Source organism: Antechinus flavipes, chromosome 2, assembly GCF_016432865.1.
Source record: "Antechinus flavipes isolate AdamAnt ecotype Samford, QLD, Australia chromosome 2, AdamAnt_v2, whole genome shotgun sequence".
Classification (NCBI taxonomy): domain Eukaryota; kingdom Metazoa; phylum Chordata; class Mammalia; order Dasyuromorphia; family Dasyuridae; genus Antechinus; species Antechinus flavipes.
In genome coordinates, this window is record NC_067399.1 from 496,226,472 (window position 1) to 496,370,650 (window position 144,179).

At 42.5% G+C, this 144,179-nt stretch overlaps 1 protein-coding gene across 5 annotated transcripts; it reads right to left on the bottom strand.

The window, feature by feature from the left end:
- Positions 1-14,404: 14,404 nt before the first annotated feature.
- Positions 14,405-90,694, bottom strand: LOC127550789 (tyrosine-protein phosphatase non-receptor type substrate 1-like). Of its 5 annotated transcripts, none has more exons than XM_051979970.1 (9): positions 90,231-90,694; positions 89,362-89,452; positions 71,307-71,660; positions 42,398-42,712; positions 35,625-35,951; positions 29,782-29,886; positions 27,702-27,726; positions 23,128-23,167; positions 14,405-17,327 (listed from the first exon to the last, which is right to left on the bottom strand). In XM_051979970.1, exons 2-9 carry the CDS (start codon positions 89,441-89,443, stop codon positions 17,061-17,063), a joined length of 1,515 nt encoding a protein of 504 aa, XP_051835930.1. In that variant the 5' UTR covers positions 89,444-89,452; positions 90,231-90,694; the 3' UTR covers positions 14,405-17,060. The 5 variants fall into 5 exon arrangements, with proteins under 5 accessions (XP_051835930.1, XP_051835932.1, XP_051835929.1 ...); XM_051979972.1 differs by lacking the exon at positions 90,231-90,694 and adding an exon at positions 89,649-90,113 and having other exon boundaries at positions 89,362-89,449; XM_051979969.1 differs by lacking the exon at positions 90,231-90,694 and adding an exon at positions 89,649-90,113.
- Positions 90,695-144,179: the final 53,485 nt, after the last annotated feature.

Below are 144,179 nucleotides of genomic sequence, written 5' to 3' on the forward strand. Positions count from 1 at the left end.
ACCCAATTTGATTTTCTCTGTTTGATGTGTTTTTTATTTTATGTTTTTTTATGTTTCTCATAAAACACTCACATTTCTTGATTTCTGTTTATCCCAAGGCAATATTTTGGAAATCTCAACTCTGAGCCTTAGTTTATTCCTTTGTAAAATGGAAGCAATGATTTCTTTTTTGGACTGTATTTGTGATTTCTTTAGTGTAAAAACTTCCATTGTGGAAGTTCCTTCCATCAATTAGCCACTCTTCAATCAATTATCAAGTATTTATTAAGCACCTACTATGTGCCAGGGACATAGGTAATAGGGACACAAATCCAGTGATTTATCATACAGCTAAAATGTTTCAAAGGCAAGACTTGAAACCAAGTCTATCCTAAAAACCAATACTAGTTCTCTATACATTATGCCATATGATTTCAAACTAAGAGGAGTTTAAAGCAGAGGAAATGGAGAGTGATGTAGTGGATAATGTGTCATCTAGAAGTTAGCATCTCTCTTAGGATAGGAAGACTTGCCTCAGATACTTATCACCTTTTCATTTCTGCATCTCTGAGTCAAAGTTTCCTTCTATGTAAAACAGGACTAATAATAGAAATATCTATTTTCTTAGCTTAGAAGGGAGGTAGCAGGGCATGGGGGACGAGTGTTGTGTTTGTAGTTAAGAAGAGATGTTGATTTCCTATAATTTCCACCAGTAGTGCTCTGGAGCTAAGTCATCCTTCTTTTTAAAAATCTTATTTTGATTGATATTTTTTGTTTTTATATTGTTTTTATAGCCAAATATAGCCATCTATGGCTATCCACATAGCCATTCCTTATAATAAAGAATTTAAGAAGAAGAAACAAACAAAAAAAAAGCAGTCCAGAAAAGAAATCAACACATCAACCATGCCTGGAAATATGTGAAATACTCCTCACCCCTAGTCTCCTATCTCACCAAAGAAGAGAGGAGGGAAATACATTTTCTCAATTTTTCTCTAGGGTCAGGCTTGATCAGCATAATTGCACAGTGCTCAATTTCCATGTTTTATTTTTTCCGTTTTATTATTGTAGTCATTGTATACATTTTTCTTTATTTGACATACTTCATTTTACATTGGTTCATTTAAAAGTCTTCTCACTCAATTATGAATATTCTATACAACATTTCTTAATAATAATAATATTCATAATAATATTCCATTACCTTCTTGTACCACAATTTGCTTAATAACTCCTCAGTTGATAGGCAACTCTAGCTTCCAGTTCCTTGCTATCATAAAAAAGTCCTTTTATGAATATTTTGGTATATATGAGATCTTTGTTTTTATCTTTAACCTTTTTGAACTTTTTGCTTATGAGTAGGATCTCTGGGGCATGTTATGTATGACTCATGGTATGAATATTCTAGTTGCTTTTTTCTCAAAAACTTAAAATTATTTTCCAGACTGGGTAGATCAACACATAGCTCTTTCAACAGTGAATTAATAGCCCTGCCTCACAAAGTCCCTATAAAATTGACCCTTTTTTTGTCATCATTATTAATTTTCTGATGTGATATAAAACTTTAAAAATTGCCCTGATATGCCTATTTTTTATTAGAGATTTGTAGCCATCTTTGAAATTATTCTTTTGAAAATTAATTGTTCATATCCATTGGTGAATAGCTCTTGATTTGTGTTAATTTTCCTTATTTTTTAGATAATATATCCTTTTTAGAATATTTTATGCAAGGGTTCCCTCTTACCCCACCCCAATCAACACTTTTCCTTCTCAAATTACCTACCTTAGCTTACATTGACATTATTCACTCAAAAGCTTTTCAGTTTGATGTAATCAAAATTATATGGTTTTTTTCTTTTTGTATTTTCCTGTTTCTTATTTCCTTAAAGATATTTCCTCTAAAATTACTATTAGAAGTATTAGATATTTTCTTCTAATTTCTAATAGGTCTTTTTATATTCAAGTTACTTATTTATTTTGAGCTCATTGTGGCATTTGGTATAAAATGTTGCTCTAAATTTAATTTCTACCAAATTGCTTTCCACTTTCCCCAGTGACTTTTGTCAAATAGGGTGCTCTTCCCTAAGTAATTATGTTTTTAGATTTATAGGAAAATGTGTTATTGAATTTTAGCTTTTCTCTAATTCTCCTTTATTTGATCTTTTTTGTTGATCAAATTTTCTATTTTTTTTTTACCACTAATAGATTTTGATAATTATAGATAGTTCTGTGATATAATTTGAGTCACTGAAATGCTATTCTTCTTTTATTTCTCCTATTTTCCCTGTTATTTTTCTTAAGATTATAGACTTTTTGTTTTTTGAAATGAAGAAATTTTTATGTTTTATCTTTACAATACTTTTTGGTAGTTTAATTAGCATAAAACAAAATATGTTGTTTAATTTAGATAGTCTTCATTTTTATTTTATTGACATGACCCAACCACGAACAATGATTATTCTCCAATTATATAAATAATTCTTTATTTGTTTAAAGTATGTTTTGTAATTGTATTTATATAAAAATGAGTTTATCTCAATAGATTGGCTCTCAAATATTTTGTATAATTTTTATTTAGCTATTTTGAATGAGATTTCCCTTTCAACTATTTCTGCATTTTAGCATTGCATATAGAAATGCTAATATTATTATTTTGTGATAGTTATTAGCAATAGCTTATTAGCTATTAGAAGTCATTTAGTTATTATTAGTCATTATTAGTTATTATTGGCATTACTAGTATTTAGTTATTATTAGTTATTAGCAATTATTTATTTTCTACCAAAACAAAAATGAAATAGACCTTTCACAGTGATGAGCATAGCTTTCAAATGAGATTCTTTCAGGTTCCTTCTATTCTCAGTGTGTTACTGACTGGAGCTTTGCCAGCATTGAAGCTAATATATTAGCATAAACTCATTCCAGCTTACAAACACTGAATAGTTGAATCTTGCTTTAGATATTTATTAGTAATGTGACCCTAACTAAGGGTCACAGAACTTCTCTTTTACCTTGGTTTCCTCCTCCATTAATTGAGGATAATAGAGTGTATTTCCTAGGATTGTTATGAATATCAAATAAGACAATGTTTATCAAGTATTGGGGAAATCCTGAAGAACTATATAAGTATTAGCTAATATTTTGCAAAACACGAAGTTGCACAAAATCACATCATTGGTGGCAAAAGAGGGACTAGAAACCAGATTCCCTGACTTTTTGCCATGACATCATATTATAATATCACTATTATTTGCTCTTTCTACAGCATTAGGTTGTTGGGAGGACTGAGTGAAATAAAATATATAAAGTATTTCATAATAGCAAATTTTGTAGAAATGTTGGCTGGCATTCTAATTAGTAATTAATTTGATTAGTAAGTTTATAACAATGAATATTAACTAGGGTTATTTTGATCACACCTCACTATCAAAGCCACAAGGTATTGGACTTGGAAGTAAGAGACATTGGGTTCAAGTCTCATCTTAGATACTGACTAGCTATGTAATTCTGATTTTTATTTTATTTTATTTTTTTAATAATAGCTTTTTATTTTTCAAAATACATGCAAAGATAGTTTTCAACATTCACTCTTGCAAAAAACACCCTTGTGTTCCATATATATTTTTCTTTTTCCTTCTCCACCTCCTCCCTCCCTTAGACAGCAAATAATCCAATATAGATAAAACATGCACAATTCTTCTAAACATATTTATCATGCTGCACAAGAAAAATCAGATCTAAAAGGGAAAAAAAGTTGAAAATACTGTTATGATCTATATTCCTTCTCCATAGTACACTTTCTGGATATAGGTGGTTCTCTCTATTATAAATCTATTGGAATTGGCCTGAATCACTTCATTGCTGAAAAGTAGCTGTGTGATGCTGGACAAGGAACTTAACCTGTCTGGGTCTCAGATTCCTCATCTATAAAATGAAGGAGTCTGATTGTTTCTCAGGTCTCTTGGAGCTTTAAACCTATGATTCTGTGAACCGTGGAGTCGTCGATACAGACTCACAAAATCTGGGTTCAAAACCTGGATCCGCCACTTATCTTATTAGGTAATCTTGAACTTTCTGTAGAAGGTAATCTTAGGCTTTCAGTTTCCTCTTTGGAAAATGAAAGGATTAGATTAAATGATGTCTAAAATTCCATGATCATTTCTCTTGCTCTCAAGAAACTGAAATAAGGGTTATAAGTCTCTGAAAGTCAAGTTTCCGAGAAATGTTGTCAATATATATGTTAATCAATTAATATATTATACTTTTCAATATACATTTAGTTAACCGAATAACCCAGCGTAATCCAATAAGATAGATTCTTTCTTATAAAGTACTCCAGATTCTTATAAAAAGCCTCACACAACTTGTGACAAGCCCCAAACTATATATCACAGAGATTCTTAAACTTTTTTCACTTGCAACCACTTTTTTTACCTAGGACGTGTTGATGTGACTCAGGATATAAAGGTGTATATAATAGTTATATAAATCAAACATATATTGACAATAAATCATAAATAAATTTATTTTAAAACAATTCTTTGGTATACATATAATTCTATTAAAAATGAAAGCAAATTTGCATACTAATGAGATGGATATGTTTATTTTTACATAAAGAATTAAATTTTGGTGGAATATTTAATATCTTTTACTGTTGCCAAATTTTTCACAACCTGTTTACATGAAGCTTTGATATATTGCATAATCAGAAGGTCATTGCTAAGAAGTTTGCTTGTCTAATCATAGGAAACTAACTAGAGGATCTCTTCTCTTTCTTCCTGCTGAGCAGAGGACCAAGTCTAGCATGACAGATGTGACTCAATGATATGGAAATTCTCCCAACTATTTCATTGCTTCCACCTTTCATTATCCCTTTATTGCTCAACATGAGGAGATGGTTATGAGCATTTGGCCAATGAATGATCTAGGTTGCCACATTGTGGCCCCATGTAAGTATTTTAACTTCCATTTATCAGCCAAACCCCATGAGCCTACTCATCTACTTTGGTAGAGCTTCCTGAAAGGTCAAAATAGGTTTGTTAAGATCTGCTCACTAGTCCATTTGTCAGCCAATGGGATTCTGTATTTTGTGTAGACTTTCCTAGAGAGTCAAGGGCGAGTTCTATCTGACTGTATTTTTGACCATTCCACTGTAGTGTCTAGGTAGCAAGCACTATAAAACTACAGCCCTGGAGAAAGGGGGCATCTCAGATTGCTAGGAAGATCTGAAGTCCTATTAATGAAAGGGGACCAAGATCCCTTTAATAATTAGTTATTAGTTCTGAGTTATACATCTGTGATTTTTCTTGCAAATAGAATGTTTTTGGCCTATAGAAACATGCACTTGGCAAACAAATACAAAAAGAAGGAAGTGAACAAGATGCAGATCAACAACATCAAAGTCAAAGCTCCAGCATAGATCATCAAAGTCCTGAGTATCCAGGCTTCCAAAACTAATATGTGACAACCCCAAGTGCCCAGGTAGTACCAAATGCCCAGATTCCAAAACACAAAATCCTATTCTAAGGCTGCCAAGACCACTGACCCCAAGGCTACCAAGCCCATTGACTCCAACATTATCAAGGCTAACACCATGTTCATCTCAGGGTAGCCAAATCTGATCCCAAAGCCACCACATCTGATCCTAGGTTCATAAAGCCCAGGGATTCCAAGTCTGCTAAACCTAGGAACCCAAATCCTGCCTGTGTCCAACCCAAAGATACTGAGGCTAAGGCTACTAGTCCCAAAGCTTCAAAATAGATGTTTCAGGACAGGAGTTATTTAAACTCCAAACTCCAAATCACAGTTTTGTTTTTTCCCCCCTCCCTCAGCCAGGGTATAATTATTCACTATTTTGTACAAATAGAGGAAATGATGAGTCATAATAAATAAATAAATACATAAATGAATGAATGAATGAACAAATAGATGAATGCATAAACAGTGAATGAATGAACAAACAAACAAATAAAGGAAGCCCTATGATCCTAGGTTAAGGACACTGCTGAATTGAAGGGAGAAGATATCTAATTAAGAATAATGGATTGAATACAGTTCTCATGTCTCTTTAACTATGCCCTAGCTATGTGACTAATCAATATATCTGTGAATTAAGTAGCTGCAAGTAGGATTATTACCATTTTACAGATGAGGAACTGAGACTCGGAAAGGGGGAAGTAACACATCTGTGAAATAGGGATGGTAATAATAATTTCTAACCCCCTCCTCAAGATGTTCTGTGGATCAATTGAGATAATAATGCAAACTGCCAAATGAAATCCCAACAAGGGTTCTTGTAATTATTATTATTGTCTGCCTTACAAGGTGATGGGGAAGAAATGTAAACCATTATTATGTAAACCAGGTTGTTGTTTTTTTTCCCACTCTCAGTCCCCCTCCTCATCCCACCCCCTTTTTAAGAACAATTAAAATGCAAGATATGCTTCTTGTAGAAGACTGATTCTGGATTTAATTGCCCCAAGAAAAGAAATTCCAAATGAAAGGTCCTATAGTAATGCCCGTTCATTCCCCTCGTGCAGTAGTTTTATGTCGTTGCACATAATATTAACTTTAATGCTTTAATCTGCATGTGCAAAGTGTCCAATTTATAGCCCGGGAGGGAGACATAACAGAATGTGGCTGACGTGCCCCATCACGGGGGTGATTAAACTCTCACCCTTAATGTGTTTTAGTGACATTTAATGACCGTGTAAGCCAAGATACACATAGGAGCCTTGCTGCAAAGAATGATGTCAGGGAGATGGATGCCCAAGCCCAGGCGGCCCGGTGCGGGGATGGAGAGGTTCAGGAAACAGAAGGTCTGGATTGATGGCTTTGGAATCTAGAGTCCCCCAGGATCTGGAACAGGGCTCAGCAACTGTCCTTGAGCCACGGCCGGCCCCACCAGGGAGGCTGAGGACGAAAGTTTTAATGCAGCATCCCACCTGCGGCTTTCTCGCGTCCCTCTCCCTCCTCCTCTCTTGTCTCCTCCCCCTTCCAGTTTCGGCAGCAATGAGTGCCCGAGCGGGCGCAATCTGGGTGGTGGGGAGAGCTTTCCCGACGCCCAATCCTTCCTGGTTTCTGGGCTATAGAGTGCTCTGCGCTTTCCTTCCGAGGGCTTATTAGAGCTCCTGGCTGTCAGAGGACATTTTCTCCCCTGTAGCAAGCCCACATGCTGAGAGAGATCAATCATTAAGCATGTATTGATAAAATGTAGTGGAAAGAACACTGGGCAGGAAAGGAGACAGGGCGGAGGGAGTCGGGAGTCCCGGCTCAAGGGCAGTTTCTGTGCCAGCTAACATTTATTAAGTGACTTCTGAGTGCACAGCCCTGGGAAAACAAAGATTAAATCAAAAAACCGAAAAATCTACACAGTCTGTGTACCCTGGAAGAGATTACAGTCTACTGGGGGCAGAAAGGCAACAAGCATTCAGGAGGCGCTTATTGTGTGCTGATAAGCACTGGGAATACTGATAAAAACAAAAAGAAAATGCCTGCCCTCAGGGAGATTATGTTCTAATGGGAGAAGAGAGTGTATACATTTTTTTCAGTCGTGTCCAACTATTCTTGACCCCATTTGGGGTTTTCTTGACAAAGATACTGAAGTAATTTGCTACTTGCTTATCCAGGTCATTTATAAAGAAAGAAAACGGAAGCAAACAGGGTGAAGTGATTTGCTTACCCCACATAGCTGGGATTGAATTTGAACTAGGGTCTTCTTGACCGGTGCTCTACCCATTGCACTACCTAGCTGCCCCTGGGAATATAAAAGACTGCGGGTTATGATGGCAAGTCTGCAGAGTCGGGAGCCCAGAATTAGAGGGAGGATGAATCTGGGAGAGTGAATTGGGGGCCTATCCTCCCCCTCCAAGGAACTCATCTGTGACAGAAAGGGGTCAGTGTAGGGAAGGATGTTCTGGGAGTAGGAGGCCCTAGAGTCTGCGGAAGTTTCAGGGTGAGAAGGCAGCTGATTCATGGCTGAAAGACCTGAGAGTCAGAAGCACCCCTGGGAAGAGATGGGATGTGTAAACAAGTATAATATAAGGCAGGGTGTGACTGGGGCAAAGCAATGCTCCTTTCTGGACCTATTTTTACATTATTTCCTTTTACACCTCATCATCTCCAGCCAAATCAGCCTATTTGCTGTTTCTTAACCTCAGCATCCCATCTCCTGCCCCGGGATGCTGCACAGGCTGTCCCTTATGCTGGAAATGCATTGGCTCCTCACTGCCCCCTCATAGAACCCTCAACTTCCCTAATTCAGCTCAGTTTCTCTTTTTTACTGAAGTTTTCCTCATCCACTAGATTGAATGATCTCTCCTCCCACATCAATAATCTTATTTCCTTTATCCCTTTCAGTGTTGCATCCCTCCCTTTATATCTTTATATCTTGCCCTGCTCCCCTTCCCCCCAATAGAGCCATGCTCATTGCAGGCACTTAACCTCTTGTTAAATTACTGACTAAAATCCGGATAAAATGATGTGACATTTTAAGGAGTTGGGAAGAACACCGTCAGCCAGGGGTGGGGCAGGATCAGGCAAGACTTAGGAAGGATGGAACGAACACCTGAGTTATATACAGAAGCTTAGCTTTAGGGGAGTGAGGGGTTTGAGCAGGTAGAATCGAGAAGACTGTGTCATTAATTTCTCTACCAAAGTTTTCCTACAATGCTTCTTGTTATTAATGGTGTAGAGGTGACCAGGGGCTCTCAAGGCTACACCAATGGAAAATGATTTCTGACAAGACCTACTGAGCTGGAATAGATTTTGAGTACAGGCCTCAAATACTGTCTGTGTGCCATCAAGGGTCAACCTAAGTTTGGAGAGGTTCATTATTTAAAGTTTGACCACCAGGGAATGATATCTTTTCAGCTATAAGAACACATTGACCATCTCTTCAGGCATTGAAGAGTTTTATTTTATTTAGTACATATTGATTTATCCATGTGTTGTCTCCCCTGTTAGAATGTAAGGTCTTTGAGGGCAGGGACAGTTTTTGTAACCCAGCAGTAAATGCTTAATAACAGTTGGCTGATTTATTGTTCGATGGGTTGGCTGTGATCTGCTTTCCGGAGAAGGGCAGCCTGATTCTTCAAGGTCACAAATCAGCCAAAGCACTGAAGATTTGTCTTGGTCCACATTAGAAAAGGAGGCAGCTCAATGCTTAATTCCACACTCCGACATCCAGCCAGCCAGCCAGCCAGATTTGTATAGATAGTATCTGCTCATTTAACAATCATATCTAGTACATGAATCATAACCAAAAGTCTTTCTCTTCTGTTTGCAGGCAGCACATCCTTACTTTACTTTCTTAAAGCTGCTTTATTTTCCAAACCATTTGGATTCACTCCCTAAAACGTTTCTTTCTCTGACAAATAGTCCCTCTATTTCACTCTCTCTTCTTCTCAGGGGAAGCAAAGTGGCTGAACCCAAAAGGGCTTAGAGCCAGGAATTGTGCGTACTCTAATTCCAGTCCAACTACTTGGATGAGTTTCTCTCTGGGTCCTGGTATTTGAGCTCACACAGCATTCAGTTACAACCAAATAGATTTCTTGGGGTTCTCCAATTACCTCCGCCCTCCCTGCTCTTCTTTCAGCCTTCCGTGGGAGCCTCCAGAACACACACCTTATTTGAAAAAGCTGCTGTCAGAGCTGGTATTACCAAGGTACTCAAGAGCACAAGTAATCATTCATTTCATTTATTTGGTCAACATTTATTAATCACTTACTGTGTACAGAGTGGGGTGCCTGATCATAGGGGGAGATACAAAATATGGTTAAGACAAAGTTCCTGCCCACAAGAAATTTATAATATGGTATGCTAATGATCCTGTAATATAGGGGAAAGTGCGTTGGAATTCAGTTAGAAAATAGGTTCTGAATCTTTGTTCTGTGACTTCACCGAGTGATGCTGGGAAAGTCACTTCCTCTCTGGGATTCAGTTTCCTCATTTATAAGTGGAGGGGAGGGGGTTGTAGGGATTAGACTAATTTCTGAGATTTCTTCAAGTGCTCTAAGATCTTATGATCTCCTGAACAAACTCAGATAGCTTCCATACACAACCTTACCTCATGGGTGCATTAGAGATGTGAAAAAAGCAGTATTACCCAAGGTCTGAGGGGGCAAGATTGTTACAGCCATAAGTGATCAGGGAAGGCTTCCTGGAAGGGATGATGTGTGAATTGAGATCTGAAAAACAGGTCTTCAACAGGTGCAGAAGGTGAATCATTCTACACTTAAGGGGCAGTAAAAGCAAAGTAAAGCCATAGGTAGGAACTTTTGTATCTTGGGCAAGTATCACCAACCTAAACTTCCTGGAGGTGAATGGCACAGGGGATGGCTTCCCTTGAATATTGTCTGTGAGGAGGGGGTGGAGAGTGGGGAAGGGGATACTGACCTCAGTGGGGAGAAAGAAACCCAGGGATGAGGGTGGCTAGAGTAGTAGGTGTAGGAGCTCATCATAGCTCTCCACCTGGTGTTTTCTAATGTAACTTATCCTGGCTACTTGCTGTGCTGTTATTTCTGTGCTATAGAAGGAAAAGCGTTGCCTGTACCTTCTACATTAGTACCCTTTAAATTCAGAGATATGGGGCTTAGTCCCATTGCCTCTCCCTAGTTAGGGCTAAAGCATAAGGGAGAGGCAGAAGAGCAAATGAATGAAGGGGAGTAATAAGACTGGAAAAGCAAAGAGACATCAAATTCTGGAGGGAGGTGAGTTCCAAGGAATTTTTGAATTGCATTCATTAGGTTAATACCTAACGAGCTCTCTGAAGCATTTTGACCTTTGGAAATAAACAGATCTATGAGGAAGAAAGATATTTTTGGCAGGGCTGTGAAGGACAGATTGGAGCAGGAGAGGTAGAAGCTGGATCATCGAATTCTTTTTGATGAATAGACTGCATCCCTTACTTAAGTCAGTTATCTGTCAAATACATTCCTAAGGCCCTAAGGGAGCCAGGACTAAGTGAGAATATATGGATGGATTGTAGTTAGAAAGATAAACTTTTCATAGCTTGTTAGAGCTGGAAGGAAATGTCTTACCTTCTTATTGGGTCAGCTAGGTGGTGCATTTGGAAAGAGAACAGGACCTGGAGTCAGGGAGGCTCATTTTCATAAGTTCAAATCCAGCTTCAGACACTTTCTAGCTGTATGACTTTGGAAAAACTGATTTGCCTCAGTTTCCTCGACTGTAAATTAATGACATCTACCTCACAGATAGTTGTGAAAACCAAGTGAGATATTTGTAAAAGGCACCTTTAAAAGGTGTGTGTGTGTGTATGCTTATTCTTTCCTCTTCCCTTTCTTGTGTTCTGTGTCCCATTATCTATTTAACTCTGAAATTGTGTATGTTCTAACATCTTTTTCAGCTCTAATATCCTACTCATCCATGTTTTGTTAAACCTGCCATCTATTGCAACCTATATTTCCCCAGGAGATATCTGGAGGAAGGATCTTAGGATCATGGATTTGGAGCCAAGAGGGAGTTTAGAAGTCAAACTAATCCAACATCAGGTCTGGAGTCAGGAAAACCTGAGATCAAATCCAGCCTCGGAGACTTACTAGCTGAATCACTCTGGACAAGTCACTTTTGTCTGCTCAGTTTTCTCATCTGTAAAATGAACTGCAGAAGGAAATGGTAAACTACTCCAGTGTCCGCCAAGAAAACATCAAAAGGGTTCAGAAAGGATCAGACATGATTGAACAACAATTGTCTCATTGTATAGATGATGAAACAGGTTTAGAGGAGGAAGTACCTAACTGCCCCAAGTCCCATAGCAAGTCAGTGACAGAACTAAGCTGGAATATTCCTAAATACCTCTCTCTCGTGATATCAATGAGATCTATAACTGGCAATTGTTGCAAATGAAGCAAATTAAATAAACTGATGCCCTCAGTTCAGCTGGGCAACCAGGGATAGGAGGGAAGCAAAACAGTGAAAAGGGCAGGCAGAGGAGGAACTCTTCTGGGAGTACAGCCATAGAGAGAGGAATCTGCCCACTTGGTAGTTTCTTATTTTAGCTTTCTTATTGCTAACTAGGCACTAAAGTCTATTGTTTTTATGCTCTTAAGGACTGCATGTGCTCTCAGTGACTGCTAAATTTAGTGCCCTGGGGAAAAGCCTCAGTCACCCTGCCCTAGTTATGTCTCTGATACCAGTAGGAATTCATCTTCCCTTTTGGAAAAAAATAAACTTGAATATATGCCCTCCTGGTGGTGGATCATTAATGGCATCTTCCATAATACCTCATTATTATATTACCACTGTGTGGGAGTGCATTCTTCACCGAAAACCAACAATACTTCTGTACCACATACACACAAATCACAGAATCTTGGAGATGGAAGGACACTTTGAAACCTTCTACTCTAATCTGGCAAAGTAATGATGAGGAAACCGAGTATCAGAAACGGAGGCTTTCCCTAAGGTCATGCAACCAATTAATGGTCTAGCCAAGGCTTGAACCCAAATTCCACAATCCCAAGTTCACTGCCCAGGAATCCTAGAAGAATCCTAGATTTGAAAGAGACCTAAGTTTATTTTGTTCAGTTCTTGTCTGAATCAGGAACTTACAGTATTTCCTAGTGTTGAGTAACTAATCAGCTAAAATACCTCCAGAAGCAGGAAACTCTACCTCCTGAAGGAGCTCTTCTACAGTCCCACAACCCCAGCGGCAAAGAAGTATTTCTTCCTATCACTTCCCTGTCACTTCCCTGCTTTACTCGGTCTTGATCCCTGGGGAGTGCCTTGTAGTTGGTGACCATGGTGGTTGTCTGTAACTTTGCCCATTTGGTTTGCATAATGCCCAAAGTCCATCCCTCAGCCCAAGGAGTTGCAAGGATGATGTTTGAGTGCCAGGATGTCCTTTCTGCTCCACTTGCCTTCCTGACATTTCACTGCTGGGTCTCATCAGCTGAAGAGAGAGAGATTAGGAGGAAGGAGAAACTGCACAAAAACTTAACATGAAAGGACTCAAAAGAAAATGTGTCAGGGAATCTTAGAAATCTAGTTCTTCCCCTGCCAAAAACTGAGGTGGGGTAGTGTGGTAGCCAGAGTCAGGAATACTTGAATTTAAATCTTATCTCACTTACTAGCTGTAATCTTGAGCAATCAACCTCCCCATCCCCTAATTTTGCTGTTCATTAAAATGAAGGGGCTGGGGCTTCTGATGTCCTTTCCAGCTCTAAAGCTATGATTTTAAAGTCAGGATACCAAGATGGCAGGAAGATTGCAAAGAGCACTGGGGCTGGAGTGAGAAGCTCCAAGTTCAAATGTTGGGTTTAAAACATTCTAATTGTGTGACCGTGGGCAAGTCACATTAGATTCCTTGAGCCTGTTTCCTCAGCTGTAAAATGGGGCTAATCATACCTCTCCTGTGGTACTCATTTTTAAAAAGCATTTTTAAAAGTACTATTTCAATGTAAGCCATTTTTATTAACAGCAAGTTCCCCAGGAGCCAGGCTTTTGTACCTATAGTAAGCAAACGCAGAGGTATACATCATGGTACAGTGGAAAGAGTCCTGAGCTGGGTCATCCCTTCCTCTGTGAAATGAGAGGCTATGACAATAGTCCCAAAGATCCCTGCTAGTCTATGGTCTTAGGAGGTCCCTGGACAGGGATTTAGCACCAGCTCAGATGTGTACCTTGGAGATGGGCCCAACTGTGCTTCAGTATTCACATGAGCTCTGTCACTTCCTAGAATCTGATTTTTTTTTTTTTCTGGACGGCTACTCTCCCAACAATGCAGACCATACATACCCTTTGACTGTGAACATCCATTCTTTGTGAATTGCTGTGGCTGAAGTCAGTAGTGACAGTCTTCAAACTTAATCATTCCAAACAAGCACTGCCAAAATTTGGGATCTATGCTCAGCAAAATTCTATTTAGAATAAACAGCCCGATGAGAAAAAATTTAAATACCTTTTTAAAGAGCATATAAATTTCACCCATAGATGTGGGTAGAGCTTAGTCTTTACTTTCCCTAATGTTAGGTATCAAAATCAAGGCCCAAAGGTTGCAACAGGTAAAATGTGATCTAACCTTCAAGAACAAAATCAGTAAAATGCAGTCAGTAGGGAGCTGGTCCTCCAAAGTATATTCTGTTCATCACTGGCTCCTTCCTTTTCAGCTCAGTAGGATAACCCTGACTCCGTGCTCCCCTTCAGGAACCCAGAATCAAGTTCATGACACAATCAAGAATGGGGGGACATGGGCAAGCAATCATTCTGGGAGGGGTCTCATAAAATGATAGGATTATAAAACATTACTGAAGACTTTGAAAGTGGTAGAATGGAAACTACTTGACAATAGGGACCATTTCTTTTCTGTATTGAACATGGTAGGCAATAACATTAAGATCATTCTGTACGAGTCTCAGGAACCACTTAGACCATAAGCATTAAGGATACAGACACAGACAATAGATGATTTTTTTCAACTTTTCAAATTATTATTTCCCGGAAATCTTTATTACAAAAATATTTTGCAAGCCAAAAAAGTTTAAGAAGCAAGTATATACAAATCGGGGCCTGGCTCCTTTCCGGTGTTTTTCAAAGAAAGCCTGGACACTACATTTCTTCTCAGATTTCTATTTCTTCCTCACCTAAGTGCCATCATACTGTCTCCGCACAGATCTCTCTCAAAGAAGCTGAGCTGCAGCTAACGTTCCCTGCTTGCCTTTGGCGTTTTCCATCCTTCCCTCCCCCCAATACCACCCCTTGCCCCGATAAAAGACACACACACAAAAATGATGGCACCAAGAGAACAAGAGAGTTTGAGAATGTTCTCAAAAACTACGGTGTTTCCACTGAAGGAAGCTACATGGGGATGAGGGAGGCAGTTTGCGAGCCAACGGTTTCGGGTTCCGGAAGGGCCTATGTGGGACGAGGGATGATTTCACAGATGTTCCTGGCTGGTGGCTGGTTAAAACAAACCCCACAGAGGACACCGACTGCAGCAACAATTACAGCGGCGCCTGCATTTCATCAGACACTTTCTTGACTTCTTCACGCGCCAGGCAGCACGAGGCTTGGGCCGGGAACCCAGCCTTGCCCCCCAACCACCTTGTTAGTGCCCAGGACAGAAAACGTTCCGAGAACGGTCTCGCTCCGGGCTCAAGCTCTCCTTAGGCCACTGCTTTTGTTTCTGACTCACCTAGCCAAGAATTCTGGGCAGAGTTCTTGAACCCTGGGAGAATGAGGAAATTTGCATTTAGCTGGAAAAAGAGTGAACAGTTAATGTGTCAGCACAGTCCAAACAGGTCATGCAACGTCTGCTCTCCCTGGATTCCTGGCTCCGCGGCCCCTCACCCCATCAGCCTTCCATCTAGAAGATCTGTTTCACAGTCTGAATGACAGGATGGTAATTGGTGTCACTGCTGGAAAAGCAGGAGAAGCCATTAGCCCACGCCACAGCTTTGGAGACGGAGGATGAGGGAGGAGCCGAGACTGGCTTCAATGACCTCCAGTGACTCCGCTTCTCGGGCTGTCCGGCGGAAACAGCAGGGGATGTCCCGGAGAAGACAGGTGGGGCTGGCTCTTTAGCTGCTCCTGCCAGAAGGATATAATTCACCTGGACTCCAGAATCATAAAGTGCTTGATAGAGTTTGGTAGCAAATCTTCTCATTTCATTTTACAGGTGGAGAAACTGAGGCACCAGGCTAAGGGACTCTTTGAGGGCCATGTAGTAAGTTAGTGTGGGAGCTGGGTGGGATCTTGGTTTGGGCATTTTCAGGCAGGCTATGCACTAGCTCACACACAATGCTCCCACTCCCCATCCCCCAATTGCTGAAGATGTTGTCTCAGTAGCTCTGCTTATGGTAAAGGCTAAGGTTAGCAGAACTATCAGCCATAGGGCACTTGCTCCGTCCCACTAAAGTCATTTTCACCAATTTAATCACATTCAGATAGCCCCCAAGGAATAGCTGGACTGTGGCTATCTGCCCAATAATCTTCTGGTAACTGTATAGAATTCTGTTTCTGCTTCAAGAAAACTCAACCTGAACAGCAAAGGATAAACCTTCCTACACCCTGTAATACTCGACCATGTGCAACACAGGACTTTAACACATGACAAAGAGCCAATATAATGCTTAAAAGGAAAAAAAAAACCACAGATCAAATTTTCTAACACCTTGGTTTCAAGATTGCACATTTCACATTTCTTAATAATTTACAGGAGTAAACAGCAGCGAGACATTGCTGTGTTAGTGTGGGCTGGAAGCAAAATTCAGGTCTAGAAATGAGAGGTGTGTCTGTATGGAGTTACAGCTGGGACAACTGAGTTTGGGGGAGGGTTGTCCAGGGGAGAGTCAAGTCCCAAGCGACCCTTGGTGTAAGTAGGTGTTCTGAGTCCCTCTGAAGGTCTACCTCTCCAAGTCTGTGCTGGGATGGGAGTAGGGGAGCAGAGAAGCCTGACTATCACCCCTAGCCAAGTCCCTCCGAACAGGTCACCCAGATAGTTGTCTCTCCAGCCTCTCTGCAGATAGGATTCTAGCATCTGGAGAATTTTCTCCTAGAGCCTTGCAGTCGCAGGTAGGTTGGGGGAAGAAAGAGTAGGCTTTTCCTTCATATTTTGCCCTGGAAGAACATAGCTGAGGGGACACTGGAGTCAGTGACTGTGTTACTGAAAAGCCATGAAGGTGATCTGTCTAAAGAGCATGTCCCGGGCCCAGCAGGACAAGCTGGGCCGGGCAGGAAGGGAACTTGTGCCCCCAGGCCATTAGGAAGTCACCACAGCGGGGAGAGGCAGCAATTCCCCAGATTTTTGTTCCTTTGCTCGACCCTAGTTTGCAATGTCACCCTCCGCATTTGGGAATGTTAGAAACGTAGCTTGCCCCAAAGCCCTTGGTTCCTCGGTGGAAGTGCACACCAAGCTCGCGAGTTAGCGCGCGGTGGAGAGCAGTGGGGGCCGTCCTCCCCCTCATCGATGGGTCCCAAAGGACGCAGCCTTCGCGGCGAGCAGAGATTGGCGGGCACTTCCACCGCACTTCCCGGGGGACGATGCCGCCAACTTCGGAGAGCCCAGCAAGAGCCTCCCGATCTTCCGCCGCCGCGGGAAACCAGCAACCCAGAAGCGGCGTTCACTTCCTTTGGACTTGGACACTGGCGTACTCTGAATATGACTCTTCGGGCCTGGTCGTGGGCTTCTTGGACGATCGATTCAGGTGGACCATGTCCAGGTCTGCGTAGGTGAGGGTGTCCTCCCGCTGGGGGGACGGGCCCGTCTGGATGCTGGCGTACTCAGTCTGGCTGTTGGTCTCCACCGGCCGCGGAGCGCTCTTCTTCCCTCTGGGCAGGTTCAGATCTGCATAGGTAATGTCATTGTTGATATCATTTGCCTCCTGGATCTGGATGAGAGAGTACCAGAGAACCCGTCAATGCCCTTAGAAGCTGCTACAGACTGTCTAACCCAAGCGTCTCCTTTCCTGAGAAGGAAACGGCCCGGGGGTGGAAGGGAAAAAGTGGGGGAGGAGAGTAATTTGTTCAAGCTCTTATGGCTAGTGAGTAGTTGAGCGGGAGCTTGAGCGCCTATCTTTTGACTTAACGCTATGGTTCTTCCTCCTCTTATGGAAAGCACTGAAGTTTGAGAAAATAGCTAGGGATTAGAAGTCAGCAAACAGTGTCCGAGCAGAAATAAGCTTGTCAAACAGCAAGTCCTTTCTGAGGCGGACTTGCCGATCTTCTAGCTTTGTGTCCTAGGGACATACCCCAACTACTGCTCCTCCCTTTAAGCTGCGAGTGACAAATGGACCCCTTTGTTGGCTATAATACGGTAATAGAGGATTCGTCTTATTACAGAACTTTGGTTTGTCCGCACCGAGCTCAGCTGACTCATTCGTTTATGGGAAACGTATCCTAATAACATCTGATCCTGAAAGCAAACTGCTATCTGGTAATAGGAATCCTATGGGAATTGAATAGCTGAACTTGGTACAGGTGATGAATCTAGCTCACACTTATGCAAGATGTTGGCAACTGGTCCCATCACTTCCTGGCAAATAGAAGGAGAAGAAATGGAAACAGTGTCAGATTTTATATTCTTAGGTTCAAAGACCACTGTGGATAATGACTTAAGCAATGAAATTAAAAGATGCTTGCTACTTGGAAAGAAAACTATGGTGAATCTGGACAGCATACTAAAAAGCAGAGACATCACCTTGCCAACAAAGTCCATCTAGTCAAAGCCCTGGTCTCTCCAGTAGCAGTGTATGGCTGTGAGAAAAACTGAGAGCTGCATTTTCAAATTGTGGTGCTGGAAAAGACTTCTGAAGTCCCTTGGACAGCAAGGAGTTCAAACCAGTCAATATTTAAAGAAAATGATGCAGGCTATTTACTGGAAGGTCAAATACTAAAGCTGAAGCTTAAATACTCTGGTCACATAATGAGAAGATGAGACTCATTAGGAAAGATCCTGATGCTGGGAAAGATGGAAAGCAAAAGGACAAAGGATGAGATAAAAAATGTCATGAAAAGTAGACTTCTAGAGATGGTGGAGGATAGAAGGCCTGTCATGCTAAGATTTTTGGATCATGAAGAGTCAGATATGATTGAATGACGATCAACAATAAAGAGCCAAAAGGGACCATAGAACATAGACTGTCAGAAACTGCAGGAAATCACAGAAACTACAAATTTTTAAAGCTGGAAAGGAATCCCAGAGAAGCAGCTAAATGTAGTATAGTGGGATAGAGAACTGGACCTGGAGTTAGCAAGTCCAGAGTTCAAATTCTGCCTCAGGTTCTTACTAACTAATCACTTATGTGGGCAAATCAGTTAATATCTCAACCTCAATTTTCTCATCTATAGAATAGTACCTACTACACAGAGTTGTAAGGCTTTGCAAACTTTAAAGTGCTATATAAATACTTGTTATTATTAGCTATTATTGTTAGAGTTATTTAACAATAATCTAGTCCAACTCACCCAAAGGAATTCCTACTAACATACCCAACATGTAGTCACCCAATCTCTACTTGAAGACTTCCAGTGTGGGAAAACCCATCTTTTCCTGAGGCAGCCCATGCTATTTCTGGGCAACTCTCATTTTTAGGATGTTTTTCTTACATCTAGCCTAAATTGACCTCTTTGCAATTTCTATCTATGTCTTGCTCTGAGATCAAATAGTACAAGTCCAAATTTGTTCCAAACAAAAGGCTTTCAAATACCTGAAGACCCTTCCTTTGAATTGGAGATTCCCAACTGAACCTCATGACATAGACTCAAGGACATCTCCATCTTGGTTGCTTCCTCTGGACATACTCCAGATTATCTACAACTTCCTTGTACTTTGATGCTCAGAAATATACACTGCAAATGTGGAAAGGCCAGGGCCCAGTGCAGAAGGATCATCATCTCTGCCTCCTTCTATGTAGCCCAAGATGATGTTAGCTTTTGGGGCTGCCACATTATTCTGTTGACTTCTTGCAGCTCATTAAAACCTCAGATCTTTTTCAGATGAGCTACTAATTAGCCAATCCTCTAGATTAAATAGCTGTGAACCTGACTGTAAGTCAAAGATACCTCTTTATTTTTCTTGGATTTGTCTTTCCTGAATTTTGTCTGATTACGTTTTATCCCTGATGCTCTAGTTTGTCAAGATCTTTTGAGATTCTGATTTTGTCATCCAGTGCTCAAATAGAAACAGGGGCCATTAAGGATCCGTGCAGGTCATAACACTAATTAGAAAGCTACATTTTAAAAGTTGTTATTTGGTAATGGTTTGGTCATGCATACTTATTGTGTATCTAATTTATATTTTACTATATTTAACATTTACTGGTCATCCTGCCATCTGGGGGAGGAGGTGGGGAGAAGGAGGGGAAAAATTGGAACAAGAGGTTTGGCAATTGTCAATGCTGTAAAGTTACCCATACATATAACCTGTAAATAAAAGACTATTAAAATAAAAAAAATGTTATTTGGTTGTGTCTGATTCTTTATGATCCCATTTGGAGTTTTCTTGGCAAGGACACCAGTTTGCCATTTCCTTCTCCAGCTCCTTTTACAGATTCTGAGGCAAACAGGGTTAAGTGACTTGCCTGGGGTTACAGCTAGTAAAGTCAGAGGCCAGATTTGACCTCAGAAAGATGAGTCTTCTTGCTCTAGATCTGGTACTCCATTGCACCCCCCAGCTGCTCTGTGTTAAAAATGATCTGTTTTCTATTATATTTCAATTTTGCCAAATATTTCCCAATTACATTTTAATCTGGTTCAGGCTCCACTCAACTCATTATGGGCTCATGCCATGTGTTTGAGATCTCTAGTCTAATCTACCAGCATCCATGTTTTCTATAAGAACACAACATGATATTTTATCAAATGCTTTGCTAAAACCTAGGTAAACCACATATGCAGCATTCCTCTGATCTACTAGCTTAGCAACGGTGTCAAAAAAAGGAAATGAGGTTAGTCTGGCATGACCTACCTGCCTATGAGCCATGCTGGCTCTTTGTAATGACTGCTTCCTTTGCTAGATGTTCACTGACCAGCTCTTTGGTGATTCATTAGAGAATTTTACCTCTGAAACTGAAGTCACCGGTATATAGTTTGTAGCCTTATCATTCCTTTTCTTTTTTTTTTTTTAATTGGGACATTAGCCCTTCTCCAGTCCTGCAGGACTTTTCCAATTTTCCACCTTCTTTCAAAGATCACCAACAGTGATTCAGCAATTGCACCTGTCAGTTCTCTTAGTGGCCAAAGATATAGTTCAATGGGGCCAGATACCTTGAATTCATCAAGGGCAGCTGGGATTGGGGGCAGGGAGGGAGCAAGAGGAAGGAAAGGGAAGCTCTTTTACTCTCTCCTCACTTATTTGGACATGAATTTCCTGGTGCCATTTTTATTCTGTCATTTTTAGTACAAAGAGCATCCTCCATTTTAGAGAATACAAGAGAGAAATAAAAGAATTGAACAGCTCTCTCTGCTTGTTCTTTATTATTGCCCTATCTGCTCTAAACAACAACCTTACCCCTCCTTTGATCTTCTATTTTTTCCCCAAATAGATAAAAACTCCCACTTTTATTGACTTTTGCTTCTTTGCTAAACTCAGTTCCTTCTGAGCTTTGGCACTTCTGATCCTATTTTACCAGGACTATACTACGCCATCCTCTGCCATCTCTTGTTCCTTCCATTTTCTATACATATCTTTAGTGATAACTGTTTTTATTTTTAACATTCATATTTAAAAAATTTTAAATTCCAAATTCTTTCCCTCCTGTTCCACCCCACTCATTGAGAAAGCAGGTAATATGATGTGAAGCCATGAAAAACATATTTCCGCATTAATCATATACATACATATCTTTAAAAAACTCTATTTGGTGACTTCCTAATGGATCTTTGCCATCTCTCCTGTGGTGGGTTTCCTCTGTAAAATTTTAGTCCATGAGATACTACCTATTACTCCTCTGAATGTTGCTTTATTAAAATCTAAGATGCATATCAGACAGAATCTCAGCAGTCATCCCATCCTAGGCAGACACTTTACAAAGGAGACCTGAGGAGGAAAAGTTCTTCACTCTATAAAACAAGGCAGCAGCATAGTGGAGACTTTAAGGTGGGTCTCATTCTTACTGGGAATGTTCTTTCTACAGGTCTCTTAATAAAAGAATCATGAATTTGAAAGAGAGACTCCTTTCCAGTTAGTAATTATCCTTGCTCAAGGGGAACCAATGTCATGACTGGTGAACTAAAACCATTGTTGCCTGTTGTCTGTTGCCTGTTGTATGTTGTGTTTTTGATGAAAAAAACAGAATACTATGTTGCAGGGATTCCAGATCTGTGCTTTTACCAGCACCAAATTCATTGCCAAGATTAAACATAAATTTAGGTGAGGATGGAGAATGTCAAGCATGATCTGAACTCTTGCACTGTAACCTCATGGACAGACCCAAGAGCTGTAATAACCTCAGTCGTAATATATCTGGATTAAATAATATCCATAGTGAGGAAGGCCAGCTAACCGTCATCAATGGGGGGAAACTAGAAAGATTTCTGAAGGAACTGGGCTCTAGAAAGGGTAATTATACACAATCTCACAACTGCAGAAACAAAAAACTCTAGAAATAGCTTGGGTGAAATACTATCAAACAGAAGAAGGTATCACAGTGGAAAGGATGTGGAAGTTAGAAGATCTGGGTTCAAATTCTGACTTGGACCATTATTAACTGGGTGATCCCAAGAAATTAACATGATCTTTCTAGGTGGATCTCAGTTTCCCAAATTATAAAATAAGAACCATAACCTTCAACATCTACTTCAGAGAATGGGAATAAGGCATAGGTACAGTGGATGGAGCACTGACTCTGGAGCTAAGAGGACTTGAGTTCAAAGTGTCTCAGATACTTATTAATGGTAGGAACATGAGCAAAACATTTAACCTCAGTTTTCTTGATTATGAAATGGGGATAACAGTAGTACCTACCTCTCAGGCTTATTGTGAAGAGTGAATGACATATTTGTAAAGAATTTAGCACAGTGCATGGAACATAGTAAAGAGCTATAAAAATGTAAATTGTTATTGTTGTGACTTTAAGCCTTGAAGTGATAAGAAATGTGAATTATCTTAACTTCCTGCTTATCCAGAGAGTCAAATGTAGAGTCTGAATAGAATTTGGATGCTATTTACTGAATTGAATCTGGATTCCAAAGCAATTACAAGCACAATGTGTGACCCAGATTTCTTTTTCTGTCATTTTAAGCCATCAAGGATATGGATAACGGGAAAAGAAGGAGGGTCAATCATGTGCCAGAAATGATGGGTAAAAGACTGGCAGCTTACACGCACTACCTTGGTTTACATGAAATATTAAAAAGCTACCCAAAAAGGGCCTCCACTGGGAGAATCCTCTTGGGAAGATTTCTAGGAGGACAGGGACAAGAAAGGCACAAAATGAAGAGGTGTGGCTGGACCTCTGCCCAGGAAGTCTATCATTCAAGGGCAGATCGGTCTGAGGGGGCAAACTTCCCAAGGGCTAAGACAGAGAAGCCGCAGCCCTCTTGTCTTGGTGTTCACAGCACAGTAACTAGATTCCCTCTTCCCCAACCTCTGCTGCTCCCAGCCAGCATTCATTTTCAGCCTGGCTCCTTTTACAAAATTTCTGTCACTGAATTCTTCCAGAAATGAGCCTCGGGAAGCAGTGTACATACCTGGCTTAGGTCTCGGGCATTTTTTTCCGGCTCATGTAATCTAGAAGAGAAGGCCAAGAAGGGATACATCAGATAAATCAGAAAAACGGCTTCGTTTTGTGGTTAGAAACCGGTGACATAGCTCACTTTAATGGATGCTATTCAAGGACAGTGACCCCCATGGGTCCAAACTAAGACATCCTGTGCCCTCGGTGCCCACGCGACGGAGTGTCATGGAAAGAACGTGGGCCTGAGGAGGAGCCCTGCTTCCTAGCTACGTGATAGGGATGAATCTCCCCCACCTTATTAAGCCTCAGCTTCCTGACTCTGTAAAAGAGGATAATAACACACTGCTCGCAGAGCCCCTGGGAGAAAGTCCCTTTGTAACATTAAGGTAACAGAACCGAGGCTGTGCTCCTCCTCAGATCTACCAGAGGAGCAGCTTGGAGTAGAAAGAGCATTATCAGCCCCAATCCTTTCTAGCCATGTGAATTTTTACGTCCCTGAGCCTCAGCTTCCCCCTCTGTAAAATGGGGATGGAGATGTATTATCTAGCCAAGGAAAGCACTGTAGAAACTGGCAAACACTTTAGAAATGCTGTGATTCTGCCTGGGTGTGATTGATTTTCAAGCTTGAACCTCGAGGTCCAAGGGACAACAGACTGGATATTATCAGTGTTAAGCAACAGGGTCTGTCCACAAAAGTTAATCTTGGCTGTGACAGCGCATCAAGCTCAAGGAGCAATCACCGAGCATGACAAATCCCAGGTTTCCACAGAAACACTTCCCTCCTGGGGATGAGTCCCCCTGCCTGGAAGATCCTGAATCACAGAGCCCAATTAAATTACTGCTAATAGGAAGCTGAGGCTCAGAAAAATTAAGTGTCCTTCCTGAGCTCACAGAGCTGTCAGCCAAAGGCCTGGCCTGAAACCCCCAGCTTTCCACTCCAAGGCCAGCGATCCTTCTCCAACACCGGACTCCCTCCCCGGAGTAAGCAGGAGACTCGCCATTTGTCTTCTAACTTGCAGCTACATGTGTGTTCCTGGCTTTTCCATCCTAGGAGACTCCAGCTTCCTTTAAGGCAAGGACCATGACTTACTCATCTTGGCATTTCCCAGCATCTCTAGAGCAAAGCCTTAGGCGCAGGAGACACTTAATAAATGTTTGTTAAATGAGTGTTTATGTGCCTGAGCCCTGATAGATTATGGACAGCGTGCTCTGCCTCTCTATAAAGACACTGTAGCTCCATGGATGCGGCATTAACACTTAGAGCTGGTTTAAATAAAAATTATTTATTTTATTAAATAAATTAAATTTAAATAATTAAATAAAACAGATTAATTATTAAATAAAAAGATACTAACTAGCTGTGTGACACTAGGTCAGTCACTTAATTTCTCTGTGCCTTCATCTGTAAAATGGGGAAGGTGGTATTTGAACTCAATGGCCTGTAAAATCTGTTCTTGCTTTAAATCTCTGATCCTATAGAGCAAGTGTTCTTAACTTTTATTTTAAGTGTTCAGGAACTCCTTTGGCAGTCTGGTGAAAGTTATAGACCCTTTCTCAGAATAATAATTTTTAATACATAAAATAAATACACAGGATTACAAAGGAAATCAGTTGTATTGGATGGCTATAGTATAGATGACTTTGGAGAAATAGTTATCTTTGCATATACATGCATCTGAGTTCATGGACTTTCAAGGTATATAGAGTCCAGGTTAATCATCCCTGCTACAGAGTGAGAAATCCTACTGACAGATGTTTTGGATCTAACAGGGGAGCCTCCCAACTTGGCTGTTGGGCTATCTTGCTTTGAAGTTAAACACTGATAGACTTTGGAAGGAGATTTAGTTACTTTATGGGAAGTAAATATTAACCTTTACTCAAAATAATTCTGGAGTTGGCCATAAGAAAGAGCACCTGGAGAGGTTTCATTAGAATCCTACAGAAGGGTGTAAAACATGAACAATAATATCGGGGCTACTGTTCATTTCTTTGGGGAGAAAAAAATCAATCAACAAATGTTGTTAAGCATTTGGTGCAGGATGCTGTACTTGGTTTTACACACAAAATGAGATACAACCTCTGTCCTTTAGGAGCTCACAGTAAATAAGGGAAATACATAAAGCATGTAAGTACAAAGATCACTGATTCTCCAAGGACATGGGCACTGCAGCCAGGCCCCGATTAGTGCTAACAAGGCACCCTGTGAAATGGTCAGCTGAATTTAAGTTTGCACTGTTCTAAGTTATAATTATATAAAATAGGATGATTGGTTTCATCCCAATGGAAATATGCAATGTGGATTCAAAGAATTCAAGCACTTCAAGGGATTTGTCATTTACACTAATTGGGACCTAGTTGTATGGCTTTTGATCAAAAAGTCAGGGAGAGATGTGGGAATCATTAAGGAGAAGGCTATGACCTGGAGCAATCAGGGAAGGTTTCCCAAAGGAAGTGGACTTTGGAAGAGGAGGTTTCTATGGGGGAAAAGGGCATTTCAGAAGAGCGAGGAATGCTCAGGCAGTCCTGTGGAAGTGGCAAAAGCTCAGAGCATATTGAGGGATATAGGAACCAAATGGACCCTGGGGAACAGTGGGAGATAAGATCAGAAAGAGAGTATCAGTATTCCATAGCTAGAAGGGACCTCACAACCATCTAGTCCAGCCCCATCACAATACAGATGGGAAAACTGAAGCCTGGAGGAGTTACGGCTCATCCAAATTCACACAGGCCGTAGCAGCTGAGACAGAATTTGAATTCGGGTCTCGTTTTCATGGCTAATGCTTGTTCCACTATACCACGCTGAGCGGAATGTGAAAGGACTTGGAGGACAAGGTAAGCTGTCGGAGCTGTTACTGTAGGCAATGGGAGTTAAGTGGTGAAGAGACCTGATAAAAGGGGTGATTTAGGAAGATAAAATTGGATTTAAGAAAGTGAAAAATTATCTTATTAGGAATCTGAGTACAACCCTGAGCCTGGGATCAGGAAGACCTGAATTCAAATCCAGCCTCAGATAAAACATTTATTAGCTCAGAGACCAGGCAAGTTACTTAACTTTCCCCAGTTGTCTTCTCATCTGTCAAGTGGGGAAAATAACTGCGCTTACTTCCCAAGGTGGTTGTGAGGACCCAATTAGCTGATACATAAAGTGCTTTATAAATGCTAGCCATTGTTCAGTACTTGTTTGATAATAATAAAAATTTAAAAAAAACCCATTTGTTAAGCATCTACTTACTGTAGGTCAGGCGCTGTACTAAGCACTTTATCATTAATTATTAGCTCATTTGGAATCCTTACAACAAACCTGGAAAGCAAGTGCTACTATTAGGCCCAATTGACAGATGATGAAGAAACTGAGGCAAATAGGGTTAAGTAACTTGCTGGAGACACACGACTAGTAAATTATCAGAAGCTGAATTTGAATTCAGATCTTCTTGATGCTAAGCCTGGAGCTGTATTTACTGTGCCGCTTAGCTGCCCTGCTAGGGACATTTAATTATGTTATATTAATCACAAGTTAGATCCGAACCCCTCTATTTGGTATTTAAAGCCCTTCCCCATTTGGCCGTCCCACCTTTCCAGCTGTTCTAGGCCTCCCCCCATGCCCACCCCCACAAATCCGGGCATCCAGGGACGAGCCCGCCCTTTCTCCATCTTGGAAGGAATCCTCTCCTTCCTTCCTCTGGCCTTCAGGCAGCCCTTGCTGACCCTGGGGCTCTACTCCTCTCCCACACTATCCAGCTCCTCCGTACCTGGTGGTCTGCGGGCTTCTCCCCTTGAGACTGCAAGCCTCTGGAGGGCAGGCACTGTGTGGCCTTTCTTTGTATCCTTGATACGTAGCAGAGTGCCTGGCACACAGTTCGGAGAGTTTAGAGCCTGCATTATGGCACGGTGCTAGGAACAGAGCATTTCAGCCACCCAGGGGTTATTCTCTTTTAAATATCTGCCAGGAGACCGCTCTGTGCCTCTGCGCTCTCGTCAGTGGATGGCAGGCCCCCAGCACGGGAAGACCCTTCTCCACTGTGTCCGTGCTGCTCCTCCCCACAGTGGCCACCCTCTGGCCTGACTTAGGCCGCCCTCGGCCTACCCCTGGGCCCACCGGGGCTCCCTTCTAGCCTGCCTGGCACACAGGACGTGCCCAGGAAGTTCTTGTTGTCTGACTGACTCCCTGGCCTGGCACAGCCTTCCAGAACCCAGAATCCCTTCCCTGCTCCGATGAGATGGGCGTCAGGGAAGGCGACCAAAACAGGGGGGGGTTTCGTAACAAAACCGAGCACGAGGTGGGAAGGCAGTAAGTGTAATTCCACGTGTGGCCTTGGGTTGCCAAATGCTTTTCTTTTTTCCCCTCCATCTGTTATTCTATCAGTACAGAGTCCTCCCAGGGAGGAACATAATACAAAGGCAGACCGGCATCTTCGGGTCCTGCAGAGTTGCTCAGGAGCACAGAGAAATTAAGGGAATGGTCCCAGATTACACAGTCAGGAAAAGTCAGAAGCAAGATTAGAACTTCCCTTCCACAGACCCAACTTCATTTACTTAAGAAAACAAAATCAAACTCAATCCCCACTTCCCCCTCTACCTTGTACTTACCTTGTAGAAGAAGTCGAACCTTTTGCTGAAAGAAAAAAAAAAATCCATTCATTTACTATTCTTTAAAAGGTTCGATTCTTTTGACCTTCATGCAGGAGGCAGCAATGCTTCTCAATGCTTTCTAGAGAAACTTAGAAAAATAACCATATTTCTTTAAAGCCACACAAAGTTATTTTCTGGCAGTGAGAATGGCAAGAGAGGAAAAGGGAACCACTGTAAATTATGTGGAACATGTCTGCTGCCTTAGGTACAAAAGAAGGAGCAGGGGACCCTAGATTGGGACTCCCTGGCCTACTGTTTTGCTGCCCACACAACCTTGAGGAGAAAGAGCCAGGCCTGGAGTCAGAAAGACTCATCTTCCTGAGTTAAAATCTGTCCTCAGATGCTTACTAGCTGTGTGAACACTTAACTCTGTTTGCCTCAGTTTTCCCTTCTCTAAAATAAGGTGGAAAAGAAAACCAAGAATATTTTTTGGCAAGAAAACAATTGGGGTCACAAAAAATTGGACAAAACCAAAATGACAGAATAACTAAATAACAAAGGATAAAATTGTAGAATTAAGATCATCTAGTTTAACCCTGACATTTTCCAGATTGGGAAAATGAGCTTTAGAGATGTTAATTGACTTCTCCATGGCCTCACAGAGACTGATTAAAGACCACAGCATTTGAATCCAGATCTTTTTAACTATAAATCTATCACATTCTCTACCTTGCTAATTTGAATGATTGCATTTGCCAAAACTATAGATTCAATAATTAGAGTGATGTAGAATTTGGAATTAAAAAGGCCCAGGTCCTACTCCCAGCTCTGACCCTCACAGGCGACTTACTTTCACTTGTGGAGCCTCAGTTTCCCCATGTATGAAAATGAAGGTAATAATTGTTGCCCTATGCACGTAATAGAACTGTTGGGGGGACCAAATGACCACTCACTCAAGCCCTTGTGCGATGTAAGTGTGAGTTATCTATGTGATTAGGCTCAGATGCAGTCACCTCGGAACTTTCTCCTCCAGAGGCAGACCGCCAAGCGGTACAAGCTGCCAGGGGGAAGGGAACTTCCCGACCAGATGCCTCGTGTTCTGTGCGACTGACGCCCAGAGCTGGTCTCCGGGTGCACCTGCAGCTGCTTTTCCCTCCCTCGCCGTCCCTGTGCCCGCAGCCCGACTCGGCTGCAATCTGGGCTCACCGAACACGCTGCAGGCAGGAGCAGCATTCTGTTCCCTCCTCCCCGCTTTGCTGCACAGGCTGAAGCTCAGAGAGCTTTCGCAGCTGGTACATCTCCCTGGCCGGCCCCCGATCCCGACACTCTGACCCACCAGGTCCAGGGCTTCTCCCACTACGCCACACTGCCTCCAAGTAATAAATGAAATGGATCGCTGGGGTCAGAATGCCTCCCGAAAACTTAACATCCAAAGATGTGTTTGATAGGAACGGAGGAAATCTAGGGTCCCGAGACAAATGCCCAACCAAGATGAGACTGTGCAGGCCGCAACCCTCAGTCCGAGGAGTGGGACATCCTGCCATTCTGGGGAGCCGCGGCTGAACAGCCTGAGGGAAGAAACAAACTGTTTCTTCTCCTTCAGCCCCATTCCTGCTAAATGAGGGGAACTGGAGGAGATGACCTCTAAGGTCTTTTCTAGCTCTATACAAAGTTTATAACTTCCATCCCGACATAGGATTTCTAAATTTTCTTCTCTTCTATTTAAAGGGAAGTAGCTTCCAATGACAATCTAGGTTTCAATATTTCCTGTTTTATAACCTTTTCCTGGACTGATATTTTATGATTTGTTTTTTGGACTGTACTTGTTTCATCACCATAGGGAACTCCCAGTAGGGAAACTTCCTCTTCCAATGCAGATTGGCAATTTTTCTGCAACATATAATCTCAGAGAGCTACCCAGGGCCTCAGAGGCCAAGTTCTAAGATTATAATTGCCCAAAAATTGTTTATTTGCACTGATGGAAGGATGGAGGGGTTCCTCTCCAGGACTAGTCTGCACCAAGGAAATCAGAGATCCAGATTTTAAAAAGAAATCTATGATTTTGAACAGGGAAAATGAAAGAGGGTTTTGTACTTACCTTTTTTCTGTTTGGCTCGGATGAGGTAGATGGTGGCAATCAGCAGAGCTGCCAGCAAAATACACACTATACCCACTGCAATAAAGATGTTTTGGGATCCAGGCTCTGAAATGAGAAAGCTTGCAGGAATTACAGGAAGCAGGTGTTCCATGTATTTAAAAAGTAGAAAAAGAAAAAAGAAAGAAAAAAGAGATGCTTCTTATATTAAATAAGAGTCATTAAGCCTTAGCATCTGGATGTGTGTTTTCAGATGTTCTGAGATGCGTGGGCAGATTCAGTGGGCTAAGCACACATTCCTATACAGATGATGAAGAAGAAATGATGTAAATCTTCCAAGGGAATCACTTTATTTTTTAAGTCATCACTTTTTGAAAGAGACAATATTATATAGTGGATAGAGCTAGTCTCAGAGTAAGGAGGATCTGGATTCAAATCCTGCCTCTGACAAATACTAGCAATATGACTCTGGGGCAAATCATTGAAACTTTCAGTATTTCCAGGCAGCTCTCTGCATAATTGCAAAACAGGGGCCAACCTGCAATAACGGAAGGGGGTTTCTAGATCAATGAAATCATAAGTTTGGCTCCAAAAATAATTTAAAAAAAAATTTTTTTGCCATCCTAAGGCAAGTACCTCATCTCTCCACAAGCCTTAGTTTGTACAAGTGATCCCATCCTCTCCAGCCTTTTCCAACATACAACCTCAAATCACTTTCTCCCAATTTCAACCTGTCTTTATATACCACTTCTTTCCCTATTGCTTTCAGTATGCCCAAGTCTGACCCCCATCTTTGGAAAACTGTCACTAAATTCTTTTTTGTTGTTCAGTTTTATCTAATTCTTCATGACCCTTTTAGGGGTTTTCTTAGCAAAGATACGGGAGTGGTTTGCCATTTCCTTCTTCATATTTCTGCTTTCTGGGTAATTTCAGGAAAGAAGTTCTGCTATCTGTCTCTGATCATTCCCTCTCATTTTCTTTTTCTAGCTTATCATCCATATTCTACATACCTCTTAACTCTAAGTGTTCCTCAAGATTTTCTTCTCAGTCCTCTCTTTTCTCTCTATATTCTCTATCAGTAACTTTATTTGTGTCCAAGTTTAACTACCAACTATACCAATGACATATATTACCTCTCTCTCTATCTCCATCTTGGATTTCATATCCATCTCTACCTCTTTCTCCAAACCCAGTCTCTCCTCTGAGCTTTGGCACAATATCACCAATTGCCTACCAGACATTTAAATTGGATATCCCAGAGACATCTTTTTCTCTCCCAGGCAACCAGAATTAAGTAACCTGCCCAAGGTCACACAGCCAATAAGTATGAGGCTGGATTTAACACAGGATCTCCTAACTCGAGAGCTGGTACTGTATCTATTTGCTACCTTGCCTCTTCCCCCAGATATTTAAAATTCAACCTAAACTCAATCCCTTCATCCTTCCCCCCTTCTGAACTTTCTTACTTGTGTCTCAGATTCCTTTGTTCTCCCAGTGGCTCAGATCCTCACCCCCTAAGTCCCAATGTTACCAAATCCTGCCCCTTTCCCTTCCACATCTTTGACTCTTTCTCTCCATGTACAGTGAGCCTTATCCTCTCTTGCTTACATTATTATAGTTGCCTCTTAATGTATTTTCCTACCTCAAAGCTCTTGGTACTCTTTCCCCAATATTGTTGCCAGACTAATTTTCCTTAAGCACAGATATGATTGTGTCACTTCCCAATTTAATCAATTCCAATGGCTTCCTGTTGCCTCTAGGGTAGAATAGAAAGTCTTCTGTTTAGCTCTTAAAGTCTTTCACAACATAACCCAACCTATTTCTTTAACCTCCCTGAAACATACTCTCTTTTCTCCATTCTTCAAAATAGCCAACCTGGATTCCTCTGTTCCTCACACATAATACACCGTCTCCTCTCCATGCTTTGGTGAGAGCTGATCAACATGTGCCAAAGAATCTCCCTCTTCCTGTAAGGAAGCTCAAACAGCATTTACTGCATGAAACATTTTTTGATTCCCCCCAACTGTCAGTCCGGTCAGTCAGTACCTATTTTGTGCCGGGCACTGTGCCAAGTGCTAGGGACACAAAAAGAAGCAAAAGATGGTCCCTGCCTTCACAGAGTTAACAACACAATGGAAATGATAATAATAGCTAGCATCTCTAGTTTGCCTATTATGTGCCAGGCCCTGTGCTTTATAAACATTATCTCATATGATCCTCACAACAACTCTGGGAGGTATCATTATCTCCATTTTATAGTTACTGCGTGCGCTCTCTCTCAGACTCTCTTGTATTCTGTTTTGTCTGTTTTTATGTTTTTTATACTGCATATATTTATATATCTACTTGCTGCCTTCCCCCATTAGAATGTAAGCTGCATATAAGCTGCAATAACTGGCACACAGCAGGCACTTGGTAAATGCTTGTTGATTGACTAAGATCTCTTAAGGGAATTAATATTTGCACTCCAGATAAAGGATAATTTAAGCTTCCTGAGAATAGGGTCTGGGTTTTTTGTTTTGTTTTGTTTTGTATCTAATGTATATTACAGAACCTGATTTTTTTGTGTGCTTGTTCTTTTCACAGTAGCCCCAAACTGGATACTAAAGAAATGCCCACCTTCTTGAGAGTGGCTAAACAAATTATAGTATATGAGTATAATGGGATTAAAAGAGAAACAATTGCCTGGGGAAATTAAAGTTTTGTAACAAGTTTCTCTGAAAAAAGTTGCAATATTCCCAGCTCTTTCTATTATCGTGGTAAAAGACTAAAACTCAGAAGTGTTTTTGTGATGCTACTAACTTTCTATATTATCTTGGGCAAATCCTTCCCCGAAGTGGAGCTCAGTTTTCCAATAAGCAAAATAATAGAATTAGATCAGGAACCTAAGGTTCTTTCAACTTCTAATGTTCTATGTTCTAAAGTTTCTTCTAGTTCCACAATTTAAACGATTCTCTTTCCACATATACATGTACACTGCTGCCCCCTTCCCTCTCCTTCTCAATCCTCGAAGGGATTCTGAGCAAATAAGGATGGATAACCTGAAATCTTAAGAATATGTAGTCTAGTGGATAGAGTTTTGGACTTGGAGCCAGGAAAACCTGAGTTCCAATTCTGCTTCTGGGACTCTGACAAAGTGTGAACTTTGGGATCCTCATCTATAAAATGAAGGGGATTGGATTAATGCTCAAAATCTATTATCCTATATTTTTATGTGTGGTTCTTTCCTTTTTTAAAATGTTCATTTTAAAATTCTGAGTTCCAAATTCTCTCCCTCTCTCCAGTTGCTCTCCTATAGTTAAAGAGGCAAATAATATGAAACTCATTATAAATGTGAGGTTATGTAAAAACATATTTCCATATTAGCTATGTAAAAAGCATGAAAAATAAAATAAAAAAGATGCTTCAATTTCCATTGAGTTAACTGGTTCTCTCATCATAAGTGCTTTGAAATTGTCTTGAATCATTGTATTAATCAGAATAGTTAAGTCATTCATAGGTGAACATAGTATAATAATTGCTATTATATACAATGTTCTGTTCACTTCACTTTGCATCAGTTCATATAACTTTGCCCAGATTTCTCTAAAATCAGCCTATTCAATATTGTTTATAGTATGATAGTATTTCATTACAACATACACCACAACTTGGTCAGTCATTTCCAAAATTATGGATATCCCCTGAATTTCTAATTCCATGCTAATTCCACAAAAAGAGCTGCTATAAAGATTTTTTGGTACAAATATGTCTTTTTCATTTTTCTTTGATCTCTTTGAGATACAGATAAGTATGCACAGTTTTATAGCTTTTTGGGCATAGTTCCAAATTACTCTCCAAAATGATTGGATCAAGTCACAATTCTACCAATAATATATTAGTGTCCTTATTTTCCTATATCCCCTCTAGCATTTGTCATTTTCCTTTTCTGTCATGTTAGCAATCTGACAGCTGTGAAGTGGTACTGCAGAGTTGTTTTAATTTGCATTTCTCCAGTTATTAGTGTTTTAGGGCATTTTGTGTGTGTCTGCATTGTGACTGCTTTGGTTTCTTTCTCTCAAAACTGCCTATTCAAATCTTTTGACCAATTATCAATTCAGAAGAAGTTCTTAAGAAACTTATTTAAACTTGCCTCTACCCCACCTGAATTTCCTGCTTTCTTTCTCATCTTGGCTGCACTGATTTTGTTTGTACAAAGTCTTTTTAATTTCATATAATCAAAATTATTCAGTTAATCTTCCATGATCCTCCTATCTCGTTTGGTCATAAAATCCTCTTTTATACATAGATCTGACAGGTAGAATTTTAAATAATTCATTAGTTTTCTTATGATATATTTTATATCTAAAACATGTGCCTATTTTGATCTTATTTTGGTATACGGTGTGAGATACTGATCGATGCCTACTTCCTGCCAGACTACCTTCCAGTTTCCTCAGCAGTTTTGATAAAATAGTGAGTTCTTGCCCCAATAACTTGGCTGTCTGAGTTTATCAAACACTAGGCTACTAAGGTCATTTGCTTCTATATAATGTATACCTAATTTATTATTCCACTGATTAACCACTGTGTTTCTTAGCCAGTATCAGATTGTTTTAATAATTAACATTTTGTATTATAGTTTGAAATCTAGTATGGTTAGCCTGCCTTCCTTTACATTTTTTAATTGATTCCCTTGATATTTTTGATCTTTTGTTCTTCCAGATGTATTTTTGTTATTATTTTTATGACTTATGAAATAATTCTTTGGTAGTTTGATTGGTTATAGCACTAAATAAGTAAATTAATTTAGAGAGAACTGTCATTTTATTATATTGGCCTAGCCTATCCAAAATTAATAAATATTTCTTTAATTGTTTGGATCAGTCTTTATTTGTGTAAAAACTATTTTGTAATTGTGTTCATTTTTTGTGTGATCCTAAAAATGAATGCAAAAAGAGGATGCTACTATTATGAGTCGTTATGAAGCTATAATGCTATGTTCTTTCAAAGGCATAACAATATCATGAAAATAATAATAGCTAACATTTATATAGCACCTACTATGTGTCAGGCACTGTTCTAAACATTTAAAAAATATTCTTATTTGATCTTCATAACAACCTTGGGAAATAGGTACTATTATTATCTTCATTTTACATAAGGGAAACAGAGGTAAACTGATTTGCCCTCAGTTACACAACTAATAAGTGTCTAAGGCTGAATCTGAATTCAAGTATTAATGACTCCAAGTGTGGCACTCTATTCACTGAACCATCTAACTGCCTTATGTTACCAAACAGAAGCATGTGACATGATGGTTTGATTCTCGGTGATAAGTTAAGTATTAAAACTGTGGTAAAAACAATTATGATGGACCTTTAACAAGGATACAGTTAAATCCTATTTCCTATCCAAAAAAAGGAAGGGAAAAACAAAGCATTTATTAAGTGCCTACTATGTGCCAGGTGCTGTGTTAAGGACTTAACAATTTTTCAAGTTATAATCCGGAGCTCTACCCAACGCACCTGGATAGCTGACATCTTGGAATAGTGGAATGAACCCTGGACAAGGAATCCAAAGCCCAGATTTTATTCCAGGTCCTATTGCTTCTTAGCGGGGTTACCTTGGACAAGTGACTTCTTGGCTAGTGCCCCATCACAGGGCAGGGTGATAACGATGGAACAACAGGTTGGAAGGAGCTTTATGAATGAACAAGACTTTGTATCATGTGAGATGTGATCACAGTGCCACCTGGCTACCCTCCTTGGTCAGATCGGGCCCGGCAGGTCTGGATGGACCCATGGGAATGAGCCCAAATCGAGCAAGAGAGCCCGGTCTCCTCAGCACAGTAGAGAAGAACTTACCTGACTCCTTTTTGTCCATGGTCCCAGAAGGGGCTGGGGCTCTGAACGTTTTACTGGCATTGATGGGAAGCTGGGAGTCGTGCAGCACCTGGCAGGTGATCTCCTGGGCTTCCTTTTGTCCGGATGTGTTGACCAGGAGTGAGATGTTGAGGCTGTAGGTGCCGTCTTTGTTCTTTGTGGGCTCAGAGGTCTTGCCTTTCTCAAGCTCGGTGCCATTCTCTAGCCAGATGACACTCACATTTTGGGGGTAGAAATTCTTCACCTGACAGGTGACATTGGTGCCGTTCAAGGAAAGTGGTTGAGAAGAAATGTTCACTTTAGGTACAACTAGAAGAAAAGGCAAAGCTTTTAGGTTAACCAAGCGCAGGTCCATCCCTCTCCTGTCCCCTGGGCTGCCATGGAGCCTCACCTGGCTGCAGGTATCCCTAGGCTTTCCTGGGGAGTCTCCCGCATCAGGAGTTCTCCCATTAGACTGTAAGCTCCTTGAGGGCAGTATCCCCAGCACACAAGCTGTGTCCTACATGTGATCTGCTGCAAATGTTTGTTGCTTTCAATCGACTGACAACCACCAAATACGGAGTCTATTCCCCTCCCAGACTGGCCCCTTTCCTTCTCAAAGTTCAAGGCTTTTTCTTTTGGGCTGCTTTTCTTGGGGTGTATGACACATTTCTCAAAGTGGGATTCAAGGACTGGATTTTCGGGTACGTGAGAGATTAAGTTTCTTGTCCTGGCTCCTAGGATGTGCTTTCCTCAGCACCAACACAGGAGATAAGGATTTATGGCTAAGGAGAATTTCTTCCTCAGGGATGAAGAGAGAAGGAAAGAACCTCCTTTTCTAGGACTATACCAGGAACTGTAAGACTTAAGGAAACAAACACAGCTCATGCTCACAGGGAACTGATCTAGGAATACAATAAAGTCAGTGACTCAGGGAAAACATGGGTTAGTCTGTGACATGGCCACTTATGTCCCTTTCTTCTTATCTTCAGGATAGCCACAGCAAATGTGAGGTTCGATCAGAAGCTGGTCAGCTCTGTCAGGGCTGCTGACTGACCTGAATGGCTCTTGAACATGCGGCTTATGCTACATATGTGCTCAGGAAGGGAACCCTTGGTACAGAAACTGTACCAAACTGTACCAAACTGTACCAAAAAAAACTGAGAACAAGCAGATCTCAGACACCCTTGAAGATACAAATCATAGAAAAGCTTAAGGAAGCAGGTGCTCCGTACTTAGAATAATAGGTTATTAGTCACTTTGTGTCTGTCTATAGAAAGTTGGCTGTTTGGTAGAAGGGGTCAAATGTGACCAGAGAGTTTTTGGAGACATGTGTACCTTGAGATGAGAGTCTTCTCAGGCTTCTCAGGCATTTAATCAATCAACCAGAATGCTTTTAAATAAGCCCCTATTATACATTGAACGCTATACTAGTTGCTTTGACTATAAATACAAAAGTGAGACAGTCTCCACTATCTAAGAGTTTACTTTCTACAAGGGACTACAATATAGTCCCAGATAAGTAAATATAGGCTATCTACAAAATTAATCCAGTGATGAAAGGCAGCAAAAAAGTAGAAGATGAAATATTGGGTATGGAGCAAAAGATCCCAGTTTGTCTGGAGCAAAGATTGCAAGAGTAAGTGTAATAAGCAATCTATTGGAAAAGTTTGGGTGGTGCTAGATTGGGAAGATCTTAAAATGCCAAACACAGAAGTTTCTTATGCTGAGATGTATGTGTATGTGTGTGTGTGATATGCAATATATTAGATGTAGGCAATAGAATCTTCTTATGGCTAGACCTGTGCTATAGGAATATTATTTTTGGAGGATGGATGGGAAAGGGGAAAAACAGAAAGAGGGAAGCAATTTGGGAATCCAGTGCCAAAGATAGGATGAGAGATGATGGGATTTTGAACTCCGATTACAAATATGAATAGACAGAATAGTTAGCTAATAAACATTTATTAAGTACCTACTATGTGTTGGGTACCATGCTAAGTGCTGGAAGAGAGAAGGGGACAAATGTGAGATTTGAAGATGGCATTGGTAAGCCTTGACATAATGGAGGTTAGTGAGGGGAATGCACTGCATAGTGTAGGCAAGGAGGGATTAAGATTCAAGGAGACTCTTAAGTGTCTGGGAGAATGGGGGTACCCTCCATAGGAACAACAAAATTAGGGGAGGAGATAGCAGCAGGAGGAAAGATGAGTTCTATTGCAGACATGGTGCATTCGAGATACTGTGGGAGGCCACGTAGGGAGAAATGTTAAGAAGGCAGTTGGAGATTTAAGACCAGAGCTTCTGGGAGAGATGACAGTTGAATGTGTAGATTTTAGAGACCTTTATGTGTGGATGATAATTGAATTTATGTTAGTAGACAATATCACTAAAAGATACTCTAGGGATGGAAGAGGTTAGCCCTGTGATACACCCAGGCACAGATGGTAAGATGTAGCTGAACCTGTGAAGGAGAATAAAAAGTCTGGTCTGACATGTGGGAAGAGAGCCCCAAAACTCAGAAGTGTCTGGAGGGGTGTGGCTGACAGGGTCAAGTACAGCAGAGAGGACTAAGAAAATGCCGTGGGATACAGAGATCGCTGGAGAGAACAGTTGCAATTTGGGGCTGAGGTTGGAACAGGAAGGGGTGGAATAAGTGCCTGAGAAAAGCTGATAGTGGGACTTTGCTACCAAGTGAGAGCTGGGAGAGAAACTGAAAGCAGTGAGAAGGCTTTTTCCCTAAGAGTTTGGCTGTGAAAGGTTACAGACTATGAAAGGAAGGAGAGATATGGGATGACAGCCTGAGGGGATGGTAAGGTCAAGTGCAGGAGTTTTTTTTTTAAGAATGGGAAGGATTTGAGCATGTTTGAAGCCAGCAGGGAGAGAATCAGTGGGGAAGAAGAGATTGAAAATTCAGGAAGAAGAGGGAATGATCAAAGGGGCAAGCACCCGAAGGAGGCAGCAGGGGATGGGATCAAGAATACAAGAAGAAAATTTGCTGGTTGCAGAGAGAAGAGCCAACTTGTCCTCCAAGAACAGAGGAAAGTCAATGCTAAGAGGAACTGAAGTGTGGAATTGGAGATGAGTGTAAGTGCATGAAGGATGACTTCATTTTTTTTTTTTAACTGAAGCATGAAATAAAGTCCTCTGATTAGTGGGAACAGGGAGGTTAAAGTAGAGGGAAAATGAAGAAGAAGAGGGAGTCCAATGGAGGCAGGAAATAGGAAAAGAATCGATCAGCAGCAGTGAGTGCCAAGTGGAGACTGGGTAACACTCAGGGTCCACACAGCCCCGTGGTGCAATGTCTTCCAGAGGTGCTCAGGAGCACAGGGGTGGAGGGGGGGAGAAAAGGTAGCAGGTGGGGGAGAAATACAGGCTGGGGTTTGAAAAAAGCTAGACAGTGACAGGACAGTGGGACAGAGGTTTCAAAGATCAATGACAGTGTCAGGCTGAATTGGTTAACTGAAGGTGTTGTGAAAGGGAAAGAAGAGGGAAAGGATCAAGCCCAAGTAGGGGTGATGGCCTGGGAAAGCAAGGAAATCAGGGACACGGAACAACCTGGACACGTCATACAATAATAATAGCTAGTATTTGTATGCCATTTTATATCAAAGCACTTGTATGAGGCAGAGAGAAGATAATTGACTTGTCCAGAGTTACCCAATTACTAGCATCTGAGGCCAAATGGAAATCAGGTTTTCCTGACGCAAGGTCCAACACTATCCACTGCACGACCCAGCTATCTCTGGGCAGCATACAGTATAAGCATTCTTATGCTTATAGACCAAGTCTGTTTTCTTGCCTTTGTAGGAACCTCCATATAACATGAAATTAGCAGCTAGACAGCCCTATTTGTAGTGGCTAGAAACTGGAAACTGAGTGGATGCCCATCAATTGGAGAATGGCTGGGTAAATTGTGGTATATGAATGTTATGGAATATTATTGTTCTGTAAGAAATGACCAGCAGGATGAATACAGAGAGGCTTGGAGAGACTTACATGAACTGATGCTAAGTGAAATGAGTAGAACCAAGAGATCATTATATACTTCGACAACGATATTGTATGAGGACATATTTTGATGGAAGTGGATTTCTTTGACAAAGAGACCTAACTGAGTTTCAATTGATAAATGACGGACAAAAGCAGCTACACCCAAAGAAAGAACACTGGGAAACGAATGTGAACTATCTGCATTTTTGTTTTTCTTCCCGGGTTATTTATACCTTCTGAATCCAATTCTCCCTGTGCAACAAGAGAACTGTTCGGTTCTGCAAACATATATTGTATCTAGGATATACTGCAACATATCCAACATATAAAGGACTGCTTGCCATCTAGGGGAGGGGGTGGAGGGAGGGAGGGGAAAAAAATCGGAAAAGAAACGAGTGCAAAGGATAATGTTGTAAAAAAAAAAATTACCCTGGCATGGATTCTGTCAATATAAAGTAATTATTAAATAAAAATTAAAAAAAAAAAGAAATTAGCAGCTAGACAGAAAAAGGCAGGCAATGGATGGAGTTGGGAAGACTCGTCTTCCTGAGTGCAAATCTGGTTTTAGACACTTTCCAGCTATAGGGCCCTGGGCAAGTCACCTAATTAGCTTTATTTTCCTCATTTTACTCATCTGTAAAATGAGCTGGAGGAGATGGAAAACTATTTCAGTGTCTTTGCCACTGAACGGGGGACCCCCCCATCCCCAATGGGGGTCCCAGCGAGTCAGGCAGGACCTAGTACGCAACACGGCCCCCAAGCACAGGTAGGCCCTCCCTCCACACTTCTGCCTCTGTCTCTGTCTCAGGCCGACCTGCCTTTCTCACAAGGATCTTAGAGTCAGTGACCTTCATAAAGACAGAGCTCACCCTCTGTGTCTCTAAGACCTTTAAGAGTTATCTTCCCTGTAAAGCAGCAAGGAAGACGATGAGTGTAGCTGGCCATTGCCCCGAGTGATGTATCTCATTGGAAACTCTGGGTGGTCAGTGGAATCTGCGGTCTGCCAGACCTCACTAAGGTGACTCTTTCCTCTCATGAGCCTCATGACTGGGATTTTCTCTTGATCTATAATCCTTGGTGCGGGCTTGAGGCACCTAGGAGTTACAATGGAGAAAGCACTGGCCTGGAGACAGGGAGATGAGTTCAAGTCTAGCCTTACATATTTACTGTATAACCCTGGACAAGTCTGTTTGCTTCATTTCCCCCAACTATAAAATGGGATCATTATAACACCTGTCTAACAGCATTGCTGTGAGGATTAAATGAGATAATATTTCAAGTGTTTAGCACAGTGCACACAGTAGGAGCTTTATAAATGCCTGCGCTTGTCTTTCCCCTCATTCTCAGCAGCCGCCAGATTGCCAGGTAGTTGCAACTCTCATCTCTGGAAATCCTACCCTGTAGCCATTTCCTCATGAATCACCATACAGAGCATCAGACTCACTGTCCCAAATCCCACCTCTTTCCAGTCCAATCAATCAATAAACATTTATCAAGTGTCTGCTATGTGCCAGACAATGTACTTAACTCTAGGGATAGAAAAAAGTGGTCTCTGCCCTCAAGGAGCGTACGATCAAAGCAACAAGCAAACAAGTATGCAGAAAACAAGCTAAATACAGAACTAATAAACAGAGGGAAAGCAGCATAACTAAGGGGGGTGGGCAAAGGCTTCCTGTAGGAGGTGGGATTGTAGCTGGGACTTAAAAGAAGCCAAGGAGATTAGTAATCAGAGCACTGGAGATGAGCATTCCAGGAATGAGGGACAGTCAGTTCTGCAGTCCTAAGCAATTCGACTTGGTCCCCCCAAACTCCCCCATAATGCTCCAAACCTAATTATCTCTCTCACTCTGTGGCTGTGTGAGCCATTTGTAACCAGAGGGCAGGGGCTCTACTTTGCTTTTGTATTTGTGGACCACCCCCTCCTCCCGAGCTTAGCACAGAAGTTTGGCAAACAGTAAAACTTAATAAATGAGTCTTCCTTCAATATTGCAACCCAACAATAATAATGGCTCATATTTCCCTAGGGCTTTATGGTTTATACATCACCTTTTCCATCATAGCTCAGGTAGTGCAAGTATTATTATACCCCATTTTACTGATGTGGAATAGTATCAGAAAGTTTTAATATCTTGCCCACGGTCAAATAGTTGGCCAGTAACAGGCCTTGACCCCAGTGTTCTGACGCCTTCTCTTTCTCCTGGTCCTCCTCCTTCCTGGCACTGGGAGGCAGAGGCCTTGCTGGCATATGTCTCACCTGGGGCTGCCAAGAACACTCCATCATCCACTGTTGAGTCGGGAAGCAACTCGAGGGTGTTTTGACATCAGAAGATCTGAATTTGAGCTTAGGAGGTGAGAGACCCTCAGGAAATCACTTCCAATTTCTGAACTTTCAGTTTCCCTATCTGTAAAATGGGAATCATTAATACTTGCACCTTCACAATGAGAGGACTGTCCTATGAATTCTCAGTGGATTAGGAGCTGTTACTATCTCCATTATTTATAGGAAGCAAGAGCAGGGATGTTATGAAGGAATAAAGGTACATCGGAAGGTTATATTTGGGCTTCATGGTTAATAATTAAGGGTCAGCCTTCTGAGGCAATTCTGAGTCAAGTTAGACAGTGAATGAACATTTTTTAAATGCTTACTCTGTATCAGACACTGCTAAGAGTTGGAGATATACAAAGGGGGAGAAGATAGTCCCTCTTCTTGGGCCTAGGACCCAGAGCCACTGAGGGAACACAGGGTAGGAAGTAGGGAATGTGCCCTGCCAGGGTTCACCTACCTCGGATAATGTCTGACAAATTCTTTGTTCCTCGAAGAGGAGTTTGCAGCGTGCTGTGATTCACTTCACAGATGACCTCGGAGTGGACGTCGCTAGCTTCTAGTTTCACCTGCACATCGCTGGTAATGTTGTAGGAGACACTATCCCCCTCGGGGAAAACCTTGATCCGTCGGGCAGGGATCTCATTCCCATTTTTAAACCATTTCAGGGTGATAGTTTTGGGAGAGAAGCCGGTTGAATTGCAGGTGAAATTCTCCAAGTGCTCAACGTTTACTCTCTCCTGGGGGCCAGACACCATAGGTACAGAAGGTTTGGCTGGACATAGAAACAATTAAAAAACACCATGAAAAAAAGTCCTCATCCTCATTAGTTAATAAAAACGCCAAATAAATACAAACTAATTTTTACCAACACCCAGTCTCTTAGTTGTTGTTGGGTTTTTGTTTTTTTTAAAATTTCTGCTATCTGGCTTCATCTTAATACTCTACCAAATAAAAGTCTTCATTGGTTAATAAAAATACAAAATAAACACAAAAGAATTTTTACCAACAAAAAACTCTTAGTTTTTAATTTTATTTTATTTCTGCTACCTGGCTTCATCTTAATAGTCTATGAAATAAAAAGTCTCATTAGTTAATAAAAATACCAAATAAATACAAAAGAATCTTTACCAACACTCAGTCTCTTAGTTATTTATTTTAAACTTCTGCTATCTAGTTTCATCTTAATATTCCATCAGATGCAGAAAAAGGTTTTTTTTTAAACTATAAATATAGTAGAAAATGGCAGGAATGTGAGTCTGCCAAAGCATAAACTTCACTTATATAAATCTTCTTTATTAAGAGTGTCAGAGGAAGGAAAATATGCTTAGGTGTCCTCAGTCCTAAGAAGGAGCTTACTCTACTCTACTCAGCTAAACATGGTAGAAAGAACACTGCCTCTGGAGTCAAAAGACATGGATTCAAATTCTGTCAGATGTTATTATTCATGTGATTTTGTGCAAGTCACTCAACTCACCTGAGCCTCAGTTTCCTCATGTATAAAATGACGGGTTTGGACTAACCACTTTTCTCCAGGACCTACAGTCCTATGATCACTAATTTTCTTAGAAAAGCTCTATACTGCCTATTCACTAAAGAGATGGAAGAAAGAGGAAAAAGTTCCCCCAAAAGTTCTTTTTTTGTGGAGGATGAAGGGGTATGCATCACTTGGGAATGAGTGAAAAATCATGGACTATGAGGGAATATTATTGTGGCATAAGAAATAATGACTTACCTAGTGAATGGCTAAAGTTGTGATATATAATTGTGGTATAAGACCAAGCTTTTTAAATTGTGGGTTGTGGCTCCATATGGGCTTGAATAACTAAATGTGAGGGTTGTGAAAAATCTGATAACAATAAAAGATTTCTGAATGCACTGACCAAAAACCAATTCAAAATCAACTGCGTAATGGGTCTGAGGTGTTTCTGCACTGCTTGCCTGTATTGCATCACACAATTTCCCTGCAGCCTCGGTTCTGAACACACAAGCAAACATTGCACTGTGCATGCATGGATGCTACACCAAATCCCTCAGCTCAGATTCAAGACCAAGCACGCAAAAATTTCTCAGGTAAAAAGGGGCTGCAAGAGGAAAAAGTTCAAGAAGCTCTGCTGTAAGAAACAATTAGCAGAATGTTTTCTGACCACCTAAGACGATTTATATGAACTAATGCAAAGTGAAATGAGCAGAAATAGATGAACAATGTACACAGTAACAGCAATATTATAACTACAATCAACTGTGAAAGATTCAGCTACCTATAATCAGGACAAAGATCCAAGACAATACCCAAGGACTCATGATGAAAAATACTTCCACCTTCAGAGAGAGAAATTAGGAACTCTGAGTACTGATGAAGCATTTTTTGTCTGTGTGTGTATGTACTTTTGTTTTTTGCTTTTTGTAACATGGTTAATATGGAAATGTTTTATATTACTTCATTGTATAATTGATTGCTTTTTCAAAGTAGGGGGCAAGGAGCAGTAAAGAAGAGAATTTGGAACTTTAAATCAAAAAAAGAATGTTAAAATTTTTTTACATGTAATTAGAAAATATTTAATGAAGCAAATAAAAACATTTAAAAAAGAAATTATGAAGAAGATAGAAAGGAGAAAAGGAGTATTTATGTAGCACCTACCACGTGCCAGACTTTTTGCCAAATACTTTTTACAAATAATTAATTTTTATTTTTAATGTCTCACAACAACCCTGTGAAGTAAGTACTATTATTACCCTAATTTTATAGATGAGGAAACAGAGGCAAAGAGAAATAAGTGATTTTCCCAGTTACAAAGCTATTAAGTGTGTAAGTCCCAGTGGTTTCAGAGAAACCTGAGAAGACCTATATGAATTGGTTTAAAATGAAGGGAAAAGAACAAATGTCAAAATAACAACATTGAAAAGACAAAAAATTCTGAAAGACAAAATCTCTGAACAGTTCAGTGAATAAACCACAATTCTAGAGGACCAATGAGGATGTTTTTCCTAATGGAGAGCCAATGGACTCAAGATGCAGAGTTATATACGTGTGTGTGTGTGTGTGTGTGTGTGTGTGTGTGTGTGTATTTGGACACTGTCAATATGGGAATTTTTCTGGAATATTTTTATTTGATCATATATATTTACTATGTTTCCACTTTCACCCCCCCTGAGAATGGGAAGTTGGAAGTGAGAGGTAGAGGGAAAAAAAATCTGTTAACTGAAAAAAAGAAAAGAAAAGTTACACAAAAAGAAAAAAAAAGTATGCCTATATCTAGTGCCTATATTTCCTGGCTACCTATGATGCTTTAAACCTCCAGAATTGTAGAGTTTAAAGGAAATTTTAATATGATTTAAGCCAAAACTATATTCAAGGAAAATATTTCCCCTAGAACTTTCTCAGCAGTGAATATTCAGCCATTCTTGAAAATTTTCAGTGATAAGAGAGAAGACTTCCTAATACAACCCAGTCCTTTTTTGGACATCTCTGATTTTTTTTCTTATAATGAGTTAAAATCATCTTCTTCAATTTCCTTGCATCACACTTAATTCTTTTTTCTCAGATCAGGGAAAACAAGCCTTATTCCTCTTTCCCAAGATAACTCTTCAAGGCTGTAGAGTTGAGATGGTGAGTACAGGTAGCAATCCAAATGAACTCTCCCAAGGTTATCCTCCAAACAACTTTTAAAAAGTCTTCAAATCAAATTTTGGGATGGCATAGTCAACAAAATATTATAGTGAGACACTTTTCCAGTCAAAGAATACTTAGGAGATAGGTATGTGACACTAGGGATGGAGCTTGGTTCAGAGCTCAGCATAGTCTGTGGTGGGCTTTGGAGGGAACTATAATAGCAATAATAGTATCTTCAGGAGTTCTCAGCCAAGAGATGGTAAAGGGGTCAGACAACTGCTCAAAAATAAATTATAGGGGACTCTTTGCTCACACTGGTTACAACTAGTGCTGATTTGCAACTCTATTTGCCCATAAGTACTTCTGGATCAAAGTTTCAGGACAAAGAATAAAAAGCAGAATAGGCCAAATGGAAAAGGGGGTTCAAAAATTCATTGAAGAATAGCATTCCTTAAAAAGCAGAATCAGTCAAATGGAAAAGGAGATACAAAAACTTACTAAAGAAAATAATTTCTTAAAATTAACATTGGCAAATGGAAATTAATGATTCCAGGAGACTTCAAGAAACAAAACAAAAGAATGAAAAATAAAGTTCAACTGACTTGGAAAATAGATCAAGAACTACTTGAAAACCACAAAACAAAAAAGAGCCTAGATGTCATATTTCAAGAAATTATAAGGGAATATTGACCCCCAATATCTTAGATCCAGCAGGCAAAATAGAAATAGAAAGAATATACTGGTATACTGATAAACTCCTTTTAAAAAAGACTGACAAATGAAAATTTCCAGGAATATTATAGGCACATTCTAGAGATCTCTCAGATCAAGGAGAAAATATTGCAAAAGAAGCTATTCAAAAATGCCCAAAAATAGCTGTACTAGATCTGAAATTATATTATACAGCAGCAGTTACCAAAAACATTTGGTATTAGCTAAGAAATAGACTAGTTGATCAGTGGAATAGGTTAGGTTCAAAGGACAAAACAGTCAATAACTTTAATAATCTAGTGTTTGATAAACCCAAAGACCCAAGCTTTTGGGATAAGAACTCACTGTTTGACAAAAAATGATAGGAAAATTGGAAATTAGTATGGCAGAAACTAGGTATTGACCCACACTTAACACTGTACACCAAAATAAGGTCAAAATGAGTTCATGACTTAGGCATAAAGAATGAGATTATAAATAAATTGGCTGTGGAAGAGGAAGGAATTTATGACCAAAGAAGAACTAGAGATCATTATTGACCATAAAATAGAAAAATCTGATTATATCAAATTAAAAAGTTTTTGTACAAACAAAAACTAATGCAGACAAGATTAGAAAGGAAGCAATAAACTGAGAAAACATTTTTACAGTCAAAGGTTCTGATAAAGGACACATTTCCAAAATATATAGAGAATTGACTCTATAAGAAATCAAGCCATTCTCCAATTGATAAAAGGTCAAAGGATATGGACAATTCTCATACAAAGAAATTGAAACTATTTCTAGCCATAACAAAAGATGCTCCAAGTCATTATTATTCAGAGAAATCTGAAATAGCACTACACACCTGTCAAATTGGCTAGAATGACAGGGAAAGATAATGCGGAATGTTGGAGGGGATGTGGGAAAATAGGGACACTGATACATTGTTGGTGGAATTGTGAATACATCCAGCCATTCTGAAGAGCAATTTGGAACTATGCTCAAAAAGTTATTAAACTGTGCATACCCTTTGACCCAGCAGTGTTTCTACTGGGATTATATCCCAAAGACATCTTAAAGAAGGGAAAGGGACCTGTATGTGCAAGAATGTTTATTAAATGCTTTCTCTGTGGTAGCCCTTCCAGAAACTGGAAACTGAGTGGATGCCCATCAATTGGAGAATGGCTGAATAAATTGTGTTTTTAAATATTATGGAATAGTATTGTTTTGTAAGAAATGACCAGCAGGATGATTTCAGAAAGGCCTGGAGAGACTTACATGATCAATTCTGATGGACGTGGCCCTCTTCAACAATGAAGATGAACCAAATCAGTTCCAATAGAGCAATAATAAACTGAATCAGCTACACCCAGTGAAAGAACTCTGGGAGATGACTATGAACCACTACATAGAATTCCCAATCTGTCTATTTTTGTCCACCTGCATTTTTGATTTCCATCACAGGCTAATTGTACATTATTTCAAAGTCCGACTTTTTTTTATACAGCAAATTAACTGTTTGAACATGTATACATTTATTGTATTTAACTTATACTTTAACATATTTAACATGTATTGGTCAACCTGCCATCTGGGGGAAGGGGTGGGGAGAAGGAGGGAAAAAGATGGAACAAAAGAATTTGCAACTGTCAATGCTGAAAAATTACCTATGCATATATCTTGTAAATAAAAAGCTATAATAAAAAAAGAAAAAAACCAAAAAAACAAAAATGGCCAAAAAGAAGCAATTCAAATATTATGGAGCCACAGTCAAAATTACACAAGATTTAGCAGTTTCTACATTAAATGACTGGAGGATTTGGAATATGATATTACAAAAGACAAAGCAGCTAAGATTACAACCAATAATACCTATCCAGCAAAACTTCAGGGGGCAAAAAGGATATTTAATTCAACTAGAGGACTTTCAAGAATTCCTGAAGAAAGAACCAGAGCTGAATAAAAATCTGACATTTAAACACAAGACTTAAGAAAGGATTAAAAAGGTACACACAAAAGAGAAATCATAAGGGATTCAATAAAGTTAAACTTTATATTCCTATATGAGAAGATAATATATATAACTCCTACGAACTTTATCATGAGTAGGGTTGTTAGAAGAAATCTACATTGATGGAGACATGAGTATGAATCAATTATATTGAGATAATATAAAAAAAATGAAGAGATAAGAAAGAGGAAAGGAGAGGAGAAGAAGGAAGGGAGAAGCAGAATGGGAAAAATTTTCTCACATAGAAGAGGCATGCAAGAAAGATTTTTTTTTTTTTTTAGTAAAGGGGAAAATGAGAGAGTGGCAAGCAAAACTTGAGTCTCACTCTCACTGAAATTGGTTCAAAGAGGGAAGAATATATAAACACACTCAGGTATAGAAATCTATATTACTTAACAGGGACATAAGAGGGGAAGGGAATAAGAGACAGAAGCAGCAGGGAGATGATAAAAGGGAGGGCAAAAATGAAAAGAGGCAGTGGTTAGAAGCCAAATAGATTTTTGAAGAGGGACAAGATAAAAGAGAGAGAAGAAGGAACAGAAGAAAACAAGATGGAAGGAAACATATCGTCAATAATCATAACTGTGAATGGTAATGGAATGAGCTCACCCATAAAATAGCAGAATGTATTAGAAACCAGTACCCCAAAATATGTTGTTTATAAGAGACACACTTGAGATAGGAAGATACAAACAGAGTTAAAATTAAGGACTAGGGCAGAATTTGTTATGCTTCAGGTGAAATAAAAAAGGCAGGGGTAAGCAATTATGACATACAAAGCAAAAACAGAACCAATTTTTTAAAAGGAATCAGAGAAACTATATTTTACTGATAGATGCCATAGACAAGGAAGTAATATCAAAAAATTTTCTTATAGAATCTTCCTCTGGTAAAGATCATATTTTTTTCAGATATATAGGGAACAGAGTCAAATGGATAAAAAATAAGAGCCATCCCCTAATTGTTAAGTGGTCGAAAGATATGAAACAGGAAGTTTTCAGAAGATGAATTGCCATTAGACAAACATAAATTAAAACAATTCTGAGGTAACACTTCACACCTTTCTAATATTTGAAAGGAGAAGAGAAACAGGGACACTAATGCACTATTGATAGAATTGTGAACTATTCCAACCATTCTGGAGAACAATTTGGAACTATGCTCAAAGGACATCAACTCCTTTTTAAAAGAGACTAGCAATACCATTCCTAGGTCTGTACTCCAAAGAGATCAAAGAAAAGTGAAAAGAACCTATCTTACAAAAATATTTATAGAAGCTCTTTTTGTGGTGGCAAAGAATTGGAAATTGAAAGAGTGCTTATCAATTGTGGAACAGCTGAACAAGTTGTGCCATATGATTGTAATGGAAGTACTATTGTGCCATAAGAAATGACAAGAAGGGTGGTTTGAAAAACAAAACAAAACAAAACATGGCAAGTCCTATATGGTCTACATGCAGGGGTTCTCAAACTTTTAAAATAGGGGTCCAGTTCACTGTGCCTCAGACTCTTGGAGGGCCGGACTATAGTAAAAACAAAAACTTTGTTTTGTAGGCCTTTAAATAAAGAAACTTCATAGCCCTGGGTGAGGGGGATAATTGTCCTCAGCTGCCGCATCTGGCCCGTGGACCCTAGTTTGAGGACCCCTGGTCTACAGGGAAATCATCATACACAGTAAAAGCAAAGTTGTAATAATGATCAACTGTGAAAGTCTTGGCTACTCTGATCAATATAGTCATGTAAGACAACTCCAAATGACTCATGATGAAAAAATGGTACCCTCCTCCGGAGTGAGAACTGATGAACTCTGAGTGTAAATTGAATTTTCTCACTTACTCTCTTTTTTTTTGCTTTTTTTGTGATATGTCTAATATGAAAATGTCTTACATGATTTCACATGTATAATTGATATAATCTTGCTCATTTTCTCAGTAGGTAGAAAAAGAGTGGGAAGGAGGAAGAATATTTGGAACTCAAATGAAAATGAAAAGAATACTAAAATAATTAAATAATATTTTTATTTAAAAAAAAAACTAAGAAAGGTAGATTAAATAGGGATTCATCTTAACCAAAACAAACTCTAAGGATGCACAGAAACATTTATAACAGCTCTTTTTGTGGTGGCAGAGAATTGGAAAGTGAGGAGATGTCTATCAATTGGCAAAGTGCTGAACAAATTATGGTATACGAATGTGATGGAATACTATTGCTCAGTCAGAAATGATGAAGGGAATGATTTTAGTGAAACACAGAAAGACATGTATGAAATGATGCGGAATGAAATGAGCAGATCCAGTGGAATGATTTATACAATGTCAATGCTGCAAAAACAATTTTTAAAAACTTACAAACTCTGAGCAGTACAATGACCAGCCATGATTCGGGAGGACTCATGAGAAAATATGATAAAGAAGTGATGGGCTCAGAATACAGACTGACATATATAATGTATGTATGTATCAGCTGCCTTCATTTTCTCCCTTACCTTCCCCTAAATCGCTCACCCCAAAGCTGACAAACTCTTAACTTCTCTGTAGCTTCTGACACTGTTTGCCCTTCCCTCCACCTGGAGACTCCCCTGCACGGCTTTTTCATCCTCCTGATTCTCGTTCCACCCGCTTCACTACCAGAGCCATAAGTAGAGACTTCTGTGGCTGAGGCAGGAAACTCGGCCCTGTCTGGGGTGGGGGTGGCCAGGACTCTGCGAGGCAGACTGGGACTGGCCGGAGGTCTCCTTCTACAAGTCCTTCATGGCCTGGCCCTTCCGTCTCCCATTCTTCTACCCCAGCCACCTCCCTGGTTCAGGCTCTCGTCAGCGCTCCCCTGGACTCTGCAGGAGCCCCCCAATCAGACTCCTGGTTTCTCCCCTTTACCTTCTTCAGTTCATTCCCCATTGCAAAGCTGCGCCAGATCTGTGACCTCATTATTACTTCAGCAACACAGACCCAGGCCATCCGTGCCGGCCCGATTGAGTCTCCCCAGAAGTTTGCCCAAGAAGAGCCCGGGCATCGGGGCAGTGAGATGGAGCTTGGTCTGGAGTCGGCAAGAGGACTTCAAATCCTGCCTCTGACACTTACGAGCTGCGAGACCCTGGGAAGATCATTTCTTTAACCTCTGCCGGCTTCAGTTTCATCTCTAAAACAAGGATGTAATATTTATCTCCCACAGCAATTATGAGGATCAAATAAGAAAACGTCTGTAAAGGCACTTTGTAAACCTTAGAGTGCTACATAAATGCAATTATTATTATTATTGTTAATTATCCTTCCACCTTCCTCAAGTTCTCTTAACATCATCGGGGGCACCCTGGAGCACGCAGCCTGTCCATCAGTTGGCTTCCCCACATTCTCACCATATGACTGACCCAATTTTTTGGTTCATAAATTTTTTTAGTGACACCCTTTCCACGGCTTCTCCTCAGTAATTCCCTATTTGTAACATATTGCAGCCTCCTCACACCATACACCTCCTCACTGGCCTCGGCCTGACCCTCAATTTCAATTCTTCAGCAACTATGCAGTTCTGTGACTCACACCCATATGTCACTGGGAGAATACTGGTATTAAAAAGATGGACCTTGTTTTAGGGAGAAACTTGTGGCCATTAAAAGAACTCTGCAATTTCCCAAAGGCATCCAGAGTGCGCTGCTCCTTCTTCTGGTCAATCTGCCCGGCTCATTCCTCACCCACAGCAGTAGTCCAAGGCATGAGCGTACACACACACACACATGCACACACACACACACACATACACACACACACACACACACACGCAGACAAGCTTTACGGGATGTCCAAACTGAATCTTACAGTCTGAACAGGGCATTCTTCATTCATCCACTTTTTCTGGGATGGATACTGAGTCCAACCTCCACACTGATAATAAAATAATCTTCACATTGCAAAAATCTGACGGACCATACCACTAACCTGCTCAAGAATTTTTGTTTCTAGGATTATTTCTAGGATATTGTTTCTAGGATAAAGAAAAAACAAAAATAGAAAACAAACAAACCAAAAACTCCTCAGCTTGGCATTTAAAGCCATTTGAAAACTGACTTCAACCTACCTTTTCAGATTTATTTCACGTTACCCCTTGTTATGCATTATTTGTTCTAGACAAATTGACCTACTTGATGGTTTTCAAATCTGGCATCCCATCTCCAGTCTCCAGGCTTGTGCACCAATGGTACTACATGCCTGATGTGCTCTCATTCCACCTCTTAGAATTCTTAGCTTCTAGCCAATGGAAGTTGTAGTTACTGTAGAAAGCTTCCTCATTATTAGTGCTGTCTTTTTCAAATTATGCTCTATGATCCCAGCAGAATACATGTTTCTTGAGGGCAGGCACTGGCTTCTATTTTGCCTTTGTACTCCCATAGCCTAGCAGTGTTTTGTACACAGTCCATACTGGAGTGTTAGTTGAACTGAAATCAATTGATTTCATAAATCCTTTGCCTCTCTGCAGCATTTTATGCTACTGCCCACCTTTTCCTTCTGGATACACTCTTCTTCAGTAGCTTAAATAACAAAATGGTTCTCTTCAACCTCTCCATTTGTTTTGTTTCCTATGTTGGTTTCTTGTGAATGTTCTGCAAAGTCTATTCTTGGATCTCCCCTCTTTGTACACTGCCTCCTTCCCTCTCTCTCTCTGCCTCTCCATCTCTCCTTCTCTCCCTCTCTTTCTCTCTCTCTCTGTCTCTCTCTCTCTCCCCCGTCTCTCTCTCTTTCTCCCAATCTCTTTCTTTGTCTCTATCTGTCTGTCTTTCCTTCCTCACCTTCTCTCTCTCTCTCTCTCTCTCTCTCTCTCTGTGTCTCTCTGTTTCTCCTTCCCCACTCTGTCTCTCTCTGTCCCTGTCTCTCTCTGTCTCTTCTCTCTCTCTCTGATCTCTCTGTCTCTCTGTCTGTCTCTCTTTTTTTCTCCCAGTATCTCTCTGTCTCTCCTTCCCTACCCTGTCTCTGTCTATCTATTTCTCTCCCCACCCTTTATAAATTTTGGTCATTTCCATGGCTTCAATTATTTTCTCTACATAGATGATTCTTAATCTACTCATTATGTACCAACATATTGCAAGCTCCACACCTACAGCTTCCACCACTATAGAGATTCACCTCTCCTTGTCCCCTGACATGATGGACAGGGTTACTCTGAGGGTCCCTCTCAACATTAACCTTCATAATTTGTGCCTTCGCCCGTTTTCCCCTGTGAACAACAGAAAGCTCTCCTGTAAGCATTCAGGCAAAGAGGATATGAGATATAGGACAGATTCTATTTGATGCAACAAAAAGCACAAAATAGGCTTAGCAATCAGAGCCTCTCAGCAATCAGAGAAATTCTCTTCCCTTCCTGAGAGGACACCAAGCCCTCCTCCTCCTCTCTGGTGGATTTTACCTTCCCTGAGGACTTAGTTCATAGGGTTCACCATGAAGGGAATATGAGGTACTTCCCACAGCACTAATGGCCACCATGTGAAGATGGAGAGTGGGACAGACACCACCTCTGCAAATGGAAACCAAGAAGGCCCAACCTAATACCAGGACCTAAGAGGAATCACAGATGGGGCCCAACTTTCCCAACCCCAGAGAATGGAATTAATCCCAAGTAAAGGCATCATTATCAGAAGTTCTTCGTCTTTTCTTTTTTTTCCCCTTCCCCTTATCCCCATCTACTGCCTACTGACCACCATCCATTGGCTACCATTAGACACAAAAATGTAAAATTATTCTGTGTAAACTTCTATTTATCTACCTTTCTCTGGATGTAGACAATGCCTTCCTTCATGGGTTCTTCCTAGTTAATTTGGGTATTTATAATAGCCAAAATAACTTACTGGCTCTAAGTTGTTCTGAAAACATTGTTGTTATTGCTGTATACAATGTTCTCTTGGTTCTCATTTAATTCTTCATTATTTTGTGCAGGTTTGCCCATGTTTTTCTCTAATCAATGAGTTTATCATTTCTTACACCATAGTAGTATTCCATCATGATCATATACCATAACTTGTATAGCCATTCTCCATTGTATAGGGCATTCCTGCAATTTTCAGTTTTTTGCCGCCATAAAGAGAGATGCTATAAATATTTTAGAAAATATGGGTTCTTTGCTTTTTTCCTAATCAGCTTTGGAAACCGACCTAGTAGTAGTATTACTGAGTCAAAATGTACAGACAAGTTTAATAACTTTTTTTTTTAGCATAATTCCAGATCATTTTCCAAAATGATTGGATCAGTTAGTTCATAGTGAATTAGTGTCCCAATTTTTCCATATTTTCTTCAATATATGTTGCTTTCCTCTTCAATCATTTTAGTCCACCTCATATGTATAAAATGATATCTCAAGGTTGTTCTAATTTGCATTTTTTCTAATCAATAATGATTTTTAGAGCATTTTTATATGACTATAAATTGTTCTGATTTCTTCACTTGGAAAACTGCCTGTTCATATCCTTTGACCATTTATCAATTGAGAATTACTTGTATTCTTATATATTTGACAAAGTTCTTTATATATTTGAGATGAGACTTTTACCTGAGAAACTATCCATAATTCTGCTCCCCCAATTTTCTGCTTTCCTTCAAATCTTGACAAATTTTTTTTTGTATTTTTACAAAACCTTTTTAATTTAATGTAATTGAAATCATCCATTTTACACTGAACGCTGCTCTCTATCTCTTGTTTATTCATAAATTGTTTGCCTATCCACAAGTCTTTCTCCTTGATGATAATGGTCAATCTACTTGAAGCCTTGAAGTCTTCAATCAGTTGCCATCTCCTTTGGGAAGCCTTCACTGATCCTTCCCCCATCTGCCTCTTCCCATTCTAACTCACCCCATTTAATTATTGTTCTCTCCAAATTGTCCTGAAATACTCTGACTCGTTTCTCCTTTGTCCCCTTTATTCCTTACCTTATATACATTTATCTATGTATATAGATACATAAAATGTAAGCTCCCTAAGGTCAGGAACTTTTTTTAATCTTCAACACTTACACAATAAGTATCTATTAAACTGATTTATCTAAACTATATATCTCCCTCAATATCACACACAAAACATTGTTTACAGTAGGTGCCTAATAAATGTTATAGTGATTGAACCAATGATTTTATCTTTTATTTACATGGCATTTTGATAAAAATGTTTTCAGGCATTACATCATTTATTGTTTACAATCAAGTTTATAAGACAAATACTACTCCTATTTTTATAGAAAAAGAAGCTGAGATCTAGAGTGAAGTCTGTCATTCATGGTCATATAAGGTCACTAAGTGGTAATTTTAGGCTAATAATCAATAAACATTTGTTAGGCTCCTGTTATGTGTCAAATACTGTGCTAAGTGCTACAGATACAAAGAAAGTTATGATCTAATGGGAGAGACAATATGCAAATAAGTATGTACAAATAACCCATATACCAGAAGAATTATAAATAATAATAGAGAAAGCACTGAAATAAGAAAGTGGAAAATTCTTACTGTAGATGGTATTTTAATTGAAATTTGAAGGAGGCCAAGGAAGCTTGTAGGCAGAGATGGGGAGGAGAGAATTCCAGGAATGGGGACCGCCGGAGAAAACTCCTAGAACTGAGAGAAGAGGGGAGGAATGTCTTCTTTAAGGAACTTTAAGAAGGTCAGTATTCTGGACCATGGCAGGAAGGTGGTTCAGTGGAGAGTCTGGATGCCCTGAGTTCAAATCTAGTCTCACATATAAACTAGCTGGGCAGCTCTGGGTAAGTCACTCAACCTACCTCCCAGGATTGTCATAAGGCTCAAATAACATAATAGTTGTACATGTTTAACATATATTGGATTGCTTGCCATCTAGGGGATGGGGTGGGGAGAAGGAGGAGAAAATCTGGAACACAAGACTATGCAAGGGTCAGTGTTGTCAAATTATCCATGTGTATATTTTAAAAATAAAAAGATTTATTATAAAAAAAAGAAATAATAGTTGTAAAGCATTTGCCACAGTGTCTGGCACATGGCCGACACTATGTCAATAACAGCAATGAGGATGCAGGGGGGTAAGTTGGAATGTAGTTACTAATGTTGTTTAAACAGCCTGCTGCACTTCACTTATCACAGGGCTGCATTTTGTTTAAGAGCAATATCATCCATCCATAGAACTTTGAAAAATAAATCCTACAGTATATCACCGGTGTATGTAAAGATGATTTAATATCTTAATTATTAAAGGGAAGAAATATGGCTGACAACAATTAGAAGGATAATTCCAACAGATTCAAGCGATGATATGTTTGAGTTCCGGCTCTGCTGTTTACTCTCGGTGTGACCATGGGCAAGCTGTATCAATTCAATTCAACGAATATTAAACTGTTTAGTACATACAGAGCACTGTGTTTAAGCACTGGAGATACAAAGAAAGAAAAAAATGAAACTCTCTCTGCCTTCTGTTGGAAAGATACGATATGTGCTCATGAGTGCGTACAAAGTAATAGAGATGTTTCAAGAGAGACAGGACACTCAGAACAAGGGGATTGGGTAAGTTTTTGTGAAGATGTGGCTCCTGAGCTTTGCTTCAAAGGAAACCTGAGATTTTTCTAAGTAAAAGGTGAGGGAAAGAATAAATATTCACAAAAAGGGAGACTATTGGTACAAAGATACAGGGGCAAGACATGGAATATCATATACAGGGAACAGGTAACAGTTCAATTTTACCTGGAATAGTGATTATAAGGAGTATTGATAATCACAATAATAAAAGACTAGAAATGTGGGTGAAAATCAGATTGTGGAGGGCATTAAAAGTCGATCTACTTTATTCTAGAGGCAATAAAGAGGTAATGCAGATATTCTGAGTGGGTATATTGGGAGATTTGGTGATGTATATTTTAGGATGTCATTTTGACAGCTGTGTATGGGATGGTTTGGAGTAAGGAGAGACCAATAACATTATAGGAACACTCCAGGTGTCAAGTGTGGAGAACCTGAACTAAGGCAGAGGCGATGGAAGTTGAAAGGAAGGTAATAGAAAGTATAGCTGAGCTCTATCCTACAAATTCTCTAAACAGAGGTAGAAAATATACTTAATCAAGAAGAAAAAAAAGCAGTGAATCATTCTTCCAGTCCAGGTCAGTAAAATGAGACAGACGGGGAGATGTATGGATACTAGAATCTGGGCCAAACTAAGCAGGACTGGCCATACTAAGAATTTAGCACAGGGAGAGACCATGTATTATGGCAAGAAGAGGTCCCAGATTCAGCATAAAAGGGGCTGACCTTGTGCTTGGGTAGAAATAGGCATTAACTAGCAGCTCACTTCCCATTTCTAGGTCACAGAACCAGGGCAGACATTTCAGGATGAGCCCTGGTCAGGGGCCCTAGGCTGGCTGCTAAGTAAGAAACAAGTTCAGAAACAAGAAACAGCTCTATGGCTCTGACCCCAGAAGTCGAGTCCAGCTTCCAGCCCAGCCTGCAATGGGATTCCCAGGACAGGAATCCCACCAAAAGGGATCCCACAGTTCCGTCCCTCTGAATCAGCAGCACTTTTTATCTAATTGATGGTGGTTGAGTCCAGAAGTAGTCTACTGGTACTCCCAGGGGCAAGACAACATATGTGTTGCTCAAATCCAAACCCAAACTAGAAAATTTGCAGTTTAGACCAGGAGAATATTGATCAGACTTTGTGCTGGATCTGATCATTTGGGGAGCACTGAAAACATGAAAGCTCTCAGTCTGGGCTAATCTTTACATCCTGGAAAAACAATACTCAATATCCCAAGAAAGTAGCCACAGAAACTTAGGTGAAACAAGGCAGTGTAGCCATCACTTACAAAGATATGAAGAGCCACCCTAAAAATAAGTCTGAGTATGGGAAGTAGGCTAGAAGAACGAGCAAGCAAAAAAGGAATCTGGCCATTAAAAGCTATTATGATGTTGGGGAGGTACAAATCATGAAGAAGAGAATGATTCTAAAACATCTATAAGCAATGACTCAAAGAAAAATAGGGCTTGAGCCCAAGGGCAACTGAAATTTCTGGGAGAAATGAAGAGTTAAAAAATAGTTTCAAAAACGTTTATAAATAAAATGTGAGCACTCAAAAGGAAAAAAAGGAATGAGGGCTTTGGAAGAAAGATTTGGAAAGGGAATTAACAATTTGGCACAAGAGATACAAAACTTTGTCCAAACAACAAATTCCTGGAAATTAAAATAGAACACATGGAAGATGACAACTCTATCAAGCTAGAAGAAATATTAAAACAAAGTGAAAGGCTGGGAGAAAATGTATCTCATAGCAAAACCAACTAGCCTAAAAAATAGATTAAGGATAATTTGAAAGCCATGACCAAAAAAGAACCTAGAAAACAGATTTCAAGAAATCATAAAGAGAAGACTGCCCAGATCTCTCAGAACCACAGTGTAAAAAAGAAAATAGAATCTACTAGACACCTCCTGAACGAAACACCAAAATGAAAACTCACAGGAACATCACAGCCAAAATATTTAAAGCATCTAAGTACTGAGAAGCTATAGTCAGTATCACATATGATTTAATAGTCATCTCTTCAAAGGAAAGAAGAAATCTGAATAGAGTATTACAGAAGACACATAGAATAATTTGCTCAGGAAAACTGAGCATAATCTTAGAAGGGACAAAAATTGACCCTTAATGAAATAGAAGACTTTTAAACATTCTTGATGAAAAGACCAAAAATAAGTAGAAACTTTAAAGTGTAAACAAGAATCAACATATTAAAAGGTAAATATTAATGAATAATTTTAAGAGACTAAATGAGGTTAACTTTATACCTTCATAAGGGGAGATGACACACATATTATCTTAAAATCTTGTCATAACTGGAGTTTGTGGGATCAGTTTAATTAGAGAGAGTATCTGGGAATGTTTGTTTGTTTGATGATCTTTAAAAAAATGAATAGAAAGGGAGGGGGGGAAATACACTGAAGCAGGAAGAAAGAAAGAGAAAGGATAAGGAAATTTATCTCATCATTAGGGAATACAATTAAAGGTTTATATAAAGGAGGAAAGGGTGGAAGGAATTGAGTGAAGAATACAAACACACATACACCTTAAATAAAGAAATATATTTCACTCAGCAGGAGAAAAAAGAGAAAAGGAGAGAGGGAAGAGGGGGGAAGAAGAAAGAGAGTGGATTAAGGGACCCTTCCTGAATCATTGTGGCAGAGGGGCTTACATGTTCAGTGAAACTATGAGCTTTGCCATGCAGGGTTAACCAAGATGAATAGGACATAGTTCAGGGGTGACCCACTGAAGAAGGAAGTGGCAAATCACTCCAATACCTTTGCCAAGAAAACTCCATACAGTACTAAAATGATAAAAGACATGATAACAGAAGCTGAACCCCTCAGATCAGAAGGTGTCCAACACTCTGCTGGGGAAAAGCGAAGGACACCTACAAGTCACTCCAAAAAAAATGAAGTGGCTGAAAGGAAGCTCAGCTGCAGGTGCGTCAGGTAATAAAAGGCAAGTCTGGTGTGCAAACAGCAACAGTGCATAGGAACCAGGAGTGCAAGATTGATGATCTTACTGGCTGGATATGGTCAAACAGCAGATGGAAAGTTAAACACTGACATCTTACTTAGATGGTAATGGGTGAACTGAAGTCAAGTGATCATTACATTTACTGTTGTGGGCAAGAATCCCTTAGGAAAATGGAGTACATCCTTGAATAAAAGAGTGGGAAAAGCAGTATTGGGGCATAATCTCAAAAACGATAACATGGTATCTGCTTGAATGCAAGACAAATTGTTCAACATCACAATGATACCGGTCTATGCTCCAATCACTGATGGGGAAAGACCAAAGTTGACAAGTGTATGAAGACCTACAACATTTTCTAGAACTACCATCAAGAAACTTGTCACATTCACAATAGGGGACTGGAAGTTAAAATAAGAAATTAAAAAATCATTGTTGTAACAGGCAAGTTTGGTCATGAAATACAAAATAAAATAAGGCAGAAAGTAATAAAGGCTTGTTAGTTAGCTGGACATAGCAAACACTCTTTTCAACAACCCAAAAGATGAGTCTGTACATTCATGGACATCACTAGATGACCAATATCAAAAACATTAATTATATACTTTGTAGCCAAAGGTGGAAAAACTCTCCTCATCTACTTAAAACAAGACATGAACCTGACTGTGGCTCAGATCATGAGATTTTTACTGCAAAGTTCATATTTAAGTTGAAAAAAGTAGGGAAAACCATTAGACTACCTAATTATGATCTAAATAATATCCCTTATGAATATGAAGCAGTAGAATGCCTGAAGAACTATGGACAGAGGTTCACATTACTGTACACAAAGCAATAACGAAAGACAGTCCAAAGAAAAAGAAAAGCAAAAACTCCCAAAACGGTTGTCTGATAAGGCTTTACAAGTGGCCGAGGAAAGAAGGAATGGGAAAAGGAAAGAAGAAAGAGAAAGACTATTCAACTGAAAGCAAAATTCCAGAGAATAGCAAGGAGAGATAAGAAGATTTTCTTAAGTGAACAAATCAAAGAAATAGAGAAAACAATACAATGGGAAAGAAAAAATCTCTTTAGAGATTAGAGATATCAAGGGAACATTTCATGCAAAATGAGCATAATAAAAAACAAGAATGTTAGGGACTAAAAGAAGCAGAAAAAATTAAGAAGAGGGAATAAGAATACACAAAAGAATAATTCAAGAAAGATCTTAACATCACTGATAACCAAAATAACTTGTAACAGATGAGAACCAGACATCCTGGACGATAAAGTCAAGTAGACCTTAGGCAGCACTTCTAACAATAAAGTAGTGGAGGTGACAGAGTTCTAGTTGAGCTATTTAAAATCCTAAAAGATGAGACTGTTAAAGTGCTGCACTCTATAAACTGGCCAATTTGGAAAGCTCATCAGTAGAAAAGCAATGCCAAATAATGTTCAAATTATTGAACAATTGCACTCACTTCACAGTCCAGCAAGGCTATGCTCAAGAGTCTGCAATTCAGCAATATGTGAACTAAGAATTACCAGAAGAGAAGACTGGTTTTGAAGAGGCAGAGGAACTAGAGACCAAATTGTCAACATTTGCTGGATCATGGAAAAAGAAAATTCCCAAGAAACATTTACTTCTGCTTCACTGACTAAAGCCTTTGATTAGCTGGCTCACAACAAAATGGGCAAGTTCTCTAAGAGAAGGGAATACCAAACCATCTTGTTTATCTTCTGAGGAATATGTGGGCCAAGAAGCAACAGCTAGAACCAAACATGGAACAACTGATTGGCTTAGGATTGGAATAGGAATATGACAATTTGTATATTGTCACCTTATTTACTTAGCTTATATTCAGAGTACATCATGCGAAATGTGACTTGGATGAATCAAATGTCAGAATTAAATTTGATGAGAGAAATATTAATAATCTCAGACATGCAGATGATATCAGTCTGATGACAGAAAGTAAAGAAGAATTAAGAAGGCTTTTGATGAGGGTAAAAGATGAAGAGTATAAAAGCTGGCTTGAAGCTTAACATTAAAAAAAAAAAAAAAAACTAAGTCCCATATGGTCCCATCAATTCCTGGCAAACAGAGGGAGAAGAAATGAAAAAAGTGTCAGATTTTATATTGTTGGGCTCAAAGATCACTGCAGATGGTAAATCTGGACAGAATACTAAAAGACAGAGATATCATATTGCTGACAAAGGTTCTTATACATCAAAGTTTTGGTCTTTCCAGTAGCAATGTATGGTTAGGAGGATTGGATTATAAGGAAAGCTGAGTGCTACGGAACTGATGCTTTTGAATTGTGCTGGTGGCAAAGGAAAAGGGAAAATCAAGCATGAGGTTCTGAGGTTGCAAATGTGATTGGCGGGGTGATGCTTCCTTTAACAGAAATAGGCCCATTTGGAAGAGAGACGAGTTTGGGTAAAATTATGAGTTTTATTTTTAGATGTATTAAGTTTGAGATGGTGATGGGATACATCCAGGGGAAGAAGCCCAGCTGGCAGTTGGTAAATGCAGGGCTAGAGTTCAGTAGCAAGATTAGAGTTGGTTAAATAGATCTGGAAGTAATCTTTAATTGGACCAGGGGAGTTGGTGATATTACCAAAGAAAAAAAGCTGAAGGCCCAGGACAGAACTCTAAGGCTATCAGGGTGGGAAACAGAGGATGGTCCAGAAAAGGAAATGAGAAGAAGTGGTCACACATACAGGAGGAAAACAAAGACAGCAGTCTCCCAGCAGCCAAGGAAGTAGAAAATGGATCAACAGTGTCAGAGAGGTTAAGAAGAAAGAGCACTAAAGAAAGGTCATTGGATACATGTAATTATTTATTGACTTTTTTTTCTGCTATTGAATATAACAATGAAGAAAACATATATAACCTTGGAAAAAGCAATTTCATCTGGGGGCAAGATGGTTGGGTGGAGTCAGATGGCAAGGAATTGAAAAATGACTGGAAGGTAAGAAAGTGGAAGCACTGAGAAAGGAAGGAAGACAATAGTTTGAAGGGATGGTAGGGTTAAATGAAGGGTTTTTTTTTGGATGGAGATCTGGACATGTTTGTAGAAAGTAAGGCCTTAGTTTCTCCATCTGTAGGTAACCCATTGGGGCTACTCACAAAATCATGTTTTTGGTTTACTGGCTTATTTATTTATTTGTTTTTATTTGTTTAGACTATTTATTTATTTATTGGTTTATTAAATCACCAATTTTCCTGGGAATCTCAGAACATGTCTGGGTCTTCTAGATACAGATTTTAAAAAAATACTATCTTCCTTTCAAGCATCCAGTTCTATATATTTGATTTCACTCCACAGAAAATGCAAAACTAATTCGAACAGGAGCCCATTAACAATTAAAAATCCCAGCTCTTGCTGAGTGTGGTGGTACATTCCTGTAACACAGACTATTTGTGCCCACTTGGAGTAGAGCCTTCTGAGCTCATATTGGTCTGAGCAGCAGCACTGGACACACTGCACCTTGATCCAACACAGTGAGGTCATTTTGGTTCTCAGAACCAGGCCAACAACCAACCACCCAGCTGCCCAAGGGGCCTTGGGCTAGGGCGGGCTAAAGCTGACCAGGTATGGAAACTGAAACTGCATCATTGCAGTTAGCCCATAGAAGAAGGGGCTGCTTCAGAGGGCAGAGCTTGCCCCAGGCTGGTACAGACAAGGTCAAAGTTCCAGTGCTGATGAGAGAAAAAAAGAGAAAAACACAGCCTTAAAAACAAGCCGAAAACCCAAACTCCCTCCTTCACAGCCCACATTCCCATCCAAGGAACAACGCAAGTTTCCAGCTCCCAAGTCCCCCCTGCAGGGGAAAATGACTCAGGGCGGCCTGGGAGTCCCGGCCAGAGCAGCACAGGTTGGGTTTCTCCTCTTGTCACCTGGAGACTGGCTTAGCAACTCAGCACTCACCCAGAACTGGGCCCAGCCTTCCCCGCTGTGGGGGGGTGGAGGGGAGGAGAGAGAGGGGGGCTGCAGCCCCCAGGCCGTGGAGTGCCCTTCTTTTCCCTTCCTCCCTGGGGCACAGGGAACCTGTCCCTTCACCAACGGCCTCTCACCAGCTGCTTCCGAAGGGCTAAGGCTGGACTAAGAGGCTCCGTGGTCTTACACAGGCTTTACTTCCCCCCCCCCCCCAATTCCCTGGAGCTGCTCTGTCTCAGGGTCCTCAAAGCAGATCTGTCTACTCTGCTTCATGGGCCTTCGTAGCTCAAAGCTATAATAACTCAATCCAATTAAACTATCAATCACTCAGGGGGATATTCTCTCCCCTATCTATGACACATAATCAAAGTCCTCCCTGCCTCCCATGGAGAAGTAATAAAAATCTCAAACAATGATCCCAAACTTTAACCTCATTAAGCCAACCAAGCTCTCCTGAGCTACTTTCTACCACTAAAACTAGGAGGTTGGGAAAGAGTTCTTAGCTTTAAACACAGTAGAATACATGAGGGAAAAAAAAAAGGATCCATGAACTTTTAGTCAAAGATCTGAATTTGAGTCCCAGATCCACCAATTAAATGGGCTATGTGGCAATTTCCATTCTCTTAACCTCAATTTCCTCATCTGTAAAATGGGGGCTATTAATAATATATGAACTACTGACCTCCACAGATTATTGTGAGTAAAGTGCTTAGTAAAGCATAGCATGGTGTTAAAATGTGAACAATGAGAATTGGGAACTGTGGGGGCAACTAGGTAGCACAGTGGATGGAGAGTTTGCCCTGGAGTCGAGAGGACTTGAGTTCAAATTCAGTCTTAGACACTTACTAATTGTAAGTCACTAGTTGGGCAAGTCGCTTAACTCTGACTGCTTAAAAAATAAAATTGTGAGCTATAACAATGTATACAAACTACATATAATCTCACATTTAGCTTGTCTTAAAAATGCACGTCACTGGGATAGGTAGGTAGTATAGTAGATAGAATTCTGGCCCAGAGTCAGGAGGATCTGAGTTCAAATTCAACTTCAGACACTTACTATGTGACCCTGGACAACCCCAATTACCTCCCACAAAAAAACAACAAAACAACACACCTACAAACACACCTCTCTCTCCTCCCTCTCTCTCTTCCTCCCTCTCTCTCTCTCTCTCTTTCTCTCTCTCTCTAGCTCGCTCGCTCTCTCTCTCGCTAGCTCTCTCTCTCTCTCTCTCTCTCTCTCTCTCTCTCTCTGTTTCTTTCTCTATAGTTCTCTCTGTCTCTTTTTCTCTAGCTCTCTCTCTTTCTCTCTCTAGCTCTCTCTCTGTTTCTTTCTCTATAGTTCTCTCTGTCTCTCTCTCTCTCTCTCTAGCTCTCTCTCTCTTTGTTTCTTTCTCTATAGTTCTCTCTGTCTCTCTCTTGCTAGCTCTCTCTCTCTCTCTCTCTCTCTCTCTTGCTAGCTCTCTCTCTCTCTAGCTCTCTCTTTCTCTCTCTGTCTCTCTCTCTTTCTCTCTGTCTCTCTCTCTCTTTCTCTATAGTTCTCTCTCTCTCTAGCGCTCTCTCTCTCTCTAGCGCTCTCTCTCTCTCTCTGTCTCTCTCTCTCTTTCTCTCTCTCTCTCTCTTTCTCTATAGTTCTCTCTCTCTAGCGCACTCTCTCTCTCTTTGTTTCTTTCTCTATAGTTCTCTCTGTCTCTCTCTAGCTCTCTCTTTCTCTCTCTCTCTCTCTCTCTCTCTCTCTCTCTCTCTCTAGCTCTCTCTCTCTCTCTGTCTCTCTCTCTCTAGCGCTCTCTCTCTCTCTCTCTCTCTCTCTCTCTCTCTCTCTCTCTCTCGCTGTATCTATACATACACATATGTTCTCTGTATCCCTAGTTTGTGCCCAGCACTGTGTTAAGAGCTGGGGATACAAAGAAAGGCAAAAAGTAGTTCTTTCTCTCGAGGTGCTCGCTCTCTGATGGGAGAACCAACATGAAAAAACTGCACAAACAAGATATATTCAGAGTCAATTGGAGAGAAAACACTAGTCTAGAGGGCCCAGGAACGGCTTCTGGGAGAGGATGAAGGCAGCTGGAAGGAGGAGGTGAGGAGGCAGAGAATTGTAGGGACAATTTGTGAAAATGCCCAATCAGGAGTGTCTTCTGTAAGGAGTAACAGGGCCAGTGACACTGGCTGGCAGAGTACATGATGGAGGAAGGGAGAATGGGGGGCAAACTGTAAGATGAATGCAATGTCGGATGGGATGGGGATGAAGGGCTTTAAAAAACCAAACAGAGGATTTAAACTTGATTCTGGAGAGATCAGAGAGTCCCTGGAATTTACTGAAGGAGGGGTTTCCTGGGAGATCCGCACCTCTGGGAGGCCCATTTGACAGCTGCCTGAATGACGGGCCAGAGGGGTGACAGTCTTTAAGTGCCAGCCCCCACCCACAGAACAGGTATGAGGTCATGAGGGCCTGCCCCAGGTGGGGGTGGGGTGGGGTAACATCAGAACAAGAGACACACCAGAGGTGTCATTAAACAAAAGTCAATAAAACTTGGCAACAGACTGCATAAAGGGGGTGAGAGAAAGCAAAGGAGTGAAGGAGAAAGCTGAGGGCCGGGGTGCCTGGGAGAAAGACTGGTGGTAAGGAAGCTAGGAAGGGGAAGTCTTAGAGGGAAAAGAATGTGTTCCGTCTGGGGAAGGTTGAGCTTATGACATTATGGGACGTCCAATTTGGTATTTCCAGGCAGCTGGAGATGCATGATTAGAGTTTAGGAAAGAATTATTAAGGCTGGATATATAAATCTGAGAGTCAGCGGCAGAGAAATAATAACGGAAACCACGGGAACTGATGAGATCACCCAGCTAAACAGTATGGAAGGAGAAGAGGGCCCAGAGCAGAAGCCCCAGGGACACCTGGGGCCTGGATGGAGACGCGGGGTGAGAAGGAGCGGTCGGACCGATGGGAGAAGGAGAAGCAGGAGAGAGGACACAAAACCAGAACAAAAGGAGCGTCCAGAGAAGAGGGCGCTCACAGAGGCGCCGTCTGTCCTTCCCTCTCACAGAGGGCAGCTCCATCAGACCATGGGCACTGGATGGGGCTGGCAGAGAGCCTCGATGAGCTCCCCACTGAGGGGGCAGGGAGAGCGCTGGCGGGGCCTTACAGGCCCGGCCTGGGGAGGTCGCAGCTAACCCCACCTTGCTGTGTCCAGGACGTCAAACCTGTCCGGGCCTTCGCCATCTTTGCTTAAGCCCTTTTGGGGTTAGCTCCCCAGGTATCTTTCTCCTTTCCCCATTTTTCTCTCAAGCCTCAGGGTTTTTTCCTCCTTCCCCTACCTTTCCCCCATGTCTCATAGTCTCTTTCTCCTTGTCATAGCTAAGTCTTTTAGGGTGCTGAGTCCCTTTTAGGCGTTAGCCTGACAGTCAATGATATACTCCCACCTCATGGGATTGTCCCATTCCTTGATCATCATATGTTCTCCCGACTCTATTTCACTTTTACCCCTCCTGGTGCCTATTTTACCTCTTCATTTTGTCTGACCTCTTCTCATAAATACATGTACCCTTTGTCAAGGAGAAAGTCTTGTGAGTTCTTGCATGAGAACTGCTACCAAGCCCTATTCGGTGCCAGTGGCTCTCCTCAACCTCCTCGTTTAGTGCCTGTGCCAGTCTCACCACCTGACATACAGGGGACCTGGACTCAGGAGGGAGGGCCTCCCCTCCCCCGAGGGCCAGCTGGATCCAGGGGCCAGACACAGACCAGGGCCACGGAGATGGCCCCGCAGGCAGGGGGGGACCTGAGGTCTGTAATGGGTCTTCTTTTGATTGAGACAATGTCCAATCGGCGAGTAAGGTCAGCTAAGCAAAGAGGCAGAGAATGGCCTTTTACCAAGGGAAAAATAAACAGTCTGTGAGAGGACGACCCTTAAGTTTTTGGCCAAAACAGGCACAACTGCCATTTACTTGACTTAAGCTCAACAAGGCCCAAACACCACCAAGTGGGGCCTTGCCTAGGGCCTCTCTGAGGGCAGAGAGCCACAAAGACCCTGGCCACAACAGGCAGCCACCAGCACGGGGACTTGGCTCCGAGAGCCGCCTGCTTCTGGCAGAAACGGGCAGGCAAAGCCCCAGGGTGCTGGTCATCCGGAAGAACACTGACGATGGAGCCTCCATAGGCCCCGCCACCATGCCTGAGGGAGGGGTCCATCGCTGCCAGGCAAAAAGAAGGTCGCCACCAGATCGAAACTCAAGTCCTTCCCGCAGGCCCGCTAGGTACTCTGGCCGTCCCATTGGCTGTCACAAGGTTGCGTTCTGTGACCCTGCACTAACCGTGAGGAAGGCCACGGTCAAGTCTGAGAAAAGGCACAAACGGGCAAAAGCAAAGGGTTCTTTCAGAACTACTTGGTTGGTCAATATGCATAATGGTTATTAAAAGTGAAGAAAAAAGGGCTAGTCAATTTGGACTGATACTTAGAGAGTCCAGGTACGTGGGTTATTTCTATCCACACTGGCCCAAGTTAGTAAAGACTAACTTGGGATTGCTTAGCTGTTGATTATTACCTTTTTTAAGATAAATTACTTGTTTCATAGTTAGTTTTGTAAATATTTAACATACTATAGCACACTTTTAGTTTCACTTACCTATGTTTATATTATCCCATTAATTTTTATCCTCCAAGAAAGGAATCATTTAAATAAAATATACTGTTAAAAACAATAGGGTAAGCATTTATAACAGGAAGAGGTATGAATTTTCATGAAATGCCCAGGACTAATCTAGTCCATAAGTCAGGAGGTCAAGATCAGGTCCCAGTTCTGACATTGACAGTGATTTTAGGTAAGTCACTTTTCTCCCAGGGCCCATTTCCCCATCTATAAAGGGAGGAGATGGGAAGAAATGGTCTCTATAAAGGCTCTCTTGGCTCTACAATTCTGTGATCTCTTTATGATTCTAAGATCTGTTTATTATCTATTTTTAATCAAAATATGAGAAAGTAAGGCCAGTTGAAAAATGACAGGCTTAGAAGTACTGGAAATCTTTTTTTCCTCAATGGCTAAAAAGTAAGCTTACCACCAGAGTATAAACAGTTGGAATGGTCACTGGAGATTATCCAGTCATAAAATCATAAGATTTAAAGTTGGGACCTTAGAAATCACTTAATCTAACTCACTCTTTCAACAGAGAAGGAAATTTAGAAGGAAAAGATTTGCTAGATTTGTAGTCAGGAAGCTTTCTTTGTTCATCTATAAAATGTGTATATGATAACAGGACATCTCTTAGGGTTGTGATGAAGATCAAATGAAATAATATTTGTAAAGCATTTAGCACAGTGCCTGGTACACAGTATGCAATATATAATAGTTAGTTATCATAATAAGAATTAATATCATTTTTTTCCAGGTCCCACACTTCCATTCTGAAAGGCCCCAGGTTCAGTTTCTTCATCTGTAAAATGGGGACAATAATACCATGTTTGCTACACCATATTGTTTTATAGAAAATGCCTTCTAAAACTTCAAGACCTAATCTATCTATGATGTTGGAGTTATTATTACTATGCATAGTCACAAGGCTGGACAGAATCCCAAATCTCTGTTACCAAGGTAGGTCTCCTTCCACAGACAAAGCTACCTCCTAGCAGCAGTAGCAGCCACCAGGGAGCTGCTCTGGGGACCGGGTGAAACAAAGCCCACATCACATGCTCTCCTTTCGGGTTTGCTATTTACAGAACGCAAGGGAGACTTTTCTGAGCTCCGACAGATTCTCAGTGACATTTCTGCTGGTTGATACAGCCACGTTTTGTGTGTTTGGACAGTGAGTGTTTGTTGTTATGCTGGAGTCTGTTTAGATGGAAACATTCTCAAGACTGGAAAAGCTTCCTAGGGGATGTTTTTTGAGATCGAGGATGTCCCTACTCTACCATCCCCTGCCCCCAGTGCTCAAGTCAGCACCCTATGTCTACACCAGCCTATGGTTGTAATATGCAGGTTTTGTTTCTGTAAAAAAGACTAGTGAAAATGCCCCCAGTACTTGAGTATTACAGAAAGTGTACGTTCAGCAAGAAAGCATCCTTAGAATACAGAATGTCACAGCTAAGTGACATTAGAACAAAGAATGTTGGAGCTGGAAAGGACCTAAGTACCCAAGACAGCAGAGCTGAAAAGGGCCTTAACACACAAGTTCATAGGATTTAGAGCTGGAAATTCGGACCTTAGTCTAAGTGCCTTATTTTATAACTAAGAAAAATGAGTTCCAGAAAGGGGAAGGTCAACAAAGTAGCAAGTAGCTGAACCTGCATTTGAATTCAGATCTTTTAATGACAAATCCAACTTTCTTTCCATTACATCACAACTGTCTCTGGAAAGATGAGCAAACAAATTTGGAAATAGAGATATCTACAAGAGTCAGTGGGATGGAGGAGGACTCTGGCTGAGCTGAAGACAATCCCCTAGGTTCCAGTCTCCATCATTTACCATATGATAATATGTATCAACACATATTGTTAATATTTTATATTGATAAATTAACAACATTGTAATTAATAATTATATAAATATATATTGTATAAAATTGTTAATATGTTACTATGACATTATGATATATCATATGTGTGTGTATATATATATATATATATATATATATATATATATATATATATATATATTTATATCTTGCATTACATAGTTGTCTCCATATTATCTCCTGCATTAGAATGTGAGCCCCTTGGGCCAGCTAGGTGCAGGGTGAAAAGAGTTCTGGCCCTGGAATCAGGAAGGCCTGAGTTCAAATCCATTTTCAGACATTCGCTAGCTGTGGGACCTCAAGGATAAGGACTGTCTTTTAAGGACTTTATTTGGAATTCCAGCACCTATCACTGTGCTTAGCACATAGTAGTGACTTAATAAATATTCATTGACTCACCTGGATTTGACACACATTTATTGAGGTGCTATGCTGAGGATTTATTCATTGACAGAACTGATGGACAATCCAGTATCATCACTACATATGAGCTGTCTGTGATTACAAATGGCTCACTTAACCCTCTTGAGTCATTTTTGTCTCTACGTCCCCAATGCTTATTAGTACACACAGTTAAAGCTTAATAAATACTTAGTGGCTCAATCAGTCACTGAAAAACCTGGGGGTTAAGAACCCGAAGGAGGACTCACAGGAAGCTGCTAGTACTGTGCCCTGGAAATGTCATGGGATATGAAGTTAGGAAGCCTCTAGCCCTTACCACCTGTGCAATCCTGGCCAAGCCTCTTCACCCCCTGGGCCTGCCTGAATTTCCCCCTCTGTTAAATAAGAAGTTTGGGCCCAATGGCCCATAAGGACCCTTCTGACCAAAGCCTTTACAACAGTCGGGCTCAGCTCTGAGGCAGTCAGTCAAAGCATCCTCCCAGGCAGCAGATTTCCAAGGTGAATGGCTTCTGGAATGTTGGGGCAATGGAAAACAAATGGGCAAAACAGCCCCAGTTCCCGGGTTGGGCAAGGGGTTCTAAGCAGGTCTGGGGGTGAGCGCAGGCTGAAAGAGCAGCTCCCTGGCCCACAGTGGGGGGTGGAAGGATCCTCCCCCTCCCGCTCTTTCATTTTTCTCTCAACCTTTCTTTGACCATACAACCAAATTCCTGTACGCGGAGGGTGCCCATGGCACCCCGGCCAGCAGGCCGTACTCACCCGTCACAGAGAGCATGGTGCCCTCTCCGGATTTAAGCTCTGTGTCAGGATCCTGGAAATTTCTTTTGAACTTCACGCAGTAATAGGTGCCCGAGTCCTCTGGAGTGATGTGGCTGATGCTGATGGAGAAGTCCGAGTTGCTGGAGCGCAAGGCAACTGGCTTAATCCGCGGGTGGGAGCCTCCTTTGAAATTGTAGATCTCCTGCCTCTGGGGCTCCTTTCCCTTGAACCACCTCACCGGCCCCGGAGGAGGTATCCCAGGCACCGTGCAGTTCAGTACCACGGTCTCACCCTCGGCCACGGACACGTGGTCTTTGGGCTGCAGCACCTGAAGCTCCTCCTGACCTCGCACTCCTGAAACAACGACAAAAACCACAAGTATCGTGAGGAGAGACCCGGGGCAGGCCGGATGGCCAAGGCCGCCCAGCAGCATCCCAAGGGACAAAGGGGGAGGGGGTGGGAGGGGACGGTCCTCCCTCAGGGGATATTAGCCATCTTAGGCAAGGGGGATTCTGGACCCAGGGCTCTCCTCTCCGGGGACAGAATGCATGGAGCCCCCTGCTGTCCCCCAATCCAGCCTGAGAGGATGGTGCTGAGGTCACCCTCGGGGGGCCTGAGTGCCAGAGAATATGAGGGAAAGGACCCAGGGGCCAACAGGGAACTTATGGAAGTGTGCAAAACAAGCATGGCAGGATAGAGTGCGGAAGGAGACTTCAGCCTAGCAGGAAGCTAGCCCCTGATGACTAAGGGAATGAACAGAGCATAAAACAATCACAAGGAATAACAGCTCCACATTTCAATACCCATCAATGGCTTACAGAAACAGCTTGCCTCTAAAGAAAAGAAAACTTCCTACTCCTACTCCTTTGCAGAGGCTGGAGGTCTGGGGAGGGAAGGGAGCCACATATAATATCAGGGGGCTTTCAATGTATCAACTGATTTTGTTAAATTATTTTTCTCTTCTTTTTTAAAAAAACTTCATTATAAGGAATAGTTTGCCATTAATAAGAAATTTTTTAAAAAATGAATGTACATGCATAACATTAAAAAAGAATGGAAAATAAGGGATGATTTTCTGGGAAAGGAGGGGAAAAAGTATAAATGTAGAAATTTAGGCAATGGAGAAACAAAAGATAGCAAGTTTATTTTTTAAAGTTTATAGATGTTTTCTTTATCATACCATGAGGAAGATAGAAGAGATAAAAGGAAATAGACACCAGACTTGGAATAAAAAGATCTGCATTCAGATCCTGACTGCTACTTCTTGCTTGGTTGACTCTGGCACACCTGTGAGATGGGGGAATTGGTGCTCATGGTCCCTATTTCTTACAAGAGGAAACCAAAGGGTTCACAGGACCGAAGTGATTTGCCAGTTGTGGCCATCCACATGGCTGGCATCAAGAGCCAGAACTCAAAACCAGCTGACTCCAAGTCCAGCAGACTTCCCATTGCAGGGCACAATGATAAAGTCATAATTCCAGATCTGGAAGGGACTTTAGGTCATGGAGTCCAAGCCCTTCATTTTAAGACTGGTCAACTTCTGAACCCAGGTCCTCTGCATTCAAATCCCTTGAATTTTTAAAATGAAAACCATATAGGATATTATTTCCTGTCAAATACACCTCATACTAATAAGAGAATGGCAGGCAACCTTTCTCTATTTCTAAAAATATGTGAAATAAGGGTGTGTGTGTGTGTGTGTGTGTGTGTGTGTGTGTGTGTGTAAGAAAGACGGAAAGATAAATGAAGGAAAGGAAAAATGGAAGGAGGGAAGAAGAGAGGAAAGGAGTGATACATATGTATGAGATAGATACAAAGAGAGGAAGAAAGAAAAGGAAGGAGAAAAAAAATACAGGGAAAGAGAAAGAGAGGAAGGAAGGGAGAGAGGAAAGAAGAAAGGAAAGATATTGTGTGTGACTCAAAGAGAGGAAGACAGAGGGAGAGAGAGAAGGAAAAAGAGGGAGAAAGAGAGAGGAAGGGAGGAAAGAAGGAAGAGCAAGGGGAGAGAGGGAAGAAGGGAGGGAGGAAAGAAAAGAAAAAGAGAGAAGGAAAGACCACATACACATACTCATTTTGTAGCTAGAGTAGAAAGAGAAGTTGGGGGCAGCACAGGGAAAATGTTGAGACCTCAGAGTTCCATAGAAGGCCAAGATGCACCAGAGTAGGGAAGCGACCTCTGTAAAGATCCCCCTGCTTACTACCTAAACATCCAAGTCTAGTAAAAAGAACTGTGGGCTTAAAAGAGCTGAGTTCCAGTCTTTGCTTAGGCACTAACTCACCACAACAAGCTGTTTCTCCTGAGATTCTTCTACAAAAGGAAGGTGCCAAACAACCAGATTCTTTCTAGTTCTAACACTCTCCCTTTCCCTACTCCTTGGCTCTTTTTCCTCTTCCAGACTTGATTTTGTCAGGTTTAGGGATCCAAACTATATTATTCTCATGGAAGGAAATGAGTCGCCTACCATCTTCCTCTATATTTAGAAATAGTCTAACATTTTCAGACACCGCCAATGTGGGGATTTGTTTTGCTTGACTGTGCATATGTGCTACAAGGATTTTCTTTTTCTTTTTTTTGGGGGGGGCACAGTTAGCAAGGAAAGGGGTGAGCAGAGAAAAAAAGGTTAAAAATTAAAAAGTAAGGCAGATCATTGAAGCATATTCTTTTAATGCTCCCTAACAGACAGAAAGCCAGAAGGAAACACAGACAAGTAGGACAGCTTTGAAAGTTACATAGTGAATTTATGATAAACTGAGGAGGAAAAGCAAAAAGTATATAACAGAGATTCACAATTTCATGTATAATTTTTTCTGTTCAACCTTATAAAGGAAATATTAATTTTATTTGGTGTTCAGAATAAAAAATATGAAAAGTAGTTGGCTTTTGAAGGGAAGCTCAATTGTCAATCAGTATGGTCCTGATATCTTTTTTTTGCAGAGCTGCTATTAAATGGCTGATTTCTCCAAAATTAACCAATTTATATGACCCACACCCTATTTTACTCATTTGGGTATTTTATTTTGTGAAATATTCATCCATTTCTTTTAAGTTCTCATATTTATTAGCACAGAATTGTTTGAAGTTCTTATGTTCTAAAATGCTTTCCAATTCTATTATTCTCTGTTCTATGGTCCAACATTCCCTCCAGCCCATTCTAGCAACAGAGCTGGGGGCTTCCAAGATGCCATGGTCCCAGACCATTCCCTAAGTGAATGAATCCTCAGATTCCCAATGCCTCATCTGTGAGTAAAAAAGAAGAAAGATCAGGTGACCTAGAAATGCCTTGGAAACGTGGCTCCATACTGTTCTGAGCATCCGGCTTGGAGCGGGATTCCCCCGTTTCTGTTCAGCTATTGTATCTAGGTTTGATGCACAAATCAGGCAGGGAACCAGCGGCTGGATGGCTGACTCCCATTTAGGCCCTAAAATGTACCGAAAAGCCTGTCGGTGTCAGGAATCCTGCATGTCGGAGCAGGAGAAGTTTCAAGAGGTGCCCGGAAGGCTCTGACACCATCCAGTTGATGATAAAAGTTGGAATGTTGTAGAGTTATGTGGTGGGTTTTTTTTTTTTTTTTAGCTCTTCTCACACTTTTTCCACCAACTGCAGACAGATTTAGCCGGCTCAATTAATTAGCTAGTGTTTATAAAGTGTTTGAAGGATTTTTTTTAAAAGCGCTACATAAGTGCCAAGTATTATTTTAATCTGTTTACCAAGGAAGGGTAGTTTTTTCCCCCCTCTCTCCCTCCTCCCTCTCTCTGCATGTTCTGTTTAGGGAAAGGCTTGTTAAAAATCCTCCATGTGGCGTTCTCAGTCACTGTGCTCTCACTATCAAACCAAACCCCACGATTTCCCATCTCCTCCCAGGGTCTTGGCAGGGAGAGCCACTGCTTACAGAGGGCTTCAAATTAGCTGGCGGAGGGACCCAGCAGAGAGCCAGTGTGGCCTTCTGCTCTCATTTCCCATAATCCTCATGGTGTCCTTCTCTCGTGGGTCCACATCCCTCGCTGCTAAAATAATGAAGCTAAAACTTATGTTTCCCGAAAACCAGACTCCTACAGGATGGGCATCTCACTGACACTTCTGTTGAGACTGGGAGCCGGTCCCGTCTCCATAGAAGCGCCTCAGTGTGTGGAGGGGCTCTCAAAGCGCCCTATTGAGCGGGACCTCGTTGGATGGCTCCAATGGAAGGGATCACACAATGGACACCAAAGGGAAAACGGGGTGAGGGGGGATGGAATACCACCTCGGAGACTGAGTAAACTCAAAGAGCTAAGGGGAAATAGGAGACTGAGGTGGGCATCCTGCCCAACAATTCAGCTGGACTTGGAGAGTGCCCCAGGCTTTAAGGCCTGAAGAATTCAGAACCAACCCTTCCAAGGCCCAGTTTCATTCCCACCTCCTCCAAGGGACCTTTGCTCATCACTCCTGCCCATGGGAAGCTCTTCCTCCTCTGGAGGAATAATATTCATGGAGGGAAAAGCAGCTAGATGGCACAGTGGATAGAGTGCTGGGCCTGGAATCAATAAGACCTGACAGCCAATCTGGTCTCAGAACTAGCTGGGTGACTCTAGGCAAGTCACTTCGCCCTGTTTGCCTCAGTTTCCCCATCTATAAAATTGAGTTGGAGAAGAAAATGGCGAGCCATTCCAGTGCCTTTGCTAAGAAAATCCCAAATGGGATCACAAAATGTCAAACACAATTGAAAACAACAAAACAACAAAAGCAGTTTGGTACAATCAAATATTGGATTGGAGTCTGCAGACCAAGGTTCCAAGCCTGACTTGGATATGGTTTAGCTGCATGTAATCTCAGGCAAGTCCCCAGCCTTCTCTGGGAAACTTGTTTTCTCATCTGCAGGATCCAGAAGATACATTTTGATCCTACATACCATACTCATTAGCTGTAGATAATTTCTCCTCTGGGGGCCTCAGTTTCCCTAGCTGACTATGTGATTTCTAAGCTTCTCCTAGCTTAGATTCTGATTTTCTAGCTCTGATATTCCATGAGTTGATGCTGATTAAAAAGAATGCAAGAATGAATGAAATCTGTATTTCCCACAGCGCATAACCCCTGCCCTCCAGGGCTCAGGTAGTCCACATCTCTGGCAGCCAGGGTTAATGCACTGACTTGATCTGATGGGAGCAGGCCTGAGGTTCTATGCAAGATCAATAGTTTAAATAGAGCAGCCTCATAGGTGAGCCTCTGAGGCTCTGGCCAGATAATACAGCTCAGCTTTCCTGTTCAGCTTAGTGCAGAGCAAGAGAGGACATCATGGAATCATTACAGACTCCGAGAAAGAAAGGATTGCAAAAACCTTCTGAACTCCCCTCCCCACCTCCTCACACACCACAGTATTAATGAGCGGCGTCGACTCGATGCTTCCAGGTTCCCAAAGCACTTTATATACATGATCTCATTTGATTCTTACCACCACTCAGGGAGGCAGAAGCTATTTTTATCCCTATTTTACAGAAAAGAACATTGAGGCTGAATCATTCGGCCAGGGTCATGCTGTTAGCAAGGGGCTGTAGTGGGATTTGTTAGTTCAAATGTAGCCCCCCTGCTTCAGTCCATCGCACAGTCTGTCTGAAGACCCCCAACAGCAGGGAACTCACCGCCTACTCAGGCAGCCCATTTCACTAAACTTCAATCCTTAGAAAAATTTCCCTAAATCTGCCTCTTTGCAACATCCACTCCTATTGTTTCTCTGCCCCTCAAGTCTGCTCTATGTCCGATTCTAGCCACAGCCGGGGCTGGCCAGCTGCCTACGGGTGGGATGGGATTACAGAGAGGTGACCCAGGCCTAAAGTTAGCTCAGTGGAAAAAGTACAGGATCGAGAGTCAAGGGTCTTGGGTTCTAGTCCTGACTCACTGAGTAACTGAGGGCAGTTCTCGTCTGTTAGGGCTTCGTTTTCCACAATGAGGAGTCTGGACTACGGTTCCTTCCAACTCTAACATCTGGGATTTAGAGATGCTCCAGGGATGTCCCAACTAGGTGAGAAATTCAAATACTCCTGGGAGAAGGAAGTTCAGACTCATACTAAGATAGACATGACTCGTAGCAAGTCCTTTTCCAGAGAAAGGGTCGAGGTTTTGATGAGGGAAGTAGGTACGGTGATGAAGAGTAATTCTGGGTAACAAGGAACCCAACTGGTAAAGCCAGAGAATGTCTGGCCCTGCCGTCAGCCCTTTCATTTCACATCAGCCACAGTGGCAAGACTAAGAGCCGGGCCTCTGCTTCTCCTACAGGTTTTTCTCATCCTGTGACTCATCTTCCACTCCGGCAGAGGATCTTGGGAACGGCCATGCCCCAAGCCGGGATACCTGCGGCAGATCAGCATGGAGCTGCTCCTGCCCTGGGAGGCTGCTGTGTAGCAACAGCTCTGGAAGCGGGCGCCTCTGTGCTCATTAGCTCACCTGGCCGACCTCCAGCTGCCGGAGAGTGATTCAGGCACACCTCTGAGGGAGACGGGACGAGGAGCTCCTGCTGGAATCTGTTCTCCCCCAGAACTCTGCCCTGCCAGCATCTGGTGGCTGGCTGCCCCTCTCCTCTGGGTTACGGTCGCGGGTTTCCTCCTGGGATAACTCTCTGGGCAAATGAGTCATTTCTTTTATGTTCCTGGGAAAAGCGGAGTTCCCTTGTGAGAAGTCCCTTCCCCGCTCCGGAAAAGGCTCAGGTTAACCTAGTGTTCAGGACTGTGAAGGCATTCTCTGAACTTGTCTTTAGCAAGCATTTATATATAACACTTCAGGGCTGGCAAAGTGCTTTATAAATTTTATCTCATTTGAGTCTCACAACAACCCTGTCAGCCAGGGGCTAATATCCACATTTGACAGATGAGGAAACTGAGGCTAGCTCATTTGATGGCTGGAGCAGCTTTTGGACTCCCCTACTTGGAGATTCTCCACTTAGGCCTTCTAGGAGCTCACTGCTTGGTTCTAATGTTCTGACATCCGACGTTAGTGAAGTGGGAACATTCCACTAGTGAAAGTGTGCATGTGGGGGCGGAAGCAGGTCCCGGCAGGTCAAATCAAGAATTCAGAGCTTCTGATGAAACCTGCTTTGGCCCTGAGGGGGATGTGTTTCAGAGGCTTGGTGGGCCTTGAGCAGCAGAGAAAGCAGGTAAGATCCCATCCCCTCTACCTTGCTTGGGACAGCTCCCCCAAAGGTCCAAAACAGAAGGGCACCTGCCTTGGACTTCTCAAGAAGCATGGTGTTGGGGAAAGAGCCTGGTATCAAAGCCACAAGATCCGGTTTTAAGTGCCAGCCCTGCCACAAATTAAACTGGATGGTCCTGGGCGAGTCACGTTTACTTTTTCTGTAAAATGTGCAAAATGTAGATCACAACACTCAGCCCACTGACTTCACAAGACGGATGTCAGCAGAGTGTTTTGTAAATTATAAAATGAAATAGAAATTGGAGCCATGATGATTAGCCGTGGGGCCCTTTCTGCGAGTAACCAAAGCACTTCTAACTGGCTACCCTTGGGGAATGAATGGATGAGTACTCTGGTACAGGAGAAGACTAACAGGGCCTGGTGGTGGCAGCAGCTGGCATCCTGCTTCTGAGCTGGCATTAATGAGAAATCACTCAGGGAAATCAACATATACCACTTTAAAACTGTGAAGTGAGCAGACATGCTTCCACTGAATGATAATGCTGGGGGTAGCGCGGGAGCAGGTGCGGGAAACTAGACACTCTAGCTTTAAATAGTCACACCTGTCCTGCTTTCAGGAAGAGCTCGCTGGCTACCTTCCGGCCAGCAAAAAGCTCAGGAGGCAGTCATCTCAATCACCACTCAAAGCTCTGCTCCGACACCTCCTCCGAGAAGCCTTCCCAGAGACCCTCGGCTGCCACTGACAACTCTTCCTGCGGTCTTACAGTAAAACGCGCCCCCTCCTCCTCTGCATGAATTTTGTTCAGATTTATTGCTTTTTAATCAGAGAAATTGTCTTTAACAACAACAAAGGGCGCCTTCTCTGCTGAGGGGAGCTGCCTGGGAGCAATGAGAATTTAAGCGAGACTGGCTCCAACCGGAAGGGTCAGAGGTGATACCTGAACCCTTGTTCTCCTGGCGCAGGGCTTGGCTTTCTTTCTGTCCCACTCTCATGCTTCTCATTCAGATTTATGTCATGTTTAAAGGTGCATGTTTTTGTTGGGCCGCTAGCCCAAGCCTTAGCCAGGAGCCAAGTGTTCGCTAACTTTGCATCTCCCCGACGGCTTGTTCCCCATCAGCATGGGCCGCTGTGGCCTGGGCCGGCCGCCCCGGGACGGGGACGGACCTCTCCACTCTGTCTCCCCAAATCTGTGCTCCCGACGCCGAGGCTGCAGCCGGCATGGCCCGAGCTCCCTTTTCCTTTAAGGAAAAGCTTGAGTCCCAGAGAGCTGAACGTTCCATAAAAGAGAAAGATGACACAGAATCAAAGGGAGGAGGGCAAAGCTTATCAGAGCTGGAAGATCCCCAGCTAACCCATTTATTTCACAAAAGCAGGAAAGAGGGTGACTTGTTCAGGCCACACAGCGAGCAAGTGGTGGAGCCAGGAGCACAGACTCAAAGTCAAGGTCTGTGCTCCGCTGTCTCAGTAAATAATAACAGCAGTAAAGATGGGCTGAGAGTCTGGGCCGCTGCCACAGCTGAGAGTCAGAGACCCACTGTGGGAGTTCTAATCCAGCCCCGGACATTCACCAGCTGAGAGACCCTGGGCAAGTCACTTAATCTCTTCCTCCTCTGTAAAATAAAGTCAACCCCTCCAACATTCCTGCCAAGAAAACCCCCGGCGAGGTCAGGGAAGAGTCAGACAGGACTGAAAATAATTAGACAACAATGTGGTTTCCTTGGCACGGAGAATCCCTAGAACACACCTTTTCCCAACGCCTCGTCTGTGTTTGCCATGAGAGGTTAAGTGACTTAGTCATGGTCACAAAGTCAGGATGAATCAGAGGCAAACTCTGAACCCAAGTTTTCTGGCCCTGAGGCTAGTGCTCTAATCACGTGCTCTCAAAACAATAACATTTAATAGCATTTCTTTAAGATTTACAAAGCGCTTTCCTTCCCCAGACTCTGAGAAGGGGTAACTTCAGTATTATCCCCATTTCACAGATAAGAAAACTGAGGCCCAAGAGAAATTAAGTGATTTGTATCCAGCCAGTAAATATCACAGCTAGTTTCCTGATAACCAGATATCTTAACTCTAATGACCTTTGAGTGAAGACTCACCTAGATTAAAATGTAATTGGGAAAACATTTAACAAAATAAATAAAAATACAGGAAGAACACAGATAATGTATTGTGTTGTTTTCTAAATCACCATGCAGCCTCAAAAAAACAAAGAAAAGCCCTATTTCTATTTGAAATTGATCTCTCTGGCTTAATCGTTCTGTACTTAGGGATATAACACATATGCATTTGTACCTATGTCTCACACATGCAAAATCAACAGCCTGTGTGTTATTCCCATAAAGACTTTGGACCCTTGGAACCGTCCCTGAATTCTGACCCTGACCAGCGGGTACTCCTGTACAAATCATTTCAGACTGAGACAAGTCAGAAGGACCTGGAAAGCCAGCGGGACCGTTGTTCCAAACGCTAGTCCATTCTTACCCCCAATACACTCTTTCCACAATGAAATATATTCATTTTACAGAAAAAAAAAAAAGAACTTCGTTTTTGGAGTCGAAAGAGGGCTGAGTTCAAATCTCACGCCTGTCACTTTCTACCTATGTGATCACAAGCAAACCCCTCTTGACCGAAATATGTATGTTAAGAACTCTATGAACTGAGAGAGTGAAGTGGATAGAACCAGTAAGACAATTTCTATAATAACAACTACATTATAAAGAGAAACAACTTGGAAAGACAAGGGAAGCCTGATCAATGTGATGACCCACCAGGAGTTCAGAGGAACAATGTGCTCCCCATCTCTTGACAAAGAAGGGATGGAGTCCAGATGTAGACGCACATTTCCAGACACAAACAATGTGGGTTTTTTTATTGGCTTGACTATGATTTTTCTCTTTCTTTTTTCCAATTGTGGGGGATGGGGTGGGTTAAGAGAGTGAGGAAAGGAGGAAAAGAGAATTAATGAGGCATTTTTTTTAATTGAGAAGGACAAAAGGAAAACCAAAAAGAAGCACAGACAAGCATGACAGCTTTGAAAGTCTGACCTTATATAATTAAAAAGAAAACCAAGCCGTACATAATAGAAACCGGCAGTTTTATGTACAAACCCTCTTTTTCTATTCTGTATGTTAATTGGTATTTGTTAATCTAAAATAAAAATAACCTTTTAAAAAGTCACTTGACCTCTTGGTGCCTCATTTTCCTCATCTGAAAAATGGAGACAAAGAATTCCCATAGTTCCTACTTCACAGAGCTGTTGTAAAGCTCAAACGAGATGAAAAGACAAAATATTTATCTTTTAAGTATGATTACTGTTGTTTTTGTCAGCTAGGGGAGTAGATGGTCATGTGAAGTGGGTATGAGATCATGGAAAGAACATTGGACAAGCTGTTCAGAGACCTGGGTTTAATTTAATTCCAGCTCAGTGACTAAGCAGTTGAGAAACATTAATGAGCGACTTCTCCTGCCTCCAGTTTCTTCTCCTGTCTGGGGTCGGATTCGATGTATCTGAGTCTCTTCCATTTTTGCCACTCTTCTATGGCCCAGCACCTTCCAACTCCAGCATTAGGCTTCTGTGAGTTACAGCTGGGCTCTCAGAACTATGGTCAGTGAAGGTTCTGTGATCACCACCCACCTGTCTCCACTATCTTTCCTGGCTCCAAAGTTCATTGCTCATTCAGAGATTCCAATTTACCTCCCTGACATGCCCACCTGATCTTATCTCGTAGCCATGGCTCTAAGCCTTGGCCATCCACCAATGGCTCAAAGCGATATGCTAGAAAATTTTAGACATAAAGAACCAATCCTCATCATTTCCAACTTCCAGCTCAGCTATTTTGCATCCCTCTGGACTGGGGGCCCAGCAGGGTAAATATATCTTGTAATAGGCTCAGCAAGGATGTTCTGTCCCAGGAACCCTGGAAGTTAACAGGAAAGCACTTTCGGCTGTGAAAATAAATGTTTCCTTCATAGTTGCATGGATCTGGAACTCGTTTTGGTTCTCTTGTTCTGTGATAGTAACACTTCTCAGAAGTGCTCTAGGGGATTACTGTATGGCCCCTGCCCCATTTCACTGAACAACAGGAACACTTGAGAGAAAAATGCAGAGAAAGAGAGATTTTGGCTAACCAAATTAGCCAAATAGGTTTTTTTTTGGTTTTGTTTTTTTTTTTTTTTTTTTTTTTTGTTTCCTCATTGTCAAAACCAGGGCATTAAACTAGATTTCCCAAGTCCCATCTTGGTCTAAAAATTTTATTCTAAATTTCTGTTTTCCAAGATCCCTTACATCATAGTCTTGAGCTAGAAAAGACCTCTAGTCCAATCTCATCTTACAGATTTAAGAAGCTGAAGCCAAGGAATTAAGCGACTTGCCCCTGATCATAAAGGGTCTGAGGTGACATTTGAACTCAGGACTTCTAACTCTAGAGCCTGAATATCTTTCATTTTATATATATATATATTATATAGTCTAGGTTCCAAGATCCTTTCTAATCTCAATATTTTAATCTAGAGTCAATTTACCATATGTAGGGCACCAGGCCTGTTGTCAGGAAGACCTGAAATCAAATATAGCCTCAGACACTTACTAACTCTGTGACTCTGGAAAAGTCACTTAATCTCCCTCAGTTTCCTTAACTGTAAAACAGGGACAATAATGGCACCTATTTCCCATTGAGAATCAAATGAGACAATAATTGTAAAAACCAAACCAGACCAAACCAACCTGACATACAGTAAGTGCCACATAAATGCTTATACTCTCCCCTTCCTTTCCCTAGTATCTCTTGAAGTTGCATGTGTTCTAATGTCTCTCTAATGCTCTATGAATCCAGGCCTTGTGAAACTGCCATCTATTCCAACTTCCTTTTCCCCAGGAGATACCTGGAGATAGGATCTTAGGAACATGGATTTGGGGCCAAAAGGGAGTTTAGAAGTCAACTAGTCCATCAGAATCAGACACAGTCTAGCTGTGTGATCCTGGGTAAGTCACTTAACTTTGCCTTGGTTTTTCCATCTGTAAAATTACTATAGAAGGAAATAGAAAAACCTCTCTAGTATTTCTGTGAAAAAACAAAACAAAAACAAAAACAAACAAACTCCATTGGGGTCATGAAGAGTCAGATATGATTGAAAAAATGACTAAAACAACAACTATAGAAAGTCTAACCCTTGAGGAAACTGAGACCTAGAGAGATTAAGGTCAAATAAATAGCTAATGGCAGAACCAGGGTTTGGATCTTCTGACTCAAAACCCAACATTCTTTTCACTCTGCCATGTCACGTCTCACCACATCACACTTTAACAATCATAGAATTGTGTCACTAGAAGCAACCTCAGAGAACATGCAATCTCTGTTTAAATACTTCCAGTGACAGGGAACTCACTACCTACTAGGGCTAATGATTCTCTGGCGAGCTCTGGTTATTAGGAAGGCCTTCCTCATAATAGGCCAAAATCTCCCTTCACTTCACTACTTTTGCCAGGATTCAGTTCAGCTCTGCTGCCCCCCAAGTAGGAAGGCTATGAAAACCTTTTTTTCCCCAAAAAAAGCCTAGAAGCCAATGGTTTGGGCATGTTAAAAACAAAACAAAACAAACAAAAAACCCAACAATTCAAAACAAAAAAAAAGACCCTCGGCCCAAGATTCCACATAAGAAAATAACCTGTCGCTCTCAGCAAACCAAAGCAACGAGAACACAAGCTTGTTGGATTCATGTAACACTTTTAGAACTCCCTTCCTCCTCATCCACCTCCTCTCCATCTGCTGGAAAAAGGGCACAGATAAACTACAGGAGGAATATTCCAGCTTTGGCTTCCCAAATTCCTCACACTGCTAGGACTCCTGGTGAGAAACCAGCTCTGGCTTGGGCCTGGGGCTCCCTCGTCAATGGGCTGGCTATGGTTAAGTCATACTCGATGTATTATTCATACAGGCCAAGGGTCTGTCACTGTTTCCATGATCAGCTGGGGATTTCAGAGAAATGAACTGTAACTTAGTCATAAAACATTGCCTTGAGCTGAAACCCCTTTTATGAAGCTGCAATCACAGGGATTCCATGAATACCCTTCCCCGAGCACCCCAAACTCCGATGCCTTTTCAATTGGAGACATTTGCCAGGGCTGCACCCGGAGCAGCTGCGCTTGGGAGCCAGGAATCCCAAACTTTCGCTCCAGCTCTGTCACCAATAGAGTGATTTACCTCTGCTGCTACACATGCAAGGTGCCACAAATGCCTGGATGCCCCTTGAAGACCATCCAGGACAACCTACTCATGTGACAGAGCAAGAAACTGAGGTCCAGAGAGAAAAGAACTGTGCCCGTGCTCACGGAGTAAGTCAGGTGCAGCACTAGAACCCCCGTCTCCCAACCACCAGTGCCTGTCTATATTCAGAACCTAAAATATCTGACCTGGAAAGATCCTGGGAGGTCATTTGGACCCAACCCCTGACTTTGCTGAGGATGCTAAAGAAGAGCCTTGGGTGATACAATGATATCACCAGAAACTTTAACTCATCAGTTTTCAACTCAATCTCGCCCCCAACCCAGGCTCTTTCCACAAGGGAATGGGGCTAGGCTTGGATTTAAGTCTACAGCAATGAACAGCTAATGACCAAAAAGCACTTAGAAAACATAATTGCTCAATCATAAATGAAAAATACCCCATCAGTTTAAAAGTGCTTCTGATATATTGGTGGTAAAATTCTTTCTTCCCATGAAAGAGGAAATGAAACGAGGTTCAAGACTTAAGCAAATTAAACTGCTAGCAAAATGTCATGCTGCTGAGGAAAAGTCAAAGGTCACTGTCAGGACCAAATCTCCACCTGTCGGCCAGATGCCAACTCAACCCCACTTGGTCACAGAACGTAGCAGAAACTTAGCGCCGGAATGGACTGTGAATGCTGAATGAGAGAACATCAAGCATGGCAGAACACAAGTATGGAGAGACAAGGTGTTAGGACATAAAAACCAAATGATGCAAGATTCGGGAGCTCTGGGAATCTTAACCTGGGTCTGTGGATACCTAATGAGTCTGTGGATGGATTTGTGGGGATCTATGAACTTGGACAGAAAAGAAATTACATCTTTGTTTCCATTAGCTTCTAACTGAAATTTAGCATTTCCTTCAGTTATTTGAAAACATTATTTTATAAAAGGAGCCCATAGGCTTCAAAATGAAGCCCTTTCTGTAAACCAGCACTTCCAGAGGAAGAAACTGGGACTGAGAGGTTTCCTAATTAGGGGGGGGGTATGAAGATCATGGAAGAGTTGCCAACTGATTGACCCCCAAATCTCAGCTCTGGGAATCCAAGAGAGTGAGGAAATGGAAATCCTATCTCTTGAGCTATCTCATGGGAGCTATAATTGGTTTTGGACATTTTGGCTCTATTTGGTTCTGAGGACAAAGTTTATTTGTACCTCCTTCGAACCCCTCCTTGTGCAGTGTGATGAGCACCACCTCCTTGTCCAAATTCATATGCTGAACCCCCAACAAGCCCACGTCATGTGATCCTGACAGGAATCACATGATCTTACTATTTTCAAGCGGTAATGGCAGGTTCTGCATCAGACACCAGCAGTCATTCATTTAGAAGCTGCCTTCCAAACGAGACATTTTATAGTTTCTCATTTGAACAAACCCAGTTTCGAACAAAAACTGTTTGCCTGTTCCATCCCACCTCCTCTGCCCCCTACTCTCGTCCCTTTTCTTGCCCTCTCATAAATGCACTGAACCAATGAATGTCAGAGATGAAAAGGAACTTAACTAGATAGCAAGCCCAACTCCCTTGGTTTTCTGAGCCGAGGCTCGGAAAAGGATTTGAATTTGCCTAACGTTTAGGTGGGAGAGCTATAATTTGAACCCAGGTCTTCAAACTCCAACGCTGTTTCTACCGTCTCATGCTTTATCCCTGCCAGGCTTGGATCAATAAAAGAAATGAATCTGTGAGTCAGCCAAACCAGGTGAGTTCTGTGCACCCACTCTGTCAGAAGGGAATCCCTGCATCGCTCTGAGGTTCGGGTTTTGCATCCTGGGCTTAGTACAGAGAATGGAAGATACTGACAATGGGAGAGGTGAGTTATAGTGGCCTTGCCTTAGAGGTAAAAATAGACAGTGACCATCCAACCCCTTCAATCCCATTCATCCTCTTCAGCAGAGAAATTTATCCTCTGTGAAAAGAATTAAGGCTCAAAAGATTTATTTATTGTAACGTTCATGCAGCCCCCTCCACGGTTTCCACTTTCTCAGCCTATTGATGCTGAATGGATTGGAACGGGAGTTTTATGATTTAATCTTTGCCAGTTTATAGATTGTTTTTATAGGCAAAGAAGGGAAGATTTGCTAGAAGGCTGTCACAGGAGAGGGGTGTTAGTATTCCAAGCGATGGTCACCCAAAATAAACAGGCAGCCAGTCTTAACACTTGTTAATCAGCGTCACTGTCTGCTCGGCAGAACCAAATATATCCAAAGAGGCAAAGAGCTGGAAGGGGCAACTCACGAGGCCCAGAGCTTAAAAACCCTCCGCGGCTGAGACTCCCCACTCAGGAAATTAACAAGTGGTCACTGAGGAAGAACCACGTCCTTTGCGGGCTCCGGAAAAGGATGGTCGGAGAGACAGCAAGACAGTGACTCGTGAATTTCTGGGGCACATCTGGCCGGCTCGGGAAAGGTCAAATTTCAGATGTAATTCACCAGGGTGACATGAAATATACAAATGCTCCAAGTCTTCCTTCCTCCCGGCGCTGGCTCAACTCCCACCTCCTGAAATGTGTCTGGTGGCGTTTGTGATCAGGAGAGGAGACCAGCCCCGAGGCAGGGGGAAAACAAAACGGGATTCGCAGTCCAGGGCTCTGTCACTTACTGCCGGGAGACTCTGGGCAAATGACAGTGAATCCGTCTCTAGCTGCAAAGTGAGTAGGGGGTGGGCTAAATAACTTCTCAGGGCTCTTCTTTCAACTCACTCCCTTCTTCATCAGTTATGTGTTTGGAGTAGAAAGACAGAGGGAAGGGAACCATGGGCTCCCTCAATGCAGAAAACTGTGAAGGCACAGCCGGAGATAGATATTAATCCACCTTCCTTCATCCCCTGCTTCAGACCTGAGATTCCTGCTTGCTAGAAAATATTCCAGATTCAATGAGTCCCCAAAAGGGTAATGGCGTCAGGGAAAGAACCCTAGTTCTACAGTAGAGGAGCCCGAGTTCAAATTCAGCCTATGACCTTGGGCAAACTGATGTCCTTCAGCCTCAGTTTCCTCAGGTGCAAAATAAAGAAGTTGGACCAGATGGCCTCTGTTATCACTTTTAATTCTATAATCCTAAGGTTCCTCAGCCTTTCCCAAGTCCCATTTCCTTCTCTGCATCAACCCCTCTAGGAAGAACCCTTGTTTTAAAAAGCTGGAATTGTAACATTCCTTTTTGTTTTGTGAAATTATTAGAATGAGAAATACTCTTAGATCATATACAAACAACATGATATAATGTTCAAATAGAAGAATAGACTGTTAAGTCTGAGAGGGATTTTGCTAAATAGAACACAGGCTATTAGAGCTGGAAGAAACCTCAGAACATACAATATAGAATGTGTCAGTGCTGAAAGGAACCTTAGGATACAGAATATTAGAGGAAAAAGCAATCTTAGAAAATATAATCCAGCTTCCTCATTTAAAGAGGAGTAAACAGTCATTGATGGGGAAAAGCACTTGTCACACATTGAGAAAACCATATGAAAATATGATGGTCTTTATACCCACTAAGGAGCCAGCACCCTGGTCGTAATACAGTGGCTCTTTAGGAGTGGAGTTTACTGATATATTGGTTGGGAAGGAAGGCAGAAGGAGGTGGCAGAACGACGTGAAACAAGACAGAAAAATAGGGAAAAAAGAATGGGAACATCAGATGCTATGCTTTCACTGACCACAAGAAAAAGTCACAGTATTTCAAGAAAGTGTGGGTTGTTGTTCCCTCTGGAGTCTCCCCCTCCCCACCACCCATTCAAATCTGCCTTCCATGCCTCAGACACTAATGAAAATGAAGTCCAGGGTTCCTCAGCTGAGGTGAAAGAGATCCCTTCTTTCTTACATCAAAACAGTCACCCTTTCTGGTCATGTGATGGGGGGGGGGTGGAAAGGGAGAGAAAGAAGAGGGAGAAGGGAGAGAGAGAAACAGAGATAGACAGACAGAGACAGAGCGAGAATGTTGGAACCCCCCCCCCAGGTTCAGTACAGCAAATCCCCCTATATTCCCAAAGGGAGGTCCTGGCAAGGGGCTAGCTGAGAAGGGAGGGGTATGGGATGTGTGTGGATTGGGGAGGATTGGGGGGGTATAAAAGCACAGTCATTAGGTCAGGTTAGAAAGCACCGCAGTAGAAGTCTGACAGTAGGGAGCAAGGTGGCCCGTCCTCTTAGAGAAGGAAGGAAGCCGTTTGGTATTAAGGGTTTGGGGAGGCCCCAGGAGTTCGTAATGAGGGGCTAAACCTTTTGCCAGCTCCAATTTCTGCTAGGCGCCTCTGGCCTTCTCACCTGTATCCATCTCTGTGCCTACAAATCCTAGAATGTTAGCGCTGGAAGAGCCCTCGGTCCAAGCCCCTCTTACAGATGAAGAAATTGAGGTTTGGAAAGGGAAAAGGACTTGCCAAAGATAACATAGCAGGGAAGCAGCAGCAAATCTGAACCCAGTTCTGACTCCAAGCCCCGTGCTCTTTTCTAAATACTCAATCCTCCTGTGCCCAACATAGCAGAATGCCTGGAAAACATTCCCACTGTGTGTGTTGGAGAGGGGGGACGACTGGGGAGGGGAGAGCAGGAGGGAGGGCAGACTGCAGAGAGAGGAGGAGAAGGAAGGAAGGCGGGAGGGAGGGGGAGAGGGAAGCTCCCAAACTGCCACCCCAAAATGCACACGTTGGAGACACCTGGCAGCAGGTGAGCCTCGTCACTTACCTGACCAGCTATGGGACGCTGCCAGGAGCAGGAAGAGCAGGGACCAGGAGCGGAGCCGGCGAGAGCCGCGGGCAGGCTCCATGGGGCTCTGCTGTGGGGAAGCGAAGGGAGAGCGGCAAGTGAGCGAGGAGCGAGCCCGGTGCGGGCAGCCAGACGGGTGGATGGAGCAGAAATATGACAGTCTTCTACCTTTCCCTCCCTCGCCCCTCCCCCGTCCCTTCTCCTCTCTCCTCCGCCCCTACGTCCCTCTTTCCCCTCCTCCTCCCAAACCAGAAAAGGGAACCGACCTGGCGCAGCAAGAGAGATGCCACGCCGCGGTTATTTTTGAGAAGCCCTCATGTGCGAGGGGGAGAAAAGGGGAAAGGAGGGTTAAAGGAGAAAAGGGGGAAGAGGGAGAAGGAAAGATGGGGGGGAGAGAGAGGATGGAGGGAGTAAGGATGAGGGGAAGAGAAGATGGGGGCGAGAGACAAAAAAGGAGAGGAGATAGGGAAGGAAGGAGAGAAAGAATGGAGAGGGGGAGAAAAGGAGGAGGGAGAAAGAGGGAGGAGAGAGGGAGAGACCGAGTCAGCCAGCCAGACAGACCCAGAGCTGAAGAAAGGGGAGGTAACTTGGGAGCAAGGGAGGGAAGACCTAGACATGAGAGAGGAGAGAGACAGCGGCAAAGGAAGGAAAGAAGAAGAAAGAGGAGAGGGGAAGAGAGAAAAGAGAGGAAGAAGGGAAAGAGGCAGAGAGAGCGAGCGAGAGACTGAGAGATGGAAGGGGTGGGGAGGAGTGCGTGTGTGTGAGTGTGTGTGTGTGTCTCTGTGTGTGTGTGTTGCGTGCGTGTGTGTATCCGCGCGCGCGCGGGAGAGTGTGCCGGCTGCACTGACCTGGTCAATCTTGGCCGTGGTACCCGTGCGCTGCTCAGGAGCCTTTCCCAAACACTCGGGGAAATCGGCCGCCTTCCACAAGCAATCACATAGTCTGTCCGCCCGCCACCCCCACAGCAGCTCAGCCCTCGCGCTCCCGAGTCTGCGCCGGTTTTCCCCCAGCCGCACCTACAATAGCCCGGGATTGGGGCCGCTCCAGCCCCGCGCCCTCCCGGAAGCGCGCAGCTGCCCGCTCCCTTGCTCCAAAAGGCTTCCTTTTCCCTCTTGTTCAGTCCTGCTTCCCCCAGCAGGGTCCTCCTCTTCCTCCTCCCCTTCCTCTCTGGCTGCTGCCTTTCCTTTCTCGATTCCTCCGATAACGTCTCCCAGCACCCCCACTCCGCCGTTGCCTAGCATTCGCAACTAAATGGGGCTCGGTTTTCAACAATGTACCAGTTCAGAAAACCTTTCTACACCCCCCAACCCCCTACCACAGTCATCCCGAGAAGGCTCAGCCCGGGATTGATTTAAGGTAGTTTAAAAGGCAACTGGTAGGAGTAACGGGAGACAGAGGGCACTGCTACACTTAGAGCAAACTTGTTTTTGTAAGGTCATCTCGGTGTGCCTTAAACATTGTTCTCTTAAGGTGGACTGGGAGAGTTGGCCGGCCTACCTTCTTGGCACTGGGAAATCCCTTCCAGCGAGTCAGTACCCCAGTATTAGTCCTGAACGGAGCTGAAACGGGACTCCTTCGGGTTTCACAAACCCACCTTTCCCAGCGGCACCCCCGACAACCCAAGCAGCCACCACCCCCTTAGGCCATCCTTCTCATCCCAGTCTGAATTTAGATGTGAAAAGAAGCTTAGGGAGCCGGGGCTAAGGACTAATAAGCAATGCCCTCATTTTACAGATAAGAAACTTTGAACTAGACAAGTAAAATGACTTCTCCAAGATCACAAAAGGTATATAAAGAGGCTCAAAACTGACACCGAGTGCCTCGGAACTCCGACTCTCCAGGGCTCTATCCCCATTGCCTCCCCACTTTTCTTCCAGCTAGAACAACCAAGGGCCCTTCCTTCTTCCCTTCCCGCCCTCCCCTCCCCCTATGGCTGTTTATTTCCAAGCTTTCCTGAGGTGGAAAGAGAGATGGAAGAGCAGGAAGTGTGTATGTCGGGAGGGGGGGAGGGGAGAGGAAGGGTAGGGTGATAGGGACAAAAATAGAGTGTGTGTAGGAAGGACTTCAACACCGTTGGAAAAGAAGCAGAAGGGAAAGGAATAGAAGATGGAGAGAAAGGAGAAGAGGAGGTGGGGTAGGAAAGCAACGGATGGCAAGCTGAGAGAGTAACGAGGGATGCCTTACTTATAGCTAGAGATGATTTATATCCTCACCTGGTGGAGGGCCAGATCATCCCAGGTGAGTCATGCAGCAAGGAAGTCAGACTCAGAAAGTAGAATCAAGTTCACACTTGACTCCTGGCTTTAAAATCCAGGTTTTAGGCTAGGTTGGAACTCTGGACTCCTGTCCATTTTGCAGATGTGATGGTGACTGAAGATGATGTCTTTGTGACCCTGTGATCTTCCCCCTTTCTGGGCCTTGGTTCCTTCACCTGGAAAAAAAAAAATGGGAGGGAGAAATGAGATAATTTTCAAGATTGTTTCATACTTTAATATGTCCTAGTCATGTGACTATGCTCAAGTCACTCCCCTGCCTACCTCTAAAGGTTTTGAGCAAAGTGTTCTGTAAAGTTGAAAGTGTGTTTTAAATGCAATCTATTATCAATGACAACAATCTATGATGTTTTGATGAAGAAAGGGTAGCTGAGAGAGGATGAGAACAAGACTGAGAAACCTTGATTACCATTAAAAAAAATTTTTTTTTTGGAGAAAATCCGATTCTATATTGATAACTGGCAGAAGAAGGTGTTGGAAGAAGTAGGAGGAAAAAAAGTTCTGAAGTCTTCCTCCCCCAGTAAATGGGAGAACTAAAGCCAAGATCAGGAAATTGATTTATCCAAGATCATACTGTGAGTTAATGTCTGAGCTGGAACCCAAACCTGGCTTTCCTGATTTCTACTTCATTTCTTGTCCTGTGCTAATATCTGAAGGTCAGTGGGAATTGTGGAACCTGAAAATGGTTGTTGGGAGTGGTTAAGTTTTGAATATAAATTACGAGAATCTCAGAGATTTCTGGGTAGCATATGAATTGAAAAGGAAACTAATATTCCATCTCTTGGGGAAAGTCTTTCTTATCTGTTCTGAGAGCATGTCAACTAGAGTAGTGATGTAGTGGAAAGGACACTCCCTCACACCTTAGATTCAGGTGCTATAGTGGATGGAGATCTGGTCCTGGAGTCAGAAAGACCTGAGTTCAATCCAAAATCCAGAATATAAATCATCAAATCCAAAATCCAATGTGTGATCCTGGTCAAATCGTTTAACTTCTGTTTGTTTCCCTTTTCTCTTCCTCCTTTTTTTCTCCTCCTCTTCTGGCTCTTCTTCCCTTTCTTTCTTGAACAAGTGGCTTTCTCCTTTCTCAGCCTTACTTTTCTCATCTGTAAAATGGAAATCATAATATGGCATACTTCACAGGATGTTTGTGAGAAAAGCACCTTGGAAATCAAAATAATATCAAAAGTGTGAGTCATGATTACTGCCTCCTGACAGGAAGAAATTGAGAAATGTCACAATGAAATCGGTCTGATAATTTTCCTGGGCTCCAACTTGCCTGATACCTGGATGTTTGGATGACTTTGTGGGATAGGAGAGCTCTTTCCCAGAAGACTAAATTGCTGTAGACTTTTAACAGGATTTAGAATTGGAAGGGATTTTAGAGATCATCTTAGTCTGGGCTCCATGAACTTGTTGAAATAGTTTGATGACTATATTTCAATATAATTGGTTTTCTTTGCAATCTTACTATTTTATTTTATTCATTAAAAAAAACATTACTCTGAAAAGGACGCTAAAGAGGTCTACTATACATAGAAGATTGTGAATCTTTGATGCTCTACCCCAGTAGTTCTCAAAGTATGGTCTAGAGAATCCTGGGGATCTCTGAAACCCCTTTAGAGGGTCTACAAATTCAAAAATAGTTTTTATTTCCAATATGGTAAATGTCTATAAATATAACCCAGATAAACAAAAACGCTTTGGAGAGATCCTCAATAATTTTTAATAGGATAAAGATACTGAAAACAAAAGTTTGAGAACCACTGCTCTACCCCATTGAAAAGACCAGGAAACTGAGTCCTAGAGAAAGCCATGAGGATAAAGAGATAAGTTTCAAACCCAGGTCTTCTGATTGCAAATCCATTGTTCTTTCTACGAGACCTCAGTATCAACCCTCCCAAACTTCCGAACGATCTGCCCTCACCAAGATGCAAAACACACACAGACACACAGACACACACACACCAGGAAGGGATTAGGAGGCCTGGGAGATTAGTATGGGATGATAATCACACCACCTGCTATTTATTTATATAAAGCCCCTTTCTTTAGGCAGTTCTCAGGGCATTGCAGAGGGGCTTCCTTCCTTCTTACCAGCTCTCTGGACAGTAGGAAGCTGGCGTTTTGTGCCAATATTCTTGGCTCCAGAACAAATTTTTCCCAAATTGTGTATAATTAGCGCTGGCTGTTTGCAAGTCACCTTTTTTGAGAGGTAGAGAGATATAATGGCCTAATGAAAAACAGTTTCTGCTTTCAAAGATCTTATTGTTGGGTGAGTGAATCAATGACTCAAGAATGTATTTAGTGCTTACCATGTACAAAGCTCTGGGAATACAAACAGAACAGTCAGATGGGCCCTGCCCTCAAGAAGCTCTCATGGGGGTGTACGCTTCAGCTACAGGTCAGATAGAAAGCTCCCGAGGTTCTTAGGGGGCAGTGGCAGAGCAGATGGTCAGACCTCTTCTTGGGTGATATTTCCATGAATGCAACCTTAACGGTCTGGGATGGAGTCGAGGACTTTGAGGGCAAGAACTTAGTTTTCTGAGTCTTCGGGGTTAGCTGTAGTAATTTGGGGAGCAGTTGTTCCAGGAGCTCCTTTCCAGGTGATGGCTGAGGGCCCTGGGCTGGAAGCATTGGTCCGGGTTCAGGGTCCTGGGCTGTCTCTATGGGGTCTGAAGAGCAGTGGTGGTCAGGGTGGCCATTAGGGTTTGACTTGGTAAGTGCGTGCTGCCCCTTGTCCCGCTCTTGGGGCATCTTGCTGCTTTTAGATTTGCCTGTCTGCCAGCTATATGCCAGGGGTTATGTGACTCATACCTGTAAAACCATAATGCAAAACAATAAGAGGTCTCAGAAAAACTGCTTTCTTTTCTAGGTTGAAGTTTCCCCAGCTACAAAGTGGACTAGTTTGTAGCCTCTGCCAGCTCTAAAATGTGGCGATTTCTACAGGTAATTAATACACATTGTAGCCCTGACTAGAAACTTAGAGGAGAGTTAAGGACCTAACTGGATCATAAAAATAATAATGCCTTTATACAGAGCCACTCAGTGAGGTGGAAAGAGGTAATAGCTCTGGAGCCAATCACTTAAATCTTTCTGGTCTTCCATTTTTTCATCTGTAAAATGGGGATAATATTATTTGCCTTGTCTCACTAAGTTATGATGATGGTAAGGAGGATATGTCGCTTTGGAAGCCTTAAAGCACTATAGAAATGTGAGATTGGTGCCGTTTTCATTAGTAGGCTATCTTAAAAGGCTACCATGACTATGAATATGTTAAAAGAACTAGACAAAAAAGTGTCCCATGCAATGAATCATAAGAGACAAGAAGATGTGGATAAGTTGCCAACTGGATGAATGGAGGAAAAACTCACATCTATGAGATTACAGATTCATTGAAGTCCAGCTCTAACACTCCATGTTCTAAGACCCTTCCCAACTCTGATATTCTGTGTTCTGAGATCCCTCCTAGCTCTGAGATTCCATATTCCAAGATCCTTCCCAGCTCTGACACTCCATGTTCTAAGACCCCTCCCAGCTCTGACATTCTGTGTTCTAAGTCCCCTCCCATCTCTAACACTCCATGTTCTAAGACCCTTCCCAACTCTGATATTCTGTGTTCTAAGATCCCTCCCAGCTCTGACATTCTGTGTTCTAAGTCCCCTCCCAGCTCTGACATTCTGTGTTCTAAGTCCCCTCCCAGCTCTATCATTCTGTGTTCTGAGCCCCTCCCAACTCTGTCATTCTGGTTCGTACCCTCCCAGCTCTGTCATTCTGTGTTCTAAAACCTTTCTCAACTCTGACATTCTGTGTTCTAAGACCCCTCCCGACTCTGACAGTCCATATTCTAAGACCCCTCCTCTGACAGTCCATATTCTAAGACCCCTCCTCTGACATTCCATGTTCTAAGACCCCTCCCAGCTCTCTCACTTCATGTTCCAAGACCCTCCTACATCTGACACTCGATGTTCTAAGACCCCTTCCGGCTCTGACATTCTAAGGTCTAAGGTTTCTTTCAGCTCTAAATCCTATTAAGGGACAGAGAAGAGGGGGAGGGGAGGCAGAGAAGAGGGAGGCAAGAAAGAGGATGTTGTTTTCTCTCTCATAGTAAAAACAAAAGGTACGCCGACCTGGGGGCTGCCGTCTGTCCACGTCCTGCCCCCCAGGGCTTCCTGGCTCCCTCCCACCATCACCCCGTTCAAGCAAATGGCACTTTTTGGAGCTGAGCTCTGGGGAGCGGCATCTGGGCTGTGGCAAGGCTGCCTGTTCAGAGTCATCAGCTGAGATGAAAGTTCCACCTCCCTCTGAAGCCAGGCGCCTGGCTTTGACAGTGCCGCGAGTCCTGAGCTGTTTTAGAGACAGAACGCCATAATTAGTAGTTTCCTTCGGAATGCAACACCCACAGCTCTGCAGACAGCTTGCTGTTCTATTCATCAGCCGGGTGGGAGAGGGGCTGGGGAAGTGGGCTAAGGACTGCAGGTTTGAAATAGAGTTATTGGGTATCCAGGCCCTGCAAAAGCCTCCCTGTTCCCTAACTGAGCCTACTCCCCAGGGGACACAAGTCTGGGGCTCAGAGAGAGGCCAGCGGGAGGATGGCAGGGGAAAAATAAACCGGTCAACCTTCCACGGTGGGAGCCTGGAGATCTGCCCCTGCCTCCTGCCCTAGTGGAGGGGGGGGGGGGGGCAGGAGATCTGGTTCTGACTCCTGCTCTATGACAAAAGAACCCTGTGATTTGGGGCAAGTTATTTTGCCACTCTGGGTCTAATTTTCTCCATCATAAGAGAGTTGGACCATACATGAGCTCTAAAGGTACTTGGAGCTCTAAGGTTCTCTGATTCCATAGCTATGACCTGGCAGAGTGGATGGAGTCCCAGTCAAAAAACTGGTTGTAAAATCTCACCTCTGAAATTTACTACCTTTGTGATCATAGGTAAGTCACTGAACCTCAGTTTCCTCATCTCTGAAATGGGGATAATCAGATTGCTTGCTGTCTTGGGGAGGAGGTAAAGTATGTGTATTTGGAAAAATAAAATACATTTGGGGGAAAATAATAAGATGGGGATAATATAATCTGTAGTATGTACCTCACAGGATTGTTGTGGAATCTAATGAGCTAATGCACAAATAACCATTGCACAGTACTGGGTCCTGTGTAAATTCTGTTTGCTTTTGAAGTTAACATCCATCCTCTAATGAAATCAGTGAAAGGACCACTGTCTCCTCCTTACAGAAGAAGCCGGAATTCCTTACCCAAAGTCCGAAGCCAGTTGTGGCTGAACCAGGTTTAGGACCCACTTCTCTTGATTCATAGGAAAGAAGGGGTAGGGACAAAATCTGTTAGCGGGTCACTGTTTAGCAGCTGCCTTAAGGAGGGAAGTTCATTTTGCACGTAGTAGGTGAGCCGCCATTCATTTGTTGAACGGCAGAAAGCTTCTCCTGGGCTGAGTCTATTTGAGGTTCAATTTTGGGGCCTGCAGGTGTCCACAGCCAGACGGTGTTCCTGCCTGTAACTAAGAGCAGGTGTCTAAATGATGTCCCCATGAAGTAAGCCACAGTCTGTATTCAAAGAGCTGTAGCAGTAGGTCTGTTTCAGATGCTAAGTCAATGAGTATTTATTCAGCACCTACTGTTCAATTCAACTGAGCAACAATTCCACAAGCATTTATTAATTATATTAGCATCTGACATTTCCATAACACTTTGGAACTTAGTAGTAGTAGTAATAGTAGCGGTAGTAGTAGTAGTAGAAGTAGTAATGATATAATGATAACCTGCTGAGCACTTTTTTCACGACAATTCTGTGGGATGGGGAGAACGGAATTATCCTCAATTTGACAGCCATGTGGCTAATAAACATATTGCAAAGAGTGCTGGATTTTCAATATGAGGATTTGGGTTCAAATTTTATCTCCTGTGTGATTTTGCAAATTGCTAAACTTCTCTGGGCTACATTTTCTTCCTTTGCAAAATGAGGGGGTGGGAACAACTTAACATTTATTATGCTTGTTTTCTTGCCAAAAAGAAAGATCTTTGGACTGGAAAGGACCTAATAAAAGCAGTTAATAAGTAGTTGAAACCTGAGATAAGTGAGGAAATAGTAAGAAAGCTTCTAACTGCTTTAGCTGCTGAGTTGTCTGCAGACCCAGATAAACTATATCCTAAGATCTTGAAAGAAATATCAGGAAGTGATGGCTGAACTATTGCTACTGATGTTTGAAAGATCAGCGAGAATAGAAGAGATTTTGGATGATTAGAGAAAGGCAAATATTTCCCCATTAAAAAAAAAAAAGAGTGGAGTCTGCAGCTACAGGTCAATGAGTTTGATTTCCAATTCTTGGAAAATTCTAGAACTTGTTATTAAAGGGATGGTTTGTGAACATTTAGAAAAGGTATCAGTGATTACTAGGAAACATTATGGCTTCATTGGGAAGGGATTATGAGTGACCAAACTTTTTCTTTTTTGACCATTAGATCAGGGGAATATTGTACACAAGAGCTTACCTGGATTTCAGCAGAGCATTTAACAACATTTTTTGTATTATCCCAGTGGACTAGACAGAGAGAATGTGAGCTAGATGGATAGTAAAATTTGGTAGACCTTGATGAAAAGCAAGATGCAAGGAGTCATTGATGGGACCATATCTTAGAGGGTGACCCTAGGGATCTAGCTACAAATTGGTCTTAGTCACTGAGGAGAGGAGGTATGGGGTCCTACGCTTCTGTGGGAATCTTTGCAGAAACAGACTTTTTAATATTTTTGACAACTGACACCTCTGTAGCCCCTCAATCTATACTGTTGTGTTACGTTCAGAGGATTTGCAGTGTGGTATATGTAGTAAGGAGATAAAATTTGAATCCACACGTTTTAATTCCAAAGCCAATGTCCATTCTACTACACATTCATTCATTTTGTAAACCTTTATTAAATGGCTCATGTATATCTATTGTCCCAGGAGCAGCTAGGTGATGTGGTGAATGGAGTGTCAAGCAGACTCATCTTTTGGGGTTCAAATCTGACTTCAGGCACTTACTCTCTGTATGACGCTGGGGAAATCACTTACTTCTGTTTGCCTCAGTTTCTTCATCTGTAAAATGAGCCAGAGAAGGAAATGGCAAACCACTCCAGCTATTACTGCCAAGAAAAGCCCAAATGGGGTCATGAGAATTGGATGTGACTGAATGACTGAACAACAACAATCTACTGTCCTTTCACTATAATACTATGTATTATTTCTGTGGAGAGGACTTCCAGATTTGCACATCCAAATCATGCTGTGGTTGCCTTCTCCTTCTGCTCCTGGATCCCCTTCTTCTATTGATGAGCTCCAACATAAACCTCCTTCATTCTATGTATTTCATCATCATGTTCTGTTGGAATCCTTACTAACTGCTAACTAATTAGAGTTGATCTAATCTTACAAGAAGATGTTTTGGGCAGAACCTGAAACAAGGTACTAAGTAGAACTAATTAATACAAGGCTTGTGTTCACACCTTTACTCATTGGAGTTCAATGAGTTCACACCTCCCTTGAAGCTCTTTGGGCCAGAGAGCACTATGGGAGAAAACCCACAATCTCTCTCTTGAAGGAGCATAAATAGAGCTTCAATGGGCCAGTCAAGGAAGTTCTTCAGAGTGAAGAAGCTACAAGTTGAGATTTCACCGGAATGACATGAAGAGTGGAGCTGGCTGGAGGCTGAAGAAAGCAGAGGCAGAGGCTGAAGGACCAGACCTTTGGATTTAAAGACATTCGGAGAGAGCTCTTGGAACCAAGCAGAGAGATAGGCCTCTAAGCTAACCGGGCTATATTGGAGATAATAAAAGATCTGAACTTTTATCACCTGGCTGCGTTTTGAGAAGAAAAAGCTCACAACATTTTGGCGCCCAATGTGGGGCGCCAAATGTTATGAGTTCAAATGTTGGAGTTCTTGTTCTTCTCAAAACACAGGCATTGAGGCTTAGAGCCCTCCGAATATCTCCAAATCCAAAGGTTCTGTCCTTCAGCCTCTGCCTCTGCTTTCTTTAGCCTCCAACCAACACAGAGATGTTTTCAACACAGAGGTGTTTTCATCTCCCTTCCTGAGATGTCAGGGAAGGCGTGATCACCTTTTAGGTGAGGTTCTCACCTCCTTGAGAAATCAGGGAGGTCATGACCACCCTATGTTCTAAAACAAAAGAAAGGGGGAGATGTTGGAATCCTTACAAACTGCTAACTAATTAGAGTTGATCTAATCTTACAAGAAGATGTTTTGGGCAGAACCTGAAACGAGGTACTAAGTAGGACTAATTAATACAAGGCTTGTGTTTACACCTTTACTCATTGGAGTTCACAAGTATGCCAGCTTCACAAAGTAAACTTTGTACCTTTATGAGTTCACACCTCCCTTGAAGCTCTTTGGGCCAGAGAGCACTATGGGAGAAAACCCATAATCCCTCTCTCTCGTATCCCACAATTCCTCCCTCTTGGATAAAAGAAACAGACAGAAGCTCTTGGTCAGATTTCACTGGAATGACATGAAGAGTGGAGCTGGCTGGAGGCTGAAGAAAGTAGAGGCAAAGGCTGAAGGACCAGACCTTTGGATTTGGCGACATTCGGAGAGAGCTCTTGGAACCAAGCAGAGAGATAGGCCTCTAAGCTAACAGGGCTATATTGGAGATAATAAAAGATCTGAACTTTTATCACCTGGCTGTGTTTTGAGAAGAAAAAGCTCACCACAATGTTCCCATGTAAGTACCTCTCCCTGATTTTAATTTCCTTTTGCTCATTAGAATAAAAGCTGATTGAGTTTCTGTGTGCCTGACACATTTAAGAGTTTAATAAATGCTTGTTGACATTCTCCTGAGCTGTTCTTTTTCCCCAAATTTTCTCCCTTTCTCCTCCTCCCCACTTTCCCAAGACAGCTAGCTATCCAATACAGTTAAACATGTGCACTTCTTCTAAACATATTTCTATATTTAACAGGCTGCATGAGAAAAATCAGACCAAAAGGGGAAAAAAAAAAAAAAAACTAACATGAGAAAGAAAACAAAACCAAGCAAACAAATAACAATAACAGCAAACAGATGAAAATACTATGTTTTGATCCACATACAATATCCATAGTTCTCTGACTGCATGTGGACAGCATTTTCCACCCCAAGTCTGTTAGAATTGTCTTGAATCACTGCATTGTTGAAAAGAGCCAAGTTCATCACGGTTGATCACATAGTCTTGTAATGTTCTGCTCACTTCACTCAGCATCAGTTCATGTAAGTTTTTTCAAATCAGCAATTTCCTTATGGACATTTCCCAGTGGATGCCCAGCAGACATCTCACATTTAATGTATCCAAGACAGAACTCATTATCTTTTCCTCCAAACTTAGGCTTTTTAAAAACCTTCTTATTTTTGTCAAGGGAATTACCATTTTCCTTGTCACCCAGGTTCAAAAGCTCAGCACTTTGCATACCTTAAGGTATTATGTAATACTAATTATTATATTTGTGTGTTGCTTCCCCTAAGAGTAGAGATGAAATTTGAATCTACATATTCTGACTCTAAAACTAGTATTCTTTCTACTACATGATTCATTCATTCATTTGAGCAATAAATATTTATCAAATGTCTACCCTGCGCCAGACATTGTGCTAAGTGCCAGGGATGTAAAAAGAAGCAAAAGGCCAGCTCTCCCCTCAAGGAGGGCTATCAGTCCATGAAATGAAGGGGACGACCGTGCAAATAAATATATTTGAATAAGATATATACAGGATAAATAGGAAATAATTATAGAAGATAGACATTGGAATTTAGAGGGGTTGGTGAAGGCTTCCTGTAGAAGTTAAGATTTTAGATAGGACTTAGAGAAAGTCAATCCTTCCCTCATTCACATAACTTATTCATTCAACAAACATTTATTAAAAGAATTGTACAGCACTGGCCTAATATTGTAAGCTCCTTGAGGGCGTGGAGACTATTGTATTTATGTCTTTATATTTCCAGCACCTGGCACCATACTTGGCCGGTATAAGTGATTAATAACTGCTTTTTGATTGATTTTCAAGGCCCAATTCAAACCACTTCTTCCTGAAGGCCTCTGTAGCCTTCCTGATTTCCCTCCTCGGATCTCTTCTATCACTCGGAGTCGGTACTACACAATTTAGCACTTAATTATACCTTGTCATGGATCGTTCACTGCGGTTTCATGAGTGTTCATCTTGAGAGGCAGCCCGGAACGGAGCGGAGTCGGCTGGATTTGAAACCAGAAGGCCTGGCTCTGTGACTTGGAGCCTCGGTCCCTTTGTCTGGGTTAGGAGGCAGAGGAGCCCGGAGCCCCTCTGGCTCACCTGTTGGAAGGGCTGCTGGGGAGAAAGCAGACCAGGGACACCAGAAGGCCTGGCTTTGTGGCTTGGAGCTTCGGTCCCCTTGTCTGGGTTAGGAGATAGAGGAGCCTGGAGCCCCCTCCGGCTCACCTGTTGGAGGGGCTGCTGAGGAGAAGGCAGACCAGGGAGACCAGAAAGCCGTCTGTGCTGGGCGGGCTCTCTTTTCTCAAACAGCCTCCATGGGCTCCTGAGAGTAACCTTATTAGGCTTAAGGAGAGGTGCCTGCAGGCTGGGAGGAGCTTGGGCCCGCCCGCCGTAATCAGTGGGTTATATGCAGATGGCCCAGGTTCTGCTGCCAGACTGGAAAGGAGGAGGGCTGGAGGCTCGCAGGAATCCCACAGACACTCAGGAGAGAGGATACACTTTAAAGGGAGAGAGGAAAAAAACAAGCACGCCGCAAGAGTCACGGGAGAGCGTAATTCTCTCCGGAAGCCCTGTGTCTGATCCGGTATATCTTATCTGGAGAAAATTAACTCCTAGAGCGCAAGGATTATCTGGCTTTTGTGAGGGTTTCCCCGGCTGCCTAAAGACAATGCCTGGAATGGAGTGGGTGCTTCATAAATGAGGATTAGATGGTTTATCTCCTCTTCGCTGTTATTCAGTCCAGTCCACCCCTTTCACAGTCCGTTTGGGTTTGCGCTCTGGCATTTCCTTCCCCAGCTCATTTTACAGATGAGGAAACTGAGGCAGACAAGATGAAGGGACTTGCTCAGAGTCACCCAGCTAGGAAGCGTCTGAAGCCGCGTTTGAACTCGGGTTTTTCTGAGTTCCCACTCCAGGCTTCAGGAATGACTTTCCCTTGCCCCAAGGTAGCAAGGAGAGTGGAAAGGGGATGGATTTTCTGAGGACCCAGAATCAAATTGTGGCCCAGCCATTTCATGGTGCAAACACAGGCAAGTTACTTAATCTCTGCATAGGACCCAGCTTTCTCAATGGTGAAATGAGGTTACTGGATTCAGTGGCGTTTGAGGTTGTTCCCATTTCCAAATCTGTGACCCTATGACTTAAGGTTCTGAGAGACAACCTAAAGTGAAGTTCCACAGAACCATTAAGGTTCCTCCAAACCCTGAGCAGAAGAGGTTTCCACAGAATGTGAAGCCACAAGGTGATGTAATATCTTACACTATAAGTATCCCTGACCAATGAGCTCTCAGAAGAAGAGATTCATTTGCCTCCAAATTTTTCGTCTAGGCTAGAAACTGATTTAAACTGACCAGGCTGAAGGGCCTGAAAAGGGCTTTTCTTTGTTGCACTTGCTTAATAAGCCTCCTTCATTTAAACTGACACACCACAAATAGAATTAAAACCTCATTAACAGAACATGGGATGCATGATGGGGGAGAGCGAACATATTTAGGAGTAGCATGCAAGGGATGATGTAGCCCCAAGGGGAACTGACCAATCCAGTCTTTGAGGGGGAGGGAACTGCCATGAACTAAGGACATAAAGCTTGTCTGCTTCTGTACCTAGTGCTTCCTCTTCCCAGCAGAAGGGCAGACTCCGCTTCTGGCCAGAAATGTGGAATTTCTCTGAACTTTCTCAATAAAATTTCTTTGTTACCTGACTTTCAGGGTCTGCTTGTCTCTAACAAGCCTTACCCTTCAATCATAGTCTTGAACCAGAGATGTGCTGGTAAATGTTTTTACAATTGGTTCTTTGAAGGGGAAAAATGTTCCTGATAGCCTTTTAAATTTAACCTAAATTCTAAGTATTTTCTCTATTACTTTCTTAAATCTAGAAAAAATAATAAGTCAAGGCTTGATATGTAGCATTTGCTGATTTACCAGATGTAAATGTGTATGCTGAAAACTTATAACAACCAGCTCTCTCTGTGCTGAAAATTTAATAATCAGAGCTCACCAGACATGTCAGAAGAGCAGGAAATATAGCACATTGCTGATAGTAGAGGTTCTACCTCTAACATTTTATTTCTATAGTCCAGGTTTATAAGATTCCTTTTTTGGCTCCTAACATTCTATGTTCTAAGTCTATTCAATTGTAAGTTTCTTTAGAAATAGATTTTTCATTTTTGTATATCAAGCACAGTCTATCGTACTGTAGGAGTTTAATAAATGTTTGTTGATTTGATTTGAAGTCTCTTTCAGGTCGATCGTTCTGTGTCCTAAGTTTCCTTCCAGCTCTGATGTGCTGTGGCTCCCCATTGCCCATCAAATGAAGCCATATTTCTTACTTGACATTCAGAGTCATCACAATCAAGCCTTGTCCTGCACCTCAAGGCAATCTGAATTGTTTTCTATCTCCCCAGCAGGTGCCTTCCTCTCTTGCTTTTTGCCTTTGCTTATGCTACTCCCAGGCTTTTGCCTTTTTTTTTTTTTTTTTTTTTTTTTTCCTTTTTCTTTTTTTGCCTCTTTTCTTCTCCCTCCAAATCTAAAGTTGAAATCCTCTATGGCCTACTGCCAGTCAACTGTTCTCAAGACTTAAGAGGACTAAGACCCTCATCCTTTACAAAATTTCCTGGTCTTTCAAGCATAAAATCCCAGTCCAATCTGGCCTTCTCATATTTGTTGGACCTCCCATTGTCTCTGGGTAACTCCTAAGACGGCATACCCTTCTGAATAACCATCATGGCGAAATCAGAGTCTAAAAACTGTGTCCAAAGGAACCAGCACCGTGTCCTTGCCAAATAGCCTTTTCATGCTGCTGTGAAGGAAACTTCCCTTTGTTAAATGATAACTTTGTCTCATTTTACTTCAATCCCAAGCCTGAACCACTGGACAGCCCCAGTCACTCCAAGCCACACTTGGCCCAGAACACATGAGAATATTTGGTGATTGTGTTTCCTTTCCATAATTGCTTTTCTCATATCAATTTTCCCTTCGTTATCCTCCAAGAGAATGCCAAGCGAACCTGTCCTAGGAGCTCCTGTGAAACCCCAGTGGGGTTCCAGGGCACGGCAAGCCTGCTGCAGAGCGGTCACCCAGGGAGGCTGCGGGCTTCATAGCTTTGGTCAGTGAGCCATGCGAGCTGAAATTCCCGCTCCAAGCAGCCCAATTGGCCCATCTGCCTACGGTTCTCATTTACAATTATATGTCTCCAACCTAGTTTAATATTTAATAACTGAGCTGCTCTCCCTTCCTGGCAGCCACTTAAGCCCCTGATTGCCTCTTGTTTGAACTTGGCCTGGAGTGAGCTGGAAGTGCTCAGAGGTTAAGTAATTATACCGATCACCGTGTTGGCTTCCCCGCCAATCCAGCGAGCTCCGGAACGGGGAGGCTGAGAGCTTGGGGTTTGTCGACAGTGGAGCAAGGGCCCGGACGTGTCATGAGATTATCCTGACCCCTCCAGCAGGCTGGTGCCGGCCCCCTTGGGCCCCCTTGGGCCCCACCGGCTCATGCCCTCAGCACCCAGAGGAGGGGAAAGGCAAAGCATCAAGAGTGGTCTGGGGACTGGGGGGCCGGAGCAGTAGAAAGCATGTTCACTTGGGGTCCAGAGAGCCGAGTTCCAATCCCGATTTAGAACGAGCTCTTCATGCCTCAACAAATCACGTAACCAATCCAAGCCTCATGTTCTCATCCCGGGTTTTTGGCTTGGATGGGACTTTAGGATTCATCTCAGAAGTTCAAATCCAGCCTCAGTCACTTAACACTTACTGGCTGGGCGATCCGGCAAGTCAACTTGACCCTGATTACCTCACATACACACAAAAAAATAGAAGTTATCTCAGAGTCCAAACCTTCATTTTATAGTTAAAGAAACTGTGACTCCAAAAGGGTGATGACTTTATTAAAAGCATAGAATCACAGGACACTGAGCTAGAAGGAAAATTAAAGGTGATTTCTAGACCCATTCCCTTCTTAGGCTCCTGTAAGCAAACAGACGATTTGCTCAAGATTACATAGTAAATAATCTGTCAAGATTCATATCTAGACAGTTCTTCCACGTGTAAATAAAGTGATAATCCTTATACTGGCTACTGCATATCATTTAAATACCATGTGCCTCAGTTTCCCCATCTGTGAAATGAGGGGGTTAGACTCCCAAGTCTCCTGTAACTCCAGGATCTCTGATCTATGAGCTCTATGATTGTTGTGAGGGAAGCCCTTTATAAACCTAGAACCACTTTATTAATGTGAGCAGAGAGCGTGCTACCCTGAGTAGCCAAACCTCTATGGAGCCTCGACTTCCCGGAGTGGCTCAGGGCTCTCTGACAGCGGTCTCTGAGCTACAGAAGGGATCTGATAAGAAGGCTGACCTTGACTGGCATCAGCAGGGTCCTTCATGCTCCAGTGCACATTACCTAACCGAAGACAGACTCACAAGAGTCTCTAGGGAGCATCGTGTCCGACACTCTTGTTTTGCAGATGAGAGAACTGAGGCCCAGGGCAGAGGGTGGATTTTTTGGGGTGACGTAGTGTGGCAAAGGTTTGCTGGATCAAACCCCCATTTTGACATTTCTGAGATGAGAGGTCTTGGGCAAGTCTTCTTTTAACTTCTCTGAGTTTCAATTCCCTCATTTATAAAATGAATGGATGGACTCAGATGACCCTCTAGATTCCTTCAGATCAAAATCTAGGACCTTATGAGGCTGTGACAGAGAATGGCCAAGGTTTCCTTCCCAGTCCCATTTCATCATGGAGTAGGAGAAAGAGCCAAGAGACTTGAGTTTGAACCTTTTCTGGCTCCACTATTTGCTATCTCTATGATTTTGGGTAAATCACTTAACCAGTTTTCTAGCCTCAGTTTACTCATGTGTAAAATGGAGAGTAGCTTGAAGGGTCTCTAAGGACTGTTTAGCTCTGAATCCTATGATGTTGGTGTGAAAACCAAGATGTCTATGCCCATTTTTCTCATCTATAAAATCAGGAGGCCGTCCTGCAATAGGCTCTGAAGCCTCTTCCAGCTATATCCATGATGCTGTGATTGTGTGCTCCCCTAACATTTGTCTAGGTGCAGGGATGGGGAGTTAGGGTAGGGGCAATGTCAAGAGAGGGTCAGATTCTCTCTACTTTTACATCCAGAATTCCTCACAGCCATATAGAGTTTTAGAGCTTCCAAGGGATTTTCCTATGCAACATGTCACTGTCATCCATCTTGCCAGGTTGAATCATAGAACATTAGGATTGGAAGAAACCCTGGAGAACATCTAGTCTAACAAGAATTTAACCTCCACATTTGACAGAGCAAGGGAAGTGACTTGTACAAGGCCACATAGCCAGTAATATTAGCTTATTCTTCCAAATGCTTTCCAGTTTACAATGGATTCCCTCACAAGAGTCCTCTGGGGTAAGTGGATTTTTTTTTTTTAATATGACATGATTTGGTATAGAGAACTTGGTGGTGAATAATTTCCCTTATCATGAAGATCCCTGATGTCAATTATGCACAGGAGAGTTGCCTGAGATGCTCAAGATTAAGTGACTTATCTGAGATCAAAGCTTCTTATGTTATGGGTTATGACCCCTTATGGGGTTGAAATGAGGGGATTATGAAAAATTAGGCAACAGTAAAAGATAACAAATATTCCACCAAGGTTTACATCTTTATGTAAAAATAAACAAGCACATCCATCTTGTTAATATGCAAATTTGCTTTCATTTTTAATAAATGGTAAAATTATATATATATCAAAGAATTATTTTAAAATAATTTTTTATGATTTATTATCAGTAAATATCTGATTTGTAACCCTATTTTATTAATCTTATACCCAAAGTCATATAAATTTCTCTGGCAAAAAGGGGCCTCAAATGGAAAAAGTTTAAGAATCTCTAATACTGATAGTAGGTATCAGAGACAAGCCTTGAACCTATATCTTCATGACTCAGGATACCTCTCTGTCCACTATCACATTGTTTCTCAGAACAAGTATTATCGTCCCCATTTTAAAGATGAGGAAACTGAGGCTGCCAGAGGGAGGATGATTTGGTCAGTCAATATCTGTGCTAGAAATCAAAATAAGATTTTCTGACAACTTCAAGACTTTACTACTCCAGAGTTCATGCTCCATTATCTCTTCTTGGGGGAGTCATAAGGATCTTTTAGATCTTTGAAAGCTCAATTCTTTCTCCTTCCACTGTCCCACTTCCCCACTGTGGATCTTCAGCCCTTTTCTTCTCAGCTTACAGGCTACATTTGTTAATGAAATAACAAGTCACTTTATCCATTCTCTGATGAAAATGCCTTTTGTTGTCTGCTTCGCTCCTTATTATTCAGCTCTCCAAGCACTGGAGACCTCCTGTTTTCACACTAGTCTGTTAATTCCTACTCCCAAGCCAAGTGGAGCTACTGCCCTGGTAGACCCTGCTGGGCCCAAGGATCAAGGAAAGGATGGAGGCTCCTGGGTGCCCAATCAGTCAACAAGCTTTTGTTAAGCATCTATTCTGTGACAGGTATTGGGCTTGGTCTTGGGGATGAAAAGACAAAAGTAAGATCCTGCTCTCAGGGAGTTCCCTCAAAGCAACTCAGTAAAATTGTCGTGGCAAGGGATTAACATTCCTACTTTTCAGATGGGGAAACTGAGGATCAGAGAGACTATGTCCGATGTTTCATAGAGCGTAAGAAGCAGAACTGGAACTTGTACCCAGGTCTTCTGGGGACCAGAGGGGGCAAAGCTCCCAAAGCACTCCTTCAGCCCCCACTTTTGCCAAGGGCCAGCTCTACAACAACATGGAAGTGTACAGACCTAGGATTATGACTCCACGTGTGATCTTTAATAAGTCTTCCCCTTCTTTTGGTCTTTGTTTTATACAATATAAGCAGAGGGGATTGAACCAGGTGACCCAATGGATATAGCACCGAACTTCGAGTCCAGAAAACACAAATTCAAATCTGGGCTCACACAATTACTAGCTGTGTGACCCTGGGCAAATCACTTACCTCTGCCTTAGTTTCCTCATCTGTAAAATGAGCTGGAGAAGGAAAAGGTGAACCATTCCAGTTATCTCTGCCAAGAAAACCCCAAATGAAATCCTGGAAGGGGAGAACACGACTGAAATGACTGAACAACAATAACATCACTTTTAGCCCCAAGATTCTGTCTGATTTTTTAACATCCCTCATCTCCAAGGTCAAATATAAAACTCAATATTGACTTTCAAAGCCCTTCATAACCAGGTGCTTTCTTACCTTTGCAGTCTTCTGACACCTTACCAGCCTGTCCTCTGTAGCTGAACACTGGTCTCTTTGTTTTCTGAACCAGACACTTTAGCTCTTGTCTCACAGCATTTTCCCTGGCTGTCTCCCATTTTTGGAATGCTCCCCCTCCTCATCCCCACCTCCTGGCTTCCCTGTTTTCCTTCAAGCCTCAGCTAAAATCTTGCCTGGTATAAGAAGTCTTTCTGGGTCCTTGTTAATGCTGGGGCCTTCCCTCCGTGATGACACCAGTTTGTCCCGTATATATCTTGTTTTTATAGTTTTGAATGCTGCCTCCTTGGCACACTATGAGCTCCAGGAGAGCAGAGAGCATTGGTTGCTTTTTCTTATATCCCTACAGCTTAGCACAGTCTCTGGTATATTGTAGGTGTTTGATAAATGCTAGTCAATTAGTGGACTGACTGACATTCTGTGGTCTACATTCTAGAGTGCCTTCCAGCTCTTACTTTCTAAGAGCCCTTCCAGCTTATACTCTATGTTCTTCTAGCTCCTACATTCTATGTTCTTCCAGCCCTAACATTCTAGGTTCTAAGCACCCCTTTCAGCCCTTACATTCTAGGTTCTAAGAGCTCCTTTCAGCTCCTACATTCTAGGTTCTAAGAGCCCCTTCCAGCTCTTATATTCTATGTTCTAAGAGCTCTTCCAGCTCTTATATTCTATGTTCTAAGAGACCTTCCAGCTCTTATACTCTATGTTCTTCCAGCTTTTACATTCTATGTTCTTCCAGCTCTTACATTCTATGTTCTTCCAGCCCTTACATTCTAGGTTCTAAACACCCCTTTCAGCTCTTACATTCTAGGTTCTAAACACCCCTTTCAGCTCTTACATTCTAGGTTCTAAGAACCCCTTTCAGCTCTTACATTCTAGGTTCTAAGAACCCCGTCCAGCCCTTACATTCTAGGTTCTAAACACCCCTTTCAGCTCTTATATTCTAGGTTCTAAGAGCTCCTTCCAGCTCTAAACTTGTGTGATTCTGTGATAATCAAGCCCACTGTTGGAATCTTGTTAAAGGCTGTGGGGAGAAGCTTCCCAGCCCTGAGAAAACCTGTTCCTGGGAGGGAGTGCCAAGTGTTCGGGGACTCTTTGACCCTCAGCAAGGGTTCTGAAGAGGATAGAAATGAATTCCCTCTCATGGCCCCCCTCCACGTGAGGGCTGGCACTGGAAGGCAGCAGCCCAGCCCTGGTTTTGGCAGTGGACTCAGTGGAGGACTGAGCTGCAGCCAGCCCTCTCTCTCACAAACAGTACCCGATTGTTCGCCTTGGCTCCCTGTGGGCTCTGTGGAATTTGGTTTGGTAATTCTCTCACGGGGAGCCCGGAAGGCCAGCCGGACTGCTTCCGGCTCAGTGGTGGGACTGAGCAGCCCAGAGCCCCATGTGAAGCCCCCTGAGAAGGGGAATACAAGGCCCAGCTAGGGAAAGTTTGGGGCCAAGGAGAAGCCTCGTCTGGAGGCAGCGGGCCACAGTCGGCAGAAACCTGAATTTGGCTTCAGAGAATCTAGCTGTGAATCCCAATTCATGCAATTAGGTAAAGTCATGTCTTCACTCCTTTAGCTTGTTTTTCCATCTTTAAAATGATAGGGTTGAAGTAGATGATGTTCAGGTCCTTTTGGTTCCAAATCCTATAATTCTCTTCCTACATCAAGGCATTTTTATCTGCATAGATCCTAGGATTTGAATCTAGAAGAGACCTCAGAATAGGGGTTCTTAACCTGGGGCTCATAGAACTCCCAAGGGGTTTGTGGATGTATTTCAAATAGTCTATACACTTAGATAAGCAAACATGACACTTTTATTTTTAATATAATTAATATAATGTTTTGTAATTCTGTGTTTCATTTTATATCTATAATATGTAACATACAATAAATTAAATACACTAACTTATTTTAAATAATTTTAATTTTAATAATAAAATTAATAAATTTAAAATATCATATTATTTTAAATCACACACTAATATGTTATTTTTAATCTCTCTCACACACATAATAACATTATTCTAAGAAGGACTGTGTAGTCCTTATCAGATTGTGAAAGGGATCTACACAAAGTTGAATGGGTAAATGTTTAAGTATTAGTTCTCTTGGGAAAAAAATTTACCCAGAATACACTTTTTTAATCTGTATAAATGGCATTTTCTTTATAATTTTCTTAAGTTTATATAATCAACATAAACAATATACCAATCTTGAGATGTAGCATTTGCCAATTTCCCAAGTTATAATATATAATATAATAAATATTCATGCTAAAAATTTAACCACCCACTCTCCTGAGGGAGATAACACATTTAAGTCAGGAGCAAGCCTATTGAGAGCGGCTGTGAGATGCTGACTGCGTTCTGGAGTGTCCGAGGTAGGAGTTTCCCCTTCCCTGGTGGTCCCTCAGGTGTGATGAGCCTGTTGGAGGTAGCTTCAGCAGGGCCTGGGTCCCTATTTACCAAGGTCTTTGAGATCTGCCTCTGGTGCTTTTTATGCTATCTTGCTGTCTTTTAGAACCAGCCAAGTACTTTGCTACTCACCCATGGAACCTCCCCAAACGCTGATTCACAGACTGAGTTGGTGGTTCACATCTGTGGGTCAGAGGCCAAAGCAGAGGAACAGAGAACACCGTACCTGATTTGGGGTGGGAGGTGGGAGTGTCACTGTCAGCTGTTACTTCTTTGGTTTGGTTATAGTCATCTCTGGACAAATAAGGGAAAGAGAAGGGGAAAGGAAGCACCATTCATGTGGGGACTACTATGTGCCAGCACTTTGCCAGCATTTTAACAAATATTATCTCATTCAGTCCTCACAGCAAACCTAAGAGGTTGGTTTTACAGTTGAGGAAACTGAGGCAGAGTGACTTGTCCAGGATCACACAGTAAGTATTTGAGATCACATTTGAACTCGGGACTTCTGATTCCAGGCTTGGACCTCTGTCTATTGTGCTACCGAGTTGCTAATAATAATAATAAACATTTACATATCATTTACATGTGCCGGTACTGTGGAGCTTTACAATCATTAGCTCATTTGGTTTTTACAATAACCGTGGAAGTCAGGTACTGTTATTATCTCTATTTTACAGTTATGAAAACAGGCAGAGAGGTTAAATGACTTATCCAGGATCGTACAGCCAGGGTCAGAGACCGGATTTGGAGTCAAGACTTCTTCACTCCAGACCCAGTGCTCTATCCCCAACACCGCACTGTGGGCACAACTCCATGAGGACGATGCCCTTCCTTCCTCAGGCCTGCCTGCCCTCCTCCCGACACTCTGGCGCTGGCTCAGAGGATGCTGGCTGAATCTGACCTCCGATTCTTGCCCAGGGCCTCAGTTTCCCCATCCATCCGCAGGAAGATTGAGGTCGGCCAGAACATAGCCCCAAAGTAACGAAGCTTCATTGTTGATAGAGGTACAGAATAAATACGAGAATGGCGAACACAGACCTTGCCTCCCTCCATCCCCTTCTGTTTTTGCTCAGTTGTGGTGCAGCTAAGCGGGAGAGCTTCTTGGACGGGTTCTAGTAGCTAAGTGGGAAAGGTGTTGTCGGTAACAGGCAGCTCTGCTCTCTCTCCTGGTTTGGGTTGGCTGGGCGTGGTGGGGATGACTACAAGTCTGTCAGCCTGGTCCGGAGGCACCTTTTATTAGTTGCTGGATTGCCCGGGCCTGCAGCCCAGAGAGGCAGAAAGCCCATGCCCAGGCAGACGGGCTCCGGGGAAGTACCTTGCCCACTGAGGAACGGTGGCAAGGACAGGTGCCTCCCCGTACCTGAGAGGGAGCTCGTTTCGGGGGGAGCAGGCCTACTGAGAGCAGCCTGCATCCTGGAGGGCCCCAGGGAGGAGGTCCCTTCCCGGAGGCCCTCTCAGGTGGGATGAGCTCTCTGAGCAGCCCATTCTTCTCAATGGTTGTGCATCTAAGTGGTGTGCCGTGTTTGGGAAGGAGCGGATTCTATGGCAGGTCTCTGGAGAGCTTACTCCGCTCATCTTGGGAGCCCCTGTCCTAGGGTCCAGTGAGGTGGGGGCCTGGCCTGGAGTCAGGGGGACTCATTTTCCTGAATTCAAATCTTGGAAAAGGAAATGGCAAACCGCTCCAGTACCTTTGCTAAGAAAACCCCAAACGGGATTGTGAGGAATCAGACATTGCTGGAAAAAAAACAGACCAAAGATGACCACCTTAGGATCCAGCCCCGGGGGACTGGTAATTGTAATTGGGCCCATTATATCTACTTCCCAGCTTCAGGCAAAGAGCGAGATGGCCTTCTCTCAGCTAGCCAGAGATTCATCACTCAGGCCATCTGGTCTTGGGCCTGCTCTGTCACTGTTCCCTTCCTCCTTACCGATTTGCATCTCTCACTCTGGACAATGTCATCAAATCAATAGAGTGTCACTTCTAGAAATGCCTTATATAACAATGTACCATTTCTCTGGCTTTCCTGAACAAAATCTCCTTTCCTGATTTATATGTCTATACCAACATCATGTGTGTATATGTATGGACACACATATGTTGTTCTTCAATCATTTCAGTCATGTCCATCTCCCCCCATTGGGGGTTTTCTTGACCGGAGTAGTTTGCTGTTTCCTTCTCCGGCTTGTTTTACAGATGAGGAAACTGAGGCAAATGGGTTAAGTGACTTGCCCTGAGTCACCTGGCCATTAAGTATCTGAGGCCAGATTTGCACTTTGGAAGATGAGTCTTCTTGACTCCAGGCCCGTGGTCTATTCACTACACCATTTGCTTCCCACGTTCAGCTGCCCATGCACATGTATACAGTTAGTAGAATATTCTATACATGTGTATGCACATATCCATGGATGTATATATTATAAAATGTAGAAATTAAATAAAATATATAAATTAAATTATATATGTGTATTATCTTTCCTGTTAGAATTCAAACTCATTAAGAGCAAGGATTGTCTCTCTTTTATATTTATATCTCTCTAGCTCAGGTGACAATTATTTGTTAAGCATTCACAATATGCCAGGAATTGTGCCAAGCATTGGGAATGCAAATGCAAGCAAAAAGAAAGTGCCTAGTCTCAGAGAGCTTCCATTCTAAGTAGGCAACAGTCAAGAAAAAAAAAAGGAAGCAGGAAAAAAAAGCTGGAATTGGGGGGTAGAGGGAAAAGTTGGAAGGGCTGGGGAGAATCAGCTTTGGAACCTGAGAGCAATGAACCATTGTACATGACTGACCTGGGCATATAGGGGGAAGGATCACAGAGGCAGAGGGATCTTCCTGGTTGAGAAGGCTTCTGGAATATCGTGGCTAACTAGAGAAAAAGTAGACATATGAGTGGGAATCTTGAAGCTGCTATTCAGGGGACCCCATGTATATGTGGGGGGAGGGAGGAGGCAGGAGCCATAAGTGCTCCATGTAATAAAATGAAGTTTGGACTAGATGGTCCCTTCCAGCTCCAGCTCGGGTCTTACTCTGCTTTATTGGGAAAAGGGCTGCACTTTAAGATCTTCTCAGCCTCAAAAGCACAAACCATGTGGCCATTATCAGGACATGATTAGCAGCAGATTCATAGAACAGGGTGGAAGCTAAAAGGGACCTTAGAACATCAAAGCTCTGAATGCACTTTAGAATGGTAAGAGATCTTAGGGAAAAACTAGCCCAGCTTCCTAATTTTATGGAAAAAGGAAAATGAGATCCGGAGAAGGCAGGGAGCTGCCCAAAGTGGCTTAGCAATTGTGGGACCCAGCGGTGGAGTGGAGGCTCCAGCTCAGTGTTCCTGACACTTGGCCCTGTGCTCTCTCCCCTGCCTTGTTTCTTGGGGAGTGGTCCCCCCTCATCTCCCACCCTCTCAGGCATCCCAGGCCAGGTTTGCCCTTTCTGAGGGTAGCCTTCTCCCGCCTGTCTGCCCTGATAAGGCAGAGCCACAGCTGCTGTGGGCCCTTCTGCCTCACTGCCGATGTCGTAATCACAGCTATGAGATTATCTCCTTATAGCCTGCACCAGCAGCTTCTGCTGAAAAATAGGCTGGGTGTTTGACAGTCCAGGCAAGGGCAGAGCTCCTGCTAGGTGTGAATGTGTGTGTGTGTGTGTGTGTGTGTGTGTGTGTGTGTGTGTGTGCAGGTAGCCCCCAAATCAATCCCAAGCTGCAATAAGAATTTTAACTTCAAGCTCAGGGGAGGAGGGAGGTTGCTGTACAAGAAGCTATTAAAATATTTTGCTCTTGTAGCAAAGAAAGCAAATGAGTTTGATGTTTCTTCTAGCTTTATGCAATCATTCTTAGCCTTCATTACCCACAGCTTCTGACTGAAAAGCTGATGAAGAAACTGAAGGCTCTCAGAGGTTAACTGACTTTCTTAGGGTCACCCAGGATATAATTAGGAGGGCAATGATTAAAACACAGTTTTAACTCTTCCCGGGTGAGGCTGCTCCCCAGAATGGATCATTTCTTTGAACTGCATTGGTTCCCATAGCAGCAAGGTTGTCTGTACCTTCACGATGGTCTCTTCCCCCAGATCCCTCTTCTGTTCTCAGGTGGATGGGGGCTATATGAGAACCAGGGGCTTCACATGGCAGGAAGCTCAGAGCTTGGTGGCTGCCAGCTCCAGCAGGGGTGACAAGTCATCTGGAAAGTCTGGGTGGCCTCCATGTCCTGAAAAACATCTCTCTGTTCAGGTCTTTCTTCTTTCGATTGTGTGGGGAATTAGGGGCAAAAGAGATACCTATGCAGTAAGTGTGACATATCCTGTGGGAAAGAGACCCCCAAAGGTAAGACAAAACGGATTAACACCGAGAGATGCAGAGGTGGGGGTGGGAGGGGGCAGAGGAGAGATAAAGACAGAGAGAGAGATAGACACACACAGCAGAGATCAACAAGAGAACAACTGGTAGAAGCAGAGACAGAAAAGTGAAGGGGGGTGTAGGAAATAAGGTAGAAAGAAAGAAAATACTGAAAGAATAGTAACTAAGGTGGACAGAAAGAAAATGGTAGAGAGGCAGAGACAGACACACACAGAGGGAGAAACAGACACAAATACAGCAAAGATCAACAAGAGAATGACTGGCAGAAGCAGAGACAGAAAGGTGAGGGAGGGCGTAGGGAACAAGGTAGAGAGAAAGAAAACATTGAAAGAATAGTAACTAAGGTGGACAGAAAGAAAATGGCAGAGAGGCAGAGAAATAAAAGAAATTAGACAGACAAACCCAAAGGAATCTAGAGCTCTCTAATCCTAATGAAATGCATCAGGGAGCAATCTGGCTAAAGTCTTCCGAGGGTTTACATTTAGTTAGGGCAACAAGATGAAAGGTATAAAAAAGATACCATATGATGCAGGACTTAAGTGAACAAGTCCTGGACAACATGATTCACTGGAAAGATTTCTGGACTGGGAGTCAGGGGTCCTGATCCTATTCCTTGCCTTTTAATTTTCCAGTTTTCCCACGTAAGTCATCCCCACTCTCCAGAGCTCAGCTTTTCTCCCTTCCCTGGGCTGCTCATCCCCTCAAACTCCTTCCTAGAAGATTTGACATTCTACAGGATTCTAAAGGCCTGTCTAACCCTGATTCAACAAACCCACATGAAGTTCCTAATAAGCGACCGTGGCAGGATGCTCAGGCAAAGGGAACACAAAAAGTCCTTGACCTCAAGGAGCTTATGTGCTCCCAGGGACGCAGCGATCGCAGCAATAACAGAACATTTAAAGAGGAAGAGAACATATGCCTCCTAATAATTAGGAACATGGGAGCAGGAACTCTTCATAGAAGTATCACCTGAGCCGAGGCTTAAAACACAAGAACATAAAGATTCTGAGAGAATGACCTGATGGATGCTGGGTCAGAGAAACCTCTAGCGGACCGCTTGGGTGCTAACGGATACAAGGAGGGATCTGTCTGGGAAAGCAGGTTGGAGCTTCATGATGACCCGTTGCTAAGGGCTAAGGCCAGTTGTAGGTTTTTATCCTAGGGGCCCCAGAAAGCCCGGGTAAGTTTTTGAGCAAGGGAATGACCGGGTCAGAACTTCTGGCTTTAGTTGGAAACACAGAAGAGCAAGCTGTGAAACAGGCGGGAGTCACAGTAAATCGCAAGCAGAGAGTGGCTTCTTGTAGTGCAGGGACTCGGAGAAGGCAGATCCGAGAGTGCGGGGGATCCCTCCCGGGGAGGGCCCGGGGGCGCATCCTTGGGGACGAGTAGCTCTCGCTCCTTGGGACAACTCGGTGACCTCCTTCAAGGAAGTGCCTTTTGTTAGGGGTGGGTGGGGAGGTGACTGGGGATAGAGCCGCAGTAATGATCGCCCGGTGTGTGGCGGGGGAACGGATCCCCTAGAATGAACAAGTCCCTTGCCCCCACTCCCCGCTGAGCCGGGAGGCCCCGGACGCGCAGCCCTCGCAGAGATTGATTGCCTCGGGCCTAGGGGATGTGGGAGCCCCGGGACCCCCACGCCACTCGGGACCCCCACTCCCTGCAAGGAAAGGTCACATTTGGATGGGGGTGCGAGAGAGGCGGAGCGGGGGGAGGGGAGGACGGAGCCCTGGGCGCGAGCTCCGCGGGCGGCAGCTCCGCCACCCCCGCGCGCCTCTCCTTGCTCGGAGGTGGCAGGAGGGCGGCAGTCCCTGAATGCAAACGGCCGCATTGGACACGCTCCGCTTCCGGACGGGCGGGCGGCGCGGCGCTCACAGCCGACCCTCTCCTCGGCCTTTGCCAAGGGCCCTCCCCGCTCTCCTCTCCCTCCTCTCGGCGTCCGCACCACTGCAGCAGTGCTCTCCTCCCACCCGGCCCCGCGGTGCGAAGCTAGAGGAGATTCATTAAGGGGGGAGGGCTGGGAGCCTCCAAAAGCCACGCTGAGCCAGACTGCGTCACCGAACCCGGTGCAGGCTCCCCCAAAAGACTGCGGATCTCTGCTCCCGGGACTTTTAGGACAGCGCGCCAGAGCTGGGGGGCGGAGGGAGGCGAGGGCGGGGGAGGGGGGCCTGGGGATCTCCAACGTAGAACGCAGGAGCTGGCCGGGGGGCGGGGGGCGGGGGGCGATCTTGGAACGCCGAGGGGCGTCCGGCGCCCCGGCATGTCACGGCACAGAAAGTTAGACGGTTTGTCTGGCTGGCGGGGTCTTTAGCTAATTCCATTCTTGGGCATCTGCGTTACTAAGCCCGGAGCTGGGCCTTGAAAAATAAAGTGTGGCTGACATTAATTTGTATAACCTGTGCACCACCGCGGCAACTTTGGATTTACATAATAATAGCTGACATTTGTGTAGCACTTTGCATAGCTTCATAGATCTAGGAGGGGAAGGGGACTGCCGAGGCCGTGGTGTTCTGGGGAAGGTTTACAACCCGCGCTCCAGAAAAACTATGGGCACTGGAAGCACTTTGAAGTTTATTCTACTTTGTTCACGTCTTTTCCCCATCACTTTCTAAAGTGTTGACAATCAACAGAACAATAGATCCAGTCCTTGTTTTTGCTCATTTCCGAGGTGCAAATCCTCACACTGAAAATTTTACAAAGGGCTCAGCGAGTCACTATTAGTCCATCTAATCCAACTCAAAACCCAATTATCCCACTCCACCCCAACCTTTTCTTTCGTCCTTTAAAAAAAATGATTTTAAGACACATTGCTTTATGAATCATGTTAGGAGAGAAAAATCAGAACAAAAGGGAAAAAAACATGGAAGAGAAAAAAAAAACAGAAAAAAGAAGTGAACATGTTTTGAGTTACATTGAATCACCGAGCTGGATACAGATGGCATTTTCTATCCAGTCTATTGGGATTGCCATATATATATATTTAAATAAACAGAGTAGGGGCAAAACTGACCCCTGGTTACATTAGATAGTAAGCTTCAGAGATCACTGTGAACCCAAATCTGATTTCAGAATCAGGGCTATTTCCATTTACTAACAACCCAGGAATATATGGGCTATTATTACTCCCATTTGCAGAAAAGGGAAATGAAACCTAAAGAGATTGAGTCAGGATTTCCTAATTTTGGTGTTCTTTCCACCAAGACGAACTGGCTCTCAGTTACCTGTACATGATTCAATCTTAGTGATTTTTTAGTATCTCCTTGGTTTGTGTGTGTGTGTGTTTTTTTTTTTTTTTCTTTGTTTTTGTCCAGGATTTCTCCTAGGAATACCAGAATTTGGCTCATACCCAAATTGCTGAAAAAAGTAAGGGATCCCAGATTCCATGCAGGCACCCGGGCTAACAAAATATTGAATATAGGACAGGTTTTATTTAATTGGTCAAAACTGCAGAAAAACATAAGAGGACATCCAACCCAGGCCTATCTTACCCCTCCCACAAATAAGATAATGTTCTCTACTTACAATTCTACTTTGAGTATGATCTTCTCCCCTCTCCCCTCCCCCAAGGGGAAAGTATAATACTTTATTTAGATTTTAAAAAACAACAGCATTCATCTTGTGGGTTTTTCTTACCCTACGGGCCTAGACATTGCCTTGACTTAAGAGTACTAGCCTGGGATCGAGGCTTTCCCTTTCATTTCCTGAACCCAAAAAGAAAATTTACCCAGCGTCCTTAAGAGAACCAGTTTCTCACTGTAGACCTGAGTGTTTCACTTAACAGTGATGGGCAAAGTCTAGGTTTGCCCTCACCCTTCCTGGTGTTTTGAGAAAGAATGGGGAGACTAACATGGTTGGATGAGACCATCGTTGTAGGGGAGCAGTGAAAGATAAAATTGGAAAGGCAAGGTGGGAAAAAGGTGGGGAGGGTTTCTATTGCCATGCTAGATCATGGAGAGCGGCGAGTGGGTGAGGGCGGAAAGAACAATCCTTCGAGGACACTTGACTTTGAACAAGTCACTTTCCTTCTCTGAGACTGTAAAAGAAAGAACTTGACTTAGATATCTCTAAGAACCTTTTCAGCGCCGTGTCCCATACGCCTATGAATTATAACTTTTGGCAGTGGGAAACAAGTCCGAGAGGGGAAGGAGTGCTAGCGGCTCCCCTTCCCCCAGGTCTCTGGGAGGGGGCCCAGGGAGTTCCCCTCAGTAATTAATCACAGCAGAAACCTCCAACCCAAACATGGAGTCATTCCCCACCCCCAACCCCCAACAGTCTCAACATGGGATCTTCAGAAGAAGCTCATCCGTGGGCGAGGGTGCAATCATGCTCGCCCACCTGTGCTCTCTTTTCCCGGTGCCATTCCACTGAGTGTCACCGAGCCTCTCCCAGCTGGGGCTCGGGTTTGTCACCCACCGGCTGGCGCCACGGCAGGGCTGCCTCCTCCTCCAGATCAATTCCCTTGCTTCTTGCTCTCCCATTTTCTGTACGCGCCACAAATGGCTGGGATGTGGACAGAAGGAAAGTGGACCCTGGTATCCAGGGGGTCTCTCTCCTCCCTTTATTTCTGAGCTGTGGTATCTCTCCCCACTCTCCCGTGCTGTGTGACTTTGGGCAAACAGACCTCGGCTTCCTCCTGTCTAAGATGTAGGAAGGGGTTTCACAGGCCCAAATCCCCCATTTTACATGTGTTGAAAATGAAGGCCAAATAGGTTGGAAATTGCCCAGGCACATATTAAGGGATGGCGCTGGGTTTTGAGACGGGGTCTTCTGTCTGCCAATAGAGTGCTCTTTCCACCAAGCTCAGTGAACTTTTTATTTTTGTGAACAGTATTTCATTTTTTTCCAATTACATGTAAAGATAGTTTTCAACATTGATTTTTTATAAGATTTTGAGTTCCTTCCTTTCCTCCTCTCCCTGAGATGGCAGGTTATCTAATATGTTATACATGTGAAATCATGTTAAATATATTTTCACATTAGTCATTCAACCACCATTTAAAATTTTTTAAAGTTTTATTTTTCCAATTACATATGACAATAATTTACAATATTCACTTTTATAAGATTTTGAGTTCCAGATATTTTCTTCCTTCCTTTTCTCTCCGCTCCTTTTCCCAAGACAACAAACAATCTGATGTAGGTTATATATGTACAATCATATTAAACTTATTTCCAGAGTAGTGATATTGTGAAAGAAGAATAAGAACAAAAGGAAAAAACCACAAGAAAGAAAAAAGCAACAAACATAGTGAAAATGGTACTTTCTTTGATCTGCATTCAGATTCTATATTCTATATTTTCAATCATAATGAATCTTTTGGAATTGTCTTAGATCATTATATTGCTGAGAAGAGCGGAGTCTGTCACTTGATCATGATGCAGTCTTGCTGTTACTGTGTACAACTTTTCTTGGTTTTGCTTACTTCACTCAGCATCAGTTCTTGTAAATCTTTCCAGGTTTTTCTGAATTCCTCTTGATCTCCATTTCTTATAGCACAATGGTATTCCATTATATTTATGTACCAAAATTTTCAACAACCATTTATTAATTTTACTGTGTGTAGAGGCCTGGAATAGAGGAGTTATAGATTTTTCAATAACACATACTTTCTTCTGTGGTAGAACTTATAGTCTAGTAGGGAAATAAGACTTTTTATTCCTCAGTTAAAGATCTTATTGGTGCATGGGGGTGAGTCTAGGTTTTTGAAGACTATGCTAGAGGAACACAAACTCAGCAGGAGCCATAAGTCCTAGAATATAGGCCCAATAATGGACAGTGTTCTTGTTGTCTGGTCCAGCCCCAAGTGAAGAGAGGTTCTCCATCAGATTGGCTGCAGGGTGATGAATTTTAGGACACTGCTAATTTTTATTAATGTAAAGTTTCTGTTGCAGTTTCTTTTTAGTCCACAGTCATGAGATCATAGGATCATAGACTGAGAGCTGGAATGGGTCTTAGAGCTCAAGACCAACTCCCTCTTTAAGATAATAGGTAAAGAGAAGTTAAAAGATTTGTATGGCTAGTAAATGTCTGAGCAGATGGGATTTGAACCCAGGGCATGTTATCTTGACATTAGCTTGGGCAGTCTGGGTGGCCTCCATCTTTCAGTTCAATCTTTTTTCTTTGCATTGTGTGGGGGATAAGGGGTAAAAAAAATGCTTATATATATGGTAAGTAGATGTATGGATTGTCCTGTAGGAAGGAGACCCCTTCTCTCCAATCCCTGTCTGTCCCCCATCTTCCAACCCCTTGTAAAAGAAACCCTTTTCAGCAAAGCTGACTAACACAGTGACCATGGCTGATAATGCATGACACATTCTGCATGATGCAGTTCTCTTTCCTGGAAGAAAGGGGAACATATTAAACTCTAAAAGTTGACAACTATTAAGTCTTATTTTTCCAATAATTTTTTTATTGCAAACAAATAGAAAATGAGAAAAGAAAAAAAGCTGCCATATCCACAGCAGACAATAAGAGAGAATTCAATATAAAACAATAAATTTCCACTTCAAAGAAACCTATATAATAAATACTACATATTGTTTTCAAAGCTATCCAGCTTTGCTTTCTTGATGGTTTTCTTTTCTTCTCTCCTGAGCATTTTTTACTTTATTTTTCCCTCTTCCTCCCCTACCACCCTAAAGATAATATAGATGTCCATAAATACACACATATATACTCACACACATATATGTAGGCTGTACTATGCTCCTTTCCTCCTATCATCTGTTTCTCCGAAGGTGGATCATATCTTCCTTCTCTGGTCCGTTCCCACGTTTTTCTAAATCAACCGGCTCATCATTTTCTATACCACAGCGGTATACTAATAAGTCTTAGTAGGGTTGTAGCCTTTCTTTGTACAGGGGATACCTATACAGACAAAAGGGTCAGTTTTGACAGATTCTTTTTCATCTTTTCTTGAATCCTCCCATTGTACCTAACACAGGGATGCAAGGAGATGTTTTGTGGAATAGGGTATGTATTCATTCATATGCCTTTCACTGAGCTCGTCCAAGCTGTGCTGTGCTGCTGGGGTCCTTAGAGAGCAAGAAAGGAGGGAATGAGCATTTATAGAATGCCAACTGTGTACCTGGCTCCGCGCTAAGCACTTTTTACAAATGTCTTGCTTATTTTTGGTTGCCTTGACCGACTGCTCCTAGTTCCTCTCTCCATTCCGGGCCCCTGCTAGAAGGAAACCTGTCTAGGATGGGATTGTTTGTCTTTTCTGTGGTGATGTTGGTTTCCTTGTGGGAATAGCTCTCCCCTTCCACAATTCTTAAGAACAAAGCTGTCATAAAGAAGGCAGGGCCTTTCAGAAGTCCCAGTGTCAGAGACAAATTAACTGCGAAGGCTTAGAATTCTGAAGATAAAAGTTTTCAGTGCACCTTTGAGGTCCACGAGAGCATTTCCTCTCCCAGGAAGTTATGGAGGGTCCTGCACTGTTGCTACCTGAAGTTTTCTTTGATCTAGGACACCAGAGCCTTTAGCTTACATCTGAACTACTGCTTGCCTTTGTCTTTGTTGACTCCCAATACCAGCTGCTTGTCTTGCCTGGATCTCTTGCAACAATTCCCTTCTTTAAAAATATTTTTTCATTCTGAACTTTAAAGAACTAAAAAGAATATTTCCATAGATACAACAGAATATCAAAAAGAAGATTCAATATGAAACCATGAATCTCCATTTTATGCCATTTGTTTTTTTATACATCTAGATATTTGCTAAATTCTATATATTACTTTCAAAACTGTCCTGTTAATCCGTGTTTCCTTCTGTTTTCTTCTGCATTTTAAAATATACAGAATGGCCCTCATTTTTTGGAGAGGGGGGAATACTATTGCTAACCTTTCTTTCCTTCCTGACTCTCTTCTTCCCTCCATTAATTAAAGAAAGAAAGAAAAGAAGGAAGAGAGGAAGGAAGGGAGGGAGGGAGGAAGGAAGGAAAGAAGGAAGGAAGAAAAAAGAAAGAAAGAAAGAGAAAGAAAGAGAAAAAGAAAGAAAGAAAGAAAAAAAGAAAGAAAGAAAAAAAGAAAGAAAGAAAGAAAAAAAGAAAGAAAGAAAGAAAAGGAGGGTTGGGAAAAACTTGTAACAAATCATTATAATTAAACAGGAAGGCAGGAAACTAATGAAAAAGGATGGCTATTTCTTTTTTCCTTTTTAATTCCCCCTTTCAAATGAGGAAGTTTGTTTTAATTATTTCTTCCTTAGTATTATTTTCCTTTTACTACTCTCCCACACTTCCATCCTTGCTTTTTTTCTCTGTTGAATTTGATGTATTTCTAGGCCAACCTCTCTGTGTGTTCAACTTTCCTTTCACTATTTCAAGTAAGAATAAAGTTCATTTGATGCCCCATTACCTCATCCCTTCTTCCATATTTGTATATTCTTCTTTCATATCCCAATTATAAGGAATAGCAAGTTCTACTTTCTTTTTTCTCCTTTTTGTATTGTGTATTCTTCCTTTTACCCTTCCTTCTCTTTAATCTTCAAAAAAAAAAAACCTCATACCAAAAACAATCTACCCTCAGTTTTGTTTTTCTTACATAACTTCCTAGATGCTTTTTAAAAACCTTAAGTTTCTTTAGCAAGATTTGTTTCTTCTCCCTCTGTTATAATGATAGCACAATAGTATCATACAGCTCCTTCTGACTGCCAAAATAATCTTACTTTTCCAGGTTTCTCTTGTATTTGTATTTCAGAATTACTACTCAGCTCTGAGTCTTTTCATCAGAAATGTTTTAAAGTCCTCTATTCCATTAAAAATCCATTTTCCTTCCCTGTAGAATTATATTTAGCTTTGCATATTTGATTGTAAGCCTATATTTTTTGCCTTTTAAAATGTTATATTCCAAGGTTTCCTCTTCTTTTTATTAGAAGCTACCACATCTTGTGTGATTCTGTCTCCAGTTCCTTGGTACTTGAACTGTATTATTATTATTTTTTTGACAGAGGAACTCTGGATTTTGTTCATGACATTCCTAAAATTTTTTATTGGGGGTTCCTTTCAGAAAGTGATCAGTGAGTTTTTTCTATTTTTTGATTTGTAGTTTTAAGATATCTGTGTATTTTCATTTATGATCTTGCTAGTGATTTTTAGATTATTTATCCTAAATCTGGGGGGCTTCTGAATTTTCCATCCAAGGGTTTCCTGAACATTTTGGTTTTTTTTTTTTTTTGAAGAGTTTTCTGCTTTCTGCCTTCAGAAAGCCTTGAAGAATACATATGTCCAGTTTCTTATTATGCTGACACTGGCTTTACTTGAGGGCCCCCTTTTCCTATTGTCTATGGTAGTCTTTTGTGCAGTTTTGAGATAGAAAAAGTCACTTATAATTTCTCATTGGATTTGTTTTTTTTTAATTATTGCTTCTCTCTTTCTTTCTTTCTTTTTTAACATTTCTTTAAAAATTTTTTGAGTTGTAAATTCTCTTCCTCTTTTCTGCTTGTCACCTACCTCACCCATTGAGAAGGGCAAAAAAGTTGATATGATAGAATGTAAGCTCCTTGAGGGTAGAGACTGTTTCACTTTTTATGAATATCCCTCAACATATAGGACATTTGATTCCTAGTATATAGTATGTGCTTAAAAAATACTTGTTGACTGATTGACTAATTATGAATCCTATCCAAGAAGGACTCCTAAATTCATTCTGATTTACTTCTCCCATGACTTTAACATTGAGTAGACTGTGTAACTTGTTGCCTTTCATGTTGATCCATTCTTAGGATAAAGAACACAGAATTTTGAAATGGGAAGGATCTTCAGCCGTGGAATATTAATAGTTAGAAAGGCCATTAGAATATAAAATTGCACAGCTGGAAGGCCTTTAAAACATCAGATCTGGAAAAGGTAGCCTTTAGATCTGAAACAGAATGTTTGAGCCAGAAGGGAGCTTTGAACATTGAATTTTTGAGCAGCCAGCCCAATCCCCTAGCTCGCATTCCAGAAACATTCCTTTCAGGACAAATTAAAATAGTGAGAGATTTTATATTCAGGGTTGTTTCTATTTATTTGTTTAGAATTACACAGATCATGTTATCAGATCCCTACATCAAAGTCTCTGGCTGGTGCAGGCTGAAGATGCTGCTGTGGACGCAGTCCCAGGGTGAATAACCAATTTTCCTTTTTCTGGGAATCAGTCCCCTTCCCCCTTCCCCCTCAACCCTAGGACAACCACTCAGAAGCAATAGAGACTCCAGGATGTCTCTATGTAAACACACATTCTTGGGGTCCAGGGTCATGAGAAAGAATATTATCAGGGCATCCCTCCCTTCAGGAAGGTGTCCACAAACCCTCCTTCCTCTCCTGGTTAACATCTGGCACGGGCAGCCAAGGAGCAGGGTTAAGTACTCACTTGTCCTGTCAGTTTGGAAGAGACCGAGTTGGTCTGAAGGAAATCGGGGAAAGGTTGGACTTTCTGAACTGTACTTTTGAAGATTTTCACTGAACCTCCACCTCAGAGAGACAGTAAAATGGGGAGTTTACTCATTCTTTTGTCTCCTTGTGGCCATCACCTCTCAACAGCTGTCGCTGTGCTATCAAATCCAGATTCTGAGAGATCAAGGGCCAGGGGATGAGAGCATGTTTTTTTTTGTGTTGCTTAGTAGCCTGTCAGCATTTCTCTCTGTGGAATGGTAAGTGCTCAATAAATACTTGTTATAATCACAGAACATTAGAGCTGGAAGAACCTTTGTACATAAATTTGTAGAACTATGAGGTTCAATGCTGGAATGTGGAAATCATTTAACCCAATTCTCTCATTTTACAAATGAGAAAAGTAAACCCCAGTCAATCAGTAAATACCTATGAAGCACCTACTATGTGTCAAATATGATGCTAAACCCTGACGATACTAAGATAAGTAGTGGGGGAAGGCAACATGGAAACAAGTTCTATATAGGTTAAATTGGAAATAACTAAGAGAGGTAAAGCACTAGAATTAAAAAGCATCAATAAGTAACTTGACCAGATTCACACCTGTAGTAAGTGATGAAACTAGTATTAGAACTCAGGTCTTTAGGTTCCAAACTTAGGGTTCTTTACAGTGTATTGCTGTTGTTTTATTTTTCAGGCCTGTCTGAGTCTTCATGACTCCATTTGGGGTTTTCTCAGCAAAACTCCTGGAGTGGTCTATCATTTTCTTCTCCAGCTTATTTTACAGATGAGAAAACCGAGATAAACAAGGTTAGGTGACTTGTCCAGGATCACATAGCCCCTAAATGTCTGAGGCTGGATTTGAACTCAGAAAGATGAGTTTCCCTGACTCCTAGTCCAGTGCTCTATCCACTGTGCCATTTAGCTGCCCCTCCTTCTACTGTACCCTGCTGCAGAGGATGCTAGGGCAGGGATATCAGAGCAGGAAGAGATCTTGGAACCTAGATCATAAAAGCCACAATGTCCCTTTGAGGTCATCTTGTTCCCCACTCCCGGAACACCTGCTGTTTCATCCTGGAACTTCCATCAGGACCTGGATTCTCTTCCCCTTAGAACATGTGATTTTCCCAGCCTGTGATATTTCTGCCCCTTTCTCCCACTGGTGAGTCCCTTCTGGGACTTGCATTTTGGGGAGAAGCCCCATTTGTTCCTCTCCTGACCCTGTCCCTAACTTTTGGATTTCAGGATCCAAATCCTATATACACAGCGTTTATATAAGTCGTTTCTCCCACTACCCCCTTCTTTTCCCCATCTCCTCTCATACATTGTCTTCCCTGATTACCGTAAGCTACTTGAGGGAAGGAAAAGTCTTTCTTTGGTATGTTTTATGTTTTTATATCCTCAGTGCTTAATACGGTGTCCGGAACATACTATGTCCTTAGAAAATGGTTGTTTCTTTTTTCCTTCTTTCCTTTGTCCCTCCTTCCTTCTTTTACCCTCTCATTTGACATATTGAGAGGCAGGCCCTGTGAGGGGAGGTGAAGTCCCTTGGCAGAGGCCTGGGATCTGAACTTAGGCCTTCTGACTCCAAGCCTCCCGTTCTTTCCATCGTCCCAGGCTGCCTTAGCCCTTATTGAATGAAAGGCGGAATGAGCAGTCGGAGGCACGAGAATGTTTAAAGGACCAAGGAAGGGAAATGACACATAACATAATAAGCAGATCCAGGGCTGAAGTCATGTCTCCTGACCCCGGTTCTAACTCTCTGTCTCTCCTACCATACCTTCTTTCAATTAATGGAGGACCGAGAAGTCCCTCCAGGGTTTGGCCATAGTCTTGCCTGGGTGGCGGCAGCTCTGGTACCATGTGGGCCTCCCGTGTCTCGAGGGAGGAGCTCAGAAACACCGGCAGGGCCCAGGAAGACGGAGATTGACCTGAGTCAAGTTGGGAGAGAGAGCTGTGGCAGAGCGAGGAAACACCAAACCCCAGCCAAGAAAAGTTGTTTTGCTATGGAATATATTATTTCTGCAGGTTGCTATAGCTACCACTGTGAAATTAAAAATTAAAACCTTGTGAAAGAGAGAGGGTTGACTGAGATGAGGCAGTTCCTTGACAGGCCGAGTTATTTATCTTTTCCCTATGTAACATCTGGTTATGTGCTTGCAAATTTATTTTTAATTCGGCGCTTTAAAAAGGATTTCTCGGTGGTGAAAGGCGCTCGGTTGAAGTCTTTGGAGATTGGAGGTCAGGCTCTTGTTATCCCAGAGCCTATAGGCTTTTCCCGGTTTGTCTTCACCCTGGCCCCTCGGCCTGACTTCCAGGATGACCTCTAGGAATAAGGAAGTTACTTTAATCTGGGTTCCACCATCTGCCAATCACAGGGACACGTAACCATGGTTCCCAGATGCAGGGCCAGGATTGAGACCTCTCTCTCACTTCTCATGATTATCTGAATTCTTTGGCGCCTGGGAGGCAGCGATGGAGAGGAAGGGGATAAGCTGGGGTTGAAAGCTCTCTCAGCTTTCCTGCTCAGGGGCTGTGGGCCATGGCTCAGTCCCTTTCCCTCTCCTGACCTTAGTTAGCTCTTGTTGGGTTCATGAATCATCCAACAAGTAGGGAAGCATGGAGGGAAGGGCTCTTGGCGCGGGAGTCAGGCACCTCTGGGTTCTTGCCCCACTTGTGCAGCTGAATGTTTGTGTGACTTTGGACAAGTTTGGGCTGGGTGGTCTTTCAGGTTCCAGCTTCGATCCTCTGCAGGTCAGTCCTGACTGACATTCTCTGTTATCTGGTTCTTTCCAGAGCTGACACCTGTCTCTTAAAAGATGATAAGGGGAGGGGGGGGAGGAGGTCGATTACTCACCCATCTCCCTGCCCTCCAATTATATTATCAGGTGAAACCCAGTTATAATGAACATCCTGGAACAGGTGAGAAAGAGAAGTGAGATCAGAGTAGGGCAGCCTGGGGGGCATGGGAGGCCCACTCTCTGCTTGGGGATGGGGGAAAAACCAGTTTGTACGCGTGAATCTCAACGGCATCCGCAGCGAGGAGTCAGCATGTCTGGGGAGAGGAATTCCCGCCTGACACCTCGAGGCTAGGGGATGTCAAATGACTGTGGATACATCATTCAGCTTTTCTGAACTTCATGCCAGCTCGCCTTGGTCTGCTTCTCTTTTAAATGAGTGGCCCACTATAAAATGGGGGTGATAGGGTCTGGACTATCTCCTTAGGATGGAGGGATTTGGAGCCAGAAGTACAAAACTTGCCTTTGAGGAAGCTGAGACCTGGAGAAGGCAAATCAGCACTCAAGATCACAAAGGGAGCCAGGAGCAGATTTGAACCCAGGCCCTCAGAGAAGCAAAGAGGTGGCACAGGGGTCAGGAAGACCTGAATTCAAATATGGCCCCTAACTAGCTAACTAAAATTAACTAGTAATGTGATTTTTGTCAAGTTGCTTAACCTCGGTTTGTCTGTTTCTTCATCCATAAAATGGGGATTTTAGCATTTACTCCCAGAATTGTTGTGAGGAATCAAATGAAACAATATTTGCAAAGTACTTGACCATGTGCCTGGCACATGGTAGATGCTATTTAAATGTTCGCTATTATTAAGCTCTTAGCAGTTTAGAAGCCAGGGGCTCCCACTGCATCAGGGCCATCTCCAGTCATCCTGATCTATATCTAAATCACCCAGACGGCTCTGGAGGGGAAGGTGAGGCAGGAGACCTGGCCCAGCCTCTCTCACTTAAGCCCAACTCACTCGCATGTCCCAGCATCCCCTCCCTGATTGTCCTGGTCCCTTCCAGAACGAAGGACAAGTAACAAGAAGAGGTTTGGGAAATGCTGGTTCCCTCCCTTTTCCCCTCTCCCCCAAGCCAAATCCAGGACTCTTTCCCCTACACCACAGCTAGGTGGTAGGTCAAGAACTTGGCAGATGTTAAAACCCCTGGAGACATGGCAGTTCCTGTTACTCCCCCCCAAACCCCTCCCCCGAAAGGGCCATCAGCAACCTGGGGACTTCCAGTCCCTGTCCTGTGGGCGCAGGCCCAGGGGAAGTCAGGCTCGGGGAGGGAGCTGATTGGCGTTTGTCTGAAGTGCTGTGCCTGGGAGACATTACCCCTCACTCTGACTGGGATTGGTGTGGGAGGAGCAGGGGAACAGGGGAACTAGGAATGGTCTGTGGGCTGCAGTAGAAGAGCTTCTGTCAGCAGAACTGGGCTAATTATCCCAGCCCCCTCATGGGGACTGTCCAGGAAAAAAAGTAAGAAGTGGTTGGGCTCGTCTGGAGATGATGAATAATTAAGAAACTCAGTTTTGCTTGGTTTTTAAGCAGTTTTGAGAATCCGTTCCAGATTACCCCCCCAAATCCCAGGTTGTCTCTTTTGAGGTGGAATGGGTGGCCTTCTACTGGAGTCAAGAATTAGAGTAGCTGGTCTAGTTCTTTATCTGACTGGACTCCAAGTCAGAAGATGATCTGAGCTTCCTCCTTGGGTCTGAGTTTCCCCAGGTGTAAAATAGGAACCTTCATGATCTCTGAGAAGCTTTGCCATTCCAATATTCTCTATGCTGCAGGGTCCTCTCCTGCTCTATTGTTCAGTGTCCAATCTAACAGGATGGCGGCCTGGTGCTGTCCATTGTCATTGTGGCTCAGTCGTTTGGGCTGCTCTTGGCAAAGATACTCGCCATCCCCTTGTCCAGCTCATTTTATGGATGAGGAAACTGAGACCAACAGAACTGAGGGGGGCAGGGTCATGGATTGCTGTGTGCCCCAGAACTCAGACCATCTCCAAGTAGAGTAATGGCTTTTATTGGAAGTAGAGGTAGTGCACCTGGGGAAGTTTTTTTTCCTGAAGGAAAACTTCCCCTTGCAGGAGGGAAATATATATTTCCTTATTATATAGACTTATTATAGGGGCTAAAAGGTGTTGAATCACCCTTAGACAATTGGGGGAAAGGAAAGAAATGCTAAGTTAACTATCTACCTCTCATTCTATTTCCCAGGATGCAGTGTGATTCCCTTCCCCCAGGTGGGCCAAACTGAAATGTAAATAAGATGCTAATTGACCCTAAAATTATTATTAGATGTAGTCTATGGTATAGGTATGGAGCTAACTGGGAGGAAGTCCTTGGAAAATCCCCTTGCGGTTTAAGGTTGGTTTTCAGATAGGCTGGAATGGGGAGGCTTATACTATATATACTATATAGTATATTTTATCCATCTTTCCTCATCGACAGGGTTAAGTGACTTGCCCAGGCTAATATAGCTACTAAGCATCTGAGAATGAATTTGGACTCAGCTCTTGTAGACTGCATCCACTGTCCCACCTGGCTTTCTAGATGCAAGAGTTCTTAATCTGTGTGAGTGTTGTTGGACCCTTTTGGCAGTCTGGTATTTAAAAAGTTCCTTTCAAAAAATGTTAAGATTATTAAAGAAAAGGCTAAGTTTCTATTAAGGATTTGTGAAAATAAAGATGGAATTTTTCTCCATTCAAAATATATCCAAAAACTCTTGGGATTCATGGATCCCAGTTAATCAATAAATATTTATTCAGAGTCTTCTATGTGGCAGGCACTTTGTTAAGCACTATGGTACAAAGAAAGTTAAAGGCAGTCCTTTTTCTCAAAGAACTTACAGTGTAGTGGGAGAGACAATGTGTTTCGTACAGAGCATCTATATATTAGATAAATAGAAAATAATTAAGGCACTAGACTGAGGAAGAATCAGGAAAAGCTTCCTGTAGAAGGTGGGTTGTTAGCTGGTAGGGTAAGGAAGCCAGGAGATGGGTCTGAGTAGGGGGAGCATTCCAGGAGTGGGGGAACAAGCAGGGAAAATGCCCGCAGTTGGAACCTGGAGTGTCTTGTTTTTGGAACAGCAATAAGGCCGATGTCTTTAGTTCTCTGAGTTTGTGTGGGTGGAGTGCTTTAAGGTTAAGAATCCCTCCTGTAATATTTTTCCTGCAGAATTCTCAGCATCCTGCCTTCCAGTGTTTGAACTTCCCTGCACAAAGGACCCGTGTTTGAATTCTGACTGTTATTGACTCCCTGTGTGGCTTTGAACACATTGGTACCTGCCTCAAGGGCCACAGATTCCTCACAGGTAAAATGAAGGTATTTGACTTGTTAATGTCTCCAAGTTCCAAAGTGCTCTGTGTTCCCTGAACATCCCCTGGCTCAGATAACCCCTGAAACTTAAGTCCCTTACGCCTACCGTTACAGCTCTGTGCCTTCTTTGGGCAAAGGTTTTAATTAAGGAAGGGTAATGGGAACGGGTGCCCACAAGGGAGAAAAATTCTAAAATGGCTAAGCCTTGGGACCGGGGACATTCTTCTCCGTTTTGCTGATTTCTAGTCAGAGCTGGCGCCAGCTTCCCTGGCTGTGCCCTGGGCACTGGGGCTCCAGTGGAGGCTGAGCTGCCCCCATCAGCCTGTCCCCAGTGACCCCTGTCCATGTGCTTTTTTGGCCTCAGTGCTGTTTTCCCTTTTCTAAACATTATTTCCTCTCTTGGCTTCCCGGCCAAGGAGAGCTGGGGATGCCTACTTGGCTCTGCCAGCTTCCTGGGGCATGTGGCCAAGCATGGGAGATTCTTAAGGAGGCGCCTGGTGGTCTGCAGAAGTGGCTCCTAAAGCGGGACTCTGTAGGTGACCACCGCCTTTGTCTGTCCTGAGGTCAGTCTTACTCTGCTCAGGGCTAAATCAGCCCCTTGTTCCTCTGCCCTCCACTTCCCCAGTTATCCTAGTAATGTATCTCTCATTGGATTAAAATGGCCATGGCAAGGGCAGGGTTAGAAGCAGAGAGTCAGTGGGATGTAATGGATGTAGAGATAGAGATCTGAGTTTGAATCTTGACTGTGACTCAATAAGAATAGAGTTTTGAGCATCTAGAGCCAAAAGGGGACATCCCTTCCAACCTCACTATTTAAAAGAATATGCAATTGAGGTGTAAGAGAAGCAAGATGATTTATTGAGGGTCATAGAGCAAATGAGTAGCAGAGGCAAGATTCAAAGTGAGTTACCCAGAACTTTTTCCACTACAGAACATGTCTCTCCCACACCGGTCCAAATTCACTCTTTTAAAAGATTAGGCAACTGAGGCACAAGACGATTTTATTAGGATTATAGAGCAAATGATGGGGGTGCTGAGGGACATTGGTTCTCACCTTTGAACCTTAGTTTTTTTCATTTATAAAATGGGGAAATGAGTATTTTTACTTCCTCCTTTCTCCTTCTCTCCCTCCCAAGGGTGTTGTGATGAAAATGCTTTGTAAATCTTAAAAGTCCTATAGAAGTCAGTTATCATCTTCCTGAAAATGAAGTTTTTAGTGGGGCAGATGCAGGCTCTCTCTTCCAGCTTCTGCACCAGATGTAGGCACTGCCTCTCAAGATCAGCCAAGTTCCATCACTCTCAGGCTGGGCTCACAAAGTAACTTTCTGATGATGGTAACTAAAGATAGTCTGGCAAATGTTCAACTAATTCTTTGGGAGGAACAGAAAAGAAAAAGAAATATATATCTATATATATATGTATATATGCATAACACATTTTTAAGTTTAATTTGTATTACTAACATTTTTTCCATCACTCTGTTAAGTTTAGACAATCAACAAAACAATAAATCAAGCCCTGATTTGTAGCGTTTCCCAAAATTTGGGGTGTAAATGTTCACACTGAAAATGTAATCATTGGCTCTTTTGAGCTGGTATGAACTGACTCTTGCACATCACAGACAATATCCTTTTCCTTGAATGGGACCTGGAAAGAAAAAGTGAATGTCTGGTTGCTGAAGGTCTGGCTCTACGGCAAACACCCCTCCCCCCCCTACTCCCAGCTCAATATAAATGAACACATTTGGTTCATCAGTCAGTCTCAGTCTCTGGTGAATTTGGGTTATGGGAATTTGGGCCCATGGGCCTAAATTTATCCTGTGGTGAAGGGGAAGGGAGGAGAAGATAATGAATAAAATTGGTTTTATTTGGATCTTCAGTGACCCCACAAAGGGGAAAATGATGCCTTTTCTGAACTAATGTCATCTTCCTTGATTGGTGATTGCTTTTCTTGACTTTCAGGAAAAGCTCCAACCACACTTCATTTCAGTTCCAATTATTTAGCTATCTCTTCAGTAGCCCCAATCACTACCTTTCACATAGGGACCTTCTGGAAACATGAATCATTATCAAATCAACTCTGTCATTGAGGCTGAATGGGAATGTCACATTAGTCCCCTGAAGTCTCATACACTAATCTTGCAACCCTCTAGTCCCAAGTACCACTGGCCAACATTCCCTTTTATGTATTTTCTCCCCTATTAAACTGTAGATTCCTTAAGGAAGGGACTATTTTGTATCCTCTGTGCTCAGTACAGTATTAGCACATAATAAAGTGTTAATAAATTCCTTTTTTAGTTCATTTGGTCAGCTTTTGTCTTGGTTTCTTTGTCTATGTCTGTTTTGGTCTTTCTCCACCTTTTTCTAATCTCGATTTCTGTCTCTGGTCCTCTGTCTCTTATCTCTCAGTCTATTTCTGTTTTTTGTCTCTGCCTTTCATTTTTCTGTTTTTATCTGAATCTCTTTATCTCTAGAACAGCAACACATAGGGTCCAAATAGAGTTTATTCAATTAAACAGACCTTTATTAAACATTTGCTGACCATGGGCAAGTCACTTAACCCCGATTGCTTTGGAAAAAAAAAGAATAATAAAATAAAGACCAAACAAACAAAAACATTTTCTTTGTTCCAAGCACTCATGCTGGATTGATGCTGAAAGCAGCACAACATTTAGAGAAGTTATGGGGCTTACTGGCTAGTGAGTGGGAGTGGGAGGAATATTCACATGGTAGCACAATTATTAGTACAAGACTGAATCAGGAGTACAAACTTAGTGCAGAAGAAAGATTTAGGGTAACTATTACATCACAGAATGGAAGGATCATTTCAGGTCCAGCATATCCAAGGCTCCTGGCTTCCCTCCATCCATATACTTCCATCTATAACCTGAACCCCAGATTGTCTTTGTTCTCTAAACACCGAGCCTTTCAGTCTTTCTCTAAAGAGGCAAAGTCTTTCCACCTCTTGATTAAACACAATTGCATGTTAATGATCAGTGTGCCAAATGATCAATCAGCCAATCAACAACCATTTCTTAAGTGTCTATTATGTACCAGGCATGGGTGACACGCTGTGCACTGGTACAGAAGTAGAAGATGTAATATTTATGCCTGAAGAAGAGCAAGGATGCCAGTTTGGCTGGACTGCAGAGTGCATGAAGGGGGAAAATGTATAATAAGCCTGTAAAAGACCACTGGACTCAGGCCACAGAGGACTCTGAGTACAAACAGAGGAATTTGTTTTTGATCCTTGACAAGAGGAAGCCATTGCAGATTTTTGAGCAGGGGGGTGATGTGGGGAGATACTTGAGGCTGATTAGGTATAAATGGCCATGTAAGTAGAGAAGAAATGAACACTGGAAAGGTAGAATTAATAAGACTTGCCAACTGATTGGATATGAGGGATAGGAAGAAGAAAGAGCTAAGGACAATTTTGAGATTTGGAACCTGGATGGCTAAAAGTCTGGTCTTGTCCTTGATGGAAATAGGTGGATTTGAAAGACAGGTGGGTTGTAGGGAGAGCTACTGCCTCTGCTTCAGTCCTTTTGCTTTAGTCATGAGACATTGGGTGAGGAATATCTCAAAGCCAGTTGGGGATCTGGGGATGGAGCTCAGAATAGAGACTAGGGCTGGATTTATAATTCTAGTGATCATATGCCTAGAGGCAGTATTTGAGTCCATGCAAGTTGATGAGATCATCAAGGGAGAGAATAAAAAGAGATGAGAAGAAGCCTCAGGACAAAGCCTTGGGGTGTGCACTCCCTGTTGGGGATATAGATAATGATCCCAACAAAGGATACTGAAGAGAGGGACAGACAGACATCAGGAAAACTAGGAAAGTGGTTCCCACAGAAGTAGTATCTAGGCAATGAAGGTCAGTGTTGTCAAATGCTGCAGAGAGGTCAAGAAGGATGAGGACTGAGAAAAGACCATCTCCAAAGATAACTTTTTAAAATACTCTTGAAATTATTTATTTTAAAAAATCTAGAGTTACAAATTCTTTCCCTCCCTCCAGTCCCTTGCTCATCCATTGAAAAGGAAAGTAATATGATACTTATTATGCATGTGAAGTCATGCAAAACATATTCTTTTATTAGGTGTTTTCCATAAAAAAGAAAAAAATAAGAAAATGAGAAAAATCATGTTTCAATTTGCACTCAGAATCTATCAGTTCTCTCTCTGGAAGAAGAAAGCATTTTTTCACGGTAAGTCCTTTGGAATTGTCATGAATTGTTGTTTTGGTCAAAATAACTAAGTTTTCCACAGTTGATTATCATTATAAGATTGTTACTGTGTACAATGATCTCCTGGTTCTGTTCAATTTACATTGTATCAGTTCACATAAGTCTTTCCAAGTTTTTCTGAAATCACCCCCTTCATCATTTGTTATAGAACAAGAGTAGTATTATATCACAATCATATACCGCCATTTGTTCGGCTATTTCTCAAATGATGGGTATCTTCTCAGTGGCCAATTCTTTGCCATCAATTGTGATTTTGAAGAGAACAGTTTTCATTTAATGATGAATATGTTAATGGCGGAATCTAAAAACATGGGTTTGTATCTTGGTGCCTTTCATGAGGAGCTATATGTCACTGGACTGTCATTTCTCTTCATTGGATGTTAACTTCCCCATCTGGAAAACAGGAAGGGTATTTGAACTCAATGATCCGTAAGGTTCTTATTAACTCCATGAGCCTATGACTTCTACATACTTCCCACTACTTATTACAATAGTTCTCTTAGTCAATTTTCATAGATGGAGATGTCTGGAACCATTTCCCCTTTTTATCTCTTCCAATCTAAATGCTCATAGGTGAAGACCTGGCTCAAGTTCCGTCTCTCCAGGAAGGTTTCCCAGACCTTCTCACCTTAACTTTTCCTTTCCTTTAAATTCCTAAATTATTTAGCCTGCAACCACAATTTAACACAATTATATGCAATACTGTCTCCTACTATTCTCTAATTGTTTCCTATGTATGAGTCTTGGTTCCCCAGAGAGCCAATGACCTTCTGGAGGGCAGAGACCAAATCTACTTCTTTTGTGTCTATGGCATAGCTGCTGAAGGATACAGGGAGTAGATATTCAGTAAATACTAGTTCTTTCTACGATAGACATAGCACTGGGCTGAGAATCAGGAGATCCAGGTTTTTAATCCTGGTTCTGCTACTGACTTATTGTATGACTGTGGATGAGTAACTCTTCTCATTTTCTTCCTCTGTAAAATGAGGTGGTTGGAATAGGTAATCTTGAAGATCCTTTTAAATTCTGATCTGTACTCCAGATCTTTTCTAAACTCTGACAGGATATCACAGAATATTCATTTCAAGGTCACTTCCATCTTTGATAATTTATATTCAAAACTCCTTTCCTATTCTAATATTTTCTGCATTTCTGAAGTAATGGAGAACTATTTCTTGGGAAAAGAAATCCCTTGTGTTTTAATCTAAGTGACATGTGTATCCTGGTCATTAGTTTGCAGATGGAAAATAATCTCAGAGATGACAAGTCCTTTTGCCTGTGGTCCAGTAGAGAGTCTAGACTGTTTACATCTCAGAATAGGGTGTCCTCTCCTCCCCTAAAAGCCGAGGCTGGTTCGTGAGTCTTTATGAAGGCTGTGAGTCTGAGTTAGGCAAGTTCAGTTGCAGAAAGAAACTCTGGCCCCGATAATAGCTTATACTTTCGTGAAGTGGGAAGTGGAAATATTGTTATCCCCATTTTATAGATGAGGAAACTGAAACTCTGAGGGATTAAATCGTATTTTCAGGATCAGAAACAAGTTAGCTGCAATGTAAATGGGTGAGATGACAATTGTTCCCAGGACATTCAGTACATCTTTACTGAGACCTTACCCATGCCAGACACTTGGGGAGACACTAAGATGAGCAAGGCATGACTTGGACTATTAAAATCTATGGGAAAGGAAGAGATGATTAAAAAGATACATACAAATCAAAATGCTATAAGTTAGGATGAAAACATAACATAAAGTGCCATGAAATTGGATGAAGGAGGGGTAAGGGACAAGCATTTATTTATTAAGCACCTACCATGTGCCAGGCACTAGACAAAGTTTTCCCCATCTACAAAATAAATATAATGATATTTGTACTGCTGACCTTATCATAGAGTATACTGTGATGAATATACCTAATAAATTGTGATAGGGATGGATGCTGGGCCTGTGATTTCATGGAGACAGGGAACTCCCACATGAGGAAATTCTCTCCACTAAGGCAGCAATTCTGCTTCTCACAACCCCAAATCTTAGAGAATTGGTTAGAGCATGGAGAGACTGAATGATTTACCAGGTCACACAGCCAATGTGTGTCAGGGCAGAGCCCAGGTCTTCCTCAGTTCTGATGCCTTTCCTCTATTGACTGTCCAGTTTCCCTTTTCCATATATTTTTTGTATGTGGGCACTTAATAATTGGTTACTGACTGACTGGCTTTGAGTCCAGGTCTCTCTCCATTTTGCCAAGCAGCTCTCATTCCAAACTGTAATGGGCGAGAGAGATGGGAGCAAGTATTGATGAACTTTACTGGGTGTGTTCCACTTTTGGACTGGTGGCTAGAAAGGATCTTTAATATAATTAGACTAGTTTCCTCATTTTGGAGGGCCCAGAGTCACACAGCTGGAGAGTGACTAACTCAGTTCTGAATCTGGGCCTGGGACTCTTGCTGGCCTGATACCCGGTCAGAGGAATCCCATAGCACTGTACCTGGCACACAGGAGGCATTTAATAAATGCCTGTTGGATGAATGAGAGAACGAATGAATTCTGAGCTGGGGGAAGGAGAACGAATTCATCTTGTCCATTCCTCAGCCTCCATTCTGTTCCTCACTCCAGATTGTTGCCAACTGCTCTGAAAGATCCCTGGAGAGGGAGATCCCACATACCCCCGAGGTGTTTTCTCTTCTTTCTGCAATGTGATGAATATTTTTTTTCCAAATGTTGCTAATCAGCTTCTCCTCCAAGCAGGCAGCGTGAGCATGCTTCCTCCACTCTGTGGAGCCCCGAGTGCACCAGGGGCTCTTAATAAATGTTACATGATAATTAATAATATATCCCCACGGTTCCTCAATCGCTTGCACCGAGCCTCTCTGAACTCTCTCCAACATACCCGACATCTCACCCTCCCAGAGATGGTCAAAATCAAAGGGCCTGAAATTAGGCCAAGAACACTTCCTAAGTGTTAGCTATGTTTACAACAAAGTTTTAGAGGAAGGGGGAGAGCCTTCTCCCTGGGCAAGCAGTGGAAGCAGCATCAGACTGTGTGTGAATTTTGGCTCTTCTCTTGATTAGCCAGGTGGCCTTGGGGAAGCACCTTCCTCTGGGCCCCACCTTTCCACCTCCCCAAAATTGGAACCCTAAGTCTTCTAAGCCCTTTCCATCTCTAACAATCTGTGTTCTCAGCTGCAACATTCTGGGAAGAGCAGAGTGAAATAAATCCCCAGATTTATCAGATGCCCTCAGCAGGCCAGGTAGAGCATCCAAGAACTCAGCTGCCTGTTATTCCCTCCCCATTCCTATTCAAAATTTTCTCATTCTCCAAGGCCCAACTCAAAATCCCTCTTCCAGGAAGCCTTCCCTGACTGTCTCAATCCTTAGGATTCTTTCCTGCCCCTGAATTTTTACATTTCTGACTGTCTTGAACACTGAACCTTGTGATATTTGTAAGCTATTTATATTTATAAGAGTCATAATAAGGAATTCTAGCACCTTGGGCAAATTGAGTTTGGAGTAGGATGATGGGCAGCCAGAAGAGGTGCTAGGGAGTCCCTGGGAAGAGGTTTACAGTTTTCTAGCATTCCATATCTACTATCTCATTTGAGTCTCATAACAGAGCTTTGAGGTTTGGTATTGCAAATAATGTTATTCCCATTTTACAGAGGAGGAAAGTAAGGCCGAAAGTGGTGAAATCACTTGCCCAAAGTCACAAAGCTAGTGAGTTGTGAAGTGGAATTTGTCTCGTCTTCTGATTTAAGGACAAGGCTTTTCCCATGTCATCATGCTAAATTTGATGTGATGAGAGAGGCTGATGGGGCAAGAGATTTGGGATATAAGAAGATGGGGAAGAGGTTTGGGAAGAAAGACCTTTCAATGATACTAGGACTCAGGGGAGTCTAGGATTTACAGTTAGAAGGGGCCTTAGAAATCATGTATTCCAGCCCTTTACAACTGAGGAAACTGAGGCTCAAAGGATGAAGTGTGCTGACCAACAGCACACAGTTAGAAAGTAGTACGGTCATAACTGGAGCCCCAGACCTCTGCTTTTAAATCAAGGACTTTTACTTTCCTATTTTGCAAGCAATGGGCAGTATTTCGGAGCAGGACTGTGATGACTCCATGGTCTCCCCAGCTATTCCATAAGCTCTCATCCAGGGGCAGGTGCAGAGCAAGATAAGGCTGCCCAGAGGTGAGGGGCTCCTGCGGTTGCTCTGTTCTCCTGGCTGAGCCGGGCTGCCATTTGTGCTCTGAGTATGTAACAAAGCACTTGAATTCTGGCAGAGGTGAAACCTCTTGGGATCAGGGCGCCTGTGGGGAGCCGAGGGAGCTCCAGGTGGCCCACAGCTGTGTGAGATCTCCAGTCTCCAAGGACCAATTGATGCTGGCAATGTGAAGCTGCTTGCTGGTGGGCATGTGGTGAAGGGGCCTCCTTCGGGGCAATGTCAGGCCCGGGCTATAGAAAGGCCTGGCTCAGGGGCAGACAGAGGGCCAGAGGAGACAAGAGAATGCAGAATTAGAAAATTATACTAGAATCTTAGAGCTGGAAGGAACCTTAAAATAAAGAACACAGAATGTGGAAGCTGGGAGAGAACATCTCATCCAAGGCTCTTAATATGTTTTTATGTGTCATGAATCCCTTTGGAAATGACGTCTACAGACCCCTTCTCAGAAAGTTTTTAAATACATAAAATTTGATAAGAAACCAATGATTGGTGAAAATAAAGATGTAATTTGTTCCCATCCAGTTCATAGACCCTACCCTAATAGCTCTCCATGTATCTCTTGGAGGTGGAGGGAGATGTAAGAACCTGGGTTAAAAATTTCTAATCTAATCCAACTTTCCAATTTTGTAAATGAGGAATCTAAGGCCCAAGGAAGGGAAGAAGACAACCCTACAGTCACACAGCTGTGCTTTTGAACTCCTTTTACAACCCAAACCTGTTTTTCTTTACACTATATTATGCTTTATTGCTATTCAAGTATAACTCTTGGTACCCCATGGACCATACCACCTAGGGGGTTCCTTGGCAAAGACTCCCTCTCCCGTTATTATATCATGCTTCCTCTCTCTTGAAAATGCCTCAGTAGGGGGAGATTTTGAACCCAGGACTCTGCCTTCTGAGGCTTCTCCTGGGCTCTGATTCTCACTCTGCTCCTTATTAGTTGTGTGCATAGACCAGCTTGTTGAATTGATTGTGGGGAAAGTCACTCCAACCATCCATAGTTTCCTCATTTGTAAAAACAGGAATTAATAATCAAACCCCTTTGGAGCAGAGATTGATGTCGTTCTCTAAGAGGACCCTCAGGGAGGGGAGGCCATCACACACAGGGGGATTGGATGCAAGTAGGGGAGGACTGCGCCAGGTCACCTGCCTCACTTTCCCCTCCAGAACCATCTGGAGCCGGTGGCAGGATGCAAATCAAGAGGCCTGGAGACGGCTCCGGATGCGGTAGCAGCAGCGATTGCCTGCTCATCCATCACACCTGTGGGATGAATAGCAGCGTTTATGTTGCCCTGAGGAGTCCAATCAGGTCTCAGTCTTGGGGACCCACTATTATGGACTCCCTGGTGGCCTAGTGGAAAGAGTACAGGTGTTTAATGGAGAGGTTCTGAATTAGTTTGGTGGCTCTGTCTGGTGTGCGGCCAGGTGCAGTCACTTCCTCTGAGTTTCTTCCTCTGTAAAATGAAACGACTTCGTCTCAATGATCTTGGAGGTTACTTCTAGCTCTAGATCCCACCCCTGCCCCAGTTGCCCGGCATTCAAGGCCCTGGTGACCTTGACCTCATTAAAGCTTTGCTCTAAGCCAGCTCCTCGGAGCAGACATAGGATGAGTGAGTCCCGGGAAGAGCAGCTGCTTTGAAAATCAAAGGCACTGGGCTGTAACAAGCCCAGCTGACCCAGCCGGAGCATGGCCAAGTGTGAGGGAGAGAGCCTCCACCCCCGCCAAGCGACTTCCTCCTTCTGCTCCTGGGGCCCAGAGGAAGAGAGAGCCCTCTCACAGGCATCAGCTGCCGGGACCCCCAGCGAAAAGCAGGAGGAGACTCGGGCACCCAGGGGGGATGCTCTCAGTGAGCCTATTAGGCCCTCTGGGAGTTGATAGGCTGTCACTGGGACAGCTCTTGGCAGGGTAGAAGGGGTGGGCGTTTGTTGCTCAGTCATGAAGTGTGAGGGGAAATGGGCCACCTTCCCCAGAGGAAAGAAGATGGGGCTGGATTTCCTCATTCATCTTTCTCCCCCGCAGAACCCAGCAGAGGAGTCCAACCGGAGCAGTCACTTAGCGGGCTTGTCCGTCCTTTGGCGTCCCACCTCATCCCTTAATATTGTTGTTAGAAACTCACTGATTTATGGAGTGCCTAGTGGGTACCGCTCCGTGCTCATAAAACGTCAGAGCTGGAAGGGGTCAGAGGACCGCCGATGGGAGCTGGAAGGGACTTTGGAGCTATGCGGTTTAAGAATAGGAAACAGGGATAGGGAGGAGAGACAGAGAGAGACATACATACACATACACACAGAGAGACAGACAGAGACAGAGAGAAGGGGATTAGTTTAGGGTCACATAGTGACAGGCCCCTGAGACTTCAAGTTATTTATTCGCTGCTCTTTCTACTTTGTTATCCTGCCTCCGAGAGAAGCCCTGAAAATGCTTCTGGGAGTCTAAGATCCATATCTTCCCTCAATTCCTCTTTCTCTATTCTTTAGTCCATCCCCCTCTCATCACACCACTTCACTTATTATTGTCAGCTAAGATTATGTGGAGGTATTCAGTCTATGCCAGAGAGAGACCTGGGTTTTCATGGTCTATAATGAGTTGATAATGAAATTCAATTGGAAGCCATCCCCAGACACGTGCTCAGCTGGGCTCCAGGGTCCAAGTCCTGTGGGGCCTGGATAGACTGTGATTCAGAGTACTGTAATTATAAACAGCTGTGTAGGAAACCAGTTGTGATTTCTGGCTTTGTGGGGTATCTCACCTTTCCTGACCTCCAGGCTCGGGGCGGGCTGTGGAAGGCTTTTGTGGCTTCAGAAGGCAGCTGTTTGGGGAGAGATAGATGGGGTGGGGGCAATGACTGCCTTTCTCTGGACTAAGTGGGAGCTAATCAGGAGAGATGCATTCACTGTCAGAAATTCAGGTTCAGATCTCTCATCTCTGTGAAAATGTGCTCCAGACTGCCTCATAAGACCTGGGGTCTAGCCCTAAGTTTATTGTATGGCTTTACTTCCCTTCTTAAAACCCTTAGTTTCTTCCACTATAAAAAAACAAGGGGTTAGAGTAAGTGATATTTTTCAATTCTGACACGCAAACTCCCAAGGTCATTTTTGACCATTTATATTCTAAGGCCCATTTCAGCTCTGAAATTCAGGTCTCATTTAGCTTTGGTATTCTATGTTCTTCCAAGTCTTATATATGTTCTGGGGTTCCTTCTAGTTCTGATATTTTATGGTCTAAAGTTCCTTTTAAGCTCTAGTGGTCTGTATTCCTTTTACGCTCTGCATTCTAAGCGTCCTTCCAGCTCTGACATCCTAGCATTCAATTACTCACTTATGGTGGGGAGACTGGGACAAGAACATGGGAGATAGTTCAAGGAAATGCCAGTTCCACTGGAAACTTAGGCCCT

What these genes read in the sequence shown, in the direction of transcription:
- LOC127550789 (XM_051979970.1), bottom strand. Translation starts at nt 89,443, where the DNA reads ATGGAGCCTGCCCGCGGCTCTCGCCGGCTCCGCTCCTGGTCCCTGCTC. An exon ending in AGCGTCCCATAGCTGGTCAG is followed by an intron (nt 71,661 to 89,361) that starts GTAAGTGACGAG and finishes TCGTTGTTTCAG; the next exon opens with GAGTGCGAGGTCAGGAGGAG. An exon ending in CCGAGCCAAACAGAAAAAAG is followed by an intron (nt 27,727 to 29,781) that starts GTAAGTACAAAA and finishes TTTTTCTTTCAG; the next exon opens with CAAAAGGTTCGACTTCTTCT.